Below are 144,179 nucleotides of genomic sequence, written 5' to 3'. Positions count from 1 at the left end.
TAAAATTCAGTGGAGCACTTGGAAACCTTCAAAGCCCACATGACACTCCATGGATTTCCCTAAAAAAATCACATGTAGGGCATTCCCTTTAACTTTGAAAGGAATAGCCTAAAAGGGTGGTTCAGTGCGTTGTAGCTGGGATCCATTGAAACCTTTGAAGAGTTGGGTAGGCAGTTTTTTAACGCAGTTTATGGCTAGTCAGAGGCAGAGAAGGCCAACAACGTACCTACTAACTGTGAACCAAAGGGAAGAGGAGAGTCTGAAGGCATATCTAACACGGTTCAATAAGGAGAGAATGACAACCGACGATCAAGATGAAAAAATTATGTTGGCTACTCTGCTATTTGGCTGAGAAGTCCCTTTATGGTCGAGTGGGCAAGGAAGACTCCTTCCACCTTGTGAGAATTTATGGACAGGGTAGATGATTTGGTCAACGCTGAAGATACACTAATCGCTTTGACTGCCAGACCAAAAAAGAGGGAAGAACAAGTGCCCGAAGGGAGTTTAAAAAAGGAGCGAGATGGAGAGTCAAGATCGAAGAGAAACCCACACGAAGGAAGACGAGGCGCCTGCACAAGCAATCACGTGCATTACTCTAGTGTACACATGCAAGACAAAATCAAAGAAGCCAGGCGTGGTGAGAAATAGGGGCTGGGGTGACAGACCCAGAAGTACTGCACTTAACACAATACAAGCAGCCACAGAATCGAAGATTGCTACACATTGAAATAAAAGATTGAGATGGAGGGAAGCGGCAAGCTAGAATGCATTGTCGCCCAGAACGCTACTCTACCCCCCTGGCCCCTGGCGGATGTTTTGGGCGACAGAAGGCAACAACACAAGTGCCAACAGGATCACAGGAACCACAAGAGTGACACCTTGGGCAGGACAGGAATTGAAGGAACCCACCCATAGGTGAGATACGGATGATCACAGGAGGATATGCCAGGGGTGGCCCCACCTTCTCCGAGAGGAAAGCATATGCTAGGCGGGCCAATGGAGACCCACCAAGCAGCCCCGAGTGCAAGTTTCACCCACGATCTCTTTTCTTCAAGGAGTAGTCTACCCACATGATGATGCATTAGTAGTAACAATGCTGGTAGTAAATTACACCACACAGAGAATATTGATTGACAACGAGAGTTTTGCAGACGTCCTATTTTCGTACACATTCACAAGAATGAGAATTAATGTAGACCAACTGCGCCCGACGCAAACTACTTTGAAATGGTTTATTGGGGAAGCAGTAGAACCCATGGGGTCTATCACATTACTAGTGTCAATAGGGACAAATCCCCACCTTTCCATTACCACGACAGAATTCCTAGTGGTAAGAACCCTATCGTCGTATAACGCTATCATTGGTCAACCTACGTTGAATGCTTTAAGGGTAATCACCTCCACATACCATTTGAAAATGAAGTTTTCCACGAGAACAGGGATTGGTGAGGTATGCGGTGAATAGGTACTTGTCCAAGAATGCTAAATCCAAGAGCTCAAGCAAGGGGAATGAGAAGTGGAAGTGGTCGAGATACAGGGCGATGTCTTCACGACTCTCCCACCGCCACCTGAAATTTTTATGACAGAAGCAGAAACAAGAGGCAAAGACACCTTGAGACAAGGGGAGGCGGACGAACCTTTGGAGCTTATCAACATTGATTCAGCTCAACCGAAGAACTGTGTGAAAACTGGGACCAAAATGACGGGTGATGAAAGGTGGCTACTGCAACAAATCCTCCTTGAGCACAAACATGTCTTAGCATGGAGTCATAAAGATATACCGGGAACCGATATGGAGGTGATAGAACACAAACTAAACATTAGTTTGGATGCTCGAGCAATCAGACAGAGGAAAATCAGTTTTAGTTTCGAGAAGTACAAGGCGATTGCAGAAGAGGTAAATCAGTTACTAGCAGTCGGATTCATTAGAGAAACACAATATCCCGAGTGGTTGTCAAATGTAGTATTGGCGAAACAATCCAACGGGAAATGGCGAATGAGCGTGGATTTCATGGATCCTTAGCAAGGTTTGCCCAAAGGATAGTTTTCCTCTTCCGTGCACAGACTTGATAGTCGACGCCACAGCCGGACACAAGGTGTTGAGTTTCATGGATGCCTACTCAAGATATAATCCAATCCGAATGAGTCAGGTTGACCAACAAAAGATGGCTTTCATAACTGATTGGGGATTATACTACTATTAGGTCATGCCTTTCAGCTTGAAGAATGCGAGGGCGACATACCAAAGATTGGTAAACAAGATGTTCAAACATCAAATAGGCTGAAACATGGAATTATATGTTAACAATCTACAAGTGAAGAGCATGGAGTTCAGACAACATATGGAGGATCTAAAGGAGGCCTTCGGTGTGCTACGCCAATACAAGATGAAATTTAACCCAACTAAGTGCACAATCAGGGTACAATCAGGCAAGTTTCTGGGGTTCATGGTCTCAGAAAGGGGCATCAAGGCAAATCCCGAGAAATTGAGGGCAATCATTGAGATGAAGTCACTCACGAACCTATAAGAAGTTCAAAAGCTGGTGGGAAAAATAGTGGCGCTCAATAAGTTTGTGTCCTGATCGACAGATAGGTGTCTCCCTTTCTTTCAAGTTCTAAAAAAGGCACAAAGTTGGGACTCTAAATGCAAGGAGGCATTTACACGACTCAAGGAGAGCCGTTGTTGATGTACTTAGCAGCAACCCCAGATGCCGTATTTGCTGCGTTGGTAAGGGAAGAAGGGAAGGAGCAGAGACATGTAATATAAGCCTTAGGAGGAGCTGAGACAAGGTATCCGAAGATAGAATTAATTTCTTTCACCATGGTGACGGCTGCACGACATTTGAGCCCTTATTTTCAGGCTCACCCGATAAAAGTCGTCACCTCGTTGCCCTTATAGAAGGTGCTGTAAAGGCCTGACACATTAGTCCGGTTGGTTAAATGGTCCATTGAACTAAGTGAGTATGATATCAGTTATGTTCCTAAAACCGTCGTCTAAGGACAAGTCCTAGCTAACTTTGTAGCGGAATTCACAAATTTCCAAGAAGAGATGCCCAAGACTCCAGAGAAAATGCTACGGCAGGTGTATGTCGAAGGGGCAGGAGGTAGCGTGGGCATGCATATAGTGACAAACGACGGGACCAAGTTGAATCATACAATACGGCTGAATTTCAAGGTAACAAATAATGAGGCTGAATACGAAGCAATGCTCGCGAGGCTGGCCGTAGTGGAGACTTTAGGCGGGAAGGAAATCGAGATGAGAGCGGACTCATAAGTCTTGGTCAGCCAAATGAGAAGAGAGAATTTGGCAAAAGGACCAAAATTGATCAAGTACCTCTATCAGGTCCAAGAAGGGTGAATTCGCCTTCAGTACTTTCGAATTGAGCGAATCTCTCGAGTGGACAATTGGAAAGCCGATCGATTAGCACGAGCAGCCTCAACAGAGCAAGAAGAAACTTTACCATGGGAGGTCACTATGCGAGATGTTGACACGCCAACCGTAGGAAATGAAGTGTTGGAGATAGGAGGTAGCGCGCCGGAGTGGATGGATAATATAATCAAATACCTATGAACAAGAGATCTTCCTACCTCCTATGAAGAACCGAGGAAAGTTAGAAACAAGGCGGCCTAGTTCACTATGGTAGACAGGAGGTTATACAAGCGAGGTTTTTCGACCCCAAGGTTTTTCGACCCCATTGCTAAGGTGCATATCGAAAGAAGAGGTCAAATACGTCATGAAAGAGGTGCATGAAGGAGTGTTCAGAAACCATTCAGGAGGGAAATCCCTTACCATGAAGATCATGAGTGCAGGGTACTATTGGCCAAATGCCTTAAGAGATGTAAAAGAGTTTGTAAAAAGATGCTTTCAATGTCAGCTACACACACCAGTCCCGAGCACCCCTCCCAAAGAACTAAGATCGATAATCTCCCCTTGGCCATTCGCCCAATGGGGTATAGACTTGGTTGACCCTATGCCCCGAGCAAAGGGGGAACCAAATTTATCATTGTCGATGTCGATCACTTTACCAAGTGGGTGGAAGCTGAGGTAATGGTGATAGTGACCGCCCAAAACGTGACGAGATTTTTCTGGAAGATTGTAATATGCAGGTTCAGGGTGCTAAAAAGCATTATCTCAGACAACGCTAAACAATTTGACTCAGAGCATTATTGCAAATGGTGTGCCAAACTCAAGATCAAGCTCAAATACTCCTCCCCATGAGACACACGCAAGAAAATGGGCAGGTTAAAGCAACCAACAAAACCATTGTCGGACAACTAAAGAAGAAAGTAAGCGAGAGAGAAACTTCGATGGGTGAAACACCTTTTGCCTTAGCATACAAGAGCAAAGCAATGATACTAGTTGAGGTGGGGTTGCTAAGACACAGAAGGGAAGGTTTCAAGGTTGAAGCGAATAGCAAGAAACTGGAAGAAAATCTAGACCTGTTGGAAGAAGTGAGGACGAAAGCCGAAACAAGAGTGGCAGCCCACAAAAGGAAGACGGAGCAGTACTTCAACAAAAGAGTAAGACCAAGATCCTTCAAAGTGAGTGACCTAGTCCTAAATAAACCGAATTAACTATGGCAGAAGAGGGAAAGTTGGGACCTCGATGGGAAGGGCCATACGTTGTGGTACCTAGTTATCACCCGGGAGCATATCATCTCAAAGATGCTAACGGTCATGAACTACCTCACCCTCAGAATGCCGACTACTTAAGAAGATGCTACGTTTAACCCAATGTGTATTACATTCAGTACAATGAATTTGAAAGCATGTGAACACTTTGTCATCGTCATCATGGTCATTATTTTGCATATTTATGTCAGTTAATTTAGTTGTGGAATATTTTGTTGCGTCTAACCCTTATCGCCAGAGTTGCATGGTCGAGGCTACCTCCTGCTATACTCTTAATGTTATACGTACTCGTGCTGATGTAGATACCTGAACTGGCATGTATAGCAAGTGTAAATACTTGTGAACTGGCATGTATGTTAACGCACACACAACTAGTGCAGATACCTGTGTTGTGATGCGGTAATTAGTAGGGACACACGAATCAAGGAGAATCGTGTCACACCCATATGTTCACGTTTTATTTATCATGCTATTGAACAAGATTCCAAGTTCATGTATCTTCACATTCATGTTCATGCTATACTCAGCTCATGTATTTCACATTCAATCATGCTTAGTTCAAGTCCATGTATTTCACGTTCAATCATATTTCAAGTTCACGTTCAATCCATGTTTCAGTTCCAAGTTTAGTTCAATTTTACGTCATGTTAAGTTTCAAGTTCAGTTCACGTTTCAGTTCAAGTCATGTCAGATTATGCCATGTTATACGTTAAGTTATTTTATGTCTGCTTATGACTTTGATTATGCATTCATGCCTTTACTGCCATGCATGCATCATTAACCGTTAACTTACTGAGATTTATACTCAAATCTCACTACGGTAATCCCAACTACCATTCGATTGGTAGGAAATGTGTCAAGACCAGGAGAGGGAATGGAGCTTGGTCGGTTGGAAAAGGTTGATTAGCGACGCTGACGCGACATGGAGTTTGTAGCCTCCACAGTTAGATTTATAAACAATATCATGGCATTGTTAGTCGAGTTACACGAGTTGCTCGATGAACTAGCCTAATAATTATGTTTTGGTGATGTAATTATGAAGCTTAGTCTCCCATACTTTTGAGATTACAGCCATTTAAGACTCGTGCTGTAATCATGGATATTTAGCATTTTAGTATGCATGGATCATGTTGTAGGTATTTGAGATGTCTTTAGTTTGGTGCATAGTATTGCTAAAAAAAAATATCTGATGTGAATATTATATATTGTTAGATGCATGCTAGGTGCAATACATCTTTATCTGTCATGAACGAGGGCAGGAAACCTTTTGTTGTATGTCCCGACGCTTCAGATGTTCGTCCGATCCTAAGAAGAATCTCGGGGCTTCACACCTTCTATTATGGTTTTGATTTTTCCAAGAGGCTAATTTTGTCTGGCAGGGCTGTAGCACAGGGAGTGTTCCCTTCTCAAGTGTTTTCCCTTCCTCGTGCTCTCGCTCCTAGGCCGCCCTACTAATCTTTCTCCTTTTTTGTTGCAGGCTATCTTTGTAGAGGCTCACATTCAGCAACAAGTGACTCCAATTCTCCATTGTCCCACATGACTTCTACCCAATGTTTAAGGTTCTAATAGTCCCTAGTCATGTGCCCCCTGTTCTATGGTAAGAACAGTAGCGATCGATTCCTTAGCTACCTGAGTTCTAACAGTCATTCCATCGTGTTCACGGCTCTTATTCCCTTGCACACTCATACTTGAATAAACCGTCTTGGAACGTTGACATCATGAGTGGAAGTTTTGTCCTTTCTCGGCTCGTAATGACTATTTCTCTCCTTGTCCTTCTTCTCCCTTCCTTTGCTATCTTTGCTCCCCTCTTGTCCATCTTTTCTACTTTGGCCTTTTGTAGTTCAATTAGTGCTCTTAGCATGTCTTTCGCGTTGACAAAGTCATTTGCGGTATCCATAAATTCTCATAACGTCATTGGCATCTTCCTCACCAATTCTGCCATAAAGGGACTTCTGGGCCAACCCCACCTAGAAGTGCTGCTAGTGTTATTTCTCATGTTGGTTGTTTGCCGTCAAGAACTTCTTGTTAAACTGGGTAAGATATGCCTTTAGGCTTTAGTCCTCCCCCTGTTTCATGGTGAGGAGGTATGTGATAGGCTATCTCCTCCGCCTGCTAGCCATGAACTACGTTAGAAATTATCTACCGAGCTCCTCGAAACTAGTAATAAAGCCTGTTGTAAATTTCCAAACCACCCTCTTGCCATGTCTTTCAAAGTTAATAGAAAAGTCCGACATGCAATATCTCTTGGGAACCCATGTAAGGTCATGGCCATGTGGGATTTTAAACTTTGGGGGAAGGGGCACTCCCATGATCATTACACTATACAACAAATTATAATATTAGGTAGGTTATAGACCTATGACGATGTTCCCACTCGCTTTGCCATCTCCTCATAGACCAAACGACCTGCAACCAGAAAGGAGAACTAGGTGAACTCAATGGAGGATGCCTCTGATGCTTAAGTTACCAAGGAGTCAAGCTCTTTCATTAACTAATGAATCTATAATATGTACTTAGAGCATTCACATTGGGTTCCTATAAATTTCCCTAAAATTTGGCTTAAAAATACATTTTCTAAAATGTTTTCGTAAATTTTACTCATTTTTAAAAAACCTCTTATATCACATTCATTGTCATTTTTCTATTCTATTAAAATAATATTTTTCTATTTTATTAAAATATATTTTTCTATTCTTTCTTTATTATTTTTTTCTCTCACTTCTATTTACAAACTTAACTACTCATTATTTTATATTTTTTCTTATGTTTTGAACTATTACTCTCTAGCGAATATTTTAAACAAAAATTAAATTTTTTTTTTGTGGGTACGGTAATAGTTTTAAAATTATCTTCTTCTTCTTCTTTTTTTCACATTTTCATAATTATTTAAATTATTTTTAAAATTATTACTTAAAACTATAACAAATATGAGTATGAGAAAAAGTGTGGATGATTGGAAGAATAATTTGTTTTATTTGTTATAATAAAATATTTATGAAATATTATTTAAGGATGAATAGTGGCTCCCCATACATCGGGAGCCACTGTTTAATTCCCAAAACCTTTCCCTAAGATAGGGAACTGGATGGAGAGGGGTTTTTGTCAAAAAGTTCAATTGTTTTACAAAACTTTAAGGAATTAGGGGCTTTAGGCATTCAGACGCGGATGTTCTTTGTAGGCTATTTATAAAGGTTAAGGTATCCTGCTATGATGAAACCCCTCCGTAAGCACAATTCTCAGTATCCAGTTTTGGTATGTTACCTTTTGGAGAAAGATTCAGTCGTTGATAGGGCCCTTCCGCCGCGGATGTCTTCCTTGGATTTACTTTGTAGATCTCATCGAGGTATGGTTAGTTCGGTTTTCATGTTGGTGAGTCGGTGACATCTTTCGAGGATTTATCTCTATGGATTGATCCCGATATTTGAGGAATACAAGTAGTTGGCTTTACCTTTGATCTCGTATGGTGCGTTTAATATAGCTTTATCTTTTGATTCCTTCTATCACATGAATCACACGTACATCAACCCTTAATTGCTTACTGATCTTTCTTCCACCCATAAAGTATAGAGAAGTGCTAGCTACAATCTCGGAAGGTAGTCCCCGCGTACACTTTTGTTTGTCTTTTTGTCCATATTAGCTTTATTGAATTACCAAAATGCCCTCCTCACAAATTCACCAAATTGCTCTCAGCCTTCCGTGAAAAGAGAATTCGCAATTCAATTTAAGTGTTTTGCCGCTGCCCAGGTCATGCCTTCCAGAAATTTTTATCACTTCGGACATCCTGCTCATCTCCTCCACCACTAGTCCACCGGATTCATGCTCAGCTCCTCCACCACCATCAACCAGTAAATTGACCCATGTCCTCCACCACGACGCCGCGTGCCTGCCAACCAGGTAGTTGCTCTACTCTCACTCTCTTTCCCCTCGTTTTGTAGATCCATACCGTGCTCTCATACACAGTACCCCCCATTTACATGGTTTCAATTTTGTGTTTCTCAGATCTTAGATCTGGTTGCCCCTTAAAGTAAAGCCCAAAACGTGACCCACGCCGAGACCCTCTGGTAGTTGCACGTATACCCGTTTAATAATGTTTGATAATTATATGGTCAGACTTTGCTAATGTCGGATAATGCTTTATATTTTTTATAATTATATGATAATGTTGAATAAATAATGACATAGGAGTTGGTTAAATGTGCTTAATATGTGGTTCCAACCCATAACTTTCAACATTTTAAAATCATAATGCAAAATAGACTATGAGTATTCTAGATTTGATGTCTGAATTAAAGGGTGTAAAGACGTCTAATATGAAAGCCAATCAAAAGATCAGACTATGATTAAAGAAATATGAGCCTTGTCAAATTAATTTCTAATCTTGAATTGGCTGAAAATTTATATAAAGGTAGGTCCATTTTGGTGGACAAGTCTATGGAGAAAGGGAAAGAAAGCACAACGCCTACCAACAACACTACAAGGCCGTCAGTGCCTACCAACACTACGACATTCACTCAGGTATTCCTATCATATACAAGAGCTATGTTATTAGTGTAATTTAATATTTTGTGATAAATTAATATTCGATATTATTTCAGGAAGTATCAAGACCATAATATCCAGATTGATCAGCATATAGCTATATGCATGGTTACCATGAGACAATGCCACCTACATTTTTTCCACCTTTTGTACCGCATCCAAATGCCGACCCGTATGCATGGAGAAACGAGGTGAAAAATTTCATTTTAGAAGTATTTATGTTTAAATCCACACTATTGTTGTTACATTTATGGTTTTTTAATATAAATTGCAGCAACAAATGGGGGTATCGTTTGGACCACCAATTCCCTATCCTTTTGTTCTGCCAATCCCTTACACGAGTACTCCAAGTTATCGTAAGGAGATAACAGAACCCACCTCATCTACTAGGCGATCCTTGTTTTCTTATGAAAGCACTACTTATCAGGATAGCTCAAATGTGGGAGACGAGTTAAAGTAGCAAGTAACCAAAAAATTGTTGCTTTCATGTACATAACAACCAGGCTTTATATATTCAAGTTGGGTTTATACATTCTCTTCCCTGATTTGCGTTATGGTATAATGCAGGAGACTAATGATGTATTATTGAGAGAAAAACATATAGAGACGTGCACTACAATTGATTCAGGGAATATTGATGTGGATAATTCATTGGTTGAGGAAGTGAAGTCAATCAGTCATGGAAATGAGGATGATGGTGTTATAGAGCCTAAGCCGGTGCCAAGAGACAGACAAAAAATGTATTTAATTTCTTTGTCATATTTATGCAAAGTTGTTTCCTAAATCTATATTATTTATTTAATTATGTATGGTTGAAATGTAGGCAAGTAGACTTCCGAATGATGTCTTGAACTCGAGTGGCGGCGCTGTAGCAACAACATTGGAGGTCTAAAACACGAGCTGCACTGTACCACCAACGGATGAGGTCTTGAACACGAGTGGCGCTACGGCAACAACAGATGAGGTCTTGAACACAAGTGGCACTGCACCAACAAGAGATGAGATCTTGAACACGAGTGGCGATGCTACACCAACAACAGATGATGTCTTACTTTCTGGCACCCAACAAAGTGTCATTACACAGGTTTCAATACGTTCATTTGGATGTTTGTTTACTAAAGTATGACAATTTTTTTTTTATGATTATTAAGTCTATTTTTTTACCCTCTTACAGGTAGATCTTCAACATCATGCATCTCTGGACAATTGATGATTTAATTTCATTTATGGCCTCTGTTCATTTGGAGTGGGGATGTTTGTGGTCGCTATTGGCATTATTGAAGTTGCTTGCTTATGACCATATGTTCATTTCGAGTCTAGTTGTTTATGGTCATTGTTGGCATTTTTTTTACCCTATTTGTGTCGTTGTTTGTATTTTGGATTTTTGTACTTGCTATTTGTGGTTGTTGTTTGTATTTGTGATTTTTCAGACAAATGGATCAACTGTATGACTACAAGCAATCTGGTTGTTTTGTGGTTTTTAATGAAGAATGCATTTTGAGAGTTAGCTGGTATGACAGCTTTACACTTTATTAATATATTGGAAAGAGTAGCTGCCACATAATCAAGCTTACTAATACAACATAAACTTTGTTGAAAAATACATTCTATTGAAAGGATCATAAGTCTGGTACAGTTGAAACATAAACTGCACATTACAACTTTAACAAAACTGCATATTAATGTAGAATGTTTACAAGTCACTAGTCTGGTTACACTGAAACACTAACAAACTTAACAACATACAAGAAGTCCCTAACACAAACTTGATCGCAGCAAACAATATGAGATTAGAATTGAAAGTCTCCAATACATGCATAGTAGCATGTGTGCATGACAAATATCTTTAATTTGGTTTTGAAGCTCTTCCCGATCATTAAGTAGAACCAACACTTTCTTTTGAATATCTTCCTCTCTTTTCTGGATCTCTTCCCTGGCATACTAGAGTTCTTTCTCTCTCGTTTGGACTTCAACTTCTCTTTTTTCGAGTTCTTCCTCTCTTTGCTAGAGTTCTATTTTTTTTGGCAACGGAACTTTCATTTCCTTCTTCAAAATCTGCCCATACAAAGTTGTGGCAATATGGCTTTCCCTATGGCAAATAACTCGTCAACATCATTGGAGAAAATTGAAATATTACTTCAACAATGTAGGAGATTAAAAGTATACAAACAAAAGTTTTTAGTGATAACCTCCTTGTTGTACTTTGGACAAGTAAAAAATGGTTTTCTTGGATTTCTCGAGGTGTTCGAGACTTTGAGACATGCAATCGATCCACATAAACATATTAGAGCATTTTTCAAAGAAGATGATGAATGTGATTGTGATTGTGATGAAGACATTGCACTTTATTGCACTTTACAAATTATATACATGCACATGAAAGCTGAACTTGAACCAAAAAAGTTATGGACACGAGGGCACAAAAAAATCATGTGTCCTATTTTCCTTCAATACCCTGGCCAAATAGATTAGGTTCCATGTGCATGTGCATGTGGCACCAACTGTAAAGGGTTGAAGAATCTTGCATAAACATATGGATATGCAGGAAGGAATGCACGCAGCCCAAGCATTGAGGTTGTTTGTTCACAATAAGGGATTCCATGTGTGTTTAATTGTAATAGGTCAGTTTACCCTCAAAGCTGTCTTACAATAACTGAACCAAAACAACTTTTTTGGCACTTTGCAATTCAGTGAGGCTAGCACCTATTCAATAACACCAATCATAATCCACTCAAGCATGTCAATATGTAAATCAACATACACAACACAACCCTACAAACAGTGAGGCTTGCACCTACCCACTCTACTTTCTACAAACAATCTCAAATTCCATTTAATTACAAGTTCCAAAGAGATAAAAACTTGCTCCAAAATTATAACATATCCTTATATACTTCCTGCATCCTTCCTTCTAACAGATAAAAAATGCAACATTTTTTTTAATTCACTTCATTCTAAATTATGGCATACATTGAGGCTACCAACATACCTCAAGTGATTAGTGCATGCTGGTGCCAAAACATGTTGGGGAACAATTAATTTGGACTAGGATATACCGAAACTACAACTTTCTGAAAAAAAAAAAAAAAACTTGTACATGCAATTGATACTTGGTTTTCCCCTATCCTTTTGTTGGTAGCTCTCTTTTAGATAATTAGGACTGTGTGATCCATCAAAGAAAACAAAATTGCATGAGTGTATATATTTCTGTAAGTGTCTAATTCTCTTTAAACATTTTTTTCTTTTTGTAAATTTGAAGTCTGATGCTACTACCAATTGTTTGGTGAGTAAAATTAGTTCAACTTAAAAACTAGTAGATTCTTTTACATTAAACTGGCTTCTCCTGCTCCCATTCGACATATATATAAGACCCATTTACTTATCGAATTCAGTTCATGTTTTATCAATTTAAAACCAATCCAAATAGCCTTATTTAATTGTCAGCACATATGTTGTTCTCCCAAATTTAAGGACAAATTCAATGGCAGTTTAATGGAGTTGAGGTGCTAAGTATAGAAAGATAATTACTATAATTAAGAAACAAAGTGATAATTGATATATAAATCGCATAGAAAACCCACGTCCTAGAAAGAACTAACCTAATCAATATCCTCTAGAAAACCCAAGTCCAAGAAACAACTAACCAAATCAATACCCTATAGAAAACCCACGTCCAAGAAAGAACTAACCAAATCAACACCCATATCGTACAGATTCTTCAAGAATTTGTTCATTTTTCGAAGAAGCACATTCGGGAAAATATCAGTACCTTCGTAAGAGGGAGTGACGAGACTTATACCTGTGAGAGGGACAGCGCTGCATCAACCTGTTGGCACAAAGGAAGGGGACGACGAAGCTCAAGCAGAAGGAGAAGGGGGGAGTTCGGGAGCAGTCTCTCAAAGGGGAAAAGGGAAAAGGAAAAGGGGAAAAAGGTTTTAGAAACTCTTCATTTCATAGCTCTTCATTTTTGTTGTCCAAACGACGTTGTGTACAATTTAAGTGAAACGGTGAGTTTTTGCCACGTAGGGAGTGTGCTGAAGTCCCAAATTGTAAGAAGAATTTTCCTAAAGTATATTTATAGCCAACATATGTAATTTTCTTTTTCTTTTTAAGTTATGCATTTGTTTTATTATTCATCTTATTTTAATAAAAGAAGTCAAAAAGTTCAAAATATCTCAACAAATACCATTGGATAAAGTGTGTTGGAATTTGTGCCCTTAAAATATAAGAGCATTAGCATTGGACTCATCATTTTCATCTTTAAAATTTGATGAAAAATACATATTTTTCATAAATCTAAAACTTCCATATCCATAACCTCACATTAGATTAGTAGTCATTGGATTCATCAAAATAATAATATAATATTTTTTTTAATAAAATATTTTTAATTTTTTTTTCATATTTTGCCAACATTTCTTCTATCCAACAAATCAATTTACAATTTGTTCATCCAAGAAACATATTATGCCAATCTATGTATATTAAAAGATTGTATATTAAAAGGAACACCAAGTTGCAGATTATGCCCAATAAAGAAAAATAGTAATGAAATCAATGTCTATTTCACAGAGTTAATACATCAGTACTGAATAAACAGAGATGGATTTTTACACCTGAAGAAAAAGAGAGTGGAAAGTACTCCTACTGCAGAGGAATGGCACCTCTCATTGTCACGGGCAAAAAAGATGATCATTTTGTTGATAAAATAATATGGATAGCAATGAACAATAGGTCTTTAAATTTGAAGATGAATTGAAATGTATTGTAACTCATAATTTCAGATTTTGAAGTATAGTGAATCCAATGCAGTGATTTTCAAGCCAAGTTCATAAAATTTTGAAAATTGGCAATGCCAATACTCTAAGAGGATTAAACCTTGTTAAGAATTGGTTATTTGGTTTAAGTCTGCCAAGCACGTAACCCCTAATGGGCTAAAGGCGAGCAAGGCAAGACACATAAAGGAAGTTTCTTATGTCTTTTGGTTTTGGTTAAAGGTATGCAACGTATAGTTTAAGTTGTTGATTAGGAAGTGACCTAAACAATGGGTGAAAAATATAGTCTAAATTTTTTTCTCATTTGTTATTTCAGTTTTCAAACTAGGATAGACTAAGGGCAGGTTTGGAGGGTGAGATGAGAATTTTGTATTTTGTTTGAGAGTTTAAAATATTGTGTTTTAATATTATTATTATTTTAGGATTTGAAAAATGTGAATTGAGATTTGAAAAAAATTAAATTGTTTATTATATTTTGTATGGAGATTTGAGAAATGTATAATGATGAGATGAGATGAGATGAGATGAGAATGAGTGTAGGTAACATCTTGAAGACCACCTCAATTTTTCCCAAGGGACAGAGAGATGTCTTATTCCAGGTTTTCGATGTCTTTTAGTTTTTCTTAAAGTTATACACTTCATTTCTCATATAGTTGTTTAGGATGTGACCCAAACAATTGGTAAGGGTAGGTTGTAATTTCTTTCTCATTTTTTATTTGAATTTCAAAAAGGGAATTAATAAGTGTCGAAGACGTCCCATAATAAGAAAATGAAGAAAGAAAATCATTGCCTAAAGGGTGTTGCAATTTATGTCATTAAGATATAAAAGGATTAGACCTTGTTAGAAATTGGGTTAGCCCACCCGGGACGTAAGCCCAAATGGGCCGAAGACGAGCAATGCAAGACAGATAAGGGAACCACAAACAAGCCGGCATTTAGGTCACTACTATTCAAGGACTGTTTATCCGAGTTTCGGCCAAGAAATTTAGGTTTACCCAAACTGGAATTTAGGTTTGAAAACCGGGCCAGAACCCAGATTGAAACCGATTTTTAAAAACCTGGAGTTCTGGGTTGCACTCTTTTTTGTTTTTTTTTAATAATAAATCAAAGCCTACATGTTATGAATATTTTTTTCATGAAAAAAAATTGTTGATGCAACATTCAAACACTATTTATTTAAGTTTTTTAAATCAAAACCTACATGTTCCTTGACCACCAATAAAAAGCCACGTGGAAAAGAGAGTACAAAAAAAAAACTCATAAAATGAATGATTCATTGGACATAATATGCATTTTTCCATAAAAAAAAAAAAGGTTTCGGGATTAAAACCCGGTACCCGAACCGGGTGTACCCAGGTTTTTCTATGCAAGTACCTTCCGAATGAACATGCCTATTTAGGTGGAGCCAAGCATGGTCATGACTGCCATGACAACCAAAGTAAATGCTAGGAGAAAAATAAGAGGAAGGTGACCAAAGCCAAGGGAACAATGAGTAACCCTGCTTTGGATTGGAAACTCACATCAAATCATCTTATCTCATCATTATAACTTTTTTAATTTTTCACACAAAATATAATAAATAATTCAATTTTTACAAATTCCGAAACAATAACAACATTAAAAAATAATATTCTAACAATATTTTATTCTACTATTCACAAATAATCTCAACTCATATCTAAATTCAAACGGAGCCTTATCTAAGTTCTCATTTGGATACACAAATGAGATAAAATAAGAAATCTGTGAATAATAGTGAGATAGTTTGTGAATAGTAATGAAATGGTTTAAATTAAGATGATTTATACAAGTTTGAAAAAAGCGAGGGAAAAAGTGAATAAAAGTATTATAAAATTAAAATATTGTTAAAATATAATATTTTATTATAATTTTTATTTTAAGATTTGAAAAAGTTGAATTTTTTTTTTTTTGTATTTTTTTTTTTGTTTGGAAGTTTGGAAAAGTTATAATTATTAGATAAAAAAGTTAAAAATTAAAAATTTGTTGTATTTGAATATTGAGATTAGATGTGATGAGATGAGTTGAGACTATTTGTAAAATCAAAGAGTACTAAGTATTTGACTAGGCCCCATTTAGATAATAAGATGAGATAAGATGATTTTAGATGAAAGTTGAAAGTTGAATAAAATATTGTTAGAATATTATTTTTAAATATTTAAAAAAAACACAACAACATTAAAAAAAACACTCTCACTTTCTTTGAGGTGTTGAGTGAAAGCTTCTGAGCACAAAATAAAAATATAGCGTGATAGTGGATCACAATGTCTTATACCCCTCAAAGGTAGAAAGACAAAGAGTGATGGAAACCAAGTTGGGCCTATTCTTAAAGATATCTTGCAAGTTCCAGATGGGCCAAATACAAGTTCAACGTCTTAAATGATGAAGATTCAGTTTTGACTCATTTGATAAGCTATAGAAAGGGCAACAATATGACCTAAAGGCTTTGGGCACTTGAAAGCTTTCAATTTATTTAATTCATTTAAAGGACTTATTTTATCAGTTTAGAATAATTGGGTTTATTATGGGAAGTACTTAAGGGGGCCTATGCAAGGGCATGTTGGGAAAGTTATTATTTTATGGAATTAGAGTTAGGGTTACTGTAGCGTTACTGTAGCGTTGTACTATAGCCGAGGCACTGTTCACTCAGGGGCATTTTTGGAAGATGGGGATTTATTTTGGCTAGGGTTTTAATTAGGTTTTGGTTTAAATACTCTTTATAGCCTCATTTTAATCAATTTATAAAATTTGATGAATTTATTCATTGTGAGTTGAGTTTATCTCCTCTTGTTCTTAATTGAACTTTTGAACTTATCAAAGGTAAATCACAACCTTTGTAGCGTTCCTCCTTTTGTAATCTGGGTTCTTGAGACGGGTTCTTCAACGGGTCTAGATTTTAATATAATCTAGGTTCTTGAAACGAGTTATCATCGGGTCTAGGTTCTCCATCCATTGACTTGATTTTGGCTTTCTTGGAGAGTTTTCAAACTAATTGTGGGTTCAAGGGATTCCGTTCCCGCGGATTCATATCATTTGGTATTCAGAGCAAGATTTCCAATCTGGTCTGATTCTATCTTTTAATTCTAGCATCCTTAAATTTAATTCTAGGGCTTCATTGTTCTAGGGTTGCAAAAAAAAAAATAGAAACAAAAAGTAGGCTGCCGAAATTCTTAGGATTTTGGGTTTGGCTTAAATTTGCATCACCTAGGGTTTCAAAATTCTAGGGTTTCCTATATCTCTAAGTTTATCTGTTGCTCGGAGTGCCGTTCCATTGATTCTCTTCTACTTCATTGTCGTGCTTGAATTCAATTGCTTGATTTTCACAATTGAATATTGCTATTTGTGATTGAATTAGAGAAAAGAAGAGAAAAGAAAAGAAAAGAAACGAAAAGAAAAAAAAGGAAAAGAAAAGATAAGAAAATTCGAAAAAAAAAAAAGAGAGAAGAAGAAGAAGAAAAAAAAAAAGGTAGGATATTCAAAGGTTGCTACATAGTTACAACAAAGAGAAGGAAATTATTTGTTGATTGAGTTTTTATCATCATAGGAGCTAAATACATCTTTCTATTTGTTATCTTGTTTTATAATTACTCTTTCCCTTGTATAAATTCCTTGAGTCTCGTGTCATTTTATTCATTCCTTGTTTCTTGGATCGATATTACTGGTTGAAATAATACAAGGTTGTATTGTCTTGATTTAGTTCAATTAGTTCTTAAAAAACTTGAGCGGGAAAACTATTGAGGTAAAAGGCAAGAGTGTGAGACTATTATTGGGTAAAAGCCAATTAAGAGTAAAACACGAGTGGAGTGCCTTTATTCGAGTGTAAACACGTAAGGGAGTTTGTGAGGTTTTCTACTAACATTCTTTTTGTGCAGCACACTATGATGTCTCATAGGAGTGACTCATTACCAAAGGGGATGGTAGATAACTCATCCTTTCTGTTGCAAGCCATGCAATAACAGTTTGAGTAGTTGAACATGGTGTTTGGTGAAGTGTGGGATAATATGGATAATCAAGAAGCAGTGATTAGAAATCTGCAAGGTGGGAGAGATAGGAGGCGACGTGAGTCTAGTGTTAAAAATGGGTATGAGAAAGAAGAGTATGGTGATGCTCTTATTACTAGGCGTGCGCTCAATACACAAATTAAGATGGATGATACAGAGCAGCAGAGTGTAGTATGTAGTATGATCATTGATTTGAGGAGTTATATTAATTTGGCTAGTACTACTTTAGTTGAGAAATTGAATTTACGTACCTTGAAACACCCTAAACCATACATGTTGCAGTGGTTGAGTGATTGTGGGGAGGTTAGGGTAAATAAGCAAGTGTTAGTTTCATTTTCAATTGGAAAATACCAGGATATGGTCCTTTGTGATGAAGTACATATACATGCTAGTCATATTTTGTTGGAGAAGCCATGGCAGTATGATAGGAATGTGATCCATGATGGGTTAAAGAACATGTATAGTTTTGAAAAGGATGGAAAAACAATCAAACTTGCTCCTTTAACTCCAACACAGGTCCATGGGGACCAATTGAAGCTGAAAGGTGAGGTTGCTCAATAAAAAAGAGTGAAAATGAGAGTGATCAAAAAAGAAAGAGTAAAAGTGAGAATGATCAAAGAAGAAAAAGTGAAAAGGAGATTGAGCAAAAAAGCAAGAGTGAAAGTGAGATTGAGCTGAAAAACAAGAGTGAAAGTGAGATTGAGCTAAAAAGCAAGAGTGAATGTGAGATTGTGAAAAAAACAAATAGTGAGGCCGAAAAGGAGAAAGAGAGAAAAATTAGAGAGAAAAAGATGAGGGTGAAGCTGAGACCTCAAGAGAAAGAGAGAATGAGTTGAAAAACAATTGTCAGGTCGAGAGTTCAAAAAAAGATGAAGGAAAAAAGAGTGATAGGAAAAAAGAGAGTGAAAAGCAAAAAGAGAGTGAAAGGGAAAACGAGAGTGAAAAAGAAAAAGAGTGTGGAAAGAAAAGAGAGAGTGAAGAAAGTGAGAGAGAAACAAAGAGAAAAGTGAGAGTGAGTTTTTATGTTAAGACGAGTCTTAATACTAGCGAACATGACGTATCTTTACCTAGTGTTGTTGTCTTTTTGTTGTAGGGATATGAGGTTGTGTTTCCTAGATGTGTGTTTAGTGGATTGCCACCTATTAGGGAGATAAAGCACTACATTGATTTTGTGCCAGGTGTGACAATTCCTAACCGACCTTTCTTTGAAGAACATGAGACCTTGACACACTTGAAGGGACAAGGTAAGTCCTTGACTATAATGCATGCTAAGTGGGAGGACTGTATTGGGACGTTTCCTTTTGAAATCAATTACACACAAGGTAAGGAAAATTTTGTAGTTGATGCTTTACCAAGAAGGTATGTCCTTGTCTTCATTTTATATGTAAAATTATTGAGATTTGAATATGATAAGGATTTGCATGTTAATGATAATGACTTTGCTAGTGTGTATGGAGTGTGAGAGAAGGCGTCGTTTGGTAAGTGATATAGACTAGATTGGTATTTGTTTAGAGAGAATAAACTTCGAGAGCATATTAGTGTTATGCATGAGATGGTAGTGCATGGATGTGGATTGTTGGGTCATTATGGTGTAAAATGGATTTTAGACGAGGTGCATGAACGTTTGTGAGAATATCATTTACCATTCAATGACGTGTTGCATGAACGTTTGTGGAAGTATCATTTATTATTCATTGATGTGTTGCATGAACGTTTGTGACAGTATGATTTGCCATTCATTGAAGTGTTGCATGAACGTTTGTGGAAGTATCATTTGTCATTCATTAACGTGTCGCATGAACGTTTGTGGGAGTATTGATTGCCATTCATTGAGTTTGCATATAATTGGAGTGGTTATTTTGGTGTAAGGAAAGCTTTAAGTGTGTTTTATGAACGTTTATGGGTATATCATTTGTCATATATTGACTTTTTGCATGAACGTTTGCAAAAGTATTATTTGTGTTTCATTGCGTTTTCATATAATTGGAGTGGTTATTTTGGTATAAGGAAGACTTTAGATGTGTTTCATGAACATTTGTGGGAGTATTGTTTGTCATTCATTGAGTTTATATATAATTGGAGTGTTCATGCTACTACTCAAATTTCACATTTTAAAATTGTTTATAGACTTAATCCATTTACTACTTTAGATTTAATACCTTCATCTATTGACAATAGGAGTAACTTGGATGGATTTTTTCAAATTCTTGAACAAATTAATTATAATGCATATGAAATTAATGATAATGTTACTAACATTTTTCCCTTTGATCCAGGTGGAGATTCGAGGTCGAATCATTTTGAGGAGAGGGGCAATGATGGGAACCAAGGTGGGCCTAGTCTTAAAGATATGTTGCAAGTTCCAGATGGGCCAAATACAAGTTCAATGTCTTAAATGATGAAGATTCAGTTTTGACTCATTTGATAAGCTATGGAAAGGGCAACAACATGACCTAAAGGCTTTAGGCACTTGAAGGCTTTCAATTTATTTAATTCATTTAAAGGACTTATTTTATCAGTTTAGAATAATTAAATTTATTATGGGAAGCACTTAAGGGGGCCTATGCAAGGGCATGTTAGGAAAGTTATTATTTTATGGAATTAGGGTTAGGGTTACTGTAGCGTTACTGTAGCGCCGTACTGTAGCCGAGGCACTGTTCACTCAAGGGCATTTTTGGAAGATGGGGATTTATTTTGGCTAGGGTTTTAATTAGGTTTTGGTTTAAATACTCTTTGTAGCCTCATTTTAATTAATTTATAAAATTTGATGAATTTATTCATTGTGAGTTGAGTTTATCTCCACTTGTTCTTAATTGAACTTTTGAACTTATCAAAGGTAAATCAAAATCTTTGTGGCGTTCCTCCTTTTGTAATCTGGGTTCTTGAGACGGGTTCTTCAACGGGTCTAGATTTTAATATAATCTAGGTCCTTTTGTAAATTGTTGTTGCAAGCCATGCAACAACAGTTTGAGAAGTTGAACTTGGTGTTGGGTGAAGTGAGGGATAGTATGGATAATCAATAAGCAGTGATTAGAAATCTGCAAGGTGAGAGAGATAGGAGGCGAAGTGAACTTAGAATTGAGAATGGGTATGAAAATGGAGAGTTTGGTGAGGATGATGAAGGCTTAATATCTGAAGCTGGATTGGGTGGACACAGAGGAGTTAGGCATGCAAGAGGCCTTAGGGCAAACTCAAGGGGTCGAGATAGAGTAGATAAGAACCTTGGGAGCATCAAAATGAAAATACCATCATTACAAGGTAGAAATGACCCTGAAGTTTATTTAGAGTGGGAGAAAAGAATAGAGTTGGTGTTTGATTGTCATAATTACTCTGAGGAAAAGAAGGTGAAGTTGGCTGTAATTGAGTTCACTGATTATGCGATTATTTGGTGGGACCAATTAGTATCCAATAGGAGGAGGAATCTTGAAAGGCCTGTAGAAACATGGAGAGAGTTGAAAGCTATCATGAGGCGGAGATTTGTACCTAGCCACAACTATATAGACCTCTACCAAAAACTACAAAATCTTTCACAGGGGTCTAGGAGTGTAGAGGATTACCATAAGGAGATGGAGTTGGTTATGATTCGGATTAATGTAGTGGAGGATCGGGAGGCCACAATTAAAAGATTTTTGAGTGGGTTGAATAGGGAGATAGCCAATGTAGTTAAGTTGCAACATTATGTGGAGGTAGAGGATATGGTGCACATGGCTATGAAGGTGGAGAGGCGGCTAAAAGGAAAGGGTACATCAAGGTATACTTCGGTTTCTAGTACTCATTGGAAACCAAAGTGGGACAAAAATGATCAAGTTGTTACAATGGGAAAGACCGAACCACCTAAGAGAAAAGATTTGGGTAAGGCTGAAACCTCAAGAAAAAAAGAGAATGAGTTGAAAAACAATTGTGAGGCCGAGAGTTCAAAACAAGAGAAGAGTGAAAGAAAAAGAGAGAGTGAAAAAAACAAAGAGAATGAGGCCAAAACATCAAAAGAAAGAGAGAGTGAAAAAGAAAATAGAGAGGTGGTTGAGAGTCAAGAAAAAAGAGATGAGCCACAAGAGGAAAAAGAAAGAAAGATTGCAGAGAGAAATAGAAAGACAAAAGTGAGTTTTTATGCTAAGGCAAACTTTTATAATAACGAATTTAACGACTCTTTGCCTAGTGTTGTTGTTTCTTTCTTGCAGGGATATGAGGTCGTGATTACTAGCAGTGTGTTTAGTGGATTGCCACCTATTAGGGAGATAGAGCACTACATTGATTTTGTGCCAGGTGCGACAATTCCTAACCAACCTTTCTTGGAAGAACATGAGTTCTTGACACACTTAAAGGGACAAGGTAAGTTGTCGACTAGAATGCGTGCTAAGCGGGAAAATTGTATTGAAACTTTTCCTCATGTATTCAAATACACACAAGGTATGGAAAATTTTGTGGTTGATGCTTTTGCAAGCAGGTATGTCATTATCTTCTTTTTAGATGCAAAATTGTTGAGACTTGAATATGATAAGGAATTACATGCTTATGATGATGACTTTGCTAGTGTGTATGGAACATGTGAGAAAGCATCATTTGGTAAGTTCTATAAACTAGATTGGTACTTGTTTAGAAAGAATAGATTTTGTGTGCCTACTAGTTTTATGCCTAAGTTGCTTGTGTGTGATGGACATGGTGGTTTGTTGGGTAACCTTGGAGTAAGGAAGACTTTTGTTGTGTTGCATGAACGTTTTTGGGAATATCAATTGACATTCCATGACGTGTTGCATGGACGTTTGTGGAAGTATCATTTTTCATTCATTGATGCGTTGCGTGAACATTTGTGGGAGTATTGCTTGCCATTCATTGAGTCTTCATATAATTGGAGTAGTCATTTTGGTATAAATAAGATTTTAAATGTGTTGCATGAACGTTTGTGGGAGTATCATTTGCCATTCATTGACTTGTTGCATAAATGTTTACGTGAGTATCATTTGTCTTTCATTGAGTTTGCATATAATTTGAGTGGTCATTTTGGGGTGAGAAGGACTTTAGATGTGTTTCGTGAACATTTGTTGGAGTATTGTTTGTCATTTATTGAGTTTACATATAATTGGAGTGTTCATGCTACTAACTAAATTTTCACCTTTTGAAATTGTTTATAGACTTAATGCATTTACTTCTTTAGATTTAATACCATTATCTGTTGACAACAGGAGTAGTTTGGATGGATTTTTTCAAATTCTTGAACAAATTAATGATAATGCTTATGAAATTAATGATAATGTTACTAACATTTTTCCCTTTGATCTAGGTGGAGATTCGAGATCGAATCCTTTTGAGGAGAGGGGGAATGATGGGAACCAAGGTGGGCCTAGTTTTAAAGATATGTTGCATGTTTCAGATTGGCCAAATACAAGTTCAAGAGCTTAAATGATGAAGATTCAGTTTTGATTCAATTGATGAACTATGGAAAGGGCAACAACAAGACTTAAAGGCTTTGGGCACTTGAAGGCTTTCAACTTATTTAATTCATTTAAAGCACTTATTTTATTAGTTTTGAATAATTGGGTTTATTATGGGAAACACTTAAGGGGGCCTATGCAATGGCATGTTGGAAAAGTTATTATTTTATTGAACTAAGGTTAGGGTTACTGTAGCCGAGTTACTGTAGCGCAGCACTGTTCATCCAGGGGCACTTTTGGAAGATGGGGGTTTATATTGCCTAGGGTTTCATTAGGTTTTCCTTTAAATACTCTATGTAGCCTCATTCTAATCAGTTTATGAAGTTTATGAACTTTGATGATTTTATTCATTGTGAGTTGAGTTTATCTCCTCTTGTTCTTAATTGAACTTTTGAACTTATCAAAGGTAAATCACAACCTTTGTGGCGTTCCTCCTTTGTAATCTGGGTTCTTGAGACGGATTCTTCAACGGGTCTACATTTTAATATAATATAGGTTCTTGAAACGAGTTCTCATCGGGTCTAAGTTCTCCATCAATTGACTTGATTTTGACTTTCTTGGGGAGTTTTCAAATTGACTGTGGGTTCAAGGGATTCATTTCCCGCGGGTTCATATCAGGTTCATATCAAAGAGTAATATCTAGTTTTCCTATACATAGAGGACAGTTTACTATAAATCATCTTTTTTTTTTATAGATGATAGTATTTTCTTCTGTCAAGCCTCCTCAATACAGGAGTAGGATGATACACTTGATTTCTATGTTTGACACTGCATCTGGTTAAAGACTGACCAAATGAAAATCTTCTATAATTTTCAGCAACAATACACAAGCCTCTATAAGAGATAGTAGTCTGAGTGTTGCAGGAATCAGATCTACTTCTACCTATGAGAACTATCTTGGGTTACCAGACTTAGTTGGGAGAACAAGAATCAAAGACTCCAATAATATTCTGGACAAAGTCAAAGGCAAAATGCAAAACTGGAAAATGAAATCTTTTTCCAAGGCAGGTAAAGAAATACTACTCAAATCAGTTGTTCAAGCAATTCCATCTTACTCTACGGGGGTATTTAGACTTCCTAAAGGTCTATTGAAGGGTTTGAATAAATTGATGAAAGGCTATTGGTGGGGACAGATAAATCAGGAGAAAAGATTGAGTTGGATTAACTAGACTCAAATGGGGAATCAAAAAATGAAGGGTGATTGGGTTTTAGAGACTTTAAAAATTTTAATAAGGCTCTATTAGCAAAGCAGTGTTGGAGGATGATTCAATTTCCACATTTATTATCTTCACAAGTACTGCAGCACAAGTATTTTCCCCAAACTGACTTTTTCAATGCAAAACTGGGTACCAATCCATCATATATTTGGAGAAGTTTATTATATGCCAGATCATTCCTTAAAGAAGGGTTAATATGGAGGGTTGCAGATGGGAAAGCTATAAAAATATGATCAGACAAATGGCTGCCAACACCTACTACTTTCACTGCTCAAAATGAACACAATTCATTTAGACCAAACATGAGAGTTGATTAAGCCAAGTTATTGCATATTTTATACATTTAGAACCAATATATTTTATTTATTTCATTACATTATTATTGGTTATAGATAAAAAAATGGTTAACATGAATAAATCCGAGTTGTCATTTAAATGGTTAATAGCATGATTTATGCTTAATTTTATAATTTGTGATTTAAATGGACAATGTTCATTCACATGCATAACATATTTTTTATATTCTATTATTTTTTTTTTTATCTTGTTTCTAATTTCTATTATTTTTATTGATCAAGAAATGAAAAGGCGTGAAAAAAGTAAAAAAAAAAAAAAACGCACCAAAAGAAAAGGCTAAAAGAAATAAAGAAAAAACAAAGAAGCAGCAAGAAAAGTAAAAAAAAGCACTAAAAAGCAACTGGGCAACACACGGAAAGATAAAAAAAAAAAACAACGCTTGCACGCAACGGAGCGGGACGCGATGGGCATTTTGAGAAAGCAAGATTTCTTTTATGTGGGGGACAGACGCAACGCAGTGAATGATTATTATTCATTGGGATTTTTTTTTTGTTTGGAAAAGAAGACTCACACAGTGCCGTTGAAGAACCTTAAAGGGTCCACTGCCGCTGCTCAACCTCCTCCATTACTTGCCGCATCCATCTTCAATCATTTGGTTTGTTCTTTTCACTCTCTACTATTTATTTAATTTTAATTTAAATTTTATGAAGTATTTTTGAGATTTTTGGCTTAGAAGTTTGGGCAATTTATTTTACTTAATGTCGTTATTTTTCTTGCTCTTTTAAGCTTTCATTTAACAATTATTACAATAGCTATGGATTGATTTTGAGAATTTGTGATTTGAATACAATGATGAACTCTAGAACCTTGATTTTGGGACTTTTCAATTCTCTGCTCGTATTTTATCAATTATTTTCTAATCTAATTTAATTCTTAGCTTAGTTTTTATTAATTTCTTGGTTTAATTGCATATTAGATTGATTAAAGCTTAATTATGACTTAAATAATTTTAGTTTTATTATTTAATTTTTAGATTAATTAAAATTGTTTAGCTTAGTTGATTCATTGATTGTTAATTTTAATTTGTTAGTCTTTTACATTTCATTTTGACACTCAAAAATCTAAAAATATGAATCTAGTCTGTGACTAGTGCCATTTGCAATCCTGTTGCACTCTTCCATCGCACATACCACCATTTTTATTTTATCTTTATAAATATTTTCAACATTTTAAACGAGTTTTATTTTAAGTAACTTTCCCTGAGGAGACTATCTAGAAATTTATTCTTAATTATTACGCGATATCTCCTTGCACTTAGGATAGCATTTGTGCTGCTCATGTTTTAGTAAGTTAAGTTTTTGGCGCCGTTGCCAGGGAATAGTTACTTGACGTAAATTTAGACTCGTTATTTTTATTTTTATCTTAAATGTTTCTGATTGCACATTTCACTTGTCACCTACTATAAAGTCACTTGAACCTTATGCTATTTGGACTGATGTTTCATGTTATGGATGAGGGACAATTCAAATAGGTTGGTTAGAGCTACATCGAGCACTGAGAGTAGTATACACAACCCAGAGATAGATAGCTCTTCTGTTTTTTCTACAGATGAGGATATTGAAATTGAACAAACCATGACTGCACCTACACCACGCACTCTTAGGGATTATTTGCAGCCACTCGCACCACTACACCATCATGCATTATTTTACCTGATGATGCACCTAATTTTTCTATTAAGCATGTCCTGATGTTAGTGATACCCCATTTCCAAGGGATGGATTCTGAGAGTCCTTATCAGCACCTAGCAGATTTTGAGTTGGTATGCACTACTTTTTTCAATAGAGCCACTACTGATGAATGTATTGGACTTCATTTCTTTCCTCTCTTTAAAGGATAAAGTGAAGATTTGGTTTAATTCTTTGAGGCCTAATTTTATCTCTAGTTGGTCTGATATGCAACGTGAGTTCTTACAAAAAAAAAATTCATTTTCAGAGAACTCAGTATTTACAAGAGCAGTTCAACCAGTTCAATCAGAAATCTAACCAGACTTTCCAGGCTAACTGGGAAAGGTTTAAGGATTTGGTAAACATCTGTCCACATCACGGTTTTGAATCCTGGAGGTTGGTGAATTATTTTTACACTGGTCTCACTCCACAATGCAAGCAGTTTGTTCAGACTATGTGCAATTGAGAATTCTTTAGCAAGGAACCTGATGAAGCATTGTCATTTTTTGGCTATCTTGTTGAGCGCACAACAATGGAACACTCGGACTGATCAAGGTTCATTGATAGCACAACCACTGAAGGTTATTGCTAGTGGGGGCATTTATGAGCTTATGGAGGATACTGACATTCAAGCCCGAATAGCTGCATTGACTAGAAGATTAGAGGTCATGGAGATGGAAAAAGGCTATGAAAACAGTAAAGGCATGCTCTATATACGCTGATTTGAACCACAAGACCAAAGATTGCCCGATTATGCCAGTATTTCAGGAAAGTGGCTCTGAGCAGATGCAATCAGCGAACTGGGTAAATAGAGCACAAAATCAGCCTTTCTTCAATACATATAATCCGAGGTGGAGGAATCACCCAAATTTCTCATGGAGAAATGATCAGCCTGGCCGATCTCCACCACCTTCTCAATAGCCATTTCATCAGGCTGCTCCTCAGCACCAGTATCAGCCATATCAGAGTTCTCAGCCTCAATCATCTGCGAAGAAGTCTTTAGACGGCACAAATGGCTAATACACTTCAACAATTCATGCAGATTCAGGCCATAAATGACTTGCGGGGTACCATCAATAAGATGAGCACGACATTGAGCACTCTAGAGAGATGGAAATTTCCAGCACAGTCTCAGCCTAATCCTCAAGTATACCGGCAACAATAATAGCAAGTGCATAATGTCTCAGATGAGGTTTTTAAGATAGCGAAGGTTGTTCCTACTTTGAGATGTGGAAATGAAGTTCTCCAACTAGAGATGACTATGGACACACAGGTAGTTGCTCCTACACCTGAAGATGTAACAGAAACTGATGAAGCTGAAAAAGAACCAGGGGTAGTGAGACCAAAGCTAAAGAAGCTTGTGAGTGCAGATGTTGAAACTAGTAGGAGGTACCAACACTGTGGTTCACTATCCTCAGAGATTGGCGGCTGGCCAAAAGAAAAAATACCATACTGAGATTCAGGAGATCTTCAAGCAAGTAAAGATTAATATTCCACTCTTGGATGCCATACAACAAGTGCATTCGTATGCAAAAAGGACTTGTGCACAGTGAAGAGGAAGCTGAATGTAAAGAAGAAAGTTTTCCTAACGGAGCAAGTTAGTGCATTGATATTGAGTGAGACTACTCAGAAGTTCAGAGATCCCAGCTCTCCCAAAATTTCCATTATGATCAGTGAGTCACGCATCGGGAGAGCTTTACTTGATTTGGGGAGTAGTATGAATTTGCTACCATTCTCAGTGTATGAGTAGTTGGGATTGGGTGAGCTGAAAAAGACTTCCATCATGCTACAGTTAGCTGACAGATCAGTTAAGAAGCCGAGGGGTATTGTAGAGGATGTGCTGGTCCAGGTGGACAAATTTTACTACCTAGTGGATTTTGTAATTCTTGATATGTAACCGCCAGCCTTCACTATTTACCAAGCTCCTGTCATCCTTGGAAGACCATTTCTAGCTACATCAAATGCTTTGATTAATTGCAGAAGTGGAATTCTGAAACTTACTTTTGGGAACATGGCACTTGAGTTGAATGTTTTTAATGCTTGCAAGATGCCATCACATTTTGAGGACACAAGTGATTTGAATGCTGTAGAGAGTTTGACACCAACGGATTTTATTTGCTCAACTTTTCCTTTCTCTGATAATGATTCCATTTTTCAATCACATGAATTTTTACTTGATGAAAAAACTTACCATGTTGATGAAAATTTCTTTGAATTTTTGGACTGTTTTGCAGATTCTTCTTTACCACTTCAAGTACAATTTGTAGGCGCAAGATGGCAACCACAGTCTGAAACTCTGCCACCACATAATATACTTAAATCTTCAGAGGAAGGAGTTCCCCAGTTGGAACTGAAACCATTCCCTCAAGATTTAAAGTATGTTTTTCTTGGTCCTGAAGAAGGCATTTTTCCTATGGTGATTTCCTCGAAATTAAATCAGAAGGATGAAGCCCAGTTGATTGAAGTCTTAAGAAAGTATCGAAGCACAATTGGTTGGACAAACGCCAACATCAAAGGTATTGATGCTGCTATTTGTACCCACAGAACCCATCTTGAAGATGATGCTAGACCAGTTCATGATGCTCAACGTTGGCTCGATCCTACCATGAAGGAAGTTGTCAAGGAGCAAGTGTTTAAGCTGCTCGCAGTGGGTATCATTTACCTCATCTCAGACAGTAAGTGGGTAAGTCCAACTCAAGTGGTACCAAAACAATTTGGTTTAACTGTTATAAAAAATGATAAAAATTGGTTGATTCCAAGTAGAATGGTTACTGGTTGGAGAATGTGTATTGATTATAGAAAACTAAATTCAGTCAGTAGGAAGTATCATTTTCCTTTACCATTTTTGGATCAAATTTTAGAAAGAGTGGCTGGTAATATATTTTATTACTTCTTGGATAGATACTCTGTTTATTATCAAATTGCCATAGCGCCTGAGGACTAGGAGAAAACCACTTTCACCTGTCCTTTTGGCACCTTTGCTTTTACCAGAATGCGTTTTGGTTTGTGTAATGCTCCAGCTACTTTCCAAATATGCATGATGAGTATTTTTTTTGACATGATTGAGGATATTTATAAAATATTCATGGATGACTTCTCTATTCTTGGAAAATCTTTTGACAGTTGTTTGCATAATTTGGCACGTATTTTCCAGAGATGTGAGAAAAAAAATCTTTTACTTAATTGGGAGAAATGCCAATTTATGGTTACTCAAGGCATTATTTTGGGACATATTGTTTCTTCTGAAGGTATAAAGGTCGACAAGGCAAAAATTGCATTAATATCTAAACTTCCTATCCCTAGGACGATTAAGGATATTCATTCTTTTCTAGGCCATGCTGGCTTTTATAGGCGGTTTACTCAAGGTTTAGTTCTATTGCAAACCTTTGTGCACTCTTTTACAAAATGATATTGAATTTGTTTGGATTGATGAGTGCCAAAGAGATTTTGATACCCTTAAAGAATTGCTTACCACTGCCCCCATTATGCAACCCTCGCAGTGGGACCTTCCCTTTGAAATCACGACTGATGCAAGTGATTATGCCTTAGGAGCTGTTTTGGGGCAGCGTGTGGATAATAAACATTTTGTGATTTATTATGCCAGTAGAACCTTGAATGATACCCAAAAAAATTACACCACTACTGAAAAATAATTGTTTGCAATGGTTTTTGCACTTGATAAATTTCGGGCTTACATTCTTGGTTCTCCTGTTACTATTTTCACTGACCACTCAGCTCTTAAGTATTTGTTGGCTGAGAAAGATGCAAAACCACGCTTGATTCACTGGATTTTACTACTTCAAGAGTTCAACATCAACATTAAGGACACGAAAGGAGTTGAAAACGTGGTAGCTGACCACCTCTCAAGATTGCCATTATCCTCCACTTCAAATGTCAGTCTTCCTCTTGACGATAGTTTCCTAGATGAGCAGCTGTTTGTGATTAATAGAGCTCCCTGGTATGCTGACATAGTCAACTACCTAGTGACTGAGCGAATGCCTTCTGAATGGCCCACCCAAGATAAACGTCGATTTCTCTCTAAGGTACAATACTTTTACTTTGATGATCCATACCTTTTCAAATATTGTTTGGACCAATTGATTCGAAAATGCATTCCTGATGATGAGTTTTCTTCTTTGTTGAGATTTTATCATATGGGTGCATGTGGTGGTCATTTTTCAGCAAAGAAAACAGTCGTTAAAATTTTGCAAAGCGGTTTTTACTGACCTTCCATGTTTAGAGATACTTATAATTTTTGTAAGGCTTGTGAGCCTTGTCAAAAATTGCCTTACAAAAATTGGGATCCATTTGCAAAAGAGACATGATGCATCTTTCCCATATTCTCACTTTAGAGATTTTTTACTGTTGGGGAATAGACTTCATGGGACCTCTTCCAATTTTCTTTGGAAACACATATATTTTATTAGCTGTGGATTATGTTTCAAAATGGGTGGAGGTCATCGCTTGCAAAACAAATGACCATGGTGTTGTCCTAAAATTTTTGCAATTTCTGTTTGCTCGCTTTGGCATGCCCAAAGTTATCATTAGTGATGAGGGTTCTTATTTTTGCAACAAACCATTTTCTACACTCATGAAGAAATATGGTATCACATACCAAGTTTCTACTCTTTATCACCCTCAAACAAATGGGCAAGCAGAATTGGCAAATAAAGAGATCAAAATCATTTTAGAGAAAACTATAAATCCTAATAAGAAAGACTGGTCAGTTAAACTTCTTGATGATTTGTGGGCTTATAGGACAACTTTTAAAACAAATCTAGGGATGCCCCTTTATCGATTAGTTTATGGTAAAGTTTGTCATTTACCTGGTAAAGTTTGTCATTTACCTGTTGATATTCAGCATTGAGCTCTTTGGGCTATAAAACATGTTAACATGTTACTTGATGAAACTTCAGGGTTGAGAAAATTGCAGAGCAATGAATTGGACGAAACTCGTCGAGATGCCTATGACAATGCTCAACTGGCGAAGGAACGCATGAAAATTCTACATGATCAGAAAACTCATTCCAAGCATTTCACACTTGGCCAGGAAGTTCTTCTTTACAACTCTCGCTTACATATTTTTCCTGGTAAATTGAAATCTCGATAGAGTGGGTCGTACATTATAAAGAAGGTTCATCCTCACGGGGCAGTAAACATTGTCAATCCAAAGAATGGCAATAGCTTCACTGTCAATAGACAACGTCTAAAGCATTTATGACTACTTTTGATCCACACTAAGAGATCTTGCTTATACAAGATTCCAGGGAAGTGTTTTGATCTTTTCCCTATTTACAACTTTCTTTACTTGCATTTTTTTTTATTTTTTGTTTTGCTTTGATTTTATATTTCATGTTGATTTTTTTTTTGCTTGCTTATTCATGTGCATTTGTTTTCTTTCATTTGATTCATTGAGGAACATGTCTCTCACTAGTTGGTGGGGGGTAGCGTGTGTGCACAGATTTTTTAAAAAAAAAAAATTGCATTAATGTGATGTGCATTGATACATATATGATTGACACACACTCTATTTCTAGTATTTTGTGAAATCTAAGCATCTTGGTGGAGTAGTTGAACGTAATCATATTGTGAAAATTTATTTTCAAGCTTAATTATATAGCATGATTTTTTATGCATCATATTTTGTTGATGTGTGACTTGAAACACTGGAATGTTATATTTATTGAGATGAGACTTTGTAAGATTTATATAGAACAAATGGCAAATTTTGAAGGACATTTTGCACATGCTTACATTTGTAGTGTTCCTCAATTTACTGTTCGTTGATTTAATACAGGAGAAGTAAACTGTAAGACTATCAAGCCATGCTTCAAAAATAAAAAAAACAAAGAAAAGAAAAAAAAAACAAAGAAGGAATGCAAAAGAAAAAGAAAAGAAAGAGATTTTAAAAGAATAGAAAAAAAATGGGGATAAAGGCGACTTAGTGAGCTTTCTTAAGTAGAGGGCTAGAAACAGTTACTCAAAACTTTGGGGGTTGAGTGTTCAACCTTTTAAAACAAAGCTGGCGTGAAAACTTCTAGTCCCTTGGGCTTTGAGGTAGTTACAATTAGCAATGATTAATCTTAAGGTTGAAAAATCCTATGACAAATCATGACTAGTAATGAGGAACACACAACCAGTTTAGCTTCACACACATTTGAATTCTGAGACATTTGCCCCAATTTTATGTGAAAGATTGTTGACATAGTCTTGGTGGGTATAGCCCATGGAGGTTGAGTAGTAATGCGTAACTTTTGTGAGAATTCAGAATTGTGCTTGATTGTTTCTGTTTGGATTTCAATCTTTATGCAATATTCATCTCAATTAATTTTCACTATTTTGCTTAAGGATTAGTAAAATGCTAGTTGGGGGGTGTGATTGAGCTGAATTATTGCATATTTTATACATTTAGAACCAATATATTTTATTTATTTCATTACATTATTTTTGTTTTAGTTGAAAAAATAGTTAAGATGAATAAATCCGATTTGTGATTTAAATTGATTAATAACATGATTTATGCTTAATTTTATAACTTGTGATTTAATTGAACAATATTCATTTACATGTACAACATATTTTTGATATTCTATTATTCTTTTTTATTTTATTTTATTTTATTTCTAATTTCTATTATTTTTATAGATCAAGAAATGAAAAGACATGAAAAAAGTCAAAAAGCACCGAAAGAAAAGCCTGAAAAAAAGAAAGAAAAAAAAAAAGAAGCAGGAAAATTCAAAAAAGCACCAAAAGGCAACTGGGCAACACACGGAAATAAAAAGAAAACAACAACGCATGCACGCAATGGAGTGGGACGCGATGAGGCATTTTGAAAAAGCAAGATTTCTTTTATGTGGGGGACGGACGCAATGCAATGAATGATTATTATTCATTGAGATTTTTTTTGTTTGGAAAAGAAGACTCACACAGCGCTGTTGAAGAACCTTGATGGATCCACTGCCGCTGCTCAGCCTCCTCCATTGCTTGCCGCATCCATCTTCATTCATTCGGCTTATTCTTTTCACTATTTACTATTTATTTAATTTTAATTTAAAGTTTATGAAGTATTTTTTAGATTTTTGACTTACAAATTTAGGCAATTTATTTTACTTAATGTCGTTATTTTTCTTGCTTTGTTAAGCTTTCATTTAACAGTGATTACAATTGTTATGGATTGATTTTGAGAATTTGTTATTTGAATACAAGGATGAACTCTAGAATCTTGATTTTGGGACTATTCAATTCTCAGCTCGTATTTTGTCAATTATTTTCTAATCTAATTTAATTCTTAACTTAATTTTATTAATCTATTTGTTTCATTGCATATTAGATTGATTAAAGCTTAATTAGAACTTAAATAATTTTAGTTTTATTATTTAATTTTCAGATTAATTAAAATTGTTTAGCTTAATTGATTCCTTGATTGTTAATTTTAATTTGTTAGTCTTTTATGTTTCATTTTGATACTCAAAAATCCAAAAATATAAATCTAGTCCATGATTAGTGCCCTTTTCATTCTCGTTGCACTCTTCCATTCATTGCACATACCACCATTTTTATTTTCTCTTTGTGAATACTTTCACCATCTTAAACGAGTTTGATTTTAAATAACTTTTCCTGAGGAGACGATCTAAAAATTTATTCATAATTATTACGCGACATCCTCCTGTACTTGGGATAGCCTCTGTGCTGCTCCTTTTTTAGTGACTCAAGAGTAGAGGAGCTCATTGACCAGGAAACTAAGTGTTAAGATATAAAATAATAAAATCTACCTCTTTCCATCAGCTTAAGCTTTTGGGACAAGTGGTGATTTCACATGGTATCAGAGCAGAGGTCCTGAGTTCGAACCCTGACTCTACACTCTATCCCATTAAATTAAATATTCCACTTGTTGGGCCTACTCATTGAGGGAAAGTCTGGCCCACAAGTGAGGGGGAGTGTTAAGATATAAAATAATAAAATCTACCTCTTTCCATCAGCTTAAGCTTTTGGGACAAGTGGTGATTTCACACTAAGCAATGGAAGACTACTTTCATAAGAGAAATCTTCTCTCAAGAAGAGGCAAAAGTAATTTGTCAAATCCCTCTTAGCAGAAGCAACAAATAGGACAAGTTGATTTGGAGAGAAACAACCAATGGTATTTTCATAGTTAGAAGTGTTTATTTCATGCAAGGTGATATTTAAGACAGGAACAAAGGTCAGTGCTCCCACAAATCACAGAAACATGAAAATTGGACAAGGATCTGGAAACTCAACATTCTACTAGCTTCAAAAATTTCTTATGGAGAGCATGTCTTGACATTCTACCAACAAAAGTCAATTTATGCAAGAGGAAGATTCTAACTGATCAAACGTGTCCATTATGCCTAGTAGAGCCAGAAACTACTGAACATATTTTATAGGGAATGCATATCAGCTTTTGATATTATTGGGTAAGGCTCAAGGAGAATCCAAAAAAGTAAAGCATCAGGTAAACATCAAAGCACTTATAGAAGAACTAGCTTTAATCTTAGGGAACCTATGGTGGAGGAGGAATGAATATGTTTTTAAAAACATATTAATTGGCCCCAAGTCAGTGATGAGCAAGGTTAATAGTATGAAACAAGAGATAACAGGTTCATAAGTCAGAACCATGGGCCAAAATAAGTACAATATTCGAAGGAATATCACATGGAACTTCCCACCACCAGGTTTCTGTAAAATTAAATGGGATGTGACCATGGTTAACAAGCATTGTATATTAGGAATTGGCATAGCAGTAAGAGATTAGGAAGGTCAATTCTTGGCTACAATGAGAATGGAAGTTATAGTCACGATCCATCTACAACAGAGGCAAAAGGGCACTTATGGCGACAAAATTTGGTATTCAAGTGGGTATGAAACGTGTAGTGCTTGAAGGGGATTCAAAAAGAGTTATCATGGCCATTCAAAAACAGATATAAGATGGGAGTTGTTTTGGGATGATCATAGAAGGTATCAAACAAAAATTACAGTATTTTGATGTTTGTTTTACTAATCATGTATATAGAGAAGGAAATGTTGTTACACATACACTAGGTAAACATGCTTTGCATGTTTCAGACTGTATAGTGGATTTGGAGGAAACTCTCCACTATCTTCAATGTGTATTCTGAATCAGTCGATAAATGTGATGAGATTTTTTTTTTAAAATAATAATAATAATAAATAAATAAATAAGTGGATAAAATATTATCCTAAATGCAAATAGATGGATAGTGCGCAATTAATATGGCATTACTAATGCACGGCGCCAAATACTTATGATAGCGTGGCAAAGAAGTGCAATAACTTGAGTTGCGTTAAATTCAGGCACCTAAAGGCAACGCGCCAGCCCCACGAGTATCCCTTCCAAAAACCCACCAACCTGAAGTGTTCTAGCATTAGGAAACTGTAACCACAAACATAATGGTGAAACTTAAATATTATTCAATTCTTTGGTACTATGATCTTGGTACGGATTAGAAGTTTCTCCAATTATACTGTTAGGCCAGATTCGTGAATTATACAACACTAAAATGTTTTTTTTAAGCCACGACTATTGGGTTGACCATAAGTTTCTACAATTTGGATCCTAGAAAGATTATGTCTCAATTTTTTTTTTTTTACAGGTAAGATGAGATGAGTTGAGATAAAAGTTAAAAATTGAATAAAATATTATTAAAATATATTTTTTTAATATTATTTTTATTTTAAGATTTGAAAAAGTTAAATTGTTTATTTTATTTTGTATGAAAATTTGAAAAAGTTATCATGATTAAATGAGATGAGATGAAAAATTTTGTGAAAGTAAACGAAGCAGCATTAATCTTTTCTTGCACCGACAAGTATTGAATTTAAATACTCGTTTATCATGTGTGAAATTATACTTACTAAAAAAATATAATATTTATGAGAAATGGTATTTGTAATTATTGAGTGCCCAGACGCCTCATAATTGTTTTGAAAAAAATGAGTAAACACGGGATCTAAATGAAAAAAATTAATTTTCTTAATAGTAGACCCTACCTTTTTTTAAAACGATTACACGGTATTTATGTACTTTAAGACTGTATATAGTATTACTCAATATTTATATCATACAAAAAATGGTGTGGAAGTACGTGCAAAACACACGTTGTATTCCTTTTATTCGATAAATGATAAAATCGACTTTCTTAACGGATGTTCAACCGGTTAAACGCTTCGACCATGGCATTTAAATAAACAGGAAAAACTAGCCTGATCCAATGTAGGAACAATCTAAACAGTAAACATAGGAAACAAACTCGTTACTGCAAATTTAAACCGAATCAAATCGATTTATGTCATTGGGGACAAAAGTAGAAGCAGGGATACATATAAACACAACACAGGAAATTATGCAAACACATCCAATTTAGGACAAGTACTTATATTGCTACATTGGGATCGATCAAGATTACAAGACATATGCATATTGCAACATACAGGAAGCTATATATATATTTTGTAAACATATTAAAAAAGAGTAATTATACATATAACCGTAAAGTACGTAAACACTGCATAATCGATTTGAAAAAGAATAGGGTCTACTATTAAAAAATTAATTTTTTCATGTGGGTCATATGTTTTATTCATTTTTTTCAAAACGATTACACGGCGGTTGCACAATTTACGGTTGCAAATATTTTTTCTTATTGCAAAATATAGGGACCATTATATAATTATGTTTTAAAATGAGGGTATTTTTTTTAAATGATGTTACTTTTGATAAGTTATTTTATCAAAATACATCTCATTTAAAACATAATTGTGTAAAAAAATATTGTATATTTATAATTTTTCTATTAATCTATTTTGATCAACCAATCGGAATATATCATATGATCCTCTATTTGCTAAATCAACACTATTTTCAAAGAGTGTAACATCTGGGCCCAACTTTGTGAGGAGTAGAATAAGAATAAATTTGTTGGGCATACGGACCCAATAAAAATTTGTAAAGCCCTATGAGTTTTAATGGATAAGTGGACTCTCTCTTGGATTACTTAGGATTCAGACGTTAGAATTTTATTGGGCCCATAAACATAATACCCAACATAAAATTACACCAAAATATTTTCCCTTGATTTAAAATAAAACCATGCAACCTAATTGTATGTCCAGCCAGTTGCCTTTAGCCACTCCATCCGTGACAATTAAAAACACAATTTTCTCTCTTTATTTGTTGCAACCCGTGACACCATCTATCTATTAGATATCTAAAAGTTGAATCATCTTTTTGGAAGTTATTTAGGATGAATCAAGAATGTTTTTTTTTTTTGGTTAGTCGAATGGGAGGGTGATGCATGTAAAAGGTGCAATTGAAGGTGGGCGTAAAAGGAACAATTCACAAGGAAGTTCAATACTTGATTGATCCATGGGGCATTATGAGTAGTGATGATTTGTTATGGAGAAAGCCTTCAAACCGGATTCAGTGTAAAGTTTTGATTTTACACCCTACAATAGCAAGTGGATACGTAAGAGATTTGTGCAGAACACGATAGTATCAATTTGAGGAAATCATCCTCCCGCTGTCTCCATTTAGTCACTCTATCTCTTTCTCCTAAAACGTCTCTATCTCCCTTTCTCCCCCCAGTGGCGCCTCTCTCTCCCATCTCAAGCCCCTCGCTTCAAATTTAGAACCCTTTCGTGGCCTTAAGCCCGTCCCTTTCGTTGTTGTGAAGCTCTCTCTCTCTCTCTCTCTCTCCCAGCTCAACAAGTCAACCTCCGTCATGAACCAACCCACCCTACTCCTCTCCTCGTCCACCTCTTCTTCCTCAGTGCCTTTCCCAAAGACTAATCTTATTGAGCTACCTAGCTTTTATGTATACTTCATTTGTCAAAAGGGAAGGAGCTTCCCATCAAAGAAAAGCTCATATGCAATTGACATTGTTTGGCTACTTACATTGCTTGATAGGAACTCAAACTCAGCATTTCACACTTTATCTATCTCGATCTCCATCTTTCCCCTTGGGAGTTTTGGCTAATAGAGATGAAGTTCTTCTCATCTAGGAATTCAGAAGAGAAAGAAATCCTCAGACTTGAAGATGGTTTAATGGATTTAGAGGTGGTTCGAACAGTGTCTTGGGATTCAAGTTTTTTAGCCTTTCCGCGTCTTGAATTGGAACCTGGGGCTTTTGACTTGGAAATAAAGAAAGCATATAGAAGAATATCTATTCAATACGATCCTGATCCAGGTTGAAAGTTTTTTAGTTGTTCTGTTTATATGTTTCATTTTCAAACCTTTTTGTCTTTGAGAAAGATGTGGGTTAGTACAAATTCAGAGAGAGAGCGAGAGAGAGTGCTAGTGTGGGGTGAGAAAGAGAGAGCTACTGAGGGGTGAGAAAGAGAGCTAGACAATGGCTTCAGTATAGAGAAGCAGAGAAGAATAATTTGAATGAAATGACTCACACTTTTTCATTTACATAGCAGGTATATAAATACAAGTTGAAGGATTGAGTTAAGCCTGAAAATAAGGCCATCCTATAATTGCCTAATAGATATACATCTATGAGATGTACAGATTACACATCAAGAATTTAAAATTACAGAATCATATTCTCGGGATTTAGAGCCTTGATTTACTGTGCTGGATTGCATAATTTTCGAAGAAGTAACAGCTTTCCAATGATTATACGCGGTAGTGATTGCTGCATCAGAGTTCGTGGTTGAAGGGTGTGGTGGGCATTGGATTGTTCCATCAACATAGCCATATAGATTATAGCCAAGAAGAAGGGACTCAAATTGCGCATGCCTAGAGGGATAATTTGTGGGGGTGAGTCTACTCGTAATCTGCTGATTGGCGTCGATGGCTACAGGAGAGATGGTAGAGGTTGCCATGTGCGGAAGGTGAAAAAGAAACGGATCAGAATTTTACTCGTTGGAGAGAGGGCAGTCTGATACCATATAGAGAAGCAGAGAAGAATAATTTGAATGAAATGACTCACACTTTTTCATTTACACAGCAGGTATATAAATACAAGTTGAAGGCTTGAGTTAAGCCTAAAAATAAGGCCATCCTATAACTGCCTAATAGATATACATCTATGAGCTGTACAGATTACACATCAAGAATTTGAAATTACAGAATCATATTCTCGAGATTTAGAGCCTTGATTTGCTGTGCTGGATTGCATAATTTTCAGAGAAGTAACAGCTTTCCTCATATTCATAAGAGAGAGAGAGAGAGAGAGAGAGAGATTGAGAGGGGAGAAAATGAGAGAGCTTCGGCTTGAGGAGAGAGGGAGAGAGCAACTAAGGGGAGAGAGAGTTTTACCGAATTGTTTTCCATGTAATCAGTTGTACTATAATTATATGAGATAACATATGTGTCACCTCTCAAGTGGAGAGTGTAAATTCTATATACACACCACTTCTGGTCCCAATGTCTCTCTTTGTTATGTTATGTTATTTTTTTTTTTTTTGAAGAATAATCAATTTTATTCAACTTTAGTTTAGCAAATGTTGGATACAAGGAGGGACTCCTTCCAAAGAAATGCTCTCCTCATAGAGTTTTAATGCATCCTTAGCTAAACAGTAACACAATTGAAATTTTTAGAGACATGCATGACAGACGATTTTGGCCTATTCTTGAGCTCGGCTTTGACGTCTTGAATGATCAAACTTGCTGTGCTCTAGTCCTTTGCCTCCCTGTTAAGATCTTGAACCACAATGAGTGCATCCCCTTCAAGAATTATGCGGTGTATACTTAACTATTTGCACAAAATGACAGCTTTGAGTGTAGCCATAGCCTCAGCAAGCTTGACATTAGGAAACAAACTTTGTTGGGATCTCAATGTAGTAAACACTTGGCACTCCCAATTCTTGACTACCACCCCTATTCCCACTTCGCAACTTACTCGATCAACAACTTGCATCCCAATTGGCCTTGAATACATTCAGTGGTGGAGGAGTCTAGTTAGACACATGGGGGCCTCTCTGATTCCACAACAGCATAGTTCCTTTCATTGGCAGACTTAAAGTCTCTAGCCAATTTGATATAAACCCGTGGGAATGGAATCCCATGAACTCATAATCAATTTGAAAACTCACCCAAGAAAGCTAAAATCAAGTCAATGGATGGAGAACCTAGACCCATTGAGAACTCGTTTCAAGAACCTAGATTATATTAAAATTTAGACATGTTGAAGAACTTGTCTCAAGAACCCAGATTACAAGTAGGAACGCCACAAAAGTTACGATTTACCTTTGATAAGTTCAAAAGTTTAATCAAGAACAAGAGGAGTAAACTCAACTCACAATGAATAAATTCATCAAATTTCATAAACTCCTCAAAATGAGGCTACAAAAAGTATTTAAACCTAAACCTAATTAAAACCCTAGCCAAAATAAAGTCATTTCTTCCAAAAATACCCCTGAATGAATAGTGCTATGGCTACAGTACCGTGACTACAGTAACTCGCTATAGTACCTCTTTAAACCCTAGTTCCTAATAAGTAACTTTCCAAATAATCCCTTGGCCAAAATACAAGGCCTTCCCAAAAACCCTAATTCATAAGAAATAAGACATATGTGGGACAAGCATCCTCAAGCCCACTTATTCTAAACTAATAAAATAAATCTTTCAAATGATTTTAACAAATTGAAAACCTTCAATAACAATAAGCCCAAACAATAACTCTAAATTATGTTTTCCATAGCTTCATTCCAAGTGGATTGCACCAATCTTTGCATTGCTTCCTTGATCTTGTGATTGACCCATCTAGAACTTGCAAATGATCTTGAAGACTAGGCCTACTTTGGTTTCCATCACAGCTGTCGAGCAGTTTGTACTAGCTTAGGGGGGTCCTTAAATTTCTCTTCAAACACAAAGAGATTCCTTCTCTTCCAAACATGATAGACAGTAACATCAAAAAGTTCAATATCTTCCTCATTTATAGATGAAAGCAGAAGCCTCACTAACTCTTTGAACGTATCAGATCTAACTTGGACTTTCTGTAATCTCCTGGAACAAACTTCCCACACATCCTAAACTAATCCACAAGACCATAAAGCATGTATAACATATTCAGGTTCCAGATTGCAAACAGGACATAAAGGAGATTCTTTGATTTTCCTCTTGCAGAGATTGAGATTTGTTGGCAATGAGTCATGGCAGGCCCTCCACAAAAGCATCTTAGCTGCACTTGGAACCTTTACTTTCCATATTTTAGACCAGATCTCCTTGTGACTTGCTCGAATAGAGGGTTGACCTATGGACGACAGATTCATTTCACCAAGAAGATGATAAGCATTATTTACTGTAAAAAGACCATCTTTAGTGCACCTCCATACTAGCTTATCTGAAATGCCACTCCAGCTGATAGGAATCCTATATATTTTATTGATATCCTTCTATAAAAATATTCCTCAAAACAGGCAGGTTCCATGCTTTTGTATGCTCATCAATCAAATTATTGACTTGCCAATATACATACCTCTCAACCAAAGGAATTTGCACCTTGAAAGAAGTAGGTTGAAGAATCCATTTGTCTTTCCATATGTTAACTGCCTCCCCACTCACAATCCTCCATAGTATGCCCTATTCCAGAATAGGTCTAGCTTCTAAGAAACTTCTCCAAAGGTAAGAGGCATTGCTGCCAATCCTTGCATGTAAAAAGTCAGCTCTGAAAAAATAGTTGGCATTCATCACTTTTGCTGCTAAAGAGTGGGATTGTTGTATCCATCTCCAACCCTGCTTGGCTAAGAGAGCAAGATAAAATGCTCAAAGTCTCTATAGCCTAGACCACCTTCTATTTTGATCTTACCAAGCAATTTCCAAGGAAGCCACTGAGTTTTAGTCCTAGCCCCTCTACTACCCCACCAAAATTGTTGCATTAACTTGTTGATAGCATTGAGAATAGTTTTAGGAAGCTTGAAGATACTCATGCAATAAGTTGGAATATTAATTGTGTTATGTTATGTTTATGCATGCAATTTATGGAATATTAATCAATATTTTTTAGGACTTTATATTATCTAAATTAGGAAATTGATTAATATTAGGTGTGAGGGGAGGTCCACCCCAGAAGGGCTCGAGCTTAGGAAAGCCCAACCACGAAGCCTGGGCCAGAGCAGGGGAGATAAAAACCCGAGGTGAGAGGATCGGGAAGTGAGCGCAGGCCCAATCAAGATTGGCTTCTCGACTCAAAGCCCAGGAGGAATGCTTCGGGGGTCGGCGAATTAACAAGTCTAATCACTAGGCCGGATAAGCACACCATCGGCATGCACCCGGTCCTAGAGTCACAAATCCAAGGCACGAGCCAACCCAAGTCAATGTTAGGGAATCCGGTGTGCAATGGAGCGTCCCACGAGCCAATGACGGCTCACCCGCAATCTGACACCTGTTGGCATGACAAAGAAGTGGCAGCCAGACAGACGTAGGACGACAGGCACAGTGCGATCTTCCGCTAGGCCACAGACTGACACCCACTAAGACGACAGAGAATGAGTGGTGGCGGGCCTGGCGTCTGACACACCATGATCTCCCTCAATGGAAGGGTCCAAATCAGGTATAAATAGGGGATAACCCTCCTACGGAAGACTCTCGATTCAACCTGCATAACAATTCCACTTTGCTCTATATTTCCTTCTCCCTCACCAGAGAACTATCCATTGACTTAGGCATTGGAGTAACCTCGGAGGCCACGGGAACCTGTCTTTCTTCTTAGTTGCAGGCACCAAGGAGCTTGGGCTTTGCGAAACTATTCGGGCTGCGAAATACAACATTAACAATGGCACCGTCTATGGGATCAATTGTTCCATAAAAACGTGTACTTCACATGCCGGCAGTGACGCGATCCCAGGCTAAGAGAAGGGAAGACCGCGAGGAAGAAACGATGGAAGCACGATTTGCAAGCATGGAGGAGACCATCAGGAAACTAACGGAAGAAGCAGGGATGCTTCGCCAAGAAAACGCAGCCCTCAAGTTTGCAAATGAGGAGCTGGCGGGAGGGGCAGAGCCAAGCGGCAACAAGCAGGAAGGTTCGCGCAAGATTCCGACGGACACTGCGGCGGAAGAAGAAAGGCGCGAAATGCACCTCAAAATTCGAGAGTTGGGGGACAAATGTGCGGAAATGGAGAAGAAGATAGATACCCCATCAACCGTAGACCAGTTGCTGGTCAACTCCAAACTCACTTACAATGAGGAAATCTTGGCTATGCCATTTCCTCCCAATTTCAAAGTTCCCCAGATGGAAGCGTACGATGAGTCCAAAGATATGTTGTAGCACCTGGAAACTTTCAAGCGCACGTGACTTTACACGGCTTCCCAAGAGAGGTCGCCTGTCGGGCCTTCCAGCTAACACTGAAAGGAGCGGCCCGAAGCTGGTTTGGGGGGTTATCATCAGGAACGATAGGAAGCTTTGAGGAGTTCGCTCATCTCTTCATGACACAATTCCTAGCCAACCGTAAGAGGAGACGCCCCGCAGCCTACCTCTTGACGGTCAAGCAATGGGACTACGAGAATTTGAAGTTGTACCTCTCGGGAACGCATGACCACGAACGACCAGGATGAGAGGATCACGTTAGCAGTGCTCCTGGGGGGTGGCTATTGAATCCGTTCATGTCCGAAATAGGACAGAAGACCCCCACCACTTTGAGAGAATTTATGGACTAGGCAGATAAGTTCATTAATGCAAAAGACACTCTGGAGGCCCTGACGACCCCTCGACGGTCTGAGCTGGAGTGGGCTGGCATAAAGGCATCAGGGCAACATCCCAACTGTGATAATCGCGGAGGAGAAAGGCGGGGAGCGTCGGATGTGAAGAGGAAGAGAGAGGCACCAAGTTGGCAGTAGAAGCAAACCATCGAGTGGGTCCCAAAGGAAAACGCCCCCCATGAGGTGGAGAGCCACCCGTTTTGTGAGTATCATATGAACAATCGACACAGCACATGTGACTGTTATGCTTTGAAGAAATTAAATAAGAAGAATAGGAGAACCAGATGCATCGGTTGGGGAATCAAATGAACCGGTCCGGAGATAGGCGCCCAAACTTCTGGCAGGGAGAAGTCCCGAGAAGATGAGAGGTCAAGGACGGTAGGTGAAGAAGCCCCACCGTGGAGGATGGGCCACTTAGAGAAATCAACATTATCACAGGAGGGTATGCAGGAGGAGGAGCTACCTCGTTAGCCCGAAGGGTGCACGCCTGGAAGGCACGTTACAAGGAAGTCTTCAGTGCAGAGAGGGGTGTAAGCTAACTGCAACGACGTGCTGGAGGCGTTGCGATAACCTTTGACGAAAGAGATGCATAAGGCATCCTCCACCTACATGATGATACACTAGTGGTGACAATGCAACTGGCAAACTTCCAGACCCGAAGAATCCTGATCGACAACGACAGTTCGGTTGATATCCTGTTTTGGGACGTTTTTATCAAAATGGGTATTAACCCGGATCGGCTACGCTCGGCCCCAATGCCCCTCGAGGGTTTCGGTTTCACAAGGGACGTCATTCATCTAGTAGGGGTCATTATTCTCTCAATCTTGGCGGGAATGGCACCCAGAACCGCAACCACTATGACCAATTTCTTGGTTGTCAAGGCCTTGTCCTCATACAATGACATACTAGGACGCCCGACCCAGAACATCTTGAAGGCAGTGACATCTACCTTTCACCTTAAGGTGAAGTTTCGCATCGACTCGGGAGTCGGCGAAATTTGCAGTGAACAGGTCATAGCCCGGGAATGCTATGACAAGGAGATGAGACATGTGGCACGAGTCGTGGCAGCCATTGAAGCACCAGAAGAAACACCCAAGCCCAAATCACCCCTAGTCTTGACCGAGTGGGACGGGGAAGTCCATGACGAGTAGACCCTCTGACAGGCCGCCCCCAATGAACCGCTGGAACTCGTGATAGTAGACCAGCAGGAGCTCAGACGACAAGTCCAGATCTGCACTAGGCTGGACCCAAATATGAAAGCAGCGTTGATATCTCTCCTTATCGAACAACGAGATGCGTTCGCTTGGAGCCACGAAGACATGCCCGGGATTGACAACTCCATACTGAGCACCGGCTCTGCGCCAACCCGACGGCATAGAAAGTAAAGCTAAAACGACGCAGCTTCAACGCTGGGAAGTACGGGGTGATAGCCAAAGAAGTGGATCAACTCCTTGTTGAGGGGTTCATCCGAGAAGTCCAGTATCTGGAATGGCTCTCAAATGTGGTTTTGGTAAAAAAGCCTAGTGGCAAGTGGCAAATGTGTGTAGACTTCACCGACCTGAACAAGGCTTGCCCAAAAGATAGCTTCCCTCTACCGCGCATCGATCTGATAGTGGATTCAACAGCGGGACATTCCCTCGTCAACTTTATGCAAGCTTATTCTGGGTACAATCAGATAAGGATGACTCTGGACGACGAAGAGAAAACAAAATTCATCACTAACCGAGGGTTCTACTGCTACAAGTCAATGCCCTTTGGACAGAAAAATGCGGGAGCCACCTACCAACCACTAGTCAACCGAATGTTTAAATAACATATTGGCCACAACATGGAAGTATATCTGGACGACTTGTTAGTGAAGAGCAAAGAAACCCAGAACCATTTAGCAGACCTATGAGAAGCGTTCTCCGTCCTCCGATAGTACCGGATGAAGCTTAACCCATTGAAATGTGCGTTCGGGGTAGAGACAGGTAAATTTCTAGGATACATGGTCTCAGAGAGAGGGATCGAAGTGAATCCCAAAAAAATAGAAGTAGTGATGACAGTGCCTTCCCCGCGTAGTGTCCATGAAGTCCAGAAGCTAGTCGGGAGGGTGGCAGCCCTAAACCGATTCATCGCCCGATCCACCGACCGATGCCTACCTTTCTTCAAGGTCCTGAGGAAGGCACAAAACTGGGATGAGGCATGTGAGAAAGCCTTGACCAACCTAAAGTTGTATCTCAGCCACCCCCCGCTGCTGAGCCAGACGGGACCTGGAGAGACCTTGACAGTGTACTAGTAGGTGTCCCCACATGCAGTATCAGCGGCACTGGTCTGTGAAACGGGAGAAGGGCAACGTCCTGAGTACTATCTGAGCCGAGCCTTCCGGGGTGCGGAAGCAAGATACCCCCGAACGGAAATGCTAGTATTCACCCTCATCAGAGTGCTTACCTCGGAGACTGAGGCCAAACTTCCAAGCACACCCAATCAGAGTGCTTACCGACCAACCCCTCAAGCAGGTACTCCAAAAACCAGAAACCTCGGGGCGACTAGCCAAATGGGCAATCAAGCTCAGCGAGTTCGACATGGAGTACCAGCCCATAATTGTGACCAAAGGACAAGTATTGGCAGATTTTGTCGCCAAGTTCAACAACTTCCCAGAAGAGGTATCAGCTGCACCCCAAGGAAAATCCTGGCAGGTCTACGTTGATGACTCGTCCTACTGGGCTGGTAGGGGAGCAGGGGTGCACATCGTCACCGAGCAAGGAGAGGAGCATGGTTATGCAATCAGGTTGGCCTTCAATGTAACGAATAATGAGGCCGAATATGAGGCACTCCTAGCAGGGATGACGATTGCGCAACTGCTTGGAGCATAGGAGATAAAAGTGAGAGTTGATTCTCAAGTCGTGGTCAGCCAGGTTCTAGGTCAGTTCGCTACAAAGGGGGAAAGGTTGAAGAAATACCTCGTTGGTCCGCAAGGAACAAGATCATTTTTGCCACTTTAACCTTCAGCAGGTTCCGAGAACGGAGAATCAGAAGGCAGGTCGTTTGGCCAAGGCAGCATCTGGGTAGGAGGAACTTCAACTTCCAGAACACACCCGTCTTGAAGCCCCATCCATCGGGGAGGAAGTATCTGTTACAACCCCAGCCCCCCTGAATGGGCAACGGACATCCGAATGTTTTGCAAGAAGGACAACTGCCAAGCAACCCAGAGGAAGCGCCAAAGGTCAAGAACAGGGTAGCCCGATTCACACTGCTTGAAGGGGTATTGTACAAAAGGGGTTTGTCTGAGCCGCTCCTTAGGTTGCATCTCACCAGATGAAGCCCAGTATGCATTGGCCGAAATCCACAAAGGAATTTGTGGAAGCCATTCGGGAGGAAGGGCGCTAACTGCGAGAGTAACCCGAGCCGAATACTACTGGCCCTGTACCCTCAGAGATGCAGAGGAATTCGCTAGAAAATGCATAAAGTGCCAGGAGCACGGACCAGCCCCCCATTGTCCGGCAGAGGAACAGACCTCAATTATGGCCCCGTGCCCTTCGCCCAATGGGGACTAGACCTGATTGGCCCATTTTCAATAGAAAGAGAAGGGGTAGGCTTGTCATGGTCGCGATCGACTACTTCACCAAATGGGTCGAGGCGGAAGCACTCGCAAGCATCACCTCCCAGACTATAACGAAGTTCTTGTGGAAGTCGATAGTCAGTTGATTTAGTATACCGTAGAGCTTTGTCTCGGACAACGGGAAGCAGTTCGATTGAGCACACTACCGAGAATGGTGTACAGAACTCGAGATTAAGGTAAACTACTCCTCGCCGGGCCACCCCCAAGCCAACAGACAGGCCAAGGCAACCAACAAGACTCTCCTCTCCACCCTCAAGAAAAGGATCGAGGCACACAAAGGAGCATGGGCTGAAGAGCTCCCGAGCGTGCTTTGGGCGTATCAAACTGCCGTTCGAACCCCCATCGATGAAACACCCTTCGCTCTCACTTGTGGGACTGAAGCTGTAATTCATGTGGAGGTTGGAATGCCCACCTTCTGTGTCCAAAACTTTGACCCAGACACGAACAATGAGAGGCTACCAGAGAACCTGGATGTCCTGGAAGAGAGAAGAGAGGAAGCAGCCATCCAAACAGTGAATAACAAGTGAAAGGCAGAGCAATATTTCAACAAACGAGTCAGGCCGCAGTCCTTTAAAGTGGGCGACATGGTGCCTTGGCCTTGGTTGGGAGCACGATGGGAGGGGCCTTACGTAGTCATCACAAGCAACCGATCTGGCTCCTACCGCCTTAAAGACAACCAAGGCAACGAACTGCCTCACCTCTGGAACGCTGAACACTTGAAAAAGTTCTATGTATAGAGATGAACAGAGGGGACTTTACCACGCCCCATATGTGGCAGCAGCATGTATGAACAATTACGAATGAATGAGAATGATGAAATGTTCCTTTTACAAATCTCCTATTGTACAAACAAAACTAAGTCAAGTCCCTACACTCGCAAGAAGACGAGTCCTGACTCGATGCGGGGTGCCTTCCTTGTCCTAGGACTCGGAACCAGACCTCGCCCTAACTAAGCCGAGTCCCTACACTCGCAAGAAGACGAGTCCCTTGACTTGCTGCGAGGTGCCTTCCTTGTCCCAGGACTTGAAACTGGACCCCGCTCCAACTAAGTCAAGTCCCTACACTCACATGAAGACGGGCTCCCTTGACTCGATAAAAGTTGAGTCCCTACACTCGCAAGAAGACGGGTCCCTTGACTCGATAAAAGTCGAGTCCGAACACTCGCAAGAAGACGAGTCCCTTGACTCGTTGTGGGGTGCCTTCCTTATCCCAGGACTCAGAACCGGACCTCGCCCCAAATAAGCCGAGTGAGTCCCTACACTCGCAAGAAGACAGGTCCCTTGACTCGATAAAAGTTGAGTCCTTACCCTCGCAAGAGGACAAGTCCTTTGACTAGTTGTGAGGTGTCTTGCATGTCTCGGGACTCAGAACTGGACCCCGTCCCAACTAAGCTGAGTCCAAACACTCGCGAGGAGACGGGCCCAGTATCTCGAGGCCCAGCCCGAGCGCCGTCGGGAACGAGTAGGAAACAAAGTAAAGGAAGTACAAGGTAAAGAAAAGAGAAAGGAATCGAAAATGCAGGGTCATTTACATTCTCAAAGTATACACAGTACAAGGGGTTGTGCCCGCCAAACAAAAAGAATATATGTATCTATTACAAAAAGCGTGCGAAAAGCCTATCGCTCGGACGGAGGAGTTGAAGGAACGCCCGGAGGAACAAAGGATATCCGGGCTTCCCGAAGTTTCTAACCAAGGCCTGCTCTTCAGGACTGGGAGGCAGAGACGCTAAGGACAAGGTGCGCAGGCCCACCTTGGGATGTTGTAGCAAGTGTTGTTGCATTCTCTTCAGGTTGTCGTTGTAGCTGTAGGACTAAGCGGCGTCCCGAATGGCGTTAGTATTCGCGATTCGAGACCGGATCTCTTTGGCGAACCTGTCAACATCGCCCAGTTGAGACTTCAAGTTGGCAATCTCCTAGCACGCGATAGAAGATTGAGATTCTTCTGGATCCCTAACTGCGCGAGCTCATTGACCCTTCCAGTCGCCCATCGTAACTGATCTCTTAAGTGCCAGGCTTCATGAGAATGCCTAAAAGTCTCAAACAACAACGGCGAATGCTGCCCTGCTGTAGAGGCCCGACCCTAGCTAAACACTTCAACCTCCTTCCGGAGGGATTCCGTCTCCTCCTGGGACCTCAGCAACTCCTCCCGGGCTGACTCCAACTACGCCTAGGAGGCACTCAGCTCAGCCTCCCAGTTGATCAAGTTCCGCTCAGAGGAAATATAGGCATCCTCGAGCCCTTTCTTCTCCGAGGCCAGGAGAGACAGTTCCAGCTCGGCATCGTGAAGGAGGCCTTTGAACCTCTTCTTTTTCTCCTTTTGCCTCTTGGCGGCAACATCCAGGTCCCAGTTCTGGTCCTTCAGGAGCATTATCTCCTTCACCAGCTCCTTCTACTCGGTCTTCAGTTCCTTTATCCGCCGAGCCGCCTGCTTCAGCTAAAAGTAGACAAAGCGTCCCAAGGAACCGAGCCCCCGGTTGGTCTCCTACAGCTCCCCCAGTACGTTCCCTATCGTACTGGCCAGTTGGTCTGCGACCTATGGAGTCAAGAAGCAAGGAGGTGGGCGAGGGTTCAGTCATGAACGATATTAGCCACAATCAAGAAAGAAACAAGTCTGGAAAGAGTAAGCATACCTGGGCGAACATGGGCCTCAACAGGTGGCCTACGCGCTCAGAAGCATCCGCCCTGGCTTGGTTCAGACCTGAGGTTAGAGGCAGCAAACCCTCTGCTCCTGAAGAGGATGAAGGACCAGCAGTCACCAGCTGCCAAGAAAAATTGGGGAGAGATTCCCAAGTCTGGTCACATGGCCCGGACTCCACGGGAGTCGAAGCCCGGGAATCATCGTCGTCGTTCAGATCGATAACTGAGGGAGGAAAGTCTGGCATGATTCAGACTGAGGCTAGAGAAGCGTCAGGAACCGGATCCTCACCATTGTAGCCTCCAACACTCCATCAGGGTTTCGGGTCCATCAAGAACAAAGGATAGACGGGTCCTAAAAGGGAAACCCACCTGGCCCCCCTTCAGGGTTTCTTGTCCAAGAGGGGCCAAGCTCTGTCTCCCGCAGTCCTGGTTCACAAATCAAGTCACCTTCATCGCCCAGTTCGCCCCTGGGAACATTTGTCTCGGTAGGGATTCAGGAGGGGCTTGGCATAGGGGTCAACTCGCTACCCCCGGAACCGGAGGAGGGCGAAGAACTTCGCACCCCCTCACGAGACCCGGATCCCGGGAACGTCTCGTCCCCCTCGTTTTCAGTTCCCCCGATGGCCGGATCTTTGAAGTGAGGTAGCTCTGCCGTTTGTAGCCCGATTGGCGAATTCTATCTAAGAGACTCGGCAGCAGTCTCCTCCTAAAGAGTATCCTCAAAGGAGGAGAAGGTTGTAAATGAGCTAGGCGCTTGGGGAAAGGGGTGCGCCAGGGAGGCAAAGAATGCCACCTGAAGGTCACAAGTCTCCAAGTCTTCTTCGGAGTGAGGCAATGGGCTTTGAGAGGGCTCGGCGGCACGAGAGCTAGTTGAAGCAGAAGGGCCATCAGCAGGAACTAGACCCCTCGGGAAGGATGTGGTCGGTCCCCCATGACGAGCGAGCTGGAACATCCATGTGGGCAGACCCCTGGTGCTGAGATGGGCGAGCGCGCACTCTGGACTCTCCTACCAAGCCTCTGGATAGGGTAGAACCCCTGGCGACACTGCTCGGTGGGGGAGAGTCCTGGCGCACCCTCAGCCGTTTGGCTTGACCACCGGAAGGGCGTGCGGCTCTCTTTCAGCGAGGGGGGCAAACCTCAGGGAGGGGGAACACTGCCCAGGAAATTTCTTCCATGGCGTACAAGCGATCGGGAGTCGTCAAATAACCACGGATATTTTCACCGGAAAGTATCACATCGGTATTCGACTCTCCCGAGTGAGCCCTCACCCAGGTCATAACCAATTCATATCAAGCCTCCTCCCTCTGGTTGAGGGTAAGCTCTACGCTCTCAGCTGATGGAGGATACCCCCAACACGCCTGAATGGGGAACTCTTGGTGAGGGCCTCCCCTTTAGGATACTCCCAGCCCGGGCCGGACACGAAAAAGAACTTGCGCGATCATTCTTTGATGCTCGAGTGACACTGCTCAAGTGAAGCTATCTTACGAGCGGAGGATCGGGCTTGGAAGCTGACAATGTTGCCCAGGCGGTAGACGAGCCGATACGCATAAAAGAACTCCCGTGGCATCAAGTCGGGATATTCCTCGGGGGTCTTGTTCAGAACCATCCTATAGATAATGCAATTGGAAATCAAGAGGCGCCACACATTCGGATGCAGGTGCGCCGAGGCCAACCCAAGGAAGTTTAAGGGTAGGTTTGGGGGGTGAGATGAGAATTTTGTGTTTTGTTTTGAAGTTTAAAATATTAAGTTTTAATATTATTATTGTTTTGGAATTTGAAAAAGGTGTATTGGGATTTGAAAAAGTTGAATTGTTTATTATATTTTGTATGGAGATTTGAAAAAGGTGTAATGATGAGATGAGATGAGATGAGAATTTTGTGTTTTGTTTTAGCCCCCAAACCTACCCTAAGACTTCCCAAATAGGGCGGTAGAATGGGAGGCGAAGGCTGCCGGTAAACATCAATTGAAACAGAGTGACCCTCGACATAGTGTTGTCGGAGCTCACTGTGTGTTCACTCCGTGGCATCTCCAGAACCATGGAGGAGGGAATCCCATACTTAGAGCGAAACGCTCTAAGGTCAGCGCCAGTAACGGAGGAAACCCAACGTTTTCTCCCAAAGAACGGAGCAGCAACGTCGATGGAAGCCATTGAGAGTGCAAGGCGAGGACTGTCGAACGGAAGGAAAGAAAAAAAAACGGGAGAATGGCTGGGAAACTGGGAGCGAAAGGAGGAAGATGAAGGAGTGAACAATAGATGGGAAGACGAAGATAGAATAAAGAAAGAAGAGGGTGAATGGCTTAAATAGGGGAGAAAAATGGCTGGAGGAGGCTCGGGAAGCTAAACGACGCCAAGATCAGTAACATCATCAAGCTCCACGCGGCACAAGTAGCAGCCGATGAGGCAAAGGAGTGTGCGACATGCACCAGTAAGGTGTCAGAGCGATCAGAGGAATAGTCTGCACATCTCATCAGCCCTCAGGAAACGAGACGGTCGCTAGGAATGAGAAGATGCATTTATTGAGCCAGCGAGGAACCTCAGGAAGCCCAACCAACAGGCACCGAGTCGGCAGAATTAGAAGCAGCGGGAGAAGGGCTTCGATAGACCTGAAGCGACGGGAGCCAAAGGGGCCAACTGGAATGAGGAAGAATGGAATTCCCACCCCGTATCCATAGTAGGACTTCATGGGGTACTGTGAGGGGAGGTCCACCCCAGAAGGGCCCGAGTCTAGGAAAGCCCAACCACGAAGCTCGGGCTAGAGCAGGGGAGCTAAAAACCCGGGGTGAAAGGATCGAGAAGTGAGCGTAGGCCCAATCAAGATTGGCCTGTCGACTCAAGGCCCGGGAGGATCATGAGGAACGCTACGGGGGTCGGCAAATTAACAAGTCTAATCACCAGGCCTGACGAGCACACCATTGGCATGCACCCGGTCCCAGAGTCACAGATCCAAGGCACGAGCCAACCTAGGTCAGTGTCAGAGAATCCGGTGCGCAATGGAGCGTCCCACAAGCCAAGGACTGCTCGCCCACGATCTGACACCTCCTGGCATGACAGAGAAATGGCGGCCAAATAGACGTAGGACGACAGGCACGGCGCGATCTCTTGCTAGGCCATAGACTAACACCCACTAAGGCGATAGAGAATGAGTGGTGGCAGACCTGGCATCTAACACGCCATGATCTCCCTCAATAAGGGATAACCCTCCTACAGGAGACTCTCGATTCAACCCGCATAACAATTCTACTTTGCTCTATATTTCATTCTCTCTCACCAGAGAACTATCCACTGACTTAGGCATCAGAGTGACCTCAGAGGCCACGGGAGCCTCTCTTTCTTCTTAGTTGTAGGCCCCAAGGAGCTTGGACTTTGTGGAACTGTTCTGGCTGCGAAACACGATATCAACTTTAGGAGTCTTTTATTAGGTAGTATTTTCTTTTTATCTAAATACATTTTGTTAGTCTTTGTAAATTATAAGGCCATCTCTGTTAATAATAAACATATCGAAGTTTGAATCAATTTTATTAGCAAAATTAATTGCGATATTAATTAGGATGAAGTGTCCTCCCAAAGGAGATTTGATATTTCTCGAATTACCCATAGATACCCCGTTGGACGCTCAATTAAGTAATTTATTATTTGTTACATATATTTAAGTTGAAGAGACAATGAGCGTAGAAGCATAGAAAAATTATATCTAAATTTCCCTATAATAACATAAAAATTTGTACTAAGATTTCACAAAAGTGGATATCGCATTAGGAATAGATCACTTTGAGATAAGAGTATATATCCACCCTCTCTCAAGATGAACATGTATGTTAAGAATATTCATCTTGCGAAGGATGTGATGAAAAAGCAATAAGCCAAGAGGCTTTTCGAATATGCTTGACAATTGTAATCTTGAAGGAATGTAGAAAAGCTTAATGAATGTATTTCAGAGTTTGATGGGAGAATTTTAAAAGGAAAAATTGTCTCATGGAATACTACATTATTGGAGATGAATATTCTGTTTGTGTTAAGGTCCATCAACTTGTAACCTTTAATATCATAATGGTATCCTAAAAATATACATTTTGTAGCTCTTGGCTAAAATTTTTGTCTGTGAGTTGTAAATGTAGATGCAAAGCAAAGACAACTAAAAACTTTTAGATGAGAAAGATTAGGTGTTTTATTAAAAAGCCCATCAAATGGTGTTTTATTTTTAAGAAGAGGAGCTAGAATTCGATTTATAATGTGTGCTACAGCCAACACACAATCACTCCAGAAAATTAGAGGTATGTTTGCTTGAAACATTAAAGCTCTAGTTGTGTTTAATAAGTGTTGATGTTTTCTTTCAACAACTCCTTTTTGTTGTGGAGTTTCTACACTTCTTTGATGCAAAATACCATTTTCATTGTAAAATTTGGTGAGAAAGAATTATGGTCCATTGTCTGACCTTATAGTTTTGATAGAAACATTGAATTGTGTTACTACCATTTGACAAAGATTTTTTAGTAAAGAGGAGACTTCAGACTCTGCATTAAGCATGTAAACCCAAGTGCATAATGTGAAATCATCTACTATAGTTAAGAAAAATTTAAAACCAGAATAGGAAATAGTAGCAAATGGACCCCATATACCATAATGAATCAAATCAAACATTTTATTAGAAGTACTTTCAGATATAGGAAAAGACAGCTTTCTTTGCTTTGCTAAAGAACATATTTCACAAACATTTGTACAATAAAGAGTTATGGATGATTCTATCTGTCTAAAAGAAGATAGTCTCGAACTAGAAACATGACCTAGTCTAAGGTGCCATAGATCTAACTATTTTTGAGTAATGGCTGAAACAAAAGGTGAAGAATTAAACTGAGATTGATAGCAGGAATAAGCTTTTGAAGAAGCTTGAGATAGATGGTAAAGTCCTTGTTTCTCAAATCCAACCCCAATCATCCTCTTCACTGATTGGTCCTATAAAAGGAAATAAGATCCAAAAAAATGATAGAGAAAGATTAGATTCTTTGGTTAGCTTTGAAAAAGAGAATAGGTTGAATGAAAAACTTGAGACATACAAAACATTATGCAAAAGTAATGTGTTAGACAGACACACAGTACCAATATGTGTGACTAGCACAATATGGCCATTAGGAAGATTAATAGAAGTGGTAATTGATTTTGGAGCAGAAGAATATAGGAGAGGTGAACAGATCAAATGACTTGTTGCACCAGTGTCCAAAATCCAAGAAGAATCAGTGTTTAGAGTAGAAGAAGTAGAATTACAAGAGGTAAAAGATTTACCAGAAATTTGGGAAGTAGTTACAAGGTTCACAGCTGGTGGTGAGGCTATATTCTGAGTAGATGAAGTTGAATTTGCAAGTGCTAGAAGTTTATTAAATTCTTCAGAAGTTAAAGAATGCCTTTGATTCTCATTATTGTTTTGAGCGTAGACCTCTCCAGTTAAAATCGCAACATGTGCAGATGGAAGATTTCATTTTCCCTTGGGTCCAGTCCATCCAGGAGGATAACCACAAAGTTTAAAACACTTATCAACTGTATGCCCATTATATCCACAGTGAGTATAGTGCAATAAAGACTTCTTTGACTTCTCTTTGGAAAACTTGGATTGTGTAGGTGGCTGATTGAACTGGCTAACAAAGCATATGTTTCATTACATGAAGAGTTAGTAAGTTGTCTTTGACTCTCTTCTTGATGTAGTAATGAGAAGACTTTGGCCATGCTAGGCAATGGAACAAAAAGGAGTAACTGACTCCTAACTGAGGCATATGAATCATTTAACCCAACAAGAAACTTCAACACATAATCAGACTATTGTCGAAGTAGCAAGAAATTGAAAAGATCACATGTGCATGTGCAATATGTGAAGCTATACTCCAACAATGACACCCCCAGATTCCGTTTGGGATCGGACGAACATCTGAAGTGTCAGGACATGCAACACAAGATTATCTGCCCATGTTCATAACATATAAGATGCAATGTTCCTAACATGCATATAGCATTATGCAATATTCACAGCAAATAATTTTTTTCTTTACCAATACTATGAACCAAACTGAAAATATCTCAAATACTTCAAACATACTTCAAACAAAAGGACATACTAAACAACTGAGATTATAATGCTAGTCCAAAACGACTATGATCAAAAGAGTACTGGAGATGCAACTCCATAGTACAAGTAGTAATTTAAGTTAATTACTATATTAACATTGATGTTGCACCATCACTCAGTCGACCGTGTCCAGTTGGTTGAATCTCAGTTCTCCTTCGAATCTTGTAACAAGATCTACCATTCGGGAGGGGGGAAATTATAGTTGGGATTACCACAGTGAGATTTGATTACAAATCTCAGCAAGTTACCAAAAAACCTCCACATAGGTTAATGACGCATGCATGACAGTAAAAGTATGAATGCATAATCAAAGTCATAAGTAATCAAAACATAACTTGACATACAACATAGCATAACTGACATAACTTAAATTGAAGCGTGAACTGAACTTGACTTGCTTAAATTGAACTGGACTTAAACTGAGACTTGATTTGACATGAAATTGATCTGAGACTTGACTTAACATGAACTTTATCTGAGATTTGACTTAACATGAACTTGATCTGAGATATGACTTAACATGAACTTAATCTAAGACTTGGGACTTCACTTAACATGAACTTGATTTGGGACTTAAGTTAACATGATGATTATAGTACGACAGATTTTACTCCTTCACCATAGTAGTCGGCAACGCATAGCCTTGACCACAGTACCAGGCAGCGCGTATCATCCTTGACCGTAGTATAATTTAACTAATATAACCATCTATAGTGCGGCAGATTATACTCCTTCACCATAGTACTCGGCAGCGCATCAGCCTTGACAGCAATACCAAGCAGCGCTTATCATCCTTGACCATAGTACAACTTAACTAATAACATAAACTTAACTTCAACATAACATGACTGGAAACATGACATGAACATGAATTATATGGATAACTTGACATGACTGTTCTCGAATTACACAAATTATATTCGAGATAAAACGTGATTGGAATATGAAAGGACAGAAGCCTTGATGTAACACAACATGACTTGAATGTAAATCAAAATATATGACTTACTTGAGATAGAAACATTTCGTAACATGACATAACATATAATAGACAACATTTCGTAATATGGCATAAAATGTAATAAACAATATACTTAACATGACTTACTTGCAATGTATAGTAATACGTGACAGAATAACTTGCATAACAGATGAACAATTTGTTACAGAATAAATTATGTGTAACAAATGAATATGTAATTACTTGGCATGAGACATATGATAACATACATACATAAACTGTAGTTCATTTACTCATCACACATACACATTAAACTGATGGTAAATTAAAAGCTAACTTACCTCCGTCTTCGCATTTCTAAGCAAAAACTCAAGCATGATCACGAGAAACTGAAAGTAGTGATTTCTAAAAGTTAGAACTTAATCACTAACAATTATAAATATGAAAAAATATTAAGTTAGAGCAATATTACCATTTTACCCTCTACATGTGACATGTGGGAAAATGACCATTTTACCCGTAACTTAAGGATTTTGCATCCTAACTCCAAAATTCACCAAAATTTACATAACTCACGTAAATTTTGTCCTAAACTCAAAACTCAAATCAAAAAAATTTAAAAGTAAATACAACCATGAAAACTCTATAGGGACCGAAACTTACATAGGCTAATTCTCTTGATTTTTGATTCAATTCTTTCAAATTCAAAACTCATGATTAAACCGAAATTTTGCAACAAAGATATTACTATCATAAGTTTAAAAACATACTTAAACATCCATTAAAAGAAATGCGAATCATTACCACCAAAATTTTTAGTAAAAAGATCCTAATTTCTTAACCAAAAACAAACCCATGAAACCCAAGTTTTGAACTTATTCAGAACATCTCCAAGAATTCCAAAACAAATCAAATCTTACATCTAACATAATCATAACATTATCCTAAGATCAACCATGTTTTAATCATCAAACAAAAGTCACCAAAAATCACAAACAACACTTGGAGTTTTCGGTTCTATACTTAGTTCAAAAATATAAACTTTTCATTAACTAGCTTTGATCAATCTCTTGATCCATGGCTTAAAAAGATGAGATCTTCAAACTAAAACACCAAATGGTTTACAAATGTATCCTAAAGAAGATCCAAGCATCAAGCTTAAAATCACATGGCTAAAAATCAGTAAAATATGGATTTAACCCAAAAAGATCAAATCTTAGGTCTAACTGAAATCCTCTTGCATAGAAAAATCTGATCTTTGAAACTAATACCAAATATCTTCAAACCAACATCCCAACATGCGTATAAGAGGATTAGGGCCATCAAATAAAATATCAAAGCTATTGAAGTAAGATACCACGAAATATTCAAACTTTCTCAAAACATAAAATGTTTTTCCACTTCCAGTTTTTTAAGTTTCTATATCTAAGAAAATATTTCATCAAAATCTTTAGTCATGCAACAAATCCTTAATTAAAATTCATAAACGCATGTTAAAAACACTATAAAACTCTAAAACATAACACACTCTTCAGTTTAATGCCCAGAATGACCTTTCCATGATTAAAAAATTTTTGACAGACCAAATCACTACGAAAAAAAAGAAGAAGATATTCACAGAAACTAGACGCGGAAAAGAACAACTTTCATGAAGGAGTTATTGTGAGAAAATACATACAAAGGGTCATAAATGGCCACACAATGATTCAGAAAAGTTCCCAAGAGAGCAACCAAGTGTTTCTTTCTAAGAACGGGGATGAGAAGTGATGAGATGAAAGGAAGGGTGCCTTGCATGCCTCTAGACTTCTGGAGGGTGAGTTATGGGCTTAAATGACCCTTGAGGGATGGTACTTAGGTCACAAAAAGGAAAGAATAATAGAGGGGGGGAGTGGATTGCTACTGCTACCTTCTAGAAAGGGTGTGATGAGGTGGCTTTTTCCCCCCACATCAAGCACGACTTTGGGGTGTCATGAGCAGTGGATGGTCAGCCATGGCTGAGTGGAAACCTCTTCAAGAAGTTTTGCCAATGTGGCCAAAATTCGTAGGCCTTAAACAAGTGGGTGTCATTTGGGGTTTAAAGAGGGTTTGGAATGCTATCATACCCAAAACCAATTTTTCTTGGCCCAATCAAAATTTCAAGGTTTAAATAATAGTATTATAACATGAACTTGAGGAATTAATAGCATGTAGAAGCAATTTAATTAAGTGATTAAATTCAATGCTAGAAATTGGATCAAATAGGGTTTGGAGGCCAACTTTAGGGTTTGGAAAACTTGTTTAGGGTTTCGGTTTTAAACCAATCTTTTGGGATTTCATTTGAATTCCAACCATTTAGGGTTTCTCTAGGGTTGAAACCTTCTTTGGTTTGGCACAAATTGGTTGATCAGATGAAAAAAGAATAGGGTTTCGCTTAGGTGGCATGATCTGACACTTTGATTCCTTCATAATCCAAATCATGGTTTCTCTTTGTGCCAAATGTCCAATACTATTCACCAAGTGTGACTAAGATCCTACCAAGTATCCAAAGAAAACTTCTCTAACCTAATTTGAATATTCCACACTGTGATTTTGAAAACACTGCGCTAGACGCTACTATAGAGGTTACTATTCATTCCGAAAAAGTGAAACATAAACTTTGCACTGTAAAATTCTAAATATTCATACAAACCTAACTGTACAATTCGTTTCTTGAAATTCAATCCCAAAATGCCTCAAAATAAGCAAAACGCATTTTCGAATAAGCATTTCATTCGAAAACTGAGAACGGAATTATTGCGCCATAAAACCCTAAATAATCAAGAGTCTAATAGCACAGACTATAACTCAATCTGACACTTTTAACTACATCAAATAAATAAAATCACACTTCTAGCACCATGGTAAGTGATAACTCTGGCTATGCTAACAAACTAAAACCTACACGATTGATCGAAACGTGAAAACTTACGGTATTTCCACAAGGTTCCTAAAGCCTATAGAAATTCTACCAATAAATTTCTAGCGAGCTGTTACACCTTAGTACAAATTGTATTTTCTTTTAAATATTTTTTAAACATATTTAAACATTTTTAAAAAAAAAATAATACACTAATAGTCACTTTCTTAACCATTAAATAACAAAACTAAAAAATAAAATAAAATAGATGAGCAGTCAAATTGAAGGAGCAAACTCAGAAGACATAATATCATTTTCCTATTTTAAAAGAAAAATTATACTTATCATCCTCCCACACCACACACCACACTTGTTTTTTTTTTTTTTCTCTTACCAAATGTGTGGTGTATGATGGATGAGTATAAGAATTCAATTAGTTTAAGCAGAATAAAAAAAATTAATAAAATAAAATAAATAAGGAAAAAATCTACTTGCAACCGGCTGGGGGAACCCCTACGTAACCGGTTGCATAAAAAAATTTATTTTTTCCAACCCTCTCATTTTGTTCCCTCTCTCTCTCTCTCTCTATCAATTTTTTCGTTACTCGTTCACTCATTCTCCCCTTCAGGTTTTTTTGTCTTCTCCCCACTCTCTCATTTTCTTTCCCCCAGCCATCAACATAGGGGCTCTTCCTTCTCAATTTCTCTAGTTTCAGACACACACTCTCTATTTCTTCCCTTCCACTACCACCATCGTCAGCCTCAAGCCATTGAAGGCCGAGAACCACTCCAGTGCAAGTCATGCTCCGCCCATCTGGAGTCAAGCATCCCATAGCAACAAAGCTGCCGGAAGCTCCCTTTCCCGATTTCTCCCTCCCTCTTCATCTCCTCTGTGCCAAGCCGTAAGCCTCACTCCATTTTTTTCTCTCTCTCTTTCTCTCTCTCTCTCTCTCTCTTGCTCAATCGATCTCTCTCTCGATCTTTGTTCAGATTCAAAGTAAAAATTCATCAAACTCGACTAAAAGAATCCAGAAATGCTAACCATGCAAAAGGAAATAAATATGTTACATTAGCAAAATCATAGGAACCACCTACGGATAAACATACTATCACCACTGAGCAACCAAATGCTACAAAATGAAATTAATTGCTGTTGAAATTATCAATTTAATTTTCCAATGAAAGTTGGAAACAAATACCCAGTTCTACAAGTTCTTCAGTTCAAAACAAATACCAAAATAAAAAACCAATTCTATCTCACTCACTCGAGAGATGGCCTTTAGCTTCTTAGAGTCAAAAGTCACATTGGGCTGAGAAACTGGCAGAACTGTTTTTTCTTTAACAGGTGGGTGTGAAAAGTTTTCCATTGCATCTACCATGATGTTTCCATGCCCTTCGAGAAGGGCTTCAACAAATGGAATTAGGGCTCTGAGTTGCTTCAGATCGAGCCTGGAGGGTGAAGAAGATGAAGAAGGAGTGGTTGGAGTAGGTCCCATGTTGTACACATACCGAAAGATAAAAGAGAGGGGAAGCAGTGGTGGGTCCCCTCTCTTTTTGGTGGGTCTCTCCTTTTATTTTAATCCAAGAAATAAAATAAACAATGAAAAAGCAACCGGTTGCAGCGTGGTTTTCATAGACGGTTGTATCTAGCAGAATTGATAAACAAGTATAATGTGTCAGATCTATTCCTTTCCTAAAAACGCACACTCTGTAACTCTCAGAATCGTTCTGGGGCACACCCTAGGGTTTCTTGTTCTCGTGGGTTGAAGATGGTGAAGGTGCCTGCTAGTGGGTTGTAGACATATGTACGAGTTGTGGCGAAAGGGGTGGTCTCTTCGTTTAAAATACCGTTACGATATCCTGTTGATATCAATGGTGAGAAAGGCTTTGTGTTTTCAGAAGGAGAGATGACAAAGGCTGCTGAGGAGATCAGATTCACCTTGGTATTGAAGTTTGTTTGTTCCAAGCCCTCGATCGATGATCTTCGTTTGTCTGTGATCAAGACTTGGGGGTTGCATGAGATTCCAACGATAAGTTTCATGGATGAGCATCATGTTCTTATTATCATGCAGTCGGAATGACATTTCATTCATGGATGAGCTAGGGAGGGCAGATCGATTCTTGGTTGTGGTTTCAGGATGTTTAGATGGATGAAGGATTTTGACTTATAGAAGGAATCTTCCCTTGCGCCATAATGGATTTTTCTTCCTGGGTTGCCGTTACATCTGCACAGTTTGGATTGTTGCAGATTTTCGCTACACGGTTTAGGCACTATTTAGGATTGGATAACGCCAATCTAAATTGCATGAGGGCAACAGGGCAAGGATGTGTGTTGAGATTGATTTAAAGGAGGAACCGATTCAAGGTTTTCCTCTAGTTCTCTCGAACAATGTTACTATCTGGCAAGAAGTCAAGTATGGAAAGAATGGTTTTTATTGTTCCAAATGCTTTTGACAAGGGCATATAGAGGTGGTGTGTAGGGTGGGGGAGGGGTAGCAAGTGAGTGTGGTGGAGTTGAAAAAACAAGGGTCAAAGAGGGTATGGAAAGGAAAATTGGTGGACACTGACATGGAGAAGGAAACCGAGGTTAAGGGGACGGATGGTCCTCGGGTGCAACAAGTGGTGGGGAATAATTGGCTGTTTCTACAACACTTATTGCGTCAGGCTCTGGATGTGGTGGTCTTGATGGTGTGGATGTGGAGGTATAGCCAGGGATGCTTATTGCGTCAGGTTCTGGACTTGGTGGACTGGGTGGTCGTGTTGAAAAGGATGGAAGGCAGTTGGTGGTTGGTGCTTCAGTTGAGCCAGGCGGAGTTGAGATAGTGGAACCAGGCACTTTGTTAATTGATTCTAATGGGATTCTGAGAGAAAAGGTGAATGATGGTCTTGAAATGGCTGTTATTGATGGCACAGGGGCTGAGAATGTTTCGTCTGAGGTTTTTATGCTGCTTGTATGTGCTCAGCTTGACGCGCATTATCTTTTGGGAAAGGGCTGAGGGATGAGTCGGTGGATGGTAGTGTTCTGTTAGTTGATGAAGCACTGGAAATGGAGTGTAGGGTGCAACAGAGGGTGTTTCAGGATTAGGCTGGTATGGTTAGTGGTTATGACTCAGAACAGGAGGTTGAGAGGCCCCTGCCACCTCTTGCTCGAGATAAATCATGTGTCGGACATGGAAGTGGGTGCACCATCGACTACCTTAAAAACACAAAGAGAGCAGGGGAAGAGCTTCTCTCTACGGGTTCATACTCGCAACAACAAACTTAATTTATGACGGACACAATTTTGGTTTGGAATGTGCGGGGGTTAAGCACATCTTGGAAAAGGTTACGTTCAATTATCAGGAAAAATAATTCAACTATGGTTGCTATCTCTGAGTTGTTTGCTGAGGATGATAAAATTCCTATATTGGCTTATTTTCTTGATTTTCCAAAATTTTGTAGTAATGCATGCATGGGAGGGAAGTTGTGGTTGTTGTGGCAATATACAGTGTCTTTTGACCTCGTCTATATGTCGGCACAAATGATAAAAGGTTGGTTTCAATTAGGTGATGCCAAATTCTTAATTACATTTGTTTATGTGTTGGCAAGTGGATCGAAGGAACTTGTGGCAGGCACTTGAAGAGGTGCAGGTGGGGGATTCGCCATGGTTGGTGACAGGTGATTTTAACATAATTCAGGAGCATGGGGAAAGAATTGGAGGCAATCCATGCTCTTTGTCGGCAATGGAGGAATTTAACAGTTGTAGAGACCACTGTGGCCTTGTTAAGCTTGGTTTTGTTGGCAGTTGAATGAACTGGTGCAACGAGCAGGGTGGTCAGTCATGGAGGTGGGCAAGGCTCGATAGAGCGTTGATTAACGCTGGTTTTTTAACTAGCTTCACAGAAGCTAAATATGTGTGTCTTAAGAGGAAATGCTCGGATCACTATCCGCTGCTGGTGCACTGGCAGCGTGAGGAGCAACGGTATGGTCCAGCTCCATTTCATTTTTAGAACATGTGCACGTACCATGAGTTCTTCAGGTCATGTGTTGAACAAGTTTGGACAGTGCCGGCCCATGAGCAGGGTCTATTGAAGCTTGCTGCTAAATTGAAAAAGACAAAACTAGCTCTACGGGCTTGGAACTGGCAGGTTTTTGGTCGCGTGGAGAATCATATAAAGGAGCTTGAGATAATGTTGGAATCAATTGAGCTTCAGCTGCAGAGCTAGTTTTCGTCTGAACTGGAAGAGGAGTTCTTGCTTCCTAAGCTGGAACTCGAGACTTGGGAACAAAGAGAGGAGGTGCGTCTTCCTCAAATAGCAAAAAAGAAAGACTATTGGAGGGCAACCAAAATTCAAAGTTCTTTCATACGACGATTAATCAAAGAAGGGCCTGGAACTGTATTTCTTCGATGACTCTCTCGGATGGGTCGTTCCTTGATTCCCTAGAGGCGATGCATCAGGGAGTTGTTAGGTATTTTCAGGTATTCCTTGCCGATGATAGGGTATGTGATGATGTTGACCTGTCTTCTATCCTAAACGACGGTATATCTGTGGAGGATAATGATTCTCTGTGTTGTCCTCCGGAGGAAGACGAATTTAAAAGTGCATTGAGCTCAATTCCAACCCACAGTAGTCCAGGATCGGATGGGTTTGGGTCTAGATTCTATTTGAGTTGTTAGGAGTTTGTGAAGGGTGATTTGATGGAGGCGGCAAAAGATTTTTTTCAGGGGACTGAGTTGTCTAGATTCTACTCTTCATCATATATTGTCCGTATTCCGAAGGTGCAAAATCCTATAAGTTTTGATAAATTCCGCCTATTAGTCTTTGTTCCGTGGCGTACAAAGTTTTCTCTAAGATTTTGGTTCAAAAATTGACAAGGTTCCTTCCTTTATTGGTTTCTCAAGAGCAAGAGGCCTTTATTTCGGGGTGGAGTATTTTCGAGAACATTACGTTGGCTCAAGAGATGGTAATTCGATTAATAAAAAAAACTGCAGGAGGGAATGTTATGGTGAAGATTGATATGTCGAAAACTTATAAAAGAGTTGATTGGGGCTTTTTGTCGAAGGTCCTTGCTGCTTTTGGTTTCTCAGCTAATTTTTGTAGACTTGTGCAGGGGTGTGTGGGCTCGCCATGGTTTTCGGTAATGATGAATGGCTCTTACAAGGGTTTCTTCAAGTCAACAAGGGGCCTAAAACAAGGGGATCCTCTAACGTCTTATTTGTTTATTCTCATGGAAGAGGTTCTTTCTCGGCTTCTGAGACAGAATTTTGGAGAGGGGAGGATTCAGAGTTTTCACATCCTTCAAGGGTGCCTTTGATATCTCACTTATTGTATGCAGATGATTTATTGATTTTTGTTAATGGCGAGAAGAGATCCATTCGGCGTCTTATACAAATTTTGGAAAAATATGAGAAATGGTCGGGGCAGTTGATTAGTAAAGAAAAATCAACTTTTTTCTTTTCTAAACATATTTCTATGAGTAGAAGACGGAGGTTGAGGAGGTTGACTGCTTTTGTGGAGGGCTGTTTTTCGGTGGTTTATTTGGGGGCTCCTCTAGTGGTGGGGCATCTTAGAGTTCAGGATTTGGACCCTTGGATGACTAAGATTAGGAAGAAAGTGGCTGGTTGAAAATTTAAAATTCTTTCTTATGGTTGTCGACTTATCCTAATTAGACATGTGCTTTCGGGCATGGCATCTCGTTTGCTAGCAGTTCTTAATGTCCCAAAGGAGGTTCTTAATAAAATTAATGGTATTCTTTTTTCCTTCTTTTGGGGAGAAACAGATGGGAAGTGGAAAAGGAAATGGCGGGCAAATCTACTCGAGAAGGTGGGTTAGGTGTTCGAGATCTTGGTGAAGTGCAACGTTCTTTCCACATGAAATTCACGTGGAGATTGTTGACGATGGATTCGCTGCTGACGAAATTTTTTCATGTGAAATAGGTGAGAAATGGCCATGTTTCTTTGGCTGTCCAGGTGCATGTAGGGTCTCATTTGTGGAAGTCAATTTTGGGAGTCATTCCAGAGGTATTAAATCAGGTGCGGTTAAGGGTGAAGGAAGCGAGAAGTTCATTTTGGTATGATCATTGGTTAGCTAGTGGGCCACTTTCACAGCACTCCGATTTTATTCTAAATCCTCAATTGCAAATTAAAGATGTATGGCTGAATAATGCTTGGGATAGGGACGTTTTAATTGAGTTGGTGGGGGGATCTAAAGCTAAGGAAATCATGAACTCGGTTGTAGTAGGTAAAGCAGGAACAAATGAATTAATATGGATGCCTAATAGTGATGGACAGTTTTCAATAGCTAGTGCATGGGATATCATTTGAGTCAAGGCCCCTATGGTGCAAGAACGGACTGGGTTTGGCATGGTAAACTGCCGGAGAGGATCTCTATTTGTAACTAGAAGGCTTTTTTTAATTGCCTACTAGTCGATGACAGAGTACAAACAGTTGGCATCTCGTTGGCATCTAAGTGTGATTGTTGCAGTAGGGGTCATCGGGAGTCTGTTGATCATGTTTTGAGCAAAGGGGAGGTGGCGTCCATGGTGTGGAAACTTGCGGAAGTTGAGTTTGGAGTTCTTGGTTTGCAGGCAGGCAGCTGGAAGGCTTGGATGGCTCACTAGTTCTTCTATGCAAGGAAGTCGTCTCTGCGTGAGCAGCTGTTGGCCTCCTGCCAAGCGTGATAACTTGGAGGTTGTGGTACCGCAGGTGTTAGGCTCGGATGGAGGGGCAGTCAGAACCAGTTGCTGGTATTTGGTTGGCTGTGAAGGCGTGCCTGAGGAACATTGCAGTACAGGTGCAGAAGCCTATTGCTTCAAGCCGAATGGTGCTTCATACGTTAGATATTCAGTTGGAGTCTGTAGAGGCGCATGCTTCATGTCTTGTGCGGTGGAAGAGACAACCGAGGGGAGTGTGAAGCTCAATGAGGACGAGAGTTGTAGGGGAAATCCTAGCCGATGTGGGGGAGGGGGTGTATTACGAGATTCTAATGGCAAATTTGTTGCTGCGTTTGCTGCGTTTCTGGGGCAGGACACGAATAATACAGCTGAGTTGAGAGCTCTTCTTGCTGGTTTGGAGCTATGTGGGGAGCTCGGGTTCATACATATTAAAATTGAGTGTGACTCATAGGTGGTTGTGGATTGGATTATGGCTAGGAAATGCTCGGTCTGGTATCTTTGGGACTATTGGGTTTTGCTTTTGCAGTTACTTGACGGTATTAATTTCTCTATTGTTCATCAATATAGAGAGGGAAATGGGGTTGCATATTTTTAGCACGATGCGGGGAGGGCGGCCTAACAAGGAGATTTGAGGTCCTAGATTTACTTCCTAGTTTAGTGAGAGGGATGATTGGAATTGCCAAATTTTCGTTCATGGTAGTTGTTAGTTTTTTTATTAATTGATTTGTTGGATAGGGGTCTACGCGAGTTTTTTTTTATTAGTTGTGGTTTTTTTGGTTACGAATGTATAAAATTTTCTTCTATTATAAGTGAGATTTTTTCAATAAAATTCAGGGTTCCATCCTCTTTATTAAAAAAAATTAAAAGTATAATATTTAATATGTGAGAATGATAAATAATAAATTTTATTTTAAAATATTTTCTCAAGAGGCTGATTATCCAACGCCTTTTTGCATAATAAAAGATACAATCTAAATGAGTCATTAATGGATAACCAATATTAAATACAATGGACCTCGTGTTTTGTGTTCACAACTAATCCCTAGATTTAAACTGAAGATTCAACCAGCAGATCATGATACACAATTATATATGATGAAGTCACAGAAGCAACTGAATAATATTTTAATAGTTTCAACAATACCAGTAATTAATTTATACGATTTGTACTACGATAGGTGAGCGCATAAACTATTAAAATCATCGTTTTTTTTTCGCTCAAAAATGTTATTTGTACGAACATATATAAGAGCTAATGGCTGCAGAGTGTATAGGTAGATCCGAAGTCATAATAGATATGCGTGCAGAGATCATTCATACGCTTTCATTTTTCACTTTTTCACATGAGGTTGTTATTGTGGGCTCCAGCTACTCTTTTTTTTTTTTTTTTTTTTATGAAAAATGATATTTGCATGGTATGATACAATATTTTATAGTGTATAAGTATTACACAATCTTTTTTAATAAATAGTAAAAACAAAATTTCTATAAAAAAAATTAAATTTTTAATAGTAGATCTGGATAGGACATCCTGACCGGTTAGCCCTAAGATGGATATGGGCCCTTACCAACGATTAAAGCCCATATCATAATCGAGGAGTCCAGCCTAGTACAAAGGAAACTAGCATATGGCCAATAACAACTGGATATGCTAATAACGACGGAATAACTACCCAATCAATGACAAAAGATAAAGGAGGATATTATTCAAGTTTGCAAAGAGATGAATCATCATCTCTAAATTTGAATTCGAATAAAGGATAACCACTATCCATGAGGGAACAAAGATAACTCATAGAGCTTTATATAAAGGAAAAATCCAAATAAATAAAGGGATCGAATTAGTGTTATTATTATTTTTATCCTCAAATTACTGATTTAAGCATCGGAGGCGTTCCCTCGGACTTTCGTACTCTCTACACTTTGGTTGTAAGTGATCATGAGGTGGTGGTGGTGAAACATGTCTATAACAGTTAGCGCCGTCTGTGGGATTTGTTAAGTCTCACACTTTGCGTGCTTTTCACATGCTCATCACTATTCAGTCTCAGACAAATAGAGATCAGGGAGAAACTTCACAAAACATGGAGGAGAAGATTGCAGAAATTGAGGAAATGATAAAGAAGCTTACCACGGAGCTAGTTTGATGGACAAATATGAGGAGATGACCAAGAAGATATGAATCTCTTCTTCGGTCGATCAATTGTTGTCCAACACAAATCTACCATTTTCTATGAAAATTCTGACGATGCCCCTGCCCGCAAAATTTAAAGTCTCGTCAATGGACCTATACAACGACTCGAAAGATCCCGTGGAGTACCTTGAGACTTTCAAAGCCCATATGACGCTTCACGGGTTCCCGGGGGAAATTGCTTGTAGAGCTATCCCTTTGACTCTAAAGAAATCGGCGAGATGATGGTTTGGTGCACTGCAACCAAACATCATAGAGAGTTTCAAAGAGCTGGGCCAATAGTTCTTGACCCAATTCATGGCTAGCAGAAAGTGCAGACGACCTGCTGCTTACTTGTTGACTGTCAAACAACGAGATGATGAAAGTTTGAAAGCGTATTTAACACACTTCAATAAAAAAAATGACGATCGATGACTAAGACGAGAAAATCATGCTAGCAGCACTATTGGGGGGTGTTTGGCCAAGGAGCCATTTTATGGCTGAGCTGGCCCCAAAAACCCCTTCCACCTTACGAAAGATTTCATGGACAAGGTTGATGATTTTGTTAATACTGAAGACACCTTGATCGCCTTAACCACTCAACTAGAAAGAATGAGTGAACAGGAGCAAAAAGGAGGACAGAGGAAAGACCGAGATGGAGGTCAAAAAGCGAAAAAGGACCAACAGGAGTCAAGGCGAGATGGCAATATAAGAAGGCATAGTGGCGGTTATGTACACTATTTAGAAAAGGCAAAAGAAGAAGAATCAATCAAGAACGAACGACAAACCGAAAAGTACTACACTTATCACAAAAGAAGGGGACACATAACCGAGGATTGCTACAACTTGAAATGAAAAGTAGAGGAAATGAAGAACAATGGCAAGTTGTAATGGTTGATCGGCCAGAACATCACCCCTCCACGATGAAAAAAAGAACGAAAGAATGAGCATAAAAGTTGAAGGAGTAAGAGCCCAAGGCAACGGGAATCACCAAAAAGGGAAAGGAGGTCAAATGAACCTAGGGACTGAAGAACAAGAGTAGCTAAAACTGGAGAAACCCACCTCTAGGTGAGATACACACTATCACCGATGGATATGCAAGAGGTAGCCCAACTTCCTCAGGAAGAAAGACCTATGCAAGGTGGGCAAGATATAAAGAAGTCTACAATGTAGAGAGGCCCATCAAATAGACCCGAGTACAAGTATCCCCCACAATATCTTTTGAAGAGGAAGATAGTCGAGGGGTTGTATATTCCCATGATGATGCTTTGTTATCAAATTTTACCACTAGGAGGATATTAATTGACAATGGAAGTTCGATGGATATTTTGTTTTGGGACGCTTTCAGCAAAATGGGAATTGGCAAAGAATAGTTGAAACCAGCATCAACCATGTTAAAAGGGTTCACTTGAGATGCAATGCAACCAATGTGATCCATTACATTGCCAATATCTGTAGGCACAGACCCTTATGTCGTCACGACGATAACTGAGTTTTTATTAGTAAGAACTTGGTCAGCATATAATGCAATCATTGGGCGACCCATGTTAAATGCGTTAAAGGCCACTACCTCGACCTATCATCTAAAAATGAAGTTCCCAATAGGCGAGATATGCAAACCAAAAGGGATAGGCGAAGTGTGCGGATGTAGGTCTTGGCTAGAGAATGTTATGTGCAGGAACTTAGACAAGGGCAAGCAGAGGTCAGTATTGTGGATTCTGAAGAACAGACGGTCCTCCCACTGGGACCACAGGTCATGGCGACGGAGTTAGAGACTAGAGATGAAGAAACCCTGAAGCATGGAGAGGCAGATGAACATCTAGATTTGGTAACCCTTGAGCAGAATCATCCCAAAAGCTATGTAAAGATCAGGACAAAATTGGCACAAGAAGAAAGACAGCAACTGATAGACTTCCTTTTAGACCATAAAGACGTATTCGCATGGAGTCATAAAGATATATCTGGGATAGGCGAGGAAGTCATCAAACATGAGATGAACGTAGACCCAAAGGTACACCCAATAAAACAAAAGAAGAGAAACTTTAGTACCAAGAAGTATGAAGCAGTCGCAGAGGAGGTGGATTGGTTGTTAGCAGCTGGATTCATCAAAGAAGCACATTATCCAGAGTGGCTATCTAAGGTGGTGATGTCTTTAAGAGAAAATCAAATCAGGATGAAGAAGGCTGATTAAGAGAAAATCGCTTTTATAACTGACCGGGGACTATATTGCTATAAGGTGATGTCTTTCGGCTTGAAGAACGCTAGGGCAACCTACCAAAGGTTGGTAAGCAAAATATTTAAAAACCAGATTGGAAGAAGCATGGAGGTTTATGTCGATGATCTACTAGTAAAAAGCAGGGAGTTTGGACCAACACATAAAAGACCTTAGGGAGGCTTTTCAGGTTTTACTTCAGTACCAAATGAAGCTTAACCCAACGAAATGCGCATTCAGATGTAGTTGAGAAAATTCCTTGATTTTATGGTGTCAGAGAGAGGAATTGAAGCAAATCCCAGGAGACTCAGAGCAATAATAGAGATGAAGTCGCCCACAAACTTGAATGAAGCACAAAAATTGGTAGGCAAGATTGCGGCTCTGAACAGGTTTGTATCCCGATCAACGGATAAATATCTTCCTTTCTTTCAGGTGCTTAAGAAAGCATGAGAGTGGGATGCCAAATGCGAAGAAGCATTTAATTAGTTACAAGAGTATCTAGATAAACCACCATTGCTCAGTCACACCAACCTCGGAGAGCCATTATCATTGTACTTGGCAGTAACTACAAAAGCAGTATCTGATGCATTGGTACAAGAGGAAAGGAAGGAGCAAAAGTCGGTGTATTACGTAAGGAGGGCGTTGAAAGGAGCAGAGATCAGGTATCCAAAGGTGGAGTTGGTCGCCAATGCTGTGGTAGTAGCAGCAATGCGATTATGACCTTATTTCCAAGCCCATCTAGTAAAGGTAGGTCATCACTTCGTCGCCTCTACAAAAGGTGTTGTAGAAACCAAACACCTCAGGACGGTTGGTCATATGGTCAATCGACCTAAGTGAGTACGACATCAGTTACAGACCAAAAAGCACTGTGAAAGGGCATATACTTGCTGATTTTGTAGCATAGTTTTTCAATTTCAAAGAAGAAGTCCACAAACCACCAAAGAAGAGTTCATGGCAAGTGTATGTAGATGGGTCAATCTGCCGAGTAGGTGGAGGAGTCGAGGTGTACATAGTAACAGGTGAGGGGAAAGAGTCGTACCACGTAGTATGATTGGAGTTCAAAGTGACAAACAATAGAGCTGAGTATGAAGCAGTACTCGTCGATTTGGTGATCGCGAGGGTATTAGGAGGTGAAGAAGTCGAGATGAAAACATATTCACAAGTGGTAGTCAGGCAAATCACAGGTGAATATTTGGTGAGGGAATCCAAACTAATAAAATACCTTCACCAAGTACAGGAACAAAGCAAAGGTCTAAAGTACTTTCGAATCAAGAAGATACCTCGTGGAGACAATTCCAAGGCTAACCGATCGGCACGCGCGGCCTCAACAAAACAAAAAGAAACACTACCAAGGAAGCTTGGTTTACAAGCGATGGCTAGACCAACGGTAGGAAAGGAAAGTTTGCACATTAGGGAGAACACTTCAGCATGGGCTAATGATATAAAAAAGTATTTGGAGACAGGTGAAATTCTCCTATCTCAGGAAGAGGCGAGAAAGTTAACAAGCAGGGCGACTAGGTTTACCATAATTCGTGGAGTACTTTACAGGCAAGGTTTCTCAAACTCATTGTTGCGATGCGGAAGCTGAGTACGTAATGAAGGAAGTACATGAGGGGATTTGCGAGAGTCACTCAGAAGGACAATCACTCACTGCAAAGATTGTAAGAGTAGGGTACTATTGGCCAAACACGCTCAAAGATGCGAAGGAGTTCATAAAAAAATGTGTCCAGTGCCATATTCATGCACCAATCCTAGGTGCACCTCCTAAAGAGTTGCAGTCCATAACATCCTCATGGTAGTTCGCCCAATGGGGAGTAGACTTGGTTGGTAGGCCCTATGCCCCCTAGCAAAGGAGGAACCAAGTTCATTATCGTAGCCGTCGACTATTTTACAAAGTGGGCAGAAGCTGAGGCGATGGCTACAATAACTGCTCAAAGTGACCAAGTTCCTATGGAAGGAAGTAGTATGTAGGTTCGAGATACCTCAGTGTATCATTTCTGATAACGGAAGAATATTCGACTTCGAACATTTTCGTCAATGGTGTGCAGAGCTAGGAATCAAGGTCAAGTACTCTTCCCCAGGCCATCCCCAGGCAAACGGACAGGTGGAAGCAACTAATAAAACCATCATGGGAATTCTAAAAAAGAAGATAGGCGACAGAAAGCGGCTATGGGTCGACGAGTTCCTGGAAATTTTGTGGGCTTACAGAACAACAGCAAAAACCTCAACAGGACAAACACCTTTTACCCTAGCCTATGGTAGTGAGGCGATGGCACCTGTAGAGGTTGGGTTACCAAGCTACAGAAGAAGAAATTTTGATCCAGAAGCAAATGTAGCAGGGTTAGAAGAAAGCCTAGACCTATTAGGGGCTGATAAGGGCATATGCAGAAGTCAAAGTTGCAGCTTCTGAGAGGAAAGCAGTGCAATACTTCAACAAACAAGTGAGGCTCAGGTCATTAGTGCTGAAGGAAACCGGTGTGACCTCGAGATATCAAGGGAAATTAGGCCCTCGGTGTGAGGGACCTTACGTTGTAGTGGCAAAGCTACAGACCGGGAACTTACCACCTCAAGGATGCTGCAGGACGCCAGCTACCTCACGCATAGAATACAGAGCACCTACGAAAGTACTACATTTAAAGGAAAGATATGCAGTTTTCTTTGATCTCGTTTGTTGATTTATGTGTGAATATCATTTTCAATAAATACCGGCACGTTTTATCCACCTTTTCTCTTGTTTTGTTCCTTCTGGATTTTCAACAAAAAAAAAAAGAAAAAGGAAAAGGTGAAGTGGTCGAGGAACTCTCTCACGAGCCTAAAAACTTAAAGGTTAAAACGGTCGAGGAAATCTCCCTTTAACACCTTCATGCCAAAAGGCGACGTGGTCGAGGAACTCTCTCGCGAGCCAAAAAACTTAAACTTCAAACGGTCGAGGAACTCTCCCGTTAACACCTTCATGCCAAAAAGCAACTTGGTTAAGGAACTCCCCCACGAGCCTAAAAACTTAAAGGTTAAAACGGTCGAGGAAATCTCCCATTAACACCTTCACGCCAAACAGCGACATGGTACAGGAACTCTCCCACGAGCCTAAAAACTTAAAAGTTAAAACAGTCGAGGAACTCTCCCGCTAACACCTTCACGTCGAAAGGTGACGTGGTTGAGGAACTCTCCCACGAGCCTAAAAACTTAAAGGTTAAAACGGTCGAGGAAATCTCCCACGAACCTAAAAGCTTAAAGGTTAAAATGGTAGAGGAACTCTCCCATTAACACATTCACGCCAAAAGGCGACGTGGTCGAGGAACTCTCCCAAGAACCTAAAAACTTAAAGGTTAAAACAGTCGAGAAACTCTCCCGTTAACGCCTTCCCACCAGAAAGCGACTTGGTCGAGGAACTCTCCCATTAACATAAAAACTTAAAGGTTAAAACAGTCGAGGAAATCTCTCGTTAACACCTTCTCGCCAGCAGGCAACATGATCGAGGAATTGTCCCACTAGCACTAAAGGGTTAAAGGAGATCAAGAGAAAGTCCTGTCGATGGGCGACATGATGCTCAAAATCGTGAACAACATAAGGTATGAATAGCAAGAGTTGATATCATGATGCAAAAGCAGCAATGAATACTTCACAGCCAACAAAAAAAGTTCAAAGGCCTCAAAAATGGCTTACAAAGGTCCAATAAAAAAAGAAAAAAAAAACGGCTTTTGAAGTTCAGTCATTTACAAGGCTTAAAAAAATCACATCAAAAGCGAATCCTGAGGGGAATGAGATAGCTCCAAGCTAAGCAGGCACCAGGATGGGCGGCGAAAAGCATCACGCATCTCGGTCCGACCAAGGGAGTCACAGAAATGAAGGGAAACCTCACTTGCCCAAATAGACTTCCATTCCAAGGTATGCAGGTTAGTTGTGGGTTCCCGAAGAAAAAGCTCACGAAGCTATTTTACCCCCAACTTGAAGCCTATACCCCAGGCTCGTAATCGAATCCTGGGGGCAGTAGCCAATTGGGGAAGGACCTGATTAAGGTCGTTCTGAGAATCCTCCAAGGCAGATCCCATCTCAGCCAATCGGCATTCCAGGATAGTAATTGTTTTCTTGGTAGATTTAACAACTTCATCAAGTTGACGATATTGACGATTGCTATCTTTAATAAGGGCATTCACCTCAACCAAGTTTTTCTCGGCTTCAGCTTTCATCCTTTCAGCCGCCCCCAGCTTTATAAGCAACTCTCTTTTTTCATCTCCAAGAGAGGCCAGGCAAGAAGCATATTCAGATTTGTACTTAGCTAATCCTTCGATTTCTAAGTTCGCACGATCAAAGCTGGCGGCAAAGCCATCCCGCTCTTTCAAGACAAGCTCCACCAGAGTAGCCAACTCATCTCGTTCTTTCTTGAAAGCCTCTACCTGGGCAACTAAGTTGTCCCTCTCCCGCACAGCTCCCTCTGCTTCATTTAGGCGAGTAACGAGGTCATCCCGTTCTTTCACGATTGTTACCACCTCTCGACGGTAGTGGTCAGCATCCGCAGCGGAAATCGCCAACTCCTCCTAAGCAACTTGGGCGCAAAGGGTAACCAACTCATCATCAGATGAATGGGAGCGAGCCTCAAAGTGAGCCAACTCGTCAACCAGTTGGTTTTTCTCACCCTCCAAGTCAGCAGCAAGATGATTAACCCCTAAAAAAAGAGAGAGGATTAAAGATATGTTCTTTGGAATTATTGACCAAAGCATTAAGGAGAATGTAACAATACCGGAGCAAAAACACTACGAAGCTATTGAACAAAGGCATTGATGACCTTTGCTCGGCGAGTATGTAGGGAGGCTAGGGAAGCCACCGGATGGGAGCTAGAGGAGTCTCTCGTGTTTGATAGCCGGCGAGGACACATTTGCAAAATACCCTAGGGGAAAGGCAGCTTCAGTGATGATAAACAAAGGATAGCAAACAGATAGTTCAACAGGAGGGCCCGAGCAGTCGTTGGCCTTCCCCATCTCACCAGGCTCATCCTCATGGGGTACAGCCTAATCAATCTCGAGATTCTCCTCAAGAGTTGTCAAAGACGCTTCGCCATTTCCTCAAGGAGACACACTAAAAGGCGGCGAAAGAATCGAAACCCTACTACCACTGGCCAGGGAGAAGGCTGGAAAAACAAAGGGAAAATTCGGAGTAACCCCACCCGAAGTCGTTGAGGCAAGGGGGAACTAGGCGCTGCAACTAAGTCTTGAACACTCCCATCTTCGCCCCCCTCCAATCGAGGTAAATCCGAAGGGGTGTCAAAAGGCACAAAAACGATTGGCAGGGGCGAGGTTAGTAGAGCAAGATAGTCAAAAAATAGCAATAGTTCATCAGGTTCCTTACTAAATAATTATCCATTGCACATAGTCTGAACAAACTGCTTGCATTGTGGAGTGAGACCTGTGTAAAAATAATTCACCAACCTCCAGGATTCAAAACTGTGATGTGGACATATGTTCACCAAATCCTTAAACATTTCCCAGCTGGCCTGGAAAGTCTCATCAGATTTCTGATTGAATTGACTTATCTGCTCTTGTAAATACTGAGTTCTTTGAAAAGGAAAATTATTTTGTAAGAACTCACGTTGCATATCAGACCAACTAGAGATAGAATTAGGCCTCAAAGAATTAGACCTCAAAGAACTAAACCAAATATTCACTTTATCCTTTAAAGAGAAAGGAAATAAACGAAGTCTAATAAATTCATCAGTAGTGGCTCTATTGATAAAAGTAGTACAAGTCAACTCAAAATATGTCAAATACTGATAAGGACTCTCAGAATCCATTTCGTGGAACTGAGGTACCACTGACATCATGCCATGCTTAATAGAAAATTTTGGTGCATCATCTGATAAAATAATTCATGATGGTGTAGTGGTGCGAGCGGGCTGCAAATAATCTCTAAGAGTGCGTGGTGCAGGTGCAGCCATAGTTTGTTCAATTTCAATATCCTCATCTGTAGAAAAAACAGAAGAGTTATCTATTTTTGGACTCTGTATACTACTCTCAGTGCTCGATGTAACTCTAACCAACCTATTTGAATTGTCCATCATCCATAACATGAAACATCAGTCCAAATAGCACAAGTAAAGTTCAAGTGACTGAGTAGTAGGTGACAAGTGAAACGTGTAATCAGAGATAACATGGAGACAGAAACATTTGAAGTAAAAAAATAAAAAATAATGAGCTTAAATTTACGTCAAGCAACTATTCCCCTTGTAACGACGCTAAAAACTTGACTCACTCAAAAATGAGTAGCACAAAAGCTATCCCAAGTGCAGGAGGATGTCGCGTAATAATTAGGAATAAATTTCTAGATCGTCTCCTCGGAAAAAATTACTTAAAATCAAACTTGTTTAAAATTGTGAAAATATTCACAAAGTGAAAATAAAAATGATGGTATGTGGAATGGATGGAAGAGTGCAACAAGAATGAAAAGGGTGAGTCATGGACTAGATTCATATTTTTGAATTTGTGAGTTTCGAAATGAAATGTAAAAAAAACTAACAAATTAAAATTAACAATAAAAAAAGATCGACTAAACTAAACAATCTTAATTAATCTAAAAATTAAACAATAAAATAGAAATTATTTAAGTCCTAATTAAGTTTTAATCGATCTATTATGCAATGGAACTGAGAGATTAATAAAACTAATCTAATAATTAAACTAGATTAGAAAGTAATTGACAAAATACAAACTGAAAATTGAAAAGCCCCAAAATCAAGATTCTAGGGTTCATCCTTGTATTCAAATCACAAATTCTCAAAATTAATCCATAGCAATTGTAATCACTGTTAAATGAAAGATTAAAGAACTGAGAAAAATAAATAACACGAAGTAAATAAATAGAAAATAAAATACCCAAAACTCTAAGCCAAATATCTCAAAAATAAATCAAAAACTTTAAACTAAAATTAAATAAATAGTGGAGAGTCAAAAGAGCAAACCAAATGAAGGGAGATGGAGGTGGTAAGCAATGGAGGAGGCGGCTGGAGCGGCAATTGGACCCTGAAAGAGTTCTTCAAATGTGCGGCACTGCTCTCAAAAAGTCTCCAATTTCATGCTAATGATATGCTTAAATAGGTTAGGAAAGAAACCCTAATGTCTTCATATTCCCGCACACAAAATCACTTAAATTTTAGGACTCAACTTGGCAGTCACATACGTGCTTCAGGAGTTGAAATCCTTATTAGAGACAACTTTGTAACCCTTTACGATAGCTTACCAATGCATCAAGAATCGTGTCAATCCAATATTTGAGCGGAAAGTTATGATTAAAATACTAAAGTGTGTCCATTCTATTTCCTAACACATTTTAGATTCTGATCCGAATTACTCTCAAACCCCATCATTATCCTTGTTTGAAGAGTCCTACACTAGTTGAAAGTTCTTAGATTGTTGTTCCAACGTCTTACCCACTTGACAGTCCTTTGAATTTGAAATTAGAAATAAAATAATAGAAATTAGAAATAAAATAAGAATAAGAATAATAGAATATCAAAAATATGTTATACATGTAAATAAACATTGTCCAATTAAATCACAAGTTATAAAATTAAGCATAAATCATGCTATTAACTAATTTAAATCACAACTCGGATTCATTCATCTTAACCATTTTTTTATCTAAAACCAATAATAATGTAATGAAATAAATAAAATATATTGCTTCTAAATGTATAAAATATGCAATAATTCAGCTCAATCAGTAACCCCACCCGAAGTCGTTGAGGCAAGGGGGGAACTAGGCGCTGCAACTAAGTCTTGAACACTCCCCTCTTCGGCCCCCTCCAATCTAGGTAGATCCGAAGGAGCGTCAGAAGGCACAAAAACAATTGGCGGGGGCGAGGTCATTAGAGGCGTAGAAGCTTCAAAGGACGAGAAGCTCGCTAAAGTGGAAGGGGGCGTTGTAAGGAGGACGAGATTCAAAATAAGAATGTCCTCTTCCACTGGAGTATCATCACATTGCTGCTGGGAATCATCAACCGGAGTCGTCGAGGGCTACACAGCATCTTCGGCGGCCACCTCTACGACGAATATACTATCGAGATCTTCTTCGACTTGCAACATGACATCATCTAAAGAAAGAGGTAGCGGATCCATAGAGGCGGTCAAAACACTCAGTTTCCCCTAAGAAGTAGCCAACTTGCTACTCCCACTTTTCTGGGAGGCAGTTTTACTCGGCAACTTCCGAGAAGAACCCAACTTGGCCTCACTCTGTTTTTTTGTAGGAGGTACCAATTTTGCATCTTCGCCCGCAGCCAAGGGAAGAAGAGAACCACCTTTGGATGAAATAGACTCATCCGAACGAGGTGAGACACGAGCTTTTTTAACATTTCTTTGTTTCTTCTCACCTTCGCTAGGACGTTTCTTCTTTTTCAAGTCTCCCACCGGCGGGGGGCACCCAAAACTCATGCCCCAAAATATGGGCCCGACTAGGAACCATCACAAACCTCTCAATGTTACTGGGGGTTAAAAGCGCATCTGAGAGGTACAATTTGGGGTGAGCTTGAGCCCAAGACTCCACTAGCCTAATACGGGCCTCCTCACTAGGGGAAAGAATCACTTCGTAATCATCCCCATCGGGGACAGGAGACCAACATGCCTTAATAGAAAATTCTCGATTAGGAACTTCATCAGCGGGAAATTCTCAGCCAGAGACCAAAACGATTGCACGACGCTTGCGCACTCCATAATTATTTGTAGCATTACTCCTCTTTTATTAACAAGTTAATGCTAGCTACAAGTTTTAAATAGATAAATTTTGTACAAAGTTTTTTTTTAGAAAAAGTTAGATTCTACTAAAAAGAATACATATTTTTTTACACATTTTTTTAATATGGATTTCACTTTTTTATAGGGATTGTGTACGAATTGTATATTGGGATTTATACAAATCATTTCTCTTTATTAATATTAAGGATCTTGCTACCGGTATCGATAGTCTAGACTGATAACTATATTGTTTTTCCAACATATTTTTAAAACATATTTAAACATTTTTTTTTAAGAAAAAAGATACTAATTAAGTAATAAATACTTCATTAACCATTAAGTAAAAAACAAAAGTATGAGTATATTTGGAGGGCAGTTTATTTTCCTAATATTAATTTTAAAATATAAAGTATTTAGGAAAAAAATAATGAAAAACGGTGTCATTTCACCAACCATCCGCATGATAAGTTAGTATATACACTTGAATTCGATGCTTTACTTGGAGTCACTAGCTAGCCAACAATTGCTGATGCTTGCTTTGACTCTCTTACTTGTTCCTCAGTACAATCCCTTCCTATGTATTAAATCCTTACGCCAAGAATCTTTACATATCCCTCCTAACCGTATATGAAGAGGGAAACCCGTCTAACAATATTAATTATCTGTGTTCAAGAATTTAAGGCTTTGTTTATTTATTACGAATAAATGAATTTGACTATATTTTATTTGGCAATCATTGATCGCATGCACGTAAATATATAGCAAGATGCATGCATGACACAACTAATTTCATTTTGCCAACCTGGAAACTCCCTTATAAAATTAGAGTAATGCTACATATAGTCGTAGAGTGTGTAAGCGTTGTACAATCATTTTGAAAAAGAATAGGATTCACTATTAAATTTTTTTTTTCACATGAGTCCCGTATTTATTCACTTTTTTTCAAAATGATTGCACGATACTTACACACTCACGACTGTAACTATCATTTCTCATATAATTATGATGTCTAGCTCACAATTTTTATTTTAATTTATTGACATAAATATATCGAACCCATGCATTCACATACTAAAGATCAAGCCATTCGTTAGATTGTACTCTTTATTGCACAATATATAAACCCAGTTCCCAATTTTTCACTAAAGAAAAAAGACTTGTCACCTTGTCAGCTATTAAGCCATGCCATCTTATTTAGCCCTTTTATATAACATGCTCACTTCTTAGCTATTCTAATTTAATAATTATTCTCGTACATTGGACGGTCGACAACTAGTAAATAGGAAAAGTTAAAAACATCAATTTCTAGCAAATAGCTTACCTAGTATTGAACCTGCTTTTTCCTTCTCAAATTATCCCCCGTCTTTGTTTTTTGGGTAATATTGCTACTATAACTCTTCAATTTGTCTACTTGGTGTGCTCCTAGTGCAAGTTGTATTTTTTTCTTTTTATTTCAAATATTTTTTAAACATGTTTAAACATTTAAAAAAATATATATATCAATACACTAATATATAGTCACTTCTTTAATTAGTAAGAAAAAATATTTTTTAAAAAAATTAAATACATAAGCAGTTAAAATGACGGGATACACTAGAAATTTCATGTTTTTTTAACGTAGATACTTTCCCTATATTTTCCTTGATCTAATCATTCAGTTTGCTTCTCTCATTTTCTTTTGCTATCTCTTTGGTCATGATGATCACCGTCCAATATTAATTAAAAAAATGCAAGGTATTTATAAATATATTAAAATTTTAATATACAAACTTAAAAGGTCAATTCATTCGAATAGATAGATTATGGCCTGGCTTGGATAGAGAGATGCTTACATCTCATTCTATCTCATTTCATATCTTCTTAATATCCAAACATCGTAATTATAAATATTTTTAAATTTTAAATTTTTAACTTTTTTGCCGAGGTCTTTTAGATCAATTGACAACTCGATTGAATCCCCCCTCCCCGTGTATCAAAAAGAAATTATTACAACTTTCCAAACTTCTAAATGAAACACAAAAAATAATTTAACTTTTTCAAATTTCAAAACAAAAATAATATTTTAATTTTATAAAATTTTTATTCAACTTTTTTTATCTTATTTCCCAAAATTCCATAAAACATCTTAACTAAAATCATTTCATTACTATTCATAAACTATCTTATTACTATTCACAAATCATCTTAATTCATCTAATCTCATTTCAATTCACTATATATCCAAATTAACCAGGCCTATATGCAGTCACCGTACATGCATGAATCCAAATCCAAGCGATAGTATCGTTCAATTCATATTCCCTAACGAGCTGGGATGTTCGGGATCGAATCTGATCCATATATTGTACCATATTTAATCCCTTATCAAATTAGAATTATCACTATTTTGCGCCGTCCGTAACCCCTAGCTAGCTGGGATATTGGGAGCGACTGATTATTAGCAAGAGAATTATTGGCTTTTCTCATCAAATAATTAGATAATCATATTGCCGCATATATTAAGGTTTAATTATTCTCCATCGAAGAACTGAACAGCACATAAATTCATAATAAATGTGAAGTGAGTGGGTCAACTGCCCATGAACTCCGGAGTAAGTACTTGCGTGCCCAACACACACTTATGCCCCGTTTGGTTGTTGAATTCATTTGAATTTAACTCAATTCATTCTAATTTTAAACTAAATCTAACATCTAAACATCTAATTCTCAAATTATTAAACTCATTTCAACTCAAAATCTCTTTAAACGTGGGACCCACGACATTTTTCAATTTAACATTTCTTTACACGTGGAATCTACAACTTTTTTCAACTTTTCATAAATACATCTAAACTCATCTTAACATCCAAATACATTTAAACTCATCTTAGATAGGTGGACTCCACAAAACTCATTTTACCATCTCTACTCACTACTATTAATAAAGAACTAAACTTAGTTCAAGTTAGCTCAACAATATCCAAACGCAGCCTTAGTTGTCTTTGGATGCTGATATGTGAATAATAATATTTTATGTATCTCATTGGTATGTGTTTGAATGTAAATAAATTGTAATATGTGTTTAAATATATGAAATAAGTTGACAGGAGTTCAAAATCTCCTTCCAAAAAAAAAAAAAAAAATTACTGAAGCCAAATATAGAATTACTAAATTTTATATAATCTACATAATTATAAAAAAAAACATTTAAAAAAATTAATTTTTATCCAATTCTAGCCCCCCAAACCAGATCAGCAAGGAAAGCAAATAAAGTAGCAAAAAACAGAAAATGATGGGAGAGAAGGTAGCGCAATATCTGTGGTTCCAGACTTGCAAACCAATCCTGATCATCTCCAGGCCAGGAGGAATCGTTGGGGAAAAGTAATGGGTTTGCTTCAAAGCCAACCGAATCTCACTCGTTTGCTCGCCTCCTCATACTTGCTATATTATTGCTTATAAATTCTCTCTCTCTCTCCCTCTGATCTCTTACAGCGCACACCTGAATTTTATAACTATATATATGTGTCCATAACTTCCAAGGTTGGAAACGAAAGACTGGCATAGCAAATTCACGGTTACTGTTCACGGGGCCATATTATTTTGCAGCTTTTTAGCTCTACTCCTAAACCCTCACACCGTTCACTATATTATTTGCTCCCACTCCATCTCTTTGCAATCGCTTCTTCCGCCATACCTCTCTCTCTCTCTCTCTCTCTCTCTCAAATTCTTCCCTTTTGGCGCTGCTGAGATAGAACAGAAGATGATGAAACCATCGAAAGAGGAAGTCATGGGGAATTGTAATAAAGATCACACACAAATAGCAAGAGGCAAACGCACGAAGCGTCATGGGCAGCAGTCACAGCTAAGGCTAACTCTGGCTTCTACCTCATCTAGTGATCATTCTGGCGCACCTGATCCTCGTCGTGCAGTGCCCTCTTCTACACCCTCGGCAGAACTCACGGACAGTACTACTGCAGAAGAAGAGGAGGAGGAGGACATGGCCAACTGTTTGATTCTCTTGGCACAAGGCCGCCATAGCCGAAAAGTACAAGAAAAGGCTGCGTTGTCAGCTGCGTACCAGTGCAAGACCTGTAACCGGTGCTTCGCTTCGTTCCAAGCTCTGGGTGGACACAGAGCCAGTCACAAGAAACCTAGGGCTGATATTAATACTGATGAGAAGAAACCCTTAACTCTTGTCGGCGTACAAGATTATCGATTTAACAACACTAGCACAACCCTTTCATTGCAATTAGGTAATAGGGATCATCTTTATAGTAGTAACAACAAATCCAAGGTTCATGACTGTTCGATATGTGGCGCTGAGTTCTCGTCCGGCCAAGCCTTAGGGGGACATATGAGGCGGCACAGAACGTTTATGAGCACTGCAACAACTGTCCTTAGTGCGGGAAATACTGATCAGAGTCCTCCTGAGTCGCACCAAGCCAGGAAAAAAAGAAACATTCTACAATTGGATCTTAATCTTCCAGCCCCAGAAGACCATGATCATCTGCACAGAGATTCCAGTAGTTTTTCCTTGGTTTCAAAAGAGCCAGTGCTCTTCTTCTCCAGTACTTCTGCTTTGGTGGATTGCCATTACTAAAGTGCAAGTCCATCTTCTTTTTATGGATTTAGTTATATATAATCTCACCCCAATACAAATGTGACTTATCATTCTTCAAATTCTTTCGTACTCATGTATATGTTGACAAAATAGTCGAAATATTTCCCTTCTTTGGGTAACTGGCTTGTGCATTTTCCTGTTGGATTTGGTTTACAAAAAGTTCAATTATTTTCGCTTCCGGCCTTTTTCTTCGTTCCCGTAAACTTGTGGTTCCTTTCCTTCATGTGTACGTAATTAGAGGCATATGAGAAAATTCATGAACGAGGGAGACACTGTACGTACGTGTGCAAGGAGTGCAAAAGAGGGCAGGGACTTGGCACGAGATTGCCACCGCGGAAACCCCAACCGAAAGTGATGCATGGGTTAGCAAGGTACCCTAGCTTGTTTCGTTTGCAAGAAAAGTAAGGCTCTCTCTTTCTGTCTGTTTCATTTAACTGACAAAAACAAACGGGTGGCAAGCAATGCCGGAAGCTAACCGCCTTCTTTTATGGATCAGCTTTATATTTATTTAGAAAGTGATATGCTGCGCGCATCCAATCCTCGTGCATGTCTTCGATCGTACGAATCTTTCATTACTGCTTATAATAAGTTATAGAATATCGAGTACTTTTATTAATTAGTGGTATGCTCGTATAAGAGATGATCGATTTCAATCTTATGTATGCATGAGATGAAAGACGAAACAAGCTAGATTAACCTCATATATATATATATATGCCTAGTTTTTGTCTGTTTTATTTGTCTTAATTGTTCTTTGATCCTTTTAGTAATTTCTTCTGTGCAGAGGTGGAACAATCAGTGATATATCCAAAATTTCCCGTGTTTGTTATGTGCACATTTGGTTGGGTATCGAAAAACGCACGCAGGTTAATTTCCACTTTGCGTGACGCATACCAACATACACGTTCTATAATAGAGACAATCTTTTGCATCCAAAGTATTTTTGTCGGCCTTAAAAGTGATGCTAAAAAATATCATTTGCGGCGAAATTAAACTCGACACTAAATTTCATCGCAAATGGTGTCAAAAGGCAATTCCAATAGCATATTTTTTTATTGCGGTGAAATTTTAAGTTTTTATGGCATTTTTTGGTAGCCACAAAAACCACTACAAGAAAAATGATTTTTTTTTCGACCAATTCTTTTACGAAAGTTTTAATTTGAATCGCAAAAAGTAAACTTTTTTGCATTTCCATCGTTTTATCTCCAACGAGTAAAAAATTGTCGTTAAAAATAACTTTTTGCAACCAAATTAAAATTATCGTCGTGAATAATTTGGATGGAAAAAATTAATCCTCACATCTTGATTTGTTTTATGGTGACATCAATTTGCTTTTAAATGGTCTATGTGGTATTTAACTATTTTCGATGACTATTTAACTATTTGAAACGCCATTATACCTTTGTAAAAGGTTGATTTTAGTAACAAAAAAGCATAAAATCATTTATTCTTTCCCCTCGCCCCAAGGTCCGTGTCTCTGTTTCTTTTTCTCTCTCCCCCATTCTATTGTTCAAATTCCTTCCCGACGTTCTCTCTCTCTTGTATGCCACCGTCGTGCTCCAACACACTGATAAGCCATCCTCTCCCTTTTGGGGATGGTTTATTTTATTGGCCTTTTTGTCTTTTGAGCTTTGTTTTGTTTTCAAATTCAATTTAGGTATTTTCAATCCAAATCTTTCTCTCTATCTCCTCAATCTCTCTCGCACCTCTCTGTCTCCATTTCACTCTCCATCTTTTTCTCTTTCTAATAAAACTATGGACGGAGGTCATCTTCCTTAGTTTATCTCCACTTGCAACCTAGATTCTGATCTCCATTGAAGGAGGTATTCTTTTGTGTTCATCTACGGTTTGGATGGGGATTTTTATGCTTTGTTCTTCTGACTGTATGTTTTCTTGATTTTCTCTTAATTTCTTCCGTTACTTTTTTCTTTTCTTTTTTTTAAAAAAAATTCTATTTTTTTGCCGTTTGGGAGCTTGTTTTGATTATTATTTGTTTGGAGACTAGTTTTCTGGGTTCATGTGGGCATTGTGCAGATCATGGATTTGTCAAGGATGCTTCAAATGGCCATTTCTGCTATAGAGTTCGAGAGAGTGGTCACCGACATTGGCACATGTAGTAGACGGATCGTTACACACAACAAAGAAGTCCAAAACCACTAAGATCAGAATGTTTGGCTTTGGGTTAAGTGTCTTTAAAAATATTTAAATAATCTCAAAAGCTCTATGATAAAAATTAGTTCGTTTGACTATTAAATATTAAAGTATTTTTTAATATTAAAAAGTTTTTTTTTTATGAAAATAGTCTCATTTCATTAATGAACCGAAGTTACAACTGTGACTTATCAATACATGGAAAAATCCAGACTATAAGCCAAACTACCCATAAGCTCTGAGGCTTCCCCACAAGCTCTGAGGCTTCCCCACACACAAATTCCTTTGTGGCGAACATTTTTTTAACTTCTCAATAAACTCTCTCCTAACAGAGAAAGCATTATGTAAACAGAACTTGAAGGCCCATCTATCCTTCTAGGGAGGAAAGGTACGGGACACTACTATGGACACTAAATCCAATAGCCTATTTCTATTTTATTAAACACTAAAATAACGAATAAACAAATAAAACACATTAACAACTAACATCTACTAACTAACAACTAAACTACAAAACTACAAGCCTTAGTGTGACCCGGACATCACTCCCACCACAAGCATCGGCATCTCAAACCCTAACGGTATGAGCACCCAGCTCACACACGGACACAACAGCCTCCACTATGCAGGTAGCACCTACGCGTGAGCACTGGTCATACGATATCACCGGCCGTGACCTTGCCCCCCACTCTCAAATAGCTCTTGCTCCAGATTGCGTCTGATCCAAAGGCTCAACATCTCACTCGGGTCAACAAAAGAACAGAAAAACAACCAGCAACAAAATACTATAATAGAAAAACAAAAACGAATGATTAGTTCACGATGCGTCGACAGTGGCGCGTGCAGGGTACTGGTCACTCAGGGAGGAAAACCGACGATCAATCTTGGAAGCCCCAGAGTCAGATAGTCCAGAGAAGCCAAGCGTGGCATCGGCAGAAGCCTCCGATGTGGCGCGTGATGGGCACGCATCAATGAGATCCAGAGCTTTGTCTCGAGCGTGCGGACTACGCTCCACGCCTATGAACGCCATATTTGGCGGTCTTGAAGATTGGCGACTGGGCATCATCTCGGTGGGGCGCGTGTAGGAGGGTGAGGGCTAGAAAGACCCGAACTACGATCCTCCCTTATTCGGCCTGAAAAACAAAAAAACAAAATTTTAAAAAAAAAAAAAAAAACACTACACAGAAAATAGAATGGACAGACGAGAAGGGGGGAGGAGTAGAAGCTCCCACCCCCCTTCGTTTGATCTGAAGTTTTAGAGAGTTTAGAGAGAAGGTAGAGGATTTTTCTAGAGAGAGAGGAATGAATTTTTAATATTAAAAAGTTAAAAAATTCCAATACAACATATGTCTAAAATTGTAGCAAAAAGTCTTTTTCCACGAAAGTCAGTTGCAGCAAGATCATGGAAAATACGGCTCCCAAAATACTACTTTTTTTACAACAGCAAAAAATTGTTGCGAAAAGTCATTATCCACAAAAAAAAATAAATAAATACCAAAAATAGGGTACAAATTCTAGCCGGAAAAAAAATTTCAGTTTACATTTTAGAAAAGTATCGTTTTGATATTTCCCTCAAACGTGTTATCCCAAAGAGTATGGAACGTAATCCCAATTTTAAAGAGGACTGTCAGTGAGAGAAAATGCCCATACAAATTTTAAATAATTACAAGTTTTGTCCTTTTCTCTTTTGGATAGGCACGAATCAACTCAAGCAGGACACCTCCTTCAAATAAATCAATTGAACATTTCCTTCATGCACCAAGAAAGTCTCTCAAATGGTTTGGCTAATTGTTTCTCAAAAGCTATCTCCCCCTTTTCCATCCTACTGAAACTCTATTTCTCTCCTCATACTATTTATACAACACCCACGACTGGAAGGCTTGAGCTACTTCAAATCTAAAACACCATCACTTCCTCCTCTCGGTTTCGTTGTTTATGATATAACTTTACATGCATTTATTTATGCTACAACTCTTGAGGATTGCATCGAAGCAAGGGAAGAAATACCCTCGCGAAGACTAAGGACTATCAAAGAAGGGGCAACTGGGTAGACAACGTGCGGCCAAATCGAGAGTAAGGGAAGCAGAACGTTGTAGAGTGCCTGGCTGGCACGGTCTAGCCTCGTGTGATAAGAGACTTTTCACCATGCCCCAGGTGGGCATTGTGCCCGATCGTACGAGGGCTAGAACAAGGTGCTGAAGAGGCCGGTAGTTCTGGAAAAGGATGGCTCGCAGTATAAGGGCGGGCAACGGTGAAGGAAAAACTGATACAGACGTAAGAGCTCTCCACGATAACACAAAGGTGCTCAGAGGCGACAGGCGTCATACATAGAGGCCCATACTCCATAAGACATATCACATCTAGAGTGAGCCTATGAAAAAAATATTACGAACCTATAGGTCATATTGTCTGATCTCAGAGGTATGGTCCAGCGTCACGTGGGAGACCCTTATGAGGGGACAAATTGCGGAATTTGACCAAAGGCAAATTGCAGAGGACTTGCATGCCTTGTTCCTGTCAATCTCTACCATCCTACAAGGCCAGAAGGCAAATGGATAGACAAGATCCAAGGTCTCCCCTTGAAGCATAGATGCATTCAGACGCAAGTCAGAGATACGATTGATAGTCCCTCCTGTTTATAAAGCACTGGATAAAAGCTAAAATCTTACTTTTGTGATTGTTAAGTGTATACCCTTGGATTCAATCAGAGTCTTCAAGAAGAAAGTGACTTCAAGGGGTGCGATGGAAGGAGCAGCACCAGCGCTACAGTAGTGATAGAAATATTGTTCAGGTAGGTTTACTCCTACAACCATACTAGGAATGCGGTGTAAATCTATGATGCCCCCAAACTCTACTTAGGATTTGACGAAGCTTGAAGCGTCAGAACATGCAACACAAGGTCAAATACCCTCATTCATGACAGTTAAGAATACAATGCACCTAGCATGCTTCTAACAATATGCCGTAATCACAGCGGATAGTTCTTTTAGCAATACACAATGTACAACAATGCTAATCCTAAAACATAAGTATATTTCCATAAATATTCACATATTAAAGGTTATAACATATTTCCAACAAGTTTGAAATCAAAACACGTAGTATAGAAGACAAAACTCCATAAGTACAGATATAATATGAAAGTAAACTAAACACCAAGCTGCTCACACAGCCCAGCTATAATCTCCAAAATAGATCCCAAAGCTGGAGGACCAACTCCATGAGCTCCCTGAGGCTCCTCCTCTGACTATTCGACGTCATCTAGCTGGGGGTGCACGAGTTCTCCTATCCTTGATACATCTTCTACAATTCGAGGATAGTGATAGTTGAGACTACCATAATAAGATTTATAATATCAGCAAGTAAGGCTTTTAAGCTACTAATAGTATAATTAATCATGCTTGATAATAACATAACATGAATGCTTGATGCACGTGGGCGTGGACGTGCATATGAAAAACATGGCATGGTTGCTTTACTAAGATAGACTTAGACATAATATCTTGTCTCATGGGATTACCATGGTCTCTTGTTCCATGGGGTTTCCATGGTGTCTTAACCTATGGGGTTGCCATAGTGTAAACTTGACTTTTCATGCTTGACTTGTAAAAGTATCTCATGACATGTTTGCATGCTTCATGACATGGTGGTCATGAGATGTAACATATATTCATGATTAATATACATAACAACATGGCATGACATAATATGATTCAACTAATACGTATAATTAAAATATGAATATCATTTGCATGAATCTTACCACCATACATACATATAAGCATATTATAAGTAAATTAGAAGCTAACTTACAAAATGTCGTGTGTAACTTAAGCATAGTGTAAGCTCAAATGAGAGACATTCTAGGGTTAAAATTTCTCACTTAATCCTTATAAAAACAGAATTACTAACTTTGAGCTAAATTTGCAAACTTACTCCTTAATTTTTGGGAAATATTAAATTAGCACCCAAACTTGAGGAAATTGCAAACGGACTCCAAAACTTACCAAAATTTACATACCGCATGTAAATTTCATCCTAAATCCAACTATGAGAATTTTCAAAAACTAATCCTTACTATAAGAACTCCACTTGGCTGATTCATGTAAAGGCTAAAAACTATGATTTTGCTTGCTACTTGGCCATTTAACATTCTAACATGCTTAATCGAAAATAACAACCCTCAAATACTACATCCTTAGTTCTAAAATCATGTCGGGTATGCTTGGATAATTGAGATGAGAATTTTTTTTTTTAATGAAAGTTTAAAATATTGTTTTTTTTAATATTATTATTATTTTAAAATTTGAAAAAATTAAATTGTTTATTATATTTTATGTGAGAATTTGAAAAGGTTGTAACGATGAGATGAGATGGGATGAGATGAGAATTTTGTATCTCATTCCCACTTTCCAAAATCTTAAACTTACCACTTCAAAAAATAGCACAAAATATCAAGATTAGTTCAAACCGAACCTATGGTGTTCTTGGTCTAATACTTTCATTTCAACTCCAACGGCACCAAAAGTCCACAAATTTCACGTCTAACATGTTCATCTATCAAACCTAGTTGATCACATGCTTGACTAACACCAAAAATCACAAGACTGAACAACTTAAAATCGGTTTACAAGGAAAACTTAGAAATTGATACATGCATGCTTTTGACTTGAATCATAGTGACTAAATCCTTGATTTATATGAAATAAATCTTGGAATAATACAACCATATACCTCATAGTCAAGTTCTAACTTGATCTAAGCATCCAATCTAACATACCATTGCATATAATCCATCAAAACAAACATCAAATCCTAGAGTCTTTAAACCATGCTTAAAACATACTCTTGCATGTTTATCAACAATCTAACAAAGACCTAAGTTATAAATCTTCAAAAATCCAAATTAATCCATAGATCAAAGCGTTAGAACAAGATTTAAAAAAAAAACAAAAAAAAACAAGAGTCAAGATCCTAACACTAAAGTAACAAACTAAACCAAACAAAAACTCATTTTGATCAATTGGTTTCTATCACTTAAAAACCATTTTATAAAAACCTAACATGCTATAAATCAAACCATAAATTACAAAAAAAAATCATGTAAACACTTCATAGAATGAAGATCTACAAAAATATTCATCTAAACATCAGTAAATTTCCAAGGTTCATTAACAAACATCCAAACCGAACAATTCCATCATCAACACCAACTTTCATCCATCAAACCTCCAAGAAAATTTAATCAATACTCTCCCAAGTAAAATTGACTCAATACTTAACAAAATAGAAGAGACTTGAGCTAAGGAAAATATTTTACAAAGGGTCGGAACAAAAAAACACAAGCTACCCATAAATTTTCTCCTTTAGCTCTCTCGGTTTCCCTCTAGGAAAGTAAGGAAAAATTATGCAAGTGTGGGAGGAAAGTGAGAGTTGAGTGGGGGTATATAGAGGGCTGACTTGGTGGTTGAATCTATGACACATTGAGGTGAGGGTTGCTTCTAAAAGGGAGAAGGAAAATCTGCTGAATTGAAGGGTGAAATTGAGGGGGCTAATCTTGAGTGTTTGACTTGCCAAGTGGAAGTATTTGGGATGAAATCAAGGGGGAATGTCAGCCCTCGTATGGTCAATCAATTGGGTAAAAAGCTTGTGGAAGAAGCATGATGCAACTAGATGGTTTCGGCCAAACTAGGGGGTGTGATCGAATGCACTCCATTTGGGGTTTAAAGAGGGTTTCAGTTAGGATTTTGTCCAAATCCGATTTTTCTTAGTAAAACGTAAGTAACAAGGTGTAAGGGAGTGGATGAGGGTGGAAGAGTGTGTACTTGAATGGTTTTTGCTTGTGGAAGTGGCTTAAACAAAGAGTGAATCACATGGTCAAAACTGAGTGCATGGATTTAAGGGTTTGGAAGATTTAGGGTTTCAGTTCCCTTGATCATTTGGGGTTTCGGATTGTACCACTAGGTTTGGGGTTTTATTAGACTTGAAACCCTCTTTTGGTTGGCCAAATAGTGTTTGACTGGATAGAATAGTGAATGGTGTAAGAGAGCATGATGACAAGGCTTGATTTACACTCCATCACTTGCACATTTATACTCCTTTTGACAAGTGAGCATAAGATTTTCAAGTTGGTGACTAAGATTATGCCAAATGTTTAAATAGATTTTATAGTGATCATAACTGGATTTGAACATCCTACATGGTGATTTGACAACTGTTTGAATCAGATACCACGTGGTGCTCTCCCAAAGGGTTACTATTCACCCAAAAAATTCGAAACTTTTTATTGCACCATAAAATCCTAAGTATTCATATGACTCGAATAGTGTAATTTTGTAATATCCAGCTCCTTCTTCTTACGTACGCTTCTCTCTTTCTGACGTATGTTTCGTCTTGATGACGTAAGCAAATCCCGAAGGCAGAGATTATGTGATCATCTGCCTTTCTCACTACCGACTGTGAGTCACGTTATGCGTGTCGAACCATGATAGCGTGTCTCGAAAGATATCGTGTGACTTCTAGGGCACGCCCAGTGTTTTAAATATGCTGGAAATATTTATAAAGAATATTTCCATCATTGTTGAATTAAGATTTGATCTTAAATACGACAATCATAATATTATTGAAGAGCTCCAAAAATATTATAATTGCCGGAAATCATTTTAATATTATTATTAAAATGATTTCAATTATTTAAGATATTATGAGATTTAAATTATGTTGAGAACTTTTATTAAATAAATGGTTTAACCCTTTTAAATATGTTAAGTGAGACTTCATCATTCTATTAATGATGAAGAATATTATTTTATAAACTAAAGTTAGTTTAAAATAATATCTACCTTAATTCCTCTAAGTGCTTTTAATTAAGTTAATGTTTTACGCATCTTCAAATTAGTGTTTTAATTATTCGTCGTTAGATCGTCGTGTAGACCCCCAGACGAAAGGACTGGGTTAAATACCCAGACCCCTCTCTTTCCCTCCCATTTCCCCATAACTCTCTCTCTCCTCCCTCTCTCATTCGGCGTACGAGGTACGCATCTCCTCCACGCCGAAGCCTTCCAACGCACAGCTCGGCGCCGCCATGCGTCGCCAGGCCACACCGCTGACACCACCGGCTGCTCCTCACGCCGGCGAGCTCAACCATGCCAACCCCTCCACCTCACGCTCCCTCTTCCTCTCCCTTCGAAGTGTGAAGCCCAAATGGGCTTAGTGCGCGTAGCGCCGCCGTGCGCCACCCTCCAACACCACCACTCCCTCGACAGCTTCCTCTCCCACCGGCCATCATCCTCCACCGAAGCCAGCTCCCATGATGCAGTCCTCCCCCTCCTTCCACGGCAAGTACCCGAAATGGGTCTCTAACCCATTTCCCACCGTGCGCCACCGTACGCGGCCACCCACAACCACCATGCGACGCCATGGACCTCCTCTCCCTTTCCCCGAGCTCCTCCACGTGACCCATGGCCAGAAACCCCCTCCTCTACCTCACGGGTTCCCCTCTCACGCACGCACGGGTTGCACGCCGTGCACCGCCACCAAGCCAACTAGACCTCCATTGGCCCCGATCTGCCACCCACGAGAGCACACTCTCTCTCACTCTCCCACGGCTTCTCCTCCATGGAATGGCCAGATCTGCCACCGTGGCGCCACCTTGACGCCACCACGAGATTCACCACACCTCCTTTAGCCAAGCCCTAGGTCTAAACCATCACTTTATGTGATGGACAGTCACTGCGTGTGATTGACCGCCACTGTACATGGCTAGATCCGCCGTGTTATGCCCCTCGCCATCATCACAAGGCCATCACGAGCCTTTCCAAGACCACACCTAGCTATCCAAACACCTAAACAGTCACCGTACGTGAGTTAGCCACCACGTACGACTCCTCCGACATCATCGGCTATGACGATCAGCAAGCAACGCACGGGTTATCCCGTCAATGGTATAACCCTCTATCCCTCGTAATTATGTTAGATATTGATTAGTTGACTAGGTTGTGGATTGTGCTGTTAGTATTTGTGGAGTTGTGGCATTGTGATGAATTGTTGGGCATTCTGTGTAGTGAAGTGTTGGGCTTATCTGTGTTGTATGGAGGTGCATTGTGCCGTGTAGTGTACTGTGATGTGTTGGGTGTAGATGGGAAGTGTTGTGGACTGTGCTATGTAGTGTGATTGGGAAATATGTGCTGTAATGGTGGCACGGTATATGTGGAATAGATACGATGCACACTGAGTGTACTCTGTGTGCATGTGGCGTGTTATATATGTAGGGAGTACAAATGGAATGTACTCCATGCCATATGGTGGGTACGCCATAATGGTGACATGCCGTGATGTGTATGAAGGGAGTATACGATGGGTGTACTCTGTGTGGGGTATAGTATATGTGAGGAGTACACGTGGAGTGTACTCTATGGGGTGGAGTAATGCACCATGTGGCGGATATGCCATAATGGTGATGTGACATATGGAATGGGAATAGTACACGCTGTGTGTACCTTATGTGTGGCGTAATGTGAGATAAGGAGAGTATATGTAAAATATACCCTCCTGACGTATGGTGGAACGGGATGAGTACAAGTGGAGTGTACTCAGTGGCGTAGTGCGTGTAAGAGGAGTACATGTAGAATGTACTCTATGTGGTGGACGATGCACCATATGGCGTGTATGCCATATTGGTGATGTGGTATGTATGTGGAGAGTACATGTGGAATGTACTCCATGAGATGGTGCGATGCACCATATGGCGTGTATGCCATAGTGGTGATGTGGCGTGTTGTATATGTGGGGAGTACAAATGGGATGTACTCCATGAGACGGTGAGATACACCATATGGCGTGTATGCCATAGTGGTGATGTGTCGTAGTGTGTATAAAGGGAGTATACGAGGAGTGTACTCCATGTGATATAATGATGTACCATATGGCGGGTATGCCATAGTGGTGATATGGTGTGTATGGATGGAGTGCATGTGGAATGCACTCCATATGATTGGGGATGCACCATATGGCGTGTAGGCCATAGTGGTGATGGAGCGTATGTAAAGGGAGTACGAGTGAAACGTACTCCCTGTTATGGAGTGATGTACCATATGGTAGGTATGCCATAATGGTGATGTGGTGTGTATGAAGGGAGTATACGTGGAGTGTACTCCACGTAGCAGCGACACTACGTGTGACGTGTCGTAGAGATAAGGATGGTTATGTGATTTATGGGCGTGGAATGTGATGGATAGTGTCGGGAACTGTGGAACAGTGTCCCGAAGTAGTTATGGCGTAGCTTGTAGTCTGAGGTGACAAGTGTCACTACAATGGACTTATAGCTAAAAGTATGCGTGAAAGTATCAGAGCAAGTATAAGAGTGCGCAGCGGAAGCATGGCTAAGGAATGTCACGAAGTGACATGACTACTGACAGTCGTGCTTGTGATGGGTGAAATAGTGGAATAAGTGTAAGAGTACGCAGCGGAAGCATGACTGGGCAACGTCACAAAGTGACGTGGTTATTGGAAGTCATGCTTATGATGGGTGAGGTGTTGAAGTGTAGAAATGGCGAAACGGGAACGTGACGAGATGTCACGATGTGAAGGGAGTACGTGGGGAACCGTACTCGTGATGAAGTAGAATGCTAGGTAACACGACAAGGTCACAGTGTAGCACTGGAGCAATCTCGGGCTATATAACGTGACATGAAACGTAGTTATGGATGGAGTCTTGTCGTGTTAAGTGTTGGGATGAACTGTCAAAAGGGACGGGTAGTGTGAAGAGTCATGCTAGCCGGGTTAAGAGAAGATTGGTATCGGAGTATGGCCCTTGTCCCTACGAGCAGGTGATCAACGTGTTATATATGTTGATCTTAGGTGATAAAGGGGTAAGGTACCTGTGTAACATGGTGAGAGACACGTGCCGGACGGATTCACTATATGTAATGGGTAATCTGTCATGAGCATAGTTGCACGGTGCTTAAGCCTCAAAGTTGGCTTAGAGCCATGTGTCTTTATGGATGGGAATGAGGATTTAGTGTGGGCCAAGATGCATGAAGATAGTGACGGATGCATCGTTAGGATTGAGATGTGTGATTCCATCGATCGGAATCATGCATCGAATGTGGTTGTAAGAAGAGTAAGACGAATGTCCTAGTGTCTTAATCCTAAGGTGAATAAGGGGTTCACTTTAGTGGATGAGCACTCGAGACAAGACTTTGAGTTGGAAGTTGTGGTGACCGTAAGTGGTCCTCGAAGGGTTTAACATAATGAAGGGCACGTAAGTGCACGGGATAGAAGGAGAGTGTTCTAAGTATAGCGTGGTTCTATTTATAGTTTAAGTTACTTATGCATTAGATATAGAATGATGCTAAGGTTATGTGTATGCATGTAGGTTGCCATCTGACAAGCACGTGAATGGACTGAATGACATGCAAGTAGCATGGAGTCCAGGTAAGTGTTACGTTCATACTCTTCTAGAGTTATCAAAGATACAAGAAACGCTTTTCCTTTAAAATGCTCACGAAAAGACTAAAGACGTTTTAAGAAAGAAAATGCTAAATGTTCAAAAGTATAAGTATGTACGGCCCCTCCTTGGCAGCCCCTTTTTACGCACCCAAAGTATTAATTGTACGCATGTGAATGGATGACTATACGCTGTATCTATTGTATGTATTTTCGAAGAAAAGTCCATAAACTGATGAAGATGCATGAAAGGCATGAAAGCAGATGCTTTCGTGAATCCTACGAACCGACGCTCTCATGTGCACCACGAGGTGATGCTCGCGGATGCCACGATTGACGACGTTCAAGGTGACGCTTATAGGATGCCACGGAAGCTGACGCTTAAGCCCATGTATGTTCTTTGTTAAAGAGAGGATAGAGCTGAAATGAAATTGAAAAAGAAAACGGAAAGACCATTTTCGGGCTTACGCCCCAAACGATACTTTCTCACGAAAAGAAATGTTTTCTCATGAAAAGAAATGACTGTAAAATGAAAGAACGAACCGAATGAAAGCTTCAGCTCCCTCGAGCTGACATGAACAAACGAATGAAAATAAAGAAAGAAAGAAATGAAAGCATGAATGTATGAAGACACGTAACGGCCACATGACATGAATGAAAGGGTACCGATGAATGGGTAGATTGCAATGCCTGGTAAGTAGCGCTGGAAGTGCACCCAGTGCTGCCCCCTATGAAAAGGGGTTCCCAACCCGTGGCCACGGGCGGAATCCGGGTCCAAAAGAAGACCGCTAACCCCAAACACAAGGGGCGTAATTGTGTGTACTGGCCTATGAAAGCGATAAGAAAGAATGGATGTACGCACGCACGCACGAACGCACATGTATGCACAAGAGCACAAGAGCACGGGCTCTTTAAGAAATGAAGGCACTGATGGGGGAAACGTTTTACGACGAGAAAGCCTTTTTAAAGTAAAACCCCGTACAGCGACTCTTGACGAAATGAAGGCACTGACGGGGGACACGTTTTAAATAAAGAAAAGCCTTTTGAAAGAAAAGCCCCGTCCAGTGACGTTTTCAAACGAACTTACACAAGACACGTAGGCACGCACGTAATAGTATGTACGAATGATGGATGCATGAATGAAAACCTATGTTGTTATATTTTAACCGTATAAAGTAATGCTTACAAGTCTTCGACTCATTTTAGTTTTTATGCATGTCCCTCCCCCTCACAGGAACTGCACGATCAAGACGGACACGGCCCATGGGGAAGAGCACGGAAGTCTAGGCACGAGTTTTAAACGTACGAGGCCTTTTTATTATAAGATTTATGTTTTCCGCTGTAACCCTCTTTTATGATCAAAGCACATTTTATTTATAAACGTAGAGTCTCGCACCCTAGGAATGCAAGTGAAAAGTTTTAAATAGGACGGTAATTCCCGTCGTCCTTTTTATAAAAATATTTTAGAAAAAGTCCCACCACAAGGACGGGCGTTACAAATTTATTTCATAAAATTATACTCCTAAGTGCCTCAATTAAATAAAAAGGCAATTTCATCTCCATAGTGGATCAAGATCCGAATATGCTAATCGACTAAGACCAAATCGATCGCCCGATTCATAAAATATTTTAAGGATTTCATGATGTTTCTAAGCTTTAAAGAAATTCATCTGTCGAATTTCTTTTAGGACATTGCAAGATGTTTGTGAGTATGTTGTAAGATTAGACTTTGAATATTATGTAACTCACATCTTTCTACATGAAAATAATATATCTTCTTTATTATGTTTATTGGTTACCTATACGCTATGATTTTAAGATGATGAGTTTGAATAATGCAAATTGATGATCTTGGTTTCCATGTGTTGAGTCTTACCGTGTGTCGATCATCATGGACGGGTTGAGGAGTTCCCATGTCATCCTGTAGCACGTTCACGAGTTTTATACGGGTAAAGTGATTCTCCATGATGATCTTGGTGGATCATCTTCATAGTGGACTTACTTGATAATACGGGTAGAGAGATTCCCTGGGTTGATCATGTGTGGTTCTTCAAGTTGGTTGACAGGTAGAGAGATTGTTTGGATTGATCACGTGTAATGTCTTCAGGTTTGTTAACCATGTTGAGTGATTCTCCAAGTCGGATGGTTTGGGCTTGACGAATGAGCTCAAGTGTTGGTCGAGTAAAGTGAGTCCACAAGTTGAATGGGTGGAGCAACTTACTGTTGTGCTTTATATGATGAGATATTGCAGACTTTATGAGATTTGATAAGAGGATGATTCCTTACGTCAGTAATGATATGCATACATCAGTTTTGCTGAGAGGTTAATTCCTCACCATGCTTGTATACTTGAGTTTTATTCAGAGGATAATTCCTTACCGTGACCTATGAATACATGTGTTTATGCTTGGAGGGTGATTCCTCACGATGATATATGTGTTTACAAATTTACTTACATGAAATTGTGCATGCATATTCATGGCCATTGTCTTTCATTAATAGTACTGCTATGGGTTTTAACCTATAGGGATTTCTTACAATTTTCACTATGGTGGTCCTACCTGCAGTTTCATTTACTGGGTGTAGGGCAAGCAGAGTTCGCCAAGGAAGAAGCTCTGACTCACTCGAGTTGTAGGTACAGAGAACTGTCTCCAATAATGTTATTTGTATTTATTAAGGCGTATATTTTGGTTAGGCGACAAACCATGATCGGTTCGTTGTATTTCAATGTAAGTGATTAATTTATGACTGCATTTGGGAATAAGTGACAATGACACATAGATATTATTATTAATCGATGTATTTCTTAATGGTATAAACCTCTAGTACATTTAGTATTAGTCTCCGACTAATTCCTTACTTATTCTGTTGCGACTTATTTCACTTACCGTGTACTCAATCCATGAATACTCGCCTAGACCCAACAAAAATATATGGAATGTTCTTGACCGACTGGCATCCCTAAAATCATGGATCCTTGCCAAGATCTTTATCTAGGAATGGGGCGGTGCAAAGATAATCTTCAATTTGCATCCTCCAATACCCAAGTCAGAATCATCAAAATACCATGCACTATCCAGTTTATCGCCTAGACTGACTTTTCCATACTTACCAACTTTTGACTAATCAAATGACCTAGAAAATCAACATAAAATATATCCACAGAAACTAAACTCAAATAGGAATAACTTTGGTGAAGGATACTCTGTGAGAAAATACTTAAAACTACTTCAAAAAGGTCAAGTAAAGTGAGCCAAAAAATTAGCCCGAAAGTCTCTCTAGTTTTCTCTCCAATAAAAGAGTTGGAAAGTGATGAACTGAAGGGGGAAGGGACTTGGAAGCCTCTTACATATCTAAGGGGTGATAGGAGGGTTGTGAGTGACACTTGGAATGATGGGTGTGTCAGCCAAAACAAGGGGCAAAACTAGCCCATGGTTTTCTGCCTCAAGCTGCCGTCTAAGAGGGAAGCGTGAGGTGGCCTTTGGTTTCACATCAAGTACTATATGGGACTACTTTGGGTTGTGTTTGGACTGTCATGGTAGGGGGAAACTTCCTCCACAAGCCTTGCTTAGGTGGCTCAATTGCGTGAGCCTTAATGGGCCTTAACCGAATGGGCTTCCATTTAGGGTTTCAATGGGGTTTGGTTGGGGTTTGGGGTTGCTATCAAGCCCAAATCTAATTTCTCTTGGCCCAAAAAAATTTTCAAGGTTTAAAATAATAAATAATGATGTCATAACATGAATTTGAGTGGTTAATAGCATGTGGAAGTAATTTAATCAAGTGATTAAACACTAAGTTAAAACCAGGTCCATGTAGGGTTTGGAGGCAAACTTTTGAGTTTGGAGAAACCGTTTAGAGTTTCAGTTTCAACCAAGCTTTTGGGGTTTCAATTGGATTCCAATTGTTTAGGGTTTCTCTAGGATTGAAACCTTCTTTGGTTTGACACAAATTTAATGGTTGGATAGAATAGGGTTTTACTTAAGTGGCATGATCACAAATCTTGATTTCCTTCACTTTTCCTCATGGTTCCTCTTGGTGCCAAGTATCCAATATTATTCTCCAAGTGTGGCTAAGATCTTGTCAAGTGTTCAAATAAAATTTCTCTAACCTAATTTGGACATTCCACACTATGATTTTGAAACACTGCTCTTAGAAGCTATTGTCGAGGCTACTATTCACTCCTAAAAAGTGAAAAATAAAATTTACACTATAAAATCCTAAATAATCATACTAACTTTAAAGTGCAAATCGTTTATTAAAATTCGACTCCGAAAGGTCTCGAAATAATCAAAACGCGTTTTCGAACAAGCGTTTCGTCCATAAATCAAAAATTGTTTTATTGCACCATAAAATCTTAAATATTCATTTGAGTCCAATGATGCAGACTGTATCTCATTAAGACACTTCTAGATACCTCAAATAAATAAAATCACACTTCTAACACCATGGTAAGTGGCAATACGACTATACTGACATACTAAAACATATGCGATTGGGTCAATTCATGAAGATCCAAAAAGTTTTCATTAGATTTCTAAAACTTTAAGAAATTCATCTCTTGGATTTTTGGCATGTTGTTACGGAATGATCAAATCTTTGTGAATATTTTTTTTTATTATTATTTTAAACGGATCAAATGGTTCATTTCGGACTCGGGTCAAGTGTTTGCATGTTTAGTTATTCGTGTTAACTCAAAATCGAAACGAATATGAATAATTCGACATGAACCCAACACTACCTGACAATTGACGATTTTATTTTCTTTTTCTTTTTTCTTCAATAATTCTTTTTTTTTTCTTTTATTTAATCATAGCCTATTTGTTCAAATTTGCAGAAGTGCTTTAGGATTGTTCCACTCGGGCCCTCTTAACTTAACGAGTTCACAATGGGCCTAAGTTAATCTGAGCCCAAGCTTTTTGTAACTAGCCTCCCTTTTAGGCCCAAACTTTAAACCGAATTTGCAGCCCAAAATTTAACTAACATAGTATCAAAGTTTCGAAAATGACATTTTATAAAATAACAATCAAACCCAAAAATATATAATAACCCAACTATTAAAACTGGAGATATTTTATTTATCCATATATTTCGTTTCACACATGAGGACGTACATATATGCAAATCCGGTTAAAGCAACACGTTAAGCTTAGTTTTTTTTAGGGAAAATACTTTAGCCACAAAGTGATTACACAAAAGTAAACCTACAAACTAATGTGTCTTGATGTGATACGTCAGATTATAAAGTTATTTTTATCATAAAGAAGATCTAACAGATTCTATGAATACACATCAATTTGTTTGTTTATTTTGCATAATTTCTTTGTGTCTGTAGCAGTTCTCTTTTTTTTTTTTTTTTTATAGAGCTTTGTGATTTAAGAAACTTTTGGCTATAACTGAGAACCATATTTTGCGTAGTTTAACTATATGTTATTCAGCATCTACATAACCATGCATATAATATATATAGTTATAATATATATAGTTATATATTATAAAAATATATATATATATATATATATTGGCATAGGTATATTCAAATCTGTTTCCTAAGATATTTTGGTCAGGTAAATATATCTCCAGTTGTTGATTATAATCAAAGTATATGTTAATTTGAGAAATGCTTGATCTATGAAGATATGTTAGAAAAGTAGATTTACAAATATATTTGACTTGATGTAGTACATTAAATTATAAAATTTTCTTTAGTATCAAATAGATCTAACGCATTACATCAAATTACATTAGTTTGTAGGTTTACTTTTGAGTTTACAATTTAAAATTCGTAATGATTAATAAAAATAAATTTAGTTTTCTTCCCAATTTTTGAAATTCAAGTAAAATAAAAATATGCACATATATGCAACTTAGTAGGATATTTTTGGTTGTTGAAAACATATAAATCTCCATAAATCAATAGCTCTATAACAGAGTCTGAATACAATGAGAAATTTCCTCTATTTCCACAATACAATCAGAAATTGCTAATGCATCCTTGCCTAATGTGTGTGCAATTAAATTGGCTTCTCTTGGTACATGTCTGATGGAGCAGTTTTCATAACATTGTAGTTTGGACTTAATGACTGTAACTAGCATTCCAAAGCAATTCAAGTCTTCCTCATGGTGTTGGATAGCCATCACAACTTGCTTTGAATCCCTTTCTAGAATTATTCTCTTCAATCCCAACTCACTATCAAATATTATTGCTTGAAGATCTGCATAGGTTTTTGCTATAAGAGGATATGGGACCAAATCTTGTCTCTTCCTCAGTGTAGCCAGAATCTTACCCTCCCAATCATGAACAACAATTCCAATCCCAACCTTGTAGTGTATTCTATCCATCGCTGCATCCCAATTGATTTTGAAAAAATCTAGTGGGGAGGAGGTTCCCAGCCAACATTTCGATGAGTAGAGAGTGACTACTAAGTGGACACCATTGGTTGAGAGGCTCTAAATTCCTGCAGTAACTAAGAGGCATCTTGCATCAATGAGTTAGGGTGAGTGAAAAGAACTTTAAAAAAAATTCATTTCTTCTCCTCCATAGTTTCCAAAGTATCACTGACAGTTCTTCTACCTCTTCTTTATTTAGCTTCATGAGCATTTCTTCTAGCAGCTCCTTGATACTCCTATGGGGAACACAACCTTTTTTAATTTTCTTTGAACACTATCCCTACTAGACATCAGTGGTTGTAGGACACTCCCATTATATATGTTTAGTAGTTTCTGGTTCCTGTAGACAAAGAAGACAATGGGGATTTTTCATTGTTCTCTTTTTACATAGGTTTAGCTTTGTAGGCAATCTATCATGACAAGCTCTCCACAAGAAAGTCTTAGTTGCAGGTGGGAATGACAACTTCTAGAGCTTGGTCTAGATACCACTATATGTGTTTTGTTGTGAGCATTGACCTTGTGATCTTCTTTGCATTTCACCTTACAAATGATAAGCACTCCTGATAGTGAAAATGCCATAATTAGTAGTGCATCACCCCATTAATTGATCCGGCCTATTACTATGACTGAGAGGAGTTTGGCATATGAGATTTGGTTCTTCCTTTGAAAAAATTTCTTCTACTCAGTTTAGATTCCAAGTCACATAATCTGCATTTATCAGGTCCTCTACTTTAGCTTCTGCTACCAGGATTGTCATTGCACTTTGAGGTCTGAAAGTACTAGGTAGGGGCAACCATTTTTCTGTCCAAACTTTCACTGATTTACCATTCCCAACCCTCCATATTGTCCCTTCTTGAAGCAAGGGTCGAGCTGATAACAGGCTCCTCCAAACAAATGATGGTCTGCTTCCCCATCTTGGCTTGAAAATACTTATACTTGTACTTGAGTATTCTAGATGCAAGTGAGTTTGGAAACTGTAAAATCCTCCAGCCTTGCTCTGCTAGCATTGTTAGGTTGAAGTTTTCGAAGTCTCTAAAGCCCAGCCCACCAGTACCTTTTGACTTCCCCATCCGATCCCAATTTATCCAATGCAATTTCCTTTCCTAACCTATCTGTCCCCACCAGTATCCCCCCACCATTTTATTGAGTTCCTGCAACAATCCTTTAGGAAGCTTAAAAACACCCATACTATAGGTGGGAATGGCTTGTATCACTGATTTAATGAGGAATTCGTTCCCTGCTTGTGATAACAATTTCATCTTCTAGTTACTTAGTTTGCTTCTCACTCTATCTAGGATGCCTTTGAAGGCCTTATCTCTGGATCTTCCAACTAAACCCCTAGATATTTCTCATAGGACCCTGTAGTTCTAATTCATGCAATGCTTGTGATGGTGTCTCTGGATTCTTGCTTTGTATTGTTACTAAAGAAAATGGATGTTTTTTCTTTGTTCAATCTCTGTCCTGATGCCTGCTCATAAAGTTCCAATAGGTTGAGCAAACTACTCCATTCCAAAGATGAGGCCTTGCATAGCAATAAACTGTCATCTGTAAAAAACAAATGGTTTATATGGATATGACCTCGTGTCATTGGAATCCCATTCACTATCCCATAATCTTTAGCTTTGTTGAGGATCTTACAGAGAGCTTCTAAACATAAAATGAATAGGAAGGGTGATAGAGGATCACCCTGCCTAATGCCTCTTGAGGGCTGGAAAGCAAGTTGTGGAACCCCATTTAGTAATAATGAATAAGATACAGTTGAGACACAGGTGATGACAAGGTCAATCCACTTCCAAGAAAAACCCAACATTTCCATGATAGCTTCAGTAAAACTCCATTCAATTCTGTCATAGGCTTTGCTCATGTCCAACTTCAAGGCCATGTAACCCTCTTTCCCTCTCATTCTGCTTTGCATAGTATACAATGCTTCGAAAGCAACTAGCAATTATCAGAGATTAATCTTCCCGGGACAAATGCACTTTGAGTGGGAGAGATGACAATTGGAAGAATGGTCTTTAATCTATTTGCTAACATCTTTGCAATAATCTTGTAGATGACATTGCAGAGACTTATTGATCTGAACTCATAAACTCGAGTTGGATTGTTGGTTTTTGGGACTAGCACAATAAAGGTCTCATTGATGTTATTAGTCCATCTGTTGGTATTCAATGCTGCCAGTACTGCATCACAGATGTCTTGGCCAACAATTCTCCAATGTTCTTGAAAAAACTCTGCTGAAAATCCATCTGGGCTTAGGGAACTTAAGAGATTCATGTTGAATACTACTTCTTCCACCTCAGCAACAAAAAAGTCTTGAAATAACATTTGGTTCATTTCTTCAAATACTAAGGCTTGCATGGCTTCTAAACATTCTACTATGTTTGTTGGTGCTAAAGTGAACAAATCTATATAATAGTTTTGAAAAGTCTTATTGATTCCCTATGGAGAAATATGTGTATTGCCATCCCCATCTCTTATACTTTTTATGTGGTTGGTCTGTCTCCTTTGGGAGGCACATTTATGGAAACATTTTGTGTTTTTGTCCCCTTCCTTGAGCCATATTTGCTTTGCTCATTGTGTCCATTTCAAATCCTCTTCTTCAAGCAGACTAGCCACTTCTTTCTGAAGTTGTTTTATCTCCAATGTGTGACAACCAATATTATTTTCTTGAAGACCTTTAAGCTTGACTATTTTATCCTTGATAGCTCCCTTGTTTGCTTTATCAATCTCCTTACTCCATCGGATCAACTTATGTTTGAACTTGGTCAAACTTTGAGTTACTATTTCCAATGACTTATCAGCTCTTGAGTGGCAAGTCCAAGTGTCTTTAATTAAGTTATGACACTCTTCTCTTCAGCCCCAGCTTGTTTCATACCTGAATGACCTGTTATATCTTCTTTCAGGCTCCAAGTTACTGCTTACATTTATGAGTATGGGATGATGATCGAAGTTGTAAGCTGCTAAGCTAGATGCACATATCTCATTAAACAAGCCGAGACATTGAGGATTCCCTAAAACTCTATCAAGCTTTTCTTTAGTAAAATCATGTCCTTCTCAATTATTGGACCATGGGTATTTATGCCCTTGGTAAACCAGGTCACTTAAATCACTTTCCTCCATGGCTTGTCTAAAGGATTCCATTTGAGAATATGGCATGGCTGGTCCACCATATTTCTCATGTTGCTATAGGATCTTGTTAAAATCTCCCATACACATCCATGCCCTGTTGTCCATGGGTTTTAATGCCCTAAGCAACTGCCAGCTCCCTAGTCTTTTAACGGTTATAGGGTTGCCATAAAAATCAGTAAGGAGCCATTTCTTCCATCCACTATCAGTATTAGTAACATTAACTGATATGTGACTATTAGTGTAGAAGTCCACTTCTACTAAACTGGAGGAATTCCAAAACATGGCTAAGCCACCACTGCATCCTCTACTATCAATTACAAAACTTTGATCACATCCAATATGGTTTCTAACTCTTTCAACTTTCTCTCTTCTTTTCATCAGAAACACTATGTTGGGGGCCTTAGTCTTCACCGTTAAGTGAAGCTCTCTCACTGTTCGAGGGTTCTCAAGCCCTCTACAGTTCCAACTTAAGCACTTCATTTCTGCTGGTGGGGCTAAGTTATGCTCTTTCCAAGATTGAGCTCTGATTTGGATTTTTTTAGATGAATATCCATATCTATGCTGTCACACAGATAACTTCCTCTTTTCATTCCTGGTGCTTCACTAGTTTGGGTTCCCATATTGGCTAGAGAAGTGGTCCCTACCGAATGAGCCGCTCTAGCTCTCATTTCCATCCTAATTTCTTAGCATTACTATCAACTGTAAAATAAGAATTCACACTGGATTGATCAGAGTTACTTACTAGATTGGTGTAGGAGATTTGATTAGCAGATGGGCCTGAAGGGATGTTGACTTGATTCATCAGTAAGCCCAAATGATCAGGAGCATCCTCTTCCTCCACTTCTTGTGACTGCCTCTTCTCATTGTCATATAGACCAGGACTATTTGTGATCTCATGTAGTAGGCTCTTATCCATCTGACTATTCTCAGCATTAATATTGGGATCTTCATCAGCTTCTATGTTTTTGCTTTGCTCCACCATCTAAGTTGATGAATCATCTTTATTAATAATTGTTTCCTTGTTATACCCCACTTCTCTGCTACTCTAGTAGTTGGGATTGACCTGAGTTTTGTCCCCTCTACCCCCATATTTTCTTCCACCATATCCATTAGAATTAACAAGAGATACTTTTAGCCACTGACCATATTGTGCTGTTATTGTCCTAGTCGAAAGGGTCATGATTTTATCCATTGTGCATGCCCTATCTAGATGCTTAAGAACTCCACACTGAAAACATATTATTGGCAGCCTCTCATATTTGAAATCTACCCTTATTTGTTTCCCCTCAATTCTTATCTATATGCCCTGTATTAATGGTTTCATAATGTCAAATTTAACTGTGATTCTTATAAATGTCCCTAGCCAATTCCCTCCTCATCAACATCTACAGTTATCACTCCCCCCACTGTTGAACCTATACTTTCCCCTGCTTCTTTTGTCATGGCAATCAACCGCATGTTGTGAATCTAGATCAAAAAGGTTCGTTTGTAAAATTAATCTCATTAGGGGGTGTGTGACTATCAAACTCTTGGACACATATCAAATGCTTATCAAAAGACCAAAGACGAAAGTACGCGTTCAATATCAACTGCCTTCTGAAATTCGATTAACAACCGATTATACCCTACCTCGTTCACTATCCAGCTTTCAAGATTCCAAATTTTGGTCATGGTTGACTTAAAAGCTTCTTTATTTATGCTCTTATCCATCAATATGAGGGTTATGAGACATCTTTTGCCTCTTTGAGTGGATCTTTTAGTTGCTTGTTCCCAAAGAAAAACTTCCCCTTGTTCTTCCTCTGTGAGAGTAAACCCTTCCCACAAATGCTTTAGTTCTTCCGCCATGAAAATCATGTTAGTCTCCTCTACAATCTAGAGAGAAATAAGGTAAATTTAATAACTAAACCACTAACTTCCACCTTACCCTTCAGAGAATGAAAGGACCTGCTAGTAGGAATTAGAACTTCGTCTAAAGTCACCACAATATTCAATCATTAGAGCATGCATCAATTTGTTATAAGAGCACTATTATTTACTAAGAAATCCAGCCAGTGACTACAAGTAGTCACTTTTTCAATTTTAGCTAACATGTAGTGACAGTTTCCACATTGGATTACTTATTATTATTATGATTATTGAAATTGAAGAAAGTATTACTTATTAAAGGATCTTTGAACACCTATATTCATGCACGAAGAGGAATAACCTTTTAAGCAAGAAACACATGTATCCATAGTCATGGCAAGAAAATCGTCCTCTTGGTAAAACACAGTGTATAAGCATAGAGATGAATCACCCTATGAGGAATTATCCTCTATGCAAATTTCAAGTATACATAAATATCACCGAGGCGAGGAACCGTCCTCTTCTCAAGCGTATAAAACTCAGCATATCTCATCATATAGAATCTCAACACATAAAATGTCAAACAATAAAACTACTTCAACGTTCAATCTGAGGAATCGCTCCTACCCGGCCAATGTACAAGCTGATTTGCCTGTTTCAAATCTTCCAACACACACACACACACACACACACACACACATTGAAGTATTCTTGTTGCCCTTGAGACACGTCTACCCTGTCAACTAACTCAAAGACACCACACATGCTATGCCTGGAGAATCGCTTCACCTGTCTATCAAGTTACACTAATACAAAACCATTTCACCTCGATCATCACATGGACCCTTACTCTCCGTATGAAACTCATGGCAATGTGTCATAGGAATGGTGCGAGGACTCCTCAATCCTCCCATGATGATGATACATGGTCAGACTCGCGCACCCAAAAATTATAATCACCACCAATTTAGGTATTCAAACTCATCGTCTAAAATCGTAGTGTAAAAATAATCCATAAACAAAATGAAGAAGATGTATATTGGTTTCATGAGAATAAAGGGAAAAGTTATCTAATTATTAGGGGTGGCAATATGTAACCATGAACCCAACAAAAACATGACACGAAATTAGCTGGTTTGGGTTTGATGTTTATGGATTTGGGTCAAAATGGGAAGACCCGTTAAGACACGATTTATAAACGGGTCACTAACGGGTCAACCTGCTTAACATGAAATCAACTTGTTTTGACCCATTTAGAATTTATTTCAAATTAAAATGTTGTTATTGTTAAGTTGTAATATTGGAATTTATCAGTAAGCTTATATTTTTGTTATTTTTATTATTTTTATTGTAATTTTAGACTTATACTCATATTTGTTATTGTAAGGTTTGTAATATTGGTCTTGTTATATGTCAAACTTTCAAAAATATTTATATATATATATATATATATATTCTAAGATATTGTGGTTATTAATAAATATTGATTTTAAATTTTATGCGAAATTATGTTAATAAATATTCATTTTAGTTCAGCCCATTTACATGAAACAAATGGGTTTAAATGTGTATTGTGTTAACATATTTCTAATTAATTATTAAATGGGTCAAGACAGGTGACACGATACGACCCATTATCTAAATTGGTTAGGTTATGGTTTGAAACGTTTAGCTTAACGGGTTGGGTTCGGGTTGACCTATATAGTCGAATGTTCATGACTTGACAGGACACGAACATAACCCAAAAATACGATTTGACACCCCTACAGAATATGCAAAGTTAAATTCACCCCACATTTCCAGTATATAAAATACTACTTACCTCACAGTATATAAAGTACTACAACAATGTTGACACTACTCTTCCTCTCTTGAACTCACTTGCTTCTTTGAAGACTCCAACTCCAAAGAACTCCAATGCTTATAATCTCAAAAGTGAGATTTTGACTTTTACCTTAAACAACTTATCGGGTGAAATCTTCATGTGTCCTTCTGACTTCTAATGTCCTTGAATAGGGGCCATTTAGTATCAGTCGTCCCTCTATAGGATGAGAAAGACAAACTAATGGGACAAAGCACGTACATTCCTACAGCTTGCCTTGCGTCCAATCCGCAGTCTTTCCCCAAGTACGGGTCTCCTATGTGGCTTTGGACCATACTTTTGGGTTCAGACGATATGGCTTGCAAGACCGTAATCCTTTCTACAGACTCGCTTCGGATGTGACCCTCAAGTTGTGTGGGCTTCTGCGTATGATACTGCTTCCTTCTGAGCATTTCTATATTATCACAAAAAGCTTGTACATTTGCATGGGTCTTTTCCTTGACCGTTGCTCGCTTTAGGCTTGTACCTCACCCTTCGAATTTTTATCGAGTCAAGGGACTCATCTTCTTGCGAGTGTATAGACTCGACTTGGTCGAGGCGGGGTCTAATTCCGAGTCCTGGGACATAAAAGGTACCCCACAGCTTTAACTTAGTCGGGGCGGGGTCAGGTTTGAAGTCCTGGGACGCGAGAGATACCCCGTGACTTTTTATCGAGTCAAGGGACCCGTCTTCTTGCGACTTGTCGGAGGGTCTGCTCGTCATGAATTACCCCATCCATTCAGTAAGGACCGGGGGTAACCCGAGCGTGGGGGCCTCTTTTGGTGCTTCTATGGCCGATACAACTCACACCTCATGTCTCATATCCCTTTCATAGCATTCCCAGGCTAGAACCTGTTCGTCGTAGATTTCACCGACCCTCGAGTCGGTGGGAAACTTCACCTTTAGGTGAAAGGTAGATGTCACCGCCTTCAAGTTGTTCAGGGTCGGACGCCCCAGTATGGCATTGTATGAGGATGGAGTCTTCACAACCAGGAAATCGGTCAAGGTGGTGGCGATCCTGGGTGTCGTTTCTGCCAAGATTGAGATGGTAATGACACCTGCTGGATGAACGACATCTCCCGTGAAACCCTTGAGTGGCATTGGGGCCGAGCGTAACTGATCCGGATTGATGGCCATCTTGATGAAAGTGTCCCAAACCTAGATGTCGGCCAAACTGCAGTTGTCTATCAAGATTCTCCGAGTTCGGAAGTTCGCAATTTGCAACGTCACCACCAATGCATCAGCATGCGGGTGGAGAATGCCTTCTGCATCTCTTACGTCGAAGGTTATCGCAACCCTTCCAGTACATCGTTGCGGTCTGCTTACTCCATTTGCCACACTGAAGACCTCCTTGTAACGCGCCTTCCGGGCGTGCGCCTTTCAGGCTAACGAGGTGACCCCTCCTCCTGCATACCCCCCCGTGATAGTGCTAATCTCCCTAAGCGGCCCATCCTCCATGGTGGGGCTTATTCGCCTGCGATCCCTGACATCCCGTCTTCTCGGGACTTCTCCATGTCGAAAGTTTGGGCACCTATCTTGGGATCGGTTTCGTTTCATTCCCCGGCCGATGCACCCGGTTCTTCTGCTCTTCTTCTTTAATCTTCTTTAGGGCGTAGCAGTCGCGCGTGTTGTGTCGATTGTTCATGTGATACTCACAAAACGATAGGCTCTCCACCACACGGGGGCGTTCTCCTTTGTGTTCTACCCGAGGGTTTTCTTCTACTGCCAAGTTTGCGTGGGCGCGGCTCGCTCCCTGAGTCCAAGCCGGTGCTTCTCTCTTTCTCTTCACATCTGATGCTCTCCGCCTCTCCCCTTCACGGTTATCACGGTTGGGACGTTGAGCTACTGCCTTTATGCCGACCCGTTCCATCTCAGCTCGTCGAGGGGCCATCAATGCCTCCAGAGTATCTTCTGCATTGATAAACTCATATGGCCGATCCATAAATTCTCTCAGCGTGGTGGGGGTCTTCTGTGCTATTTCGGTCATGAACAGATTCAGCGACCAGATACCCCCAAGGAGTGCTGCTAATGTGATCTTCTCATCCTAGTCGTTAGTGGTCATGAATTCCTGATTGAACAGCGAGAGGTATGACTTCAAATTCTCGTCGTCCCGTTGCTTGACCATCAGGATGTAGGCCGCGAGGCGTCTCCTCTTGCGGCTGGCTAGAAACTGTGTCATGAAGAGGCGCGCAAGCTCCTCAAAGCTTCCTATCGTTCCTGACGACAGCCCCCCAAACCAACTCTGGGCCGCTCCTTTTAGTGTTAGGGGGAAGGCCCGGCAGGTGACCTCTCTTGGGAAGCCATGTAAAATCATGTGGCCTTGAAAGTTTTCAAGTGCTCCAGCGGATCTTTGGACCCGTCGTAGGCTTCCATCTAGGGAACTTTGAATTTGGGAGGAAGGGGCATAGCCAAGATTTCCTCATTGTAAGGGAGGTCAGAGCTGGTTAGCAGCTGGTCTACGGTCGAAGGGGTGTCCATCTTCTTTTCCATTTCCACACATTCGTCTCCCAACTCTCGGATTTTGTGGTGCATTTTGCGCCTTTCTTCTTCCGCCACAGTGTCTGCCGAAATTCTTCACGAACCCTCTTGCTCGTTGCCACTTAGCTCTACGCCTCCCGCCAGCTCCTCATTCACAAACTTGAGGGCCGCGTTTTCTTGGTGAAGCATCCCGGCCTCCTCCGTTAGTTTCTTGATGGTCTCCTCCATGCTTGCAAGTCGTGCTTCCATTGTTTCTTCCTCACGGTCTTCCCTTCTCGTAGCCTGGGACCGCATCGCTGCCGGCATGCGAAGTACACATTTTTATGAAAAACTAATATCACAGACGGTGCCACTGTTGATGTCGTGTTTCATAGCCCGAACAGTTCCTCAAAGCCCAAGCTCCCAGGTACCTACAACTAGGAAGAAAATGAGGCTCCCGTGGCCTCCGAGATCACTTCGATGCCTAAGTCAGTGGATTGCTCTTTGGAGAAGGAAAACACAATGCAAAATAAGAGTTACATAAGTTGAATCGATCCCTTCCCATAAGAAGGTCATCCCCTATTTATACTTGAGTCGGGCCTTTCAGCCGAGGGAGATCGTGGTGTGTCAGATGCCAGGCCTGCCACCACCCATTCTCTATCGCCTTAGTAGGGATTAGTCTGCGACCTAATGAGGGATTGCGTCGTGTCTGTTGTCCTACGTCTGCGCAGCCGCCACTTCTCTGTCATGTCAGGAGGTGACAGATTGTGGGCGAGCCGTCCTTGGCTCGTGGGACGCTCCACTGCGCGCCGGTTTTCCTGACATCAATCTAGGTTGGCTCATGCCTGGGATTCGGGACTCTGGGGTCGGGGGTATGATGATGTGTTGCCCACCCGGCCCAATAACTTGATTTGCTAATTTGCAGACCCCGATCCTCCCGGACCTTGAATTGACAGACCCGAATAGATCGGGTTTGCGCTTACTTGACTTCTCGACCCTCTCGTCCGGAATCCTTGGCTTCCCTACTTAGACTCGGACTTCGTGGTTCAACCTTCTTAAGCTTGGGCCCTCCGAAAATGGACCTTGACTTTCTTAGACATTGGCCCTTCTTAAGCGAGCCTTCCCTCACAATAATGGTTGAATCTTAGAAAACGATACTTTGAAAAATATAGTATTTTATTAAAGAATAAACAAAACAATCAAGCAAACCAGCTCAAGAACTGTGCTTTTGTCTTTCTACCAGGCTGTTGAATGGATATTTTCAATAGAGAACTGGAATATAAAACATCATGTTTTTAAGCTAGCCGTACATATTAGAAGCACAGGCTCCAATCAGGATTGAGCGAGAGAGTCAAAGCTTCACCCAACATTATCATTAAAATTAGAGAAATATATTATTTTATTTTTATATTCATTTTAATTTAATTTATCTAATTATTATAATTTTTTAAAATTTTTATATAAAATAAAATAAATAATTCAATTTTTTAAAATTTAAAAATAAAAATAATATTAAAAAAATATATTTTAACTATATTTTATTTAATATTTTAATTTTAATCTCATTTTATTTTATCTATTTTATTTATAAAAACAAACGAGTTCTTGAACATTATGATTCATAATCATTGTCATCGTATAATCCTTCCGGTGCGCAATAAAGTATATTTATTAAGAACAGACAATCCTCATGGGTGGACGGTAATAAGTGGGACCCCCCATCGACATTTTTTATCACCATCCCGTCATGTCTTCATCCCGTGGATCAATCAATCATATAAGAGAGAAAAGAGAAAGAGAGGAAAATGAAATGCATTATAATTTTAAATAGTGATATACTGACAATTTATCTATAATTTATTTATTAATTTTTTAAATTTTAAGTACATCAAATTAAAATCAAAAAGTAAAATTAAATTTTAAAAAAATATTATATTATTTAATAGTAATTTAAGAGTAATAAATTAATTGGTAGTTTAAGAGTAGGGATACCTTCTTGGATACCAGATTCTATACGCCGAGAGGTACGTTTCACTGTAGACCCAATGGTAAAGTGTCTAATAACAAAAAAAAATAAGTATAAAGTTTTTTATAATTATATTTTAAAATAATTTTACTTTTTTGTATGTTATTTAAAACAAATGAATGAGTTTAACCCGGAAGAGTACTAGAGCTTGATTTCATTGCTATGCGTCCTTTCTAACTTTGTGCTATTTTTGTGATCAATATACTATATTTTAGTGTTATATGTATTTATAATTTTATTAATAATTTTATATATAAAATTTATTTTTTTAATTTTTTAATTTTTAATTTTTTAATTTTTAGTATATCAATAACTGACATAGATTTTTTTACATGTACAGCTAGCATTTTTCATACCATCATTGTATTCATTGATATTTGATGAAGTCATTGAGAATCGTTGATCGTTACAATTTTGTTCACAAATCTATACTAATTTGAACTGAGCTTCTACTTGTTTAACATTCGAACAATGTTATAGTATTCGTAAATTAATAACTCTTTATTAAATAAAGCAAATTAGAAATAAATATATATATACACACAACAGCAGTGGAGCACGTACAAGGCACGTTTGCCTAGTTGGAAGATTTTTTTTTTTAAATTAGTAATGTCCACAAAAATTAAAAATAATGTGATTTTTTTACTTAAAATCGATTAATGAGTAGTTTAATGCATTGAAGCAGAAAATAACTAGATAATGACCATGAAAGTTAAAGATAGCTTAAATAGGCATGACATTTAGGATTAATTCAATTTTTATTAAAAAGAATAACATATACCTGCTTTGAAGTAATGACATAAATATTCTATCTAAAGCCGTGATATAATATTGTTAGTGAATATATATATACATATATGAAATTTAAGGACCGTCATCCTTTTAAACAATATATATGTACTTAAAATATTTTTGTCACATTTGGCCTATTTACATCAAAAGACAAATAAACTTTCACTTAAATGGATACAAAGAACATAACACAAGAGTAAAACCGACATAACACACAAAATATGAATTACTCACACGGATGAAGAAAAACACAGATGCCCTATTGCCTTGTTTGCTATTACAGATGAGTTGAGTAAAAGTTGAAAATTGAATAAAATATTTTTAGAATATATTTTTTAATATTATTTTCATTTTGAGATTTGAAAAAGTAGAATTGTTTATTTTATTTTGTATGAGAATTTAAAAAAATTGTAATGATTAAATGAGATTAAATGAAATGAGATGAAAATGATTATGAAAACAAACGAGACGGAAATAAACAAATGAGATGTGAAAACAAACAATATTACTGACGTATTGATACAAATCGATAAAAAAGAAGGGAAAAAATCAGATTTTTCAAAAGAAATAAAAACGTAATAAGATCAAGTAAGACACCGGCATAAATGAAAAAAATAGAGAGAAAAAAAAGTATCAAATACTAATTACTATTTATTTTCTTATAACCACTTTTAAAATATAAGGGATATATATGATTCCAACTCAAGCCGTTCATACCCATTTAAAAGAAATTAAAAACTTGAAAAAAATAGAAAAAGAATATGTGATCTATATTATCAAAAAGGTTGTCCGATGGATGGTACAATCATTTTCAAGTAATTAATTTCGTTACATAAATAGGGTTTCAAGTTGTGTGATTACGACGGGGTACTCATCCCACTCGAAACATATCTGTTGGCAGAGCTAAAATATCATAGTTACCGACTTTGTCCCTTACTGTTCTCGAAAGGTCATCACATACATCCAATAAAAAAAGACAAGAAGATATTCTCCTAAGGCCAGAATCTTTTATTTAAAACAGAAAAGAAAAGTTATTATATAATAAGAAATTTTTCATGACAATTTAAATTCTGTTGATTTTTTATCTTAAAAATGATTAAAATATTTGATGTAAAGTGAAAATAATGTGAATCATTATCATTGTTCAATGTATCGGTTCGGTTATCTAGATTTAAATTAAAATGTGTCTTGGTACTTGAACCAATGTATGCCTCTTAGGGATATGAGCCTTAACCGCTTCCCAACCAAATAAAAGGTTGTGTCCTTTGATGAATTAGAAATATTTTCAATGTATTCTCTAATATTTGAGAAGTTGTGATCTCTCAAAGTGTTCCTTCATTTTAGTTGTGACTTTTCACAAGTGTCATTTCATTCTAGCTGTGACTTTTCACAAGTACCATTTCATTCTTTATAAATAGGGAACCCCATCCATAAATTCATTAACTCCAAATTCTCTAAAAAACTTAGAAAAACATATCCTTCTTCTCTTTGTCTTTCTTTCTTTTGGCTTTAGCTATTTTATATCGGGTTCTGGTTGCAAAAGGCTTTACACAGAGAGAATGTATCGATTATTTTGATACATATTCTCCTGTTACTAGAATAACCACAATTTGTTTTCTAATTGCTCTAGCAGCGATCCATAAACTTGAGATCCACCAAATGGACGTAATGATCGCATTTCTTAATGGCGATCTAGAAGAAGAGATATACATGGATCAATCAGAGGGGTTTGTGGTTCCAGGATAGGAAATGAATGTTTATAAATTTATTAAATCTCTCTATGGTTTGAAGCAAGCTCCTAAACAATGGCACCAAAAGTTTGATGAAATAATTTTATCTTATGTAAGATAAATAAATCTGATAAGTGTTTATACATTAAAATAGTTAATGGTGCATGCGTAATGCTATGTCTTTACGTTGATGATATTCTCATCTTTGGTACTAATATAGATATTGTTCTTGATGTTAAAAATTTTTTATCTAAGAATTTTGACATAAAAGACATAGGAGAGGCACAGGTAATTCTTGATATTAAATTAATGAGATCTTGTGATGGTATTAGCGTAAACTAATCTTATTATATTGAAAAGATTCTTAAAAAGTTTGAGAGATTCAAATGCAAACCTGTCAGTACTCATTTTTATCCTTGTTTGCATTTAAGTAAGAATCTTGGAGATCCTGTATCACAACTGAGATATTCTCAGATTATTGGTATGTTACTGTATATTGCTACTTCTACTAGACCTGATATTTCATATGCTGTGAGTAGACTTAGCAGATGTACTAGTAGGCCTAATGATTCTCATTGGAAGGCATTGGAAAGAATTATTAAATATTTGAAAGGAACCATGACATATGGTATCCATTATTTTGGGTATCCCACTGTATTAAAAACATACAATGATGCTAGTTGGATAACTGACACAGTAGATCATAAGGGAACGAGTGGATATATTTTCACTCTCGATAGAGCAGTTGTGGCTTGGAGATCTTCTAAGAAAACTGTGATTTCACGATCTACTATGGAAGCTAAATTAATAACTTTAGATACTACCGGACATGAGGTAGAGTGGCTTAAGAATTTATTATCAGAAATTTCACTAGTTAAAAAACCAATGACAGCTATTTCTGTTCTTTGTGACAATCAGGCTGTGATAAGTGTTTGTAATAATAAACACTTTAATCATAAGGGGAAACATTTAAGTATCAGACATTCTACGATATGATACCTGATAAAGAATGGATACCTGACTTTGAAATATGTTAAGTCAGAAGATAACTTAGCGGATCCTTTGACGAAAGGACTGGCAAAGTCGAAGGTTATACGTACATCAAGGGAATGGGACTGAAGTTCATTAATTAGGTCACCTGAAGCAGCAACCCAACCTTCATGACTAGAGATCCCAAGAAGAAGGTTCAATGGGAAGAACAAACTATTTGAGTGACTGAATAACACTATTAAAATATTATTATAGGTACATCCCTAGGATGTGAGTGCTACAAATGTAATGGCAAATGAAAAACGAAATGCTTTGAATGAGTCCAAGACTAAGGCAATGTATTGAATTGCAGGTACTCTTGGAGGGCTCACCTATGTGAGTGTGACTGTGGGGCCGCAGTCATGGTAATTGGGCTACTCCCTAGAGTGCTAATCATCCCAAGATGCTATGCACGACCTTTATGCACCACCTTGAAAGGAACCTGATATATGTCGTACTATGTGTGTGGTGTGAAGAAGCCTGAGTTAAAAGATTCTGGTTCAAGACTTGGTTCACCATAGATCTTTCAGATGGAAACACGCTAACACTAGGTAGACGTTCAAAGCCGCAAGCTACCTCTATTGATGCATAGTGCCTAGTTCAAAGAAAATTATATTGTATTATGTTCTTTAAAATATTTTAATCAAGTGAGGGATTGTTGGTTTTTCATTTTAGAAATGATTAAAATATTTGATGTAAAGTCAAAATAATGTAAATCATTACTATTATTTAATGTATCGGTTCGGTTATCTAGATTTAAATTAAAATGTGTCTTGGTACTTGGACCAATGTATGTCTCTTAGGGATATGAGCCTTAACCGCTTCCCAACCAAACAAAGGGTTGCGTCCTTTGGTGAATTAGAAACATTTTCAATGTATTCTCTAATATTTGAGAAGTTGTGACTTCTCAAAGTGTTCATTCATTTTAGTTGTGACTTTTCACAAGTGTCATTTCATTCTCTATAAATAGGGAACCCCACCCATAAATTCATTAACTCCAAATTCTCTAAAAAACTTAGAGAAACACTTTCTCCTTCTCATTGTCTTTCTTTCTTTGGGTTTTGGCTATTTTATATCGGGTTCAAGGATTTCCTTTTGTGTGCACCGACGAGGAGATTAACGGGAACCAACGTTGTTGTATCTTGGGAGTAGACTGTCAAGAAGCCTAGTGCATGTTTAATATTGGAGGCGACGAAATTTATTCTAAAGAAAGCGTCTATTACAATGTGCCTCAACACCAAGTTCTCTTTTTCAAATTTGTTTTTGTTATTTTACATATTCTATAGTTTACAAAGCATTTCAGAATATTTCCTAACAAATTCTACGAAAATCTAATGAATAATGCTAGAGCCACCCCACTGCTGGGAGCTACCGTTAGCCAGTATGTATAATTTTATGTATTTTTTTAATTCTTTTTTATATAAATTTTTTAATAATTTTAAATATTTTTAAAAAATAGAAAATTTATAATATCATTAAAAGATATTTTTTTAATTACTAAGTAAAATAAAAAACATAAAAAAGTAATTTTTTATTTTACTTTCTGATTCATAATGTATTTTTTGATATTTTTTATTTTATAATTAAAGAAATATTTTTTAATAATATTTTAAATTTATTTTATTTTTTATTTTTTATAGAAATTTTTTTAATATTTTTTAATAATATTTTAAATTTATTTTATTTTTTAAAATATTAAAAAATATTAAAAAATTTTTTATAAAAAAGGGTAATTCTATGCATCAACCTACACACTTCACACACCATGCATTCAATTTTTTTTTTTTTTTATTAAACCTCAATACACTAAGTGTGTTAAGTGTGTGATGAATAGTAGGCTGATGCAAATATTTTTCCAATAAGATAATACTATTCTTTCCTCTCCATTTTACTACTTATCTATGTTGTTTTGTTTTTTTAATTTTTTTTAACTTAATGGTTAAGAAAATATTTTTTAATAATATTATAATTTTTTTATTTTTTTAAAAAATATTAAAAAATATATATATATAAATAAAAAAATAAAATAAAATTTTATAACTAACTATAACTCTTAGGAGACGTTGAAGATGACTTGAGATGAGCTGAAATGAGTTGAGATGAATTATAAATAGTAATAAGATGAGTTGTGAATAGTAGTAAGATTTGTAAGTTAAAGTTATTAAATAATAATAAATAATAATAAAATAAATTAAGATAAATTAAAATAAATTGAGATGATTTATAAATCCAAACGTCACCATAATGACAATTGAAAGCGATGAATATAACAACACTTGAATAAATTGGAGTCCACGAATTGGGAGGAAAAAGTGAGTTGGAAAAGGCAAAGAAAGGACAAAAGGTGAGGTCCCTTCAAATAATAAAAGTAGCGTAAGGCCATGTGCTCCCCAACTATGAATCCAGAACTTTCACGTGTTGCGCTGCATGTCAGTTCATCATGATTTGAGACACGGGAATCTCTAGGCCCAACGACTCCCTTGCTGTAGAGCTTTTCTTGCTGGGTTTGATACACTCAGCAGTATCCCTTAAAAGTCGGATTTAAGTAAAATGACAACAATAATCCCTTAAAAGTCGGATTTTTCATACTTGTGACAACAATAATGATAATCTTATCTCTTTTTTATTATTTTTTTAATTTTATTTAAAAATAATTTATTTAATAATTAAAAAAATGACTATTAATAAAATTATATATTTTATAAATTTTTTTAATAATTAAAGATATTTAAAAATAATAATAAAAAAATACACTAAGAATAATAAAATAGTGGTAAAAGAGTTATAAATCTATCATTATTAAATAAAAGTTGATAATTAAATAAAATATTATTAAAATATATTTTTTTAATATTATTTTTATTTTAAAATTTGAAAAAGAATTGCTTATTATTATATTTTATGTTAAAATTTAAAAAATTTGTAATAATTAAATAACATAGATGAAATAAGATAAAAAATTTTATAAAAATAAACTAGCCCCTCTTTTATAATTTTATATTATATAAAAATTAGTTTTAGAAAACTAAATTTTACGTTTAATGATGTAACATATTTTTGTTAATTGATTATAAAATAGATTGTTAAGAAATTACAAGAGACTTTTGCATAAATAAATTTATAAATTGATGTGATTTAATATGATTTGTTATCTTTATTTTATAATAAATATAATTTTATAATATGATATATCACATTAAATCACTTTAATTTATAAATTTATTTTTATGAAAGTTAAAGTTTTGTTAGAAAGAGAAAACTCGTTAAGAAAAGTTAAACTTTTAGTCATTAGACAAAAATATCCTTTTTGGCGTCAATTATATGGAGCTTTTAGAATAAGAATATTAAAATTTTAAAATAGCTTATTTTAATATTACAGAATGGGAAAACAGAATAGATTTTCTCTAATTTTTATTTAAACTCCATTAACTAAATTATTCCTATCATATACACGACTCCTTTGAATGATCAACACTTAAATTTATTTATTTTTTGTCAATTCATAAATGTTTGGTTGTGCACACTACGTACAATGATCATTCATCAGTAGAAACAATAACGCTAGTATTAAAAGTAAATCAGGACATATTTATATACAAATGAAATTATTTATTCCGGAATCTATACCAGCCTTTGTGATTAAAATCCTTGCTTAATAACGAAATGTGAAAAGAAAAAGGAAAAAATAAAAAGAAACGTGGAAGAAAGCTAGGAAATTAGAGGATACTTTTGAAAAAAACAAGCTCTTGCGCGTGTTACACAATTTCAAAGACAATGGGATTCATTTTTAAGAGCAAAAATAAGCCTATGATCATATTCTAAAACGTTCCTTCAAAATTATTTCCTATAATTTTAAAATGGATAATACTAATATACTCTCTTATTTTGATATTTCATTTTGATAGCTTATATATTTAATTTTTTTTAATTTTTTTACTTATTGATTAAGGAAGTAACTATTAGTATATTAACATTTTTTTATATTTTAAAAATGTTTAAAGATGTTAAAAATATGTGAAAAGGAAAAATAAAAAAAATAAAAAAAATAAATTTTACCTAGACGGCACGGCACGCCCAACTATCACTGCTGGATGCAGCCTAGCATCACTTTTCTGAAACTCTCCTAGCATCACTCTTTTAAAATAACCCTTAATACCTTAAATCATATAAAAAACCAAAAACTTCTCTATTCTAAAAAATTCTCACAATAATTATTTCTTCAACAAAGAAAAAAAAATTGAAAACAACCCCCCTTTTTTATAGGTTTGAAAAAGCTTACAAGACTATTAAAAACTCTAATTAAAAATACATATAGATTTTTTATATAAAGAAAAGATTAGCCTGGATATTTAATAAAAGTTTTGATCTTTCTAAATCAAAAGTTCGACTACAAAAAAAATTTTATAGTCAAGATTTATATTTTACTAAAACCATAAATGACCTATGATTTTCTTTTCTATCATCTCTTATTCTTTCTAACCCTTTTCTTGTTGTTCTCGACTACCATAATTTATAATTTATGATCATGTTAAAATCATGAGGTTATTTTGTTATTGTACATTATATTATAAGAAATAATATTTACAATCGTAAAATACTGCGTAAACATAATTTAATTTATTTTAAAAAAAATAAGTAAATATAAGAATCATGTGAAAAAAATTAATTATTTAATAATAAATTTTGTTATTTTTTAAAATGATTATAAGACGTTTGTGCACCTTATGACTGTATGTAGAATTACTCTTATATTATATGGAGAGATATTGTTATCATTATTCATGGATAAATTCTTAGCATCGCTGCTTATCACAATGGTATAGAAAAGATCTACGTACGAAGAAAAACTAAACATAAGAATTATTGAAAAGGTTTGATTAAATGCGTACGGCCGTTCATACAATGCCCAAAATAATGATCCGCTGTTTCTTATTGTTTCAAACTTTCAATAGCCTGTCGGAGGCAGCTGCTCGTGAGTTTGGTTGATGAAAAAGATGTCGTACACAATTCCCGCTAGTCCACCACCGACAAGAGGTCCAGCCCAGTACACCCAGTGGTTCTCCCAGGACCAACTCACCAAGGCGGGACCGAACGAAACTGCTGGGTTCAGGGAAGCTCCATCAAACGCACCACCCGCTAGAATGTTAGCACCCAAAATAAATCCGATGGCAATGGGGGCGATAACTCCCAAATTACCCTTCTTTGGATCGAGTGCAGTGGCGTAGACTGTGTAAACTAAACTAAAAGTCATCACAATCTCGAAGACGAAGGCGTTCCAGACGCTCACTCCTGAAGACAGAGAGAAAGCACTGGTGGTCTGCCAGGCACAATAACAAAATGTAAGTTACAATCAGATGACAACTATGAAAGTATTGTGTTAAGCAGCATTGAGCATGAAATTATCAATGATTATAATCTCACCAACCCGCCGGTGGAGAACTTAAGAAGCAGGCAAGCAACGGTGGAGCCAAGGAGCTGGGCTATCCAGTATAGGATGCCACGCAAGAGGGTGATGTTACCACCGATGAAGGCTCCAAAGGTGACAGCCGGGTTGACGTGGCCACCAGAGATGTTGGCGGAGACTGAGACAGCAACAAAAAGACCGAAAGCGTGGGCCAGGGCAGCGGCCACAAGCCCAGCTGGGGTAGTGGAGCTGTCGTTCGTTAGCTTGTTAAACGCCATGCCCGAGCCTTCGCCGGCAAACACAAAAATGAGCGTCGAGATGAACTCTGCCAAAGCCGCCTTCAAGGCATCCGGGTGAATGGCATCCTGGGGCCTACCCACGGCAATGTTCCGGATCGGCATGGTTGTCTTGACCGGAGGATTTTGGGGGGTAATTAAGCTGTGTGTTTGAGGACTTAGGTGCTGCTCTCCGCTTCTCAGCTGGTGCACTTGCACTTATATTGAACGAGACGAGGCCTTACTATCTGCCTGCAACTTGTGTGATTGGTGGACAGGCTGAGATATACTCGGATAACGATTTACTCTTTGGTTTTTCATATTAATTTTTTGTGTGGGAGAACATCTACCCATCATTCCTGATCTATACAGCAAAGCAATTTTGTATTAGTTACCGGAATTATTGCCACGTGTACATGTTGGATAAGGGAAATGTAGCATGTGGCATATTTTTTGATAAGTATTTGTAACATGTGGTATTAGAGGAACTTTGTTTGCTCTTGCTTTGAATAACTTTTGGAAGTCCACGGCTTTTTCTCTTTTAATTTTTCCTTGTGTATATATGTACGTACGTATGTATTTGTAGTGTTTTTGGGATGAATCGGAAATCTGCGGTGCTTCCGTTGTGCTAGACGCAGTTGCTATAATATATAATTGGTCACGCAAAAAGAAAATAATCATCTCCATTTTATAATATATATTATTTTCAATTACATCAATAGATATAAACATATTTAAGTAGTTAATGTAATAAAAATCAATTAAATAAAATCAATTACATTCTCATCAAATCAACTAGCCTAATCGGAAATGACAACTCGGGATCCAAGAAACAATGACGTGTATATATATATATAGAAGTAAATTCTATGTTACCCTCTATATTAACCTTCCATAGTAATACTAAATATAAATTTTAAATAGATAAATTTTATATAAATATTTTTTAAAATAATAAATTTTACTAAAAAATAATAATTTTTTTACATTTTTTTAAGATAAAATTTAACTTATATAAAATTTATATATTTAAAATTTATACAAACCATTTCTCATGTTACATATTGTTAAATATTGTTTAATGATTTCCAAAACAAATAAAATTCATTATTGAAAACATATTTTTTTTATATAAATTTTGTATTTTTTTTTTTTAGAATGACTACATGACGTTTAAACACTTCATAATTATAAATATTATTTCTCTTAAATATATTTTCAAAAATAAATAAAATACATTAAAGATACTTTTGGAGCACATTTGAAGAGCAACCTAGAATAACTATATATAATAATATGAATATATATAATTAGAATATTATTATAATCGAATTATTTAAAATAATTTTATAAATTAATATGATTTTAATATAAACTGTTAATTTTATTATACAATAAAAATAATTGATAATTTACGTCTAATCACAGATTATTTTTTATTATATAATCCAAGTATGTCCTTATATACACACTAAAGTGACAGAGATGTTCAAAGCACGGAACTCTAACGGTTTTGTAAGAAACATTAATGGGCCAATATTTATTCCTATTAGGCTTCTTCGGCCTTCCATCTTAACAATAGGGTGCCAATGCGGAGCAGCGGAAGGCCTATTGTCTCCAAGATCCTTCAAAAAAAAAAAAAAAAAAAAAGAACAACTCTTGAAGATCGAACGGCTGATGTGAAATAAGAGTTTTACCTCGCAACTTTCATCGCACTTTATATTTTTTATTTTTTTTAAATTTTTACTATTTTTTAAATTTTTTTGAAGTTAATTTTTTTAAATTTTTTTTAAATTTTTTATTCATTATTTATATAATAAATATTTGATAAAAGAAAAAAATAATAAAAATTAAAAATAATGTAGAGGGTTAAAGGTTGTGAAGATTTAAAACAATACCGATAACATTTTGGTTGTGTTTGAATGTTGAAATGAGTTGAGTTGAATTGAGTTGAGATGATAAAATATTATTAGAATATTATTTTTTAATATTATTATTATTTTAAAATTTAAAAAAATTAAATTATTTTTTATATTTTATATTAAAATTTAAAAAAATTATAACGATGAGTTGAGAATATTTAACTAACACGAAGCCTTGTCTGACGCGGGCTATTCAACCTACCCCCACGTAGCAATAACAAAAGAAGCAGAGCAAACAAAAAAGAAAGAACAGTGTTATAAAGACGAAATTACAAAGAACTGGTATCAAATTATCAATCATGCAACAGAAGCAAAATAACACAAAAGCACAACCCCTACCTTCAGAATCACAAAGATGACTTCCAGGGAAAACAACAGTGGTTATGACATTGACGATGATGCTGGAAAAGATGGCCGACAGTTACATTGACAAACTAAACACAACCCCAACTCTAAGACGAAGTACGTACAGCAAGAAAAGCCGCGCCCCTGTTTATTTGATACCCAAAATGATGAGACACCGTTTGTTTCTTTGTTCGATCAGTAGTCTGTGGGGGGCAGCTGCTCGTGAGTGTGGCTTATGAATAACAACTCGTACACTATTCCGGCGATCCCACCGCCAATTAGAGGCCCTGCCCAGTAGACCCAGTGGTTCTCCCAGGACCAGCTCACCAGGGCGGGCCCAAACGACACGGCCGGGTTCATTGAAGCTCCGTCGAACGCACCGCCTGCCAGAATATTAGCTCCCACGATGAAACCGATTGCTATGGGGGCGATGATTCCCAAACTACCTTTCTTTGGATCAATAGCGGTGGCGTAGACTGTGTAAACTAAACCAAACGTCATTACGATCTCGAAGATGAAGGCGTTCCAAACGCTCACTCCTGCGGACAGAGAGAAAGCACTGGTGGTCTGCCATGAACAATAACGAAGCCCAAATCACGATTAAACAACTACATACACTCTGTAACTTAGGGAAATGAAAAAACGAAATAAATAAAACCATCGATGACTATGATCTCACCAAGCCGCCGGTGGAGAACTTAAGAAGCAGGCAAGCAACGGTGGATCCGAGGAGCTGGGCGATCCAGTAGACGATGCCACGCAGGAGGGTGATGTTACCACCGACGAAGGCGCCAAAGGTAACAGCCGGGTTGACATGGCCACCAGAGATATTGGCGGAGACCGAGACCGCGACGAAAAGACCGAAAGCGTGGGCTAGGGAAGCAGCCACAAGCCCAGCCGGGGTAGTGGAGCCTTTGTCTGTGAGCTTGTTGAAGGCCATGCCCGATCCTTCGCCGGCGAACACGAAAATGAGCGTAGAGATGAACTCGGCCAACGCAGCCTTCAAGGCTTCTGGGTGAGTAGCCTCTTGGGGCCTACCCACAGCAATGTTCCGGATCGGCATGGTTGTCTGGACGGAAATCGAACCGGAGGATTTTGAGCGCACGACAGTTGCGCGTTTTGCTTCTAGTTACTGCTCTCCGCTTCTAAGTGTGTGCTGCACTTATATTGACGGTCTCTGGTGTAGAACGAAGGAAGATTAATAGAGGTTAATAGAAAGGTGATGGACAGGCTGTGAAATACTCTAGTGTAATTATTACATTACTTTTCTGGAGCTTTCACATTTTGTGGGCCAGCATCTGGCCATCACGCCATATCTATTCCTGCAGCAGTGTACAATGATATTAGCTGGCCGAATTATTACCACGTGTACATGATTTATTTCTAAATTATCAATAAATCGCATCATTATAAGTTCATATATAAATATTTTTAACTTATTTTATCTTATTATTATAATTTTTTTAAATTTTTATATAAAATATAATAAATAATTTAACTTTTTTAAATTTTAAAATAATAATAATATTAAAAAAAAATTTAAAATTATTTTATCTCATTTCACACTTTAAACTAATTCGATAAGATTGATGATAACCATTTTAAGCAAGTATTATTTAACTATAAGAATAAAAGGTGCTAAAGAATTCGGTTACAAAAGATTTGGGGGAGCATCTTAATAAACATCCGTACTTAGGCAAATTAAAGATAGTCACGTTAATTTGTGATTAGTAACTGTAAAATCATAGTTGAGACTTGAGAGTTTGACCAATTCGAATACATTATTGTGTTCCACATATTTAAATTTCTTAGAGTTTTGTCGAGAGAAATATATATATATATATATATATATAAAATGATTCATGTAACTTTTATAAATTATAATTGACCTAATAAATTTTTTGAGTAACATTAAATTATTAATAAATATTGTGAACCCGCTTTATTAAAAAAGAATGAAAGAAGAGGGCAATATAATACATTTGCAATCACGGAAATGACCGATGGTTCGTAGTGGGGGATGGATATTGGACCGATTTTGACATCGGAAGTCGCAAGAGAGCGCCTTCTTGAATGTTCTTACTAGGTCCAATAGATAAACCTCATTCATGTAGATAAGTCCAACTGCAAAAATATAAAAAAAAAAAAAAAAAAAAAGGATATTTACGATCATAATCTCATAGATACATAAATCTCGGAATATATTCATGTAGATAAGTCCAACTGCAAAAAGAATTTCATAAAATTAAATATATTAATTTACGTGATATATTAAATTATAATTATTTTTATTTAAAAAAATATAATATACTATATAAATCATATTAACTTATAAATTTATTTTTATAATTCTGAGAAAACTTGGTGAATTGTCATGCTTGATGCTGACAAGGGGGCACTGGTGATTGCCCATCCCCATATGAACTCTAGTGGGAGAGGCTAGTGGCCTAGTGCTATACAACTCTCGTATGTTTTGTTTGTTAGTTAAACTATTAACGGGTCGGAATCTAATTGAATATTTGTTTGAAATTTTTAGTTTATACTATATCTTATGAAACTAAAATCATAGACTAACGTATATGTTTTTGTTTCAAAAAAAAAACAAAAAAAAAAAGCCTAACGTATGTTTTAACGTATTATATCAAACATATATTTTATAAATGGATTGATAATGCAACCATTTTTCAATGAGTTATTCTGGGTATCAGTCCGTAGCCACAGCACACCTGTGCTGTGTTTTTTTTTTTTTAACACTCAATCAGTGGAGTGTGCTACGGCTGCAGCGTACAGTAGGCTGCAATATATATTTTCTGTTTTTCAATTCCTATAATCACTCATGACCAGATCAATCGTGGAACAGAATAATAGAGTAATGTTATATATAATTATAGAGTTCGTAAATATCATATAATTATTTTAAAAAACGAGTGAGATTTATTATTAAAAAATTAATTTTTTTTATACAAATTTTATATTTATTTATTTTTTTAAAATAACTATACAGCACTTGCATTATTATTATTATTATTATTATTTTTTAATATTAAGCCGGCCTTTATGTAGAACTGAACAAACATTATCCCATAAGAGTCACTGGAAACATGTCTTGTGGGCCTTATTATATTTGTTTGGCTAGCATTTTCTAATAAACACGTGAACTAAAATATAAAAACAAAAATATATGATCTCGAATCATTAAAAGTACCTTTCCTTTTACGGATACCTAATAATGGGAATACGGGTAACTTTGCAAATAAAAATTCTAACAACCTTCTCGCCAAGCATTTTTTTAATGAATGACACGTGTAAACTAATTAGAACATGTCTTCAAAGTGCCACAATAAGCAAGCTGATTAAAGATTAATAAATTACATAAAATAATTCTAAAACTCTTAGAAATTAAAAATCCCATAAAATACAAAATTTGCAAGTAATTAATGACTAGTTAATTTTATTGTTAGCTAAAAACCTTGATTGATTTCCCTTAGTACTAGAAATGAACGAATTCCACATGCTCATTAATACAACACCAACATTGGAGGGTGGGTGATGAAAATAATATTAAGATTTGGGGTGAGAAGTGGTTGACTACGCCTACTTTAAAGTGTGTGCAATCTACCATGAAGGAATCCTGGGAAGATGTGAGGGTGAACAAGTTGATTGGGCCAGATGCGATATCATGGGATGAAGGACTTATTAATGAGGTGTTTACACCAGTAGAAGCTAAAATTATTGTTCAAATTTCGTTGAGCAGAAGGGGGTCTTCTGATAAGAGGTTTTGGAGCTTTACAAGAGATGGCTTGTTTACTGTTAGGAGTGCATACCACTTGGCAGTGGATATCAAAAGGAAGGAAAGAGGGGAAGCATCAACTAGAGTCAAAGATGAAGCTGTTTGGAAATTTATTTGGAGGATGGAGGTGCCAGCTGTGGTTAAAATGTTTTTATGGAAAGGTGCTAATAACATCATTCCTACTAAGAGTAATCTGGTTAAAAAAATAGTTGGTGAAGATCCATTATGCCCAATATGTGGAAGGGGTGAGGAAATTGTAATCCATATTCTTTGGAGCTGTCCCTCTTCAGCAGATGTATGGGCAGAGCAAAGCAGTCTAGTACAAAAATGGGTCACAGAGGAAAGGGCTTTCTTAGAACTATGGATTAAGATGATGAACAAGTTAAACAAAGAGGAGATGGAATGGATTGCTACCACAATGCAAAGGATCTAGTTAAGAAGAAATAAGTATGTCTTCGAGAATCAATTCTACAGTCCTAATAAACTGTTGAAAATGGTTAGTGAGGGGCTTGAGGATTATAAGTCAGCACAGAGTTTTCAAGATGGAGATGCAGCCTCTACTACTGCTAGAGTACAACTGAAGAAATGGCAAAAACCAGGTGTTAATGAGGTGAAAGCCAATTGGGATGCTGCTATAAACATGGAGGCTAAAAGAATGGGGATGGGGATTGTAATTAGAGACGAGGAAGGGGAAGTGTTGGTATCTATTTGTGATGTCAGAAAACATGTTGTAGATCCTGCTTTAGCTGAGAGTTGGGCATTATGGAAAGCTTTAGAAATATGCAATGAACTTGCTTTGTCAAAGGTGATCTTCGAAGGAGATGTAGCAGCTGTCATCAACAGGATCAACAAAGATGAGGAAGATCAGTCGTGGATGGGGCATATTCTGGAAGATATCAAACAAGTTTTTAAAGGGAAAAGGGAGTGGAATGTAAGGTTTGTGCCTAGAGATGGGAATAGAGTGGCCCACTTGCTAGCCAAACATGCTCTAGTTCTAGGAGAGGGAAAAATTTGGATTGAGGAGGGACCGTATGTAATATGCAATGCTGTATTGCATGACAAAAAGGGTAATGTCCTGAATGATGAGTAATACAAAGTTGTTTTGAATTAAAAAAAAAAAAAAAGAACTTAATTTTGAATGCAGTTGAATATTGCTTGATGGCCTAGAGTCCTACCAAGACGGTGGTCGGTGAGGAGACTGACTTCCAAGAGATCTGCTTTCCGACTATGTGACAAGCCATCGAGCGATCCATGAGAGGCAGGTCATTATATATTCTAACCATATTAATATTGAACCGGGTTTTTATGATCTCTCGTCTTAATAAAATTTCATCAACAAAGCTTGCTAGTACCTCAATAGAAACCTATATATTTATCCTTCACATCATCCATGTCTCATTTAATCCTTAATCATTTAGCCAAACTGATGCAAATTTGGAGGCTGATACCAATGCGGAAACTGCTCCTTGAATTGTGGATGATGGAGGCTTATCTAATTGTTAACAATTCTTATATGCTTGTTTTAAAATATTGCTACTTAGTTGATAATTCTTTCCTAGTTTATTTCCTAGATTGTAGCATTCTATGCATTCCTTTTAAAGAGGGTCAAATGGAAGAAAGAAGGCAGTTGCCATTTGTTGATGAATTCAACTTTTGGAGAGATTCCATCTACAGAGAGACTCTGTTTTTACTCCTTTTTTCCTCCTGGCTGTCAACGTGAGGTTGACCTTGGAGACTTTGCACCAAATTTTGGCATTAGAGAAATGTTTCCTTCCTTAAGGAATTTAGTGTCTCATGCCTGTAACCCGCAGTGGTAATTCCTACAACACGTCGAATAACCAAAACCCAAACACTGACCTACCCCATGTACAAGAACAAGTCACGCAACTCGCAATTGTCCTAGAGTACCATCTATCTTGGAGTAGATTAATCATAGGTTGGATGCAATGGATGAATGTCGAACTTGAGATGAGTTTGGACCTCACAATAGGAGGGTGCGTGGGTCTTTTGAGGAGGATGTATTGAACGATAGTGAAGGGGAAGAAGAGAATGAAGAATATAGGGAGGGGGACAGGGACAGGGGATTTGGTGATTGTGGAGTTTGTTTTGGGCTTAACGGATGAGAATTTTCCAGAGGATGAGGAGGGCGTGACGTTGACCATCATCCTCTTGATGAACTAACTAAGAGAATGAAGGTGGATGTTCCAGATTTTTTTGGGAAATTAGAACCCAATGCTTTTGTGGAAAACGAGCAACAAACTCAAAGAAATTTTGATTGTGCGACTCATCAACGTTGGAGAAGCTTATCAATTAGCCTTGCTTATTGAGAAGCAAATGAGACCTTTAAGTGGGAGGCGAGTGGTATCAATGGATCATAGGCATGAGTGCTTACCAACCTACTCGTTGCAGAAACCACCCTTGCCAAATGACCAAGCTAGAAACGCCGTGATGGGAGACCAAAAGGGGAAGGCCAAAGCCACAGGTGAAGGGCCACAATGTTATAAATGTAAGGGATTTGGGCACTTTGATGCTGTGTGTCCTATGAGGGATAAAAAACTGGTCTTTGTTTGTGAAAGAGAACTAAGAGTGTTTGATGCAGTCGAGGGGATTGAGGAGGAGGAAATTGATGAAGGTGATGACGATGAAGTAGAACATTGGGTGCAACTGACCTGCCCAGTTGTGTGATCCATCGAGTTCTAATTGGCACTGAGAAGGAGATCCAGGTTGATTTCGATTGACGGTGCACCAATATTTTTCACACCCGTATGGAACATGGAGGCTGTGCTCTGAATGTCATCATCAACAACAACAGAGGCATGAATGTAATTTCTGGAGATGCAATGAGGCGCTTAGGCTTGAGAGTTGAAAAACACCCTACTCCTTATCGAGTCAGTAGGGTTAATAAAGAAAATCCCATCCTGGTGAAGCATCGTTGCCTAGTGAAGTTCTCATTAGGAAGAAATTATGTGGATGAGGCCTGGTGTGATGTGGTTCCTATGATCATTTGTCACTTGCTGTTAGGATGACCATGGCTCTATGACAAGAAGGTGTTTTATGACGGGTACGCCAATTCTTATTCCTTTAAATTTAAAGGTAAGAAGTTTGTTTTAGACCCTTTGCATATCTCTGAATTTGAAGCACATCCAAAACAAAAAGAGGCTGTCTCGGTACTGACTATGCGTCAGTTTACTCAAGCTTTAAAGGAGGAGCAAGTGGTGCTGATGGTGGTGAGTCGTGAAGTTAAGCAGGATGATGGCAGTATCCTCACATAATTTATAAAAATGTGAGAGAAGTTCCAGGAAATCATGCCTGACGAGATGCCAAAACAACTACCTCCAATGCGAAATGTGCAACACGCTATTGATTAAATTCCTGGATCGTCTTTGCCGAACTTACCACATTATTGTATGAGCCCCACAGAGAATGAGGAGCTTAACTGGTAGATTCAGCAACTGCTTGACAGTGACTTCATTCGAGAAAGCCTTAGTCCTTGTGCCGTACCAGTCCTACTTACACCTAGGAAGGATGGTAGTTGGAGGATGTGCGTGGATAGACGAGCAATTAACAGGATAACAATGAAGTACCAATTTCCCATTCCTCGGCTTGACGACATGCTGGATTTATTGAGTGGTGCATCCATATTTACGAAGATTGATCTTCGTAGTGGGTATCACCAAATTCGAATTCGTCCCAATGATGAGTGAAAGACAACATTCAAGACAAAAGATGGTTTGTTTGAGTGGTTGGTCATGCCTTTCGGATTAACTAACATGCCAAGCACCTTCATGCGTGTTATGACACAAGCACTCAAACTGTTCTTCGGCAAATTTGTAGTTGTCTATTTTGATGATTTCTTAATTTTTAGCCATTGTTTGCAGGATCATTTAGACCATGTACAATAGGTCTTGGAGATGTTGAGAAATGAATGACTTTATGTGAATCGTGGCAAGTGTTCTTTTATGAAGAAACTGGTGAATTTTCTAGGATTTATTATTTCGGATCAAGGAATTGAAGCCGATCCTACCAAGGTCCAAGCGATTAAAATTTGGCCTACCCCTCATAATTTTTTTGAAGTACGAAGCTTCCACGTACTGGCCACATTCTATCGGCGCTTTATATGAAATTTTAGCACCATTATGGCCCCCATTACTGAGTGTCTAAAGTTCAAATGTGAGCGTCTAAAGTTCAAATGTGTGGACTGCAACTGCCGACAATGCATTCTCCGAGATCAAAATAACAATGGGGGGAAGCACCGGTTTTGAAGCTGTTGAATTTTTCAAAGGTGTTTGAGGTCTCCTATGATGTGTCGCATGTGGGCGTTGGAGGAGTACTAAGCCAAGAAGGTCATCCTATCGCCTTCTACAACAACAAACTTAATAAGGCCCATCGGCAATATTCGGTATATGACATGGAATTTTATGCTTTGATTCAAATTCTCAAACATTTGCGTCCTTATATAATTCATAGAGAGTTCATTCTTTATACTGATCATGATTCCTTGAAGCATTTGAATTTCCAAAGTAAATTAAATGCTATGCATGCTCATTGGATGGATTATCTACAGCAGTTCGAATTCGTCATCAAGCACAAATCAGGAATTGAAAATAAAGTAACCGACGCATTAAGCAGGAGGCCACACTTGCTGGTTGTGTCTTCTATTAATACTATGGGATTTGACAGCCTCAAACAACAATATGATGCAGAAGGAGACTTTGGCAGTATTTGGAGCAAGCTAGCGGATGGTACAGACGTACCTAAGAGCGAGTATTTAGTCAAGGATGGCTATTTATCCTATGGCACTCGATTGTGTATCTCTTGTGGATCTTTCAGAGAATTTATCATCTTGGAACTTCATGGAGCAGGACATTTCGGTTATGACAAAACATTTGCTATAGTCTTTGATCGGTTTTTTTGGCCACAGCTGCCTCGCGACGTGCATAAGGTGGTGGCTCGTTGTTGGATTTGTCAAATAAACAAAGATACTAAGCATCGAGCGAGACTCTCTACCCCCTTCCCAATTTTGGATAAGCCTTGGCAGCAGCTTAGTATGAATTTTGTGCTTGGGTTGCCCAAGACCCTGCGACAACATGATTCTATCATGGTGGTTGTGGATCGCTTTTCGAAAATGACCCATTCTATTCCTTGTCACAGGACTTATAATGCTTCCAAAACAGCAACACTATTTTTGCAAGAGGTGATTCGATTACATGGTGTTCCAACTATTATAGTGTTCGATTGAGATGTCAAGTTTATGAGTTATTTTTGAAAGACTTTGTGGGCAAAAATGGGGACGAAGCTGCTGTTCTCCAGTGCATTTCATCCTCAAACTGATGGCCAAACCGAAGTGACCAACCGGAGTTTGGAAAATTGATTGCGGTCTCTAATAGTAGATCATGAATTGAATTGGGACTTAGTATTACCACATGCAGAGTTTGCTTTCAATAATTCTGTTAATCGATCCATAGGTTGCACGCTGTTTGAAGTGGTCTATTGTAATGCCCGTCCTCGTGGTGGAACTTTAGAAAATAGTTTTTAAGAAAAAGAGACGGGGAATTACTGATCCTTTTAAAAACTTTTCTCCTTCCTTCCCAATATATGAAAGATTCCAAGTTTAAAACTAAAATCTACTCTATAAATATAAGAGATAGTTTTGTAGCGGAAATCATTAAGTTTAAATAAAAAGTCCTTTTACAAAATACTCTTTCATACGTTACATAAAACTTGTCTAGGTTTTAGTCACTCTTCCCTTGAGCCATGTCTGTCCTGACCCTTCGTACTCATGTTGTCCCTGAGAGGGGGAGGGACATACATAAAAACAAAGTGAGTCGAATACTCAATAAGTATTACTTCATACAGTTAAAATATACAAACATAGATTTTCATTCCTGCATTCACATTCATCTACATACTTTACATAAGCATTCATTTCATTTAAAACATTATAAGACGGAATTTTTCTTTAAAAAATTTTCATTTCATAAAATGTTTCCCACACCTTGTACTTTCATTTGTAAGGAAACTAAAGCATACATGCATTCATTCATTTAGTCTTATCGTTTTTCTTTGGCCGGTACACACTGTTATGCCCCGTGTGTTAGGGTTAGCGGTCTTCTTTTGGACCTGGATTCCACCCGTGGCCACAGGTTGGGAATCCGTTTCAGTCAGGGGGTAGCATTGGTTGTACTGCCAGTACTACTTACCCGACATTGCAATTTGCCCAGTCCTTTGGTACCCATTCATTCAGTCATTGCCGATACGTATTTTCATACATTAAAACATTCCTTCATTCATTTCTTTCTTTCAGTCATTCAGTCATTTCATTTTTCATTCTTTCAGTCATTTCCTTTTAAAACCTTAGTTCATCGCATCGTTTAAAACATCATTTAAAAGCATAAGACATAAACCTCAACATTTTGTTTCATGAAAAATAAAGAGAATAGATACTATGTTTAACATCCATTCACATGCATACAATTATTACTTTGAGTGCACAAATAGGGGTTGCCAAGGAAGGCCATACATACATATACCTTTAAACACTTATACTTAGCATACTTTCATAAAACATCATTTCATTTCATTTTCATATTATTAGAAAACTCTGTAAGAGTATGAACATAATACTTACCTAGACTCCATGCCTGGACTCCATGCCATATTCATTTCATGTAGTCCATTTATGTGCGTGTCAGATGGCAACCTACATGCATACATAACCTTAAAGTCATTTCCTTTCTAGTGCATAAGTAATTAAACTTAGAAGACATAAACTACACTTCACTTGGACTTTCCTTACTTAGACACACTCTCATTCTATCCATGTCTTCTATGTTTTCCTTTATCACGTTTCCTCTTTTTGGGACCCTCTTGAGGTCGCATTTTCCAAACTACTTCGAGTGCTTATCCTTTAAAGTGAACCTCCATGATTCATCTTAAAGTTAAGACACACTAACACCTCACATGCTTTCTACTTCATGTTCTTATCATTCTTGATTCACCTTAAAGGCTAAGACACGTAGTCGCCTCCATCATTCTCTTCCTATTAAACCATCCATCCTAATGCATAACTTGGACCAACCAAGTTATACAACCCTATCCTAGTCAATACATACATCTCTTCCTTCATGTATCCTAACCCATACTTCATCCTCATTCCCATCCATGCATACCACACAACTTTAAGCTAACTTTGAGGCTTAAGCATCGTGTACCTATGCCTAAGATAGATTACCCATTACATATGATAAATCTGTCTGGCACATGTGTCTAACCAAATTACACATGTACCCTACCCCATTTATCATCTAAGAGCAACATATAATCTACTGACGCTCGCTTGTGTAAACAAGCTCCATACTCCAATACCAACCTTCACTTAAACCCGACTAGCATGACCCTTCTGCACCAACCAACTTCACAATAAAATAACGAGGTAGGGGAGAGGGATTATACCATGGGTCGGGGTGACCCGTTGCGTTGCTTGCTGTCTGGCAAGGCCCTGTGGCATCAGAAGCTACTAGCTTGGGTGGTGGCTGCTCCTTGGTGGTCACTGTAGTGACCTTACAACGGTACTATCTCGAAGAATTGGATCTAGGCTTTCTTGGCTAGATCGGGTTTGGAGGGTTTCGTGTGGCGGCAAGAGGTGGACTTTGGTCTCACTGTGGTGGTTGGGGGCTAGCTTGGCCGTGTACGGTGGTGAGTGGTGCGTGTGCGCTAGAGGCCAATTGAGAGAGGAGAGGGAGGCAAGGCCTTGGCTGGTTGGGGTACGACGGTGTGGAGACTGGGTCAAAGGATTGACCCCAGGTGGCCATGGGTGGCGACAACCGTGGCTGGAGGCTACGCATGGTGGCCAGGCACCAAATTGAGCGAAATCCTTTGAGGAAGATAGGGAGATGTGCAGCTGAGATGCACGATGGTGGATCTAGGGAGAGGAGGTGGCCTACAGTGGGTATGGTGACTCGTGGTGGCTCAGGAGGAGCACGTCGGTACTAGGAGAACAAGAGGCCACGGTTGAGAAAATAGGGGGAGAGAGATCCGTGGGCTTCGGGGACTTGGGGTGGAGCAGTGGTGGTCCACGGCGTGGAGGAGGCTCATGGCAGTGGCTGGTGGTGCATGGCGCCCCTAGTGGCGGCGGATCTAAGGATCCAGAGAGAGAGGGAGCAACGGGGAGGAAGAGGGAGAGGGAAGATCTGCATTTTGGCTGGGGGAGGAGGTGGCCTGTGAGGCTTGATGGTGGTGTCGTGGACTGCTCATGGAGGTGCGGTGGAGAGAAACTGAGGGAGAGAGAACTATTGGCTTCGGCTTGGTTGCGAGGAGAGAGAGCTACTGACTTTGGCTTGATTGCGGGGAGAGAGAGAGAGAGAGAGAGAGAGAGAGAGAGAGAGAGAGAGAGAGAGAGAGGAGATCGGCGTGGGGAAGGTCGCCGGTGATTGGGCCTAGTGGTGGTGTAGAAACAGCGACCGACGATGCTTGGAGGTGTTGAGGAGAAGAGTTCGGGAAGGATGGTAGGCTATTAGCATGGGAGAGAAGAGAGAGAGGGAGAAGAGGAAAGTGAGGGAAAAATGGGAGGGAGTTAGGGTCTTAATCTAGGCCATTCATCTAGGGGTCCTAAGTCTGATCCAACGGTAGAGATTTAAACACTGATTTAAACTAACTAAAATATCTAGATAAAATATAAATACAATATCATAAATTAAAATAAACTTTATATTATAAAATTACTATTCTTTCATCATTATAATTAATGATGAAGTTTGCTAAATATTTTTAAGAGAATAAAACCATCTAATTAAATAGAGTTTTTAATATAATTTAAATCTCATAATATTCTTAAATAAATAAAATCATTAAGATAAAATGATTTTTCTACAATTACAATATTTTTGGGGCTTCCAAATATAAGAGACTTACTTTAAAATCAGGCTTGGTTCAATAATACTGAAAATACCCCATTTAAAATATTTCTTGGACATTTAAAATATTTTGAGGGCTTTAAAACACTAGACTCGCTTTAAAAATCATCCTCTGTATTTAAAAACAGAACTTCAATATTTAAAACGCGTAGACGAGACTCGTGACCAATCGAGAGAAAAAGGGGCAGGTTGTTACATCTATGGTTTTTGACCCCACTTTTTGACCCTACTCCTATGGATCTCCACTCTCTAACTTTGCCTTCAAGACCAAGTGAAGTTGCACTAGATTTTTTTAGCTACACGAAGGGCATCCATGAAGAAGTAAAGTGGTGTCTATCCCTTAGTATGGAAGCATACACGACCGATGCAAATACTCGGCGTAAAGATAGGAAATTTGATGTTGGTGATATGGTTCTTATTCGCCTAAGGTCCCAACACTTTCCTCCTGAAAGTTTTAGCAAGTTACATGCTCGACGCACATGACCTTTTTAGATTGCCAAGAGATTGGGTCCTAATGCCTATGTCATAGAGTTACCCTCTGACTATGGAATAAGCCCTGTTTTCACTATTGAAGACCTCACTAAGTTTCAAGGTTCAGAGGAACAAGTGCCAACAAATCCAGATACACCAACTGATGTGGAAACTTATTTCACACATTTTCTTAGTTTTAATTGTTTTGATTCAGAGTGTTTTGTATCTTTCTTAGCTCATTTTTCTAGAATTTTAGGTGTTTTTTACATTTATTTAATTTTTGAGAATTCTTGGTATTTTTCAGGTGTTTAATTATTGAATTAGGTTGAAATTAGGATGATGTGAAGAGGCAAAAATGGGGCTAGGCCTAGAGAGCAAATCCTAGTTGGTCTGGTCTAGTCAAACCAGAATACTGTTCTGTTTTTGGGTTCTAACTGGAGCTACAGACCTCAGTTTTAGGTTTTGTTTGGCTTTATGGAAAGCTAAGAAGCAGGTCTTAAACTTTTATGAAGAGGACAAAATCCAGTTCTACATTTTTGAAGTTCAAAACTTAGCAGAAACAGAGAAGTCTGAATCTGTCCAGACGTTTACTGCAGCCCAGACCTTGTTTTTGTTTTCAGCCTGAATCTGGAGTTCTAGAAGTCAGAATAAAGCAAGCTTAGGTGCGTTGGAAAGCTGAGAACGAGATCTAAGATTTTTGTGAAGGACCAACTCCAAAAGGTATCATTTTGATACTCTAAATCCAACTCGAAGTCAGTCAGCCAAGAATTCCAAAATTTTCAGTAGCAGATATGGGAGAAATCTTTTGTTTTAAAAATTGGAACGAGAATCGATTTTGAATGGATTTTATAGCTTGCAGATATGGAATGAGGGTTCCAAAACGAAAAATTTCAATAGGGTTTGAAAATAATTTGGATCAAGAAAAAAAAAGAAATCATAGAAGGAATCCACAAGAAATCCAAATCTGAAATGTGCTAGGAGACAACCTGGATGTACTTTACTGTTTTGATCATAACTTCTTACTCACATATCCAATTAATAGGTTTCTTGATGGTTTGGAAAGATATCGTAAAGGGATACAACTTTGTTTCTAAGAAGGATTTCAAAATTCAGACTCCTAAAGCATATACGCGGCTGGCAAGATAAGTCCTAAATGTTAGGCGATTGTTTTAGGGGGAGCCATGAAAACATTAGGGCTTGTTTTCTAACTTATATAAGCATGTCATTGGCATGAAATTGTGAGAGGAGGATTGAAGGAAGAGTCGTAATTCCAAAAAGAAGAACGAAGCTCACGATTTCTGCAATTACAGAGTTCTTTTTCTCTTTCTCTAATTTTCTTAGTTGCTAAATTGTTATTAAGGATGTTGAATTCGAATTTATGTTTGAGAAATAATTGAATTATTTTATTAGTTATGATTTGCTAGTTTTCTTATTCTAGGGCAAGTATGTAGTCATTGAATTTTGGATATGATTTGAGTATGGTTGTATTGAATACCTTTTGTTAATTGCAATTGGATGATTTCGATTTTCACTCTTACAATTTACTAGCTGTGAATTGCATGCTTAAGATGTTGAATGAAGTAATGAAAGTTGAAGTTCAATATTAGTTCGTGAATTCATCAAACCTTGGCAGTGTAGTTTATAAATAAATACACACCTTTGTGACCTACATTCAAGAATTCCATAGAGCATAATGAATTAAAATTTAATTTCTGTGATCACGACAATAGACATATGATTAATATAGGGGTAGGTGTTATATATTGAAAGAGGATATCACATAAAAAAGGAAATTCGGTCATTGTAATTAGCAAAACATTAATGCAAGCAACCATGTTTAAACTCATTGAAGGAATTCAAATGATGAAATTCAAGCCCTAGAAACCTTTCATATTTGATTTTTCAGGTTAAAAATTTGCAGTTAGTCACATCAGTTTGGAATCGTTTAAATAATATAGGAAATTTCATAAATTGGTACTTGAATCTCCTCCTTGTGGAAACGATACTCTTTTTGCCCTGCTCTATTTGTCACGACCCATGCACTTGTGCCAACAACTCCAGATACACCAACCCAGCAATGTGCAATTATTCAAGTGCCTAAAAATATAGCCCCTAAAGATGAGATCAGATCTATACTTGATCATCAATTTGTTACTACCCGACGAGGGGGTTATTACAAATTTTTAGTGTAGTTGAAAAAGCATTCTAAGTCTGACTTAGTTTGGCTGCAACCTTCGAAACTCAAGCGACTTCACCCATTTACTGCCTATTTTCATCAGAACTTGCTGGAGTCAAGTTCTTCCAAGTGGCTAGCAATTGATGCAAACTTGGAGGCTGATACCAATGCAGAAACTGCTACTTGAATCGTGGATGATGGAGGCTTATCTAATTGTTAAAATTCTTATATACTTGTTTTGAAATATTGCTGCTTAGTTGGTAATGATTTCCTAGATTGTAGCATTCTATGTATTCCTTTTAAAGAGGGTCAAATGGAAGTAAGAAGGCTATTTTGGACATGTTTCACCACCGCCACCTCACGATTACCTGCAACCAAAGAATAGATGGCTAGGGGGTTCAATAGAAAGCCTCCGATACCTAAGTCAGTTACTAAAAATAATAAATGTAATTCTTTAGAATCCGATCCCTTTTATGTACCTGGGTTCTCTCCTTATATGGAGCTCGCTGAACTGCCTCTATTCCTTAGGTGATAATAGTTATCCATTACTCAAATTCAAATATGGAGATGGAGGTTTATCCCTTATTAGACTTCAAATGATAACCGTTCTTATCCTTTATCGCCGTTGGGTGGCAACACAGTTGGTATTTGCAGTGGGCTGGGTCCTCCTGATAACATTGAGCTTTTAAGTAATGAAGCATGCTTTAGGCTAGAGCAAAGGTCCAAGCCCATGTGGGGGCTAACCGTTCGGGATGTCCTCTCTAGTTACCCTGTGAAGTCTCATTACACATGGTGTGATGGGACTTGAATTTGGGCGTCGTTTCCTTTCCATTCCTCTGGCATGTCAACCGTCATCTCACCTAAACTCCTATTTAATGCCCTTTGGGGTTTTGTTTTCCCTCATCTTTTGAACTTCTGTCTCTTTCGCATTTCTTGCTTAACTTTCTGAGTTCTTCCCTCTTCATCTCTCCCGACTTCTTTCATTCATTCATGGCTTCTTCTTCTTCCAAAGGCAAGGTTGTGGTTTCTGCTCGCATCCCTTCACCACCCCGCAACTCCTCTCCTCGAGTTGCCATTACTCCTTCGGCATCTATATACGGGTTCTCGCTGGTCTTCAACCATTTCTTCTTGATTATGTTGACTTGAGGGCCCCTACTCCAAACCAAAAAGCTGTTGATGCAAAATGTATGGCCATTTCTATTGCCCTTTATTTTGCCATATTCACCATGGGGCTTCAATTGCCCTTCGTGCAACCAGTTTGCGATGTGTTAGACGTCCTAGGGCTCGGCTCTACTCATTTGGTGCCTGGAGAATTTTGATGGCTTGTTGTGTCTTGTGGCGAAGGGTACTGGAATCCCTAGGCGATGAGTACCCTGATCTAACCGCACGTGAATTTTTGTCCCTACATGGGTTTAGGCATTTGGGGGGGAATCTTTGTAGCTTTAGATCCCGTAGTAAATTGGTTGAACTAGAGCGTGAGTATTATCATGCAAAAGATTGGACCAACAAATTTTTCTTGCTTTCTGGCTCGGGCTGGGAATTCCCTGTTGACGAAGCTTCTACTCGAGAATTTCCTATTAGGGTTTGTTGGTTTCCTGTTCCTAATGTGGATGATTTTGAGGTTCTTCTTTCACCACATGAGATGGCCTGTGTGAAGCTAGTAGATTCTTGGGTCTAGGCTCATCCCAAGTTATGCTTTTCGGATGTGCTTTTGACCCCTAGCAATATTGAGAAGTTTATGATGGTTTCTATTCAGACCCATATATCGGGACGTGAGTTTTTGGGTGCCTCACCGGCGGGCGATTTGAAGAGGAAAAGCCGCCTTGGTGCAATTGGGCAAAAGAAAACTTAAGAGGGTTCGTGTTTCGCCTCGTTTAGATGAGTCTATCTCATCAAAGCGTGACTTCTTGCATCGAGTGGAGGTAAGTTGGCTCCTCTTCGGGAGCAACCGAGCGAAACGGTGCCTGATGATTTGCATAATTTAGAATATTTTATCACTTCTTAACCTTAACTTTGGTCTAAATTTATTTATTTTTGTTGATTTTTGGCTTCATAGTTGTTATTTAAATTTTTTTTCAGATTTAAAGAAAGTGAAAGATTGTAATTTTGGCAGCCCATTGTCTTGTGACTCTCTCTCATTTAATGAAGAATTAGGCACTTTAAAAAATAAAAGCCAA

General features: G+C 38.4%; 4 protein-coding genes across 4 annotated transcripts; 2 read left to right on the top strand and 2 right to left on the bottom strand.

Annotated features, from left to right (window-relative positions):
* The first annotated feature begins 83,727 nt into the window (after positions 1-83,727).
* On the top strand, positions 83,728-84,972 carry LOC108996786 (zinc finger protein ZAT5-like). The gene has a single exon (XM_018972797.2). The coding sequence runs from the start codon at positions 83,994-83,996 to the stop codon at positions 84,831-84,833; it is 840 nt and encodes a 279-aa protein (XP_018828342.1). The 5' UTR covers positions 83,728-83,993; the 3' UTR covers positions 84,834-84,972.
* A 38,491-nt stretch (positions 84,973-123,463) lies between these two features.
* Positions 123,464-124,717, bottom strand: LOC108996817 (aquaporin TIP1-1-like). Its single transcript, XM_018972837.2, has 2 exons — positions 124,129-124,717; positions 123,464-124,024 (listed from the first exon to the last, which is right to left on the bottom strand). Exons 1-2 carry the CDS (start codon positions 124,510-124,512, stop codon positions 123,653-123,655), a joined length of 756 nt encoding a protein of 251 aa, XP_018828382.1. The 5' UTR covers positions 124,513-124,717; the 3' UTR covers positions 123,464-123,652.
* A 1,824-nt stretch (positions 124,718-126,541) lies between these two features.
* LOC108996816 (aquaporin TIP1-1) lies at positions 126,542-127,941 on the bottom strand. The gene is made up of 2 exons (XM_018972836.2): positions 127,333-127,941; positions 126,542-127,220 (listed from the first exon to the last, which is right to left on the bottom strand). Exons 1-2 carry the CDS (start codon positions 127,714-127,716, stop codon positions 126,849-126,851), a joined length of 756 nt encoding a protein of 251 aa, XP_018828381.2. The 5' UTR covers positions 127,717-127,941; the 3' UTR covers positions 126,542-126,848.
* Positions 127,942-130,936: 2,995 nt separating this feature from the next.
* LOC118348159 lies at positions 130,937-131,533 on the top strand. The gene has a single exon (XM_035689151.1). The coding sequence runs from the start codon at positions 130,937-130,939 to the stop codon at positions 131,531-131,533; it is 597 nt and encodes a 198-aa protein (XP_035545044.1).
* The last annotated feature ends 12,646 nt before the right edge of the window (positions 131,534-144,179 follow it).

The sequence above is a fragment of the Juglans regia genome, chromosome 4 (assembly GCF_001411555.2).
Source record: "Juglans regia cultivar Chandler chromosome 4, Walnut 2.0, whole genome shotgun sequence".
Taxonomy (NCBI): domain Eukaryota; kingdom Viridiplantae; phylum Streptophyta; class Magnoliopsida; order Fagales; family Juglandaceae; genus Juglans; species Juglans regia.
Note: the sequence above shows the minus strand (reverse complement) of the source record. Positions and strands in the feature narration are given on the sequence as shown.

Bases quoted from the DNA above. Each gene is read 5' to 3' on its own strand.
- LOC118348159 (XM_035689151.1), top strand. From the start codon at position 130,937: ATGGTTAGTGAGGGGCTTGAGGATTATAAGTCAGCACAGAGTTTTCAA.
- LOC108996816 (XM_018972836.2), bottom strand. From the start codon at position 127,716: ATGCCGATCCGGAACATTGCTGTGGGTAGGCCCCAAGAGGCTACTCAC. The intron at 127,221-127,332 runs GTGAGATCATAG...TGTTCATGGCAG, and splicing joins AGTTCTCCACCGGCGGCTTG to ACCACCAGTGCTTTCTCTCT.
- LOC108996786 (XM_018972797.2), top strand. From the start codon at position 83,994: ATGATGAAACCATCGAAAGAGGAAGTCATGGGGAATTGTAATAAAGAT.
- LOC108996817 (XM_018972837.2), bottom strand. From the start codon at position 124,512: ATGCCGATCCGGAACATTGCCGTGGGTAGGCCCCAGGATGCCATTCAC. The intron at 124,025-124,128 runs GTGAGATTATAA...TGTGCCTGGCAG, and splicing joins AGTTCTCCACCGGCGGGTTG to ACCACCAGTGCTTTCTCTCT.